General features: G+C 37.6%; 4 protein-coding genes across 8 annotated transcripts; 2 read left to right on the top strand and 2 right to left on the bottom strand.

Moving 5' to 3' along the window:
- Window positions 1-1,049: 1,049 nt before the first annotated feature.
- foxf2b (forkhead box F2b) lies at window positions 1,050-4,445 on the top strand. The gene is made up of 2 exons (XM_079888754.1): window positions 1,050-3,067; window positions 3,964-4,445. The coding sequence occupies exons 1-2, from the start codon at window positions 2,116-2,118 to the stop codon at window positions 4,140-4,142; spliced, it is 1,131 nt and encodes a 376-aa protein (XP_079744880.1). The 5' UTR covers window positions 1,050-2,115; the 3' UTR covers window positions 4,143-4,445.
- Window positions 4,446-12,256: 7,811 nt separating this feature from the next.
- Window positions 12,257-14,403, top strand: foxc1b (forkhead box C1b). Its single transcript, XM_079889209.1, has one exon. The coding sequence runs from the start codon at window positions 12,525-12,527 to the stop codon at window positions 13,827-13,829; it is 1,305 nt and encodes a 434-aa protein (XP_079745335.1). The 5' UTR covers window positions 12,257-12,524; the 3' UTR covers window positions 13,830-14,403.
- Window positions 14,404-18,621: 4,218 nt separating this feature from the next.
- gmds (GDP-mannose 4,6-dehydratase) lies at window positions 18,622-83,514 on the bottom strand. Of its 2 annotated transcripts, XM_079888504.1 has the most exons (12): window positions 83,256-83,485; window positions 78,610-78,654; window positions 78,072-78,159; window positions 77,961-77,981; window positions 77,097-77,206; window positions 65,763-65,955; window positions 64,073-64,177; window positions 57,581-57,708; window positions 31,353-31,471; window positions 31,041-31,137; window positions 19,372-19,440; window positions 18,622-19,281 (listed from the first exon to the last, which is right to left on the bottom strand). In XM_079888504.1, exons 1-12 carry the CDS (start codon window positions 83,349-83,351, stop codon window positions 19,219-19,221), a joined length of 1,134 nt encoding a protein of 377 aa, XP_079744630.1. In that variant the 5' UTR covers window positions 83,352-83,485; the 3' UTR covers window positions 18,622-19,218. The 2 variants fall into 2 exon arrangements, with proteins under 2 accessions (XP_079744630.1, XP_079744631.1); XM_079888505.1 differs by lacking the exon at window positions 77,961-77,981 and having other exon boundaries at window positions 83,256-83,514.
- Window positions 83,515-84,835: 1,321 nt separating this feature from the next.
- Window positions 84,836-105,222, bottom strand: mylk4b (myosin light chain kinase family, member 4b). 4 transcript variants are annotated; one of them, XM_079888105.1, is made up of 14 exons: window positions 104,561-105,222; window positions 90,918-91,005; window positions 90,402-90,726; window positions 89,412-89,647; window positions 89,227-89,332; window positions 88,501-88,594; window positions 87,136-87,245; window positions 86,834-86,975; window positions 86,674-86,744; window positions 86,451-86,579; window positions 86,209-86,361; window positions 86,041-86,119; window positions 85,911-85,959; window positions 84,836-85,462 (listed from the first exon to the last, which is right to left on the bottom strand). In XM_079888105.1, exons 1-13 carry the CDS (start codon window positions 104,705-104,707, stop codon window positions 85,915-85,917), a joined length of 1,725 nt encoding a protein of 574 aa, XP_079744231.1. In that variant the 5' UTR covers window positions 104,708-105,222; the 3' UTR covers window positions 84,836-85,462; window positions 85,911-85,914. The 4 variants fall into 4 exon arrangements, with proteins under 4 accessions (XP_079744231.1, XP_079744232.1, XP_079744230.1 ...); XM_079888106.1 differs by having other exon boundaries at window positions 90,402-90,651; window positions 104,561-104,843; XM_079888104.1 differs by lacking the exon at window positions 104,561-105,222 and adding an exon at window positions 92,413-93,110.
- Between the last annotated feature and the right edge of the window lie 1,967 nt (window positions 105,223-107,189).

Below are 107,189 nucleotides of genomic sequence, written 5' to 3'. Positions count from 1 at the left end.
CCAACACATTATTTAGTGTCTTAATCTCTAATGATTTATTCATTAATATTCTCTAATAATTTAGAGATTGTTAACGCCCATTTTCTGTAATAATTCACTGGACACTTTACCCTAAAACATTTCATTTACATTTCATTAAAATTGTTTGATACTTCACATTATAAGCACAAAATCGTCTCAGTTCAAACTTGACTGGACCCTTTGATGCGTATTCGTTTGACAAAGAATAAGTCATAAATCTTGTTTACAGAGGCTCAATTAGGTCGGTAATGAAAATAGTTCAGTGAGTGTATTTGCGCAAGGGAGCACGATGCTTTCTTACGCACATACACTCTTAGCGATGGCCTGTGTTCAAAGTCTCGTGCAGAGCTCGGTTTCCTCCAGAGCAGCCGTGGGTATCCGGGACTCGGCGGGGGTCAGGCGCTCAGCAGGCGGGGGAAACCCGCCGAAATACTGCTTATATAGCGCGGGAACATGTTTTTATCCACATCCTCACGGTAAGTCTAAACTAGGGCATTGTTGATTCGCTTTGTTCAAAAGAACACTTAAAAGAGTTGGGTGATTAAAAAGGGAGGGGAGAAAAAGAGCGCGAGAGGTAACATATCCGTGCTATTTAAGTAATGCTGTTTTTGTGTCTTTATCGTCAAATTTTTATAATAAACGGCAAATTATAATATGAATTCTAATTCAATAATATATGAATAAAATAATATGCTAATAAAATGCTGCCCAGTTAAAAAAAAACAAAAAACGGGGGCATTTCACAATTCGATTACATAGCTAAGCTAATGTGAATTGCTATTTGCTCTAATTATTTTCTCACACATAGATAATTAGGTTTTTTCTCACATAACAAATATAATATAACACCAATAGCCTATGTATTATATTATTTATATGTATTCATTAGAAGTTTACGTTTGTATAAATAAATTAATATTTATACTGGTCTATATGAAGACTGCTGTGACCCTTCTTTGCTGGCGGAAGCTGTCGACGTCCAAATGGCTAATTGGCTTTTTCTTTTGTTAATGAACGCTGGACTCGAGGGATGTGCTGTGGCCCCGGGCCCGTAAGCTGATACTGGAGCGCTGTGTGTGGTATCCTACCCAAAGCTCTCAACAGAGACGACCTGCTTCCACTCGAGCCAAAGTCATTCCCATCTTCTCTCAGTCGCCTCTCACTGATCACTGTCTCCTCATTTGATGGAATGATTTATTTATTTTAGTCCTGCTGCGTTTATGAAGGCCCCTAAAGCTCATTTAGATTTTTATCGTATTGACAGCCCTCCAAGGCCATTAGAGTCGCAAATGCAAATTCCAGAAAGTAGTAAACATTGGCATTGGCCTCACTTGATACGCTAAGATAATCTTTATTAAAAAAATATATATAATTCTATTATACCCAAGTTTATTCCCATAAAGCGTGCAACACTGACTGACTCATTCAGGCTAAATGACCAAAACATATTTTATAAATAAGCCAGAAGAATAAGCATGCTCAAGCTAGAAAGATGATGATGATGAGAGACGAAGTTTGTTGTCGCGTATAGTGATAGATTGAGGGTCAGTTGATTTTGGTGGACAGTGTGAGGCTAGAGAGAGAGAGAGAAAGAGTTGAGTTTGCTGGAGTCTTAGGGGTTTAAGGGGGTGGGTGAGGCGAGGAAGGAGGAGCAATTTGAGTGGAGAAAGCCGGAGAGAGTTATTGAGTGATTGGCTGTCGGGTTTTGTTTAGTTGAGGCGCTGCACGAACTCAAGACTTTCCATTTCGTTCTCTAAAAGGGATTACAGCCACCCGGATCAGCGCGGAGACAGTGGCAGAAAAAGACGTTGATAACGACCACGAATGTGCGTATTCCTTGGATGTTTTCTCTCAAACTGCAGGATTTTGACCACAATTTTTAACGCCAGGAAAAGTAGACAGTTACTTTGCATAGCATGCTTGATTAAATAAGCATACGTTTTCGAATGAATAAGTGTCGTGTTTATAGGCTACTCGGTTGTTTTCTTGAACTTTATTGGTTTTTTAACATCTCAATCTTTTGGAGTTTTGCTTTACCTTTTTCTTCTGTCAACGTCTGTCAACGAGTTGTGTTCGTACGTCAGAGCGGGACAGATGACGACTGAGAGCTCCCACGGACCACTGCGGTCAACGCCCCCGATGAGGACCAGTCCAGCGTCCAGCGCGCTGCATCCAGGACTGATGAACTCCACAGGTAGCTTGGAGGACCATGACGCCGTGCCCAAAAGCAAAAAGCCTAATTCAGGACTGCGACGCCCGGAGAAACCGCCCTACTCTTATATTGCGCTCATTGTCATGGCAATTCAGAGCGCGCCGACAAAGCGACTCACACTCAGTGAGATTTACCAGTTCTTACAAACACGCTTCCCTTTTTTCCGAGGCTCTTATCAGGGCTGGAAAAACTCTGTTCGACACAACTTGTCTCTGAACGAGTGCTTCATTAAACTACCAAAAGGCCTTGGGCGGCCGGGTAAAGGACATTACTGGACCATAGACCCCACTAGTGAGTTTATGTTCGAGGAAGGGTCATTTCGGCGAAGACCGCGAGGGTTTAGGAGAAAATGTCAAGCTATGAAACCAATGTACAGAATGATGAATGGCCTTGGGTTCGGTTCCGCCATTTTACCTCAGAGCTTCGATTACCAAACTCCCTCCGGCGCACTCGCGTGCCATAGCAGTGGCTACAACCTGGATCTGTCTGGTAATGGTTATGAGTCAATGAGCAGCGGGCACCACGGTCACATGTCCCCCAGCTCCAGACATGGCTATATGGCTAGCTGTCCAGTGCCCGGGAACGGAGACTATGGCGCGGAGAGCAACACCAGCCCAGTTCCGTCCTCTACTGCAATAGCGGGCGCGCTTGATGGTCACTCGTCGTATTCAGAGAGCACGGCACTATGGGCTTCTTCCAGTTCTCCATACCTAAAACAGCCGTCTACAGTCACGAGCAGTTCTCCGTCCACAGGGCAGCATCCCGGGATATTCACCTACTCTCTGGAGCAGGGTTATATGCAGCAAAGTGCGAGAGACAACACAGACATGTCAGGTAACGGCAAGTCATCTCGGAAACATTTAGATGGCACCATTTTTTATATATAGGCCTAACTTTTTTGGGTAACTGTGTCTTTGTTACACGTTACAATTTGTATAAATTGTGTATAATTAGGCTACACGCAACTAACACTAAACCAAACCTAATCCTAACTTCAAGCTTCGTTATGTTAATATTACTCAATACTCAATGTATAAACAAGGACACTTTAAAATAAAGTGTAACCCTACTTTGAAATATTTGTATTTATTATATTCTGTAGCCAAAATCAGAATGAAAAGCACGATAGAAAAAAGAAAGATATTTCAGAATACCAAAAGGCATAATGTTTTACTTAAAAAGATTACTATAAACTGTACAAAATGTTTTGAGTTAGCTGTTGAATTCATAGCTCTGTGCAGTATGGCTCAAATGACATTTTGCAAGATTGTTTTTACGTCCGACCACATCGTTATGTGTGGGGTAGCAAAGTACGTTTATTTATACGTTTATAAACAGCTAAATAAGTTTATAATAATAATAATAATTGTTGTTGCTGTTATTAGTATTACAATCTAGGGTTCAAGAATCATTATTTTTTCACGTCAATATAAAATATGAAGAAAAATGTGTGAAGTTCATGAAAGACAGTTTATTAATTTACATTTTTAAAAATAAAAATATAATGTTATTTAATATTGATGGAGAAACATAATTAGATTTTTTTTTTTGTAAAAGATCATTGTTTTAATTACAAAACATTAAAGGCAGATATGGAACATTTTACTCTAAATGTGGGGGTAAAAGCTCTACTCATATGAGCTGATAAATGTAAAATGAACAATATTAAATATTAGATTTTATCATGTGTAGCCTATATTTATCTCATTGTGCATATTATCTGTCCCCAGTGGGAATATCGCGCTATCCGACACATTCTTCCCCAGTCGGAGAACGGAAGGACTTCATGTTGAATTTTAACGGAATTACGTCTTTCCATCCTTCTGCTGGTGGATATTATCATCACCATCATCATCACCATCATCACCATCAGAGTGTGAATCAAGACGTCAAACCTTGCGTGATGTAGTCCGCTGTTTGCGGAGCAAGTTGCACAAAGATAAGCACTTGGATAACTGTGAGGTAAAGAAAGTTAATGAAGGATTAATTATTTTGCACTCATAAAGCGATTGGAAATAGGCCTATTTTCCAAAACCAGCCCTGGCAGCGAGCGCATATGAGACAGTTAAACTCATGAAGTCATGGACGGACCATTTTATGTCTTGTGGTTACATTTCAATAGAGGTTGAATTAAGCACATTTAAGTATATATTTCACTTAATCTGTACAGTATAATGTGATGTGTGGAAGTTAGAAATAAAACATTTCAAGGAAAGCAGTGTGTTTTTTGCCTGATCAATAGTAGATCTATCTATCTATCTATCTATCTATCTATCTATCTATCTATCTATCTATCTATCTATCTATCTATCTATCTATCTAAGATTTACAGTAGCCTATGCTACTGCAAATTAGATGTGCTTTGGGGAAATTATGGCCAGGTGTCACAACATCTGTATCTCTTTATTTAATGTTTAATTGTTTAATGTTGATCAAAAACATCAACCGAATAATTGTGAATTATGTCCTCCAAACTTATATTCCTCTATCATCATATTTTGCAATAGCGGTTGTGTAGCCTTAACAAGCTAAATATACACTGAGTCCGTTATATAATCAATAGCCTATTTTTAACCAAAGGTTATATTTTTCATACATGTAAGGTCGCGCAGTAAGTTGTCACACTTTTAATTTTTACAAAATAAAAAATAGGCTAAATAAAGAAAAAAAGATTTTGTATTTTTACTTTTACATCTGCAGTTTCATATTGTTTTTTCTCTTTTTTTTTTTTTTTTTTTTTTGCGTTTCATAATTTCATAGCAACCATATGACTTTATCATGTGTATAGTAGGCCTAGCTAATGATGTAAAATCTTTACTCTAGGAATAAGAAAATGAAATTAGGACATTGTGTAAAACGGTAATACCACTTTTGAATAAGGTTTCATTTGTTAACATTATAGTTAACTATACATGAACTAACAATGATCAATAGGCTACTTCTACAGCATTTATTAATTAATATTAGCCTAATCTTAACATTTACTAATACATTTTTAAAAATCAAAAGTTGTATCTGTTAACATTAGTTAAAGCACTGCTACAAACATAAACATTTTTATCAACTAACATTAACAAATGTTAATAAATGCTGCAAGAATAGGCTATATTAGTTCATGTTAATTAATGTCTTAACTAATGTTAAAAATCGAGACCACAGCCTATTGTAAAGCGCTATCACGATCATTTAAAATAGATTATAATTACATTTCCATTTACGACGCATGTGCATTACATAATTTTGTGAAACTGATTTGCAGTTTTGGGTTTTAACTGTCTCAAATAGGCTTTCTTAATTAAAAAAAATTATATTATTTTTCCGCTTGGCCAATATGATAAATTAGTCTACAGGTGTTATTCGAATAAATTAGGATATTTTTGATAAAACATTGTAATTGTAATTTTCCGAAGCAAAGCAATGAACATTTTTCGGATTTCCAATTTCATTTAAGCCTACTTCAGCAATGGCCGCAATTATCTTACGGAGATAATACTGAACAAAAGCATTTTTTTCTTGACCTTCAAAAGCAAAAGGACACGGGTATTACCGTGAGAATGTCAAAAACAAGTTCAACTCATTTCAGATAGTTGGTTCGGTTGATTGTTGGTGTCGCATCAGTCGAAGCTTTTGCGCGGTCTTTTACCGCCATCTATCGGTGACTAGATGTAGCGACCTGTGAAATACACTCGACTGCCAGTGTTCTTCTTCCTGATTGTACAAAGCGGCATACCTGAGCGAATATTTGGAGAGGATAACAATGGACATCTGTAGTTACTAATAAACACTGATAATACTCACAGCTTCATTCATCCACATCAATCGCACCCGTATTCAAAACACAGTTATCCAAGAAAATACAAAGCATCATTATTAAAGCATAGGCTACTGGAGGTATTTATATAGACACTTAAAATCACGACAATGTAAACATAGACAGAAAGAATCACTAATGCATATGATAATTTGCCAATTATATATCAAAGCTTGGGATAATTATTAGGCTATCTGGGGTTAAAGCAGATCTGGAGTGCATTTTTCATTTCAACAAACAAGAAATTTTACAAAATAGATTGTAGCCTATATTCAATCAATATTGTATATTATAATTAGTCAAATAAGATGTAATTGGATAGTGTGAAACAGTGACCACTCAGCGAAATGGAAATTATACATTTTGGCCTTAGATGAACTGGAGTGGCTAAAATATTGTGATATTTCACAATGATAAAAATCCTGAACCAAATGATTGCTGAATTCATTTTGTCTTTCAGTTTCATGCTCTCTTATACATGCCATGAAAACTGTGCACCAGATGTGTTTCTGTATAGAGCAAAGAGTTCGTTGCTGATTGACTGTTAAACAAAGACACGTTTAAATAGCCTATATCTGTCTGAACATTTTGTAAATGACGTGATTTGCACAATGCAATCAAAATTAAATTCAACAAATCAGCTTTCGGTGTTTTTTTTCCGTACCAGTGCATTGCTTGCTCAGATTCAAAATTAAAAAAATATAAACAATTAAATTAAAACGAACTATTTTATTGGACATTTTGAGATGGCCAACTTTTTTTCACTAAGATGTGTTTTATGAACTAACAATGTACGCAGAACTTTTTTAGGCTATCTAATGTACAACAGATTCAGAGGACATCTACGAGGATTTTTGTGCACAATCTGGGATGAGAATGACTTTCATTAAAGAGCATTGGTCAGCGCATGTGTTTTAGCTCTTGCATATTTTGTTCAAAGGCCTCATATGAGACAGAATCCGGTATTGCGGTGGAGGATGGTGAGCAGAACAAAAAGCTAAAATGATGACAAACCAGCAATATGTTTATTACCATCAACAAAAACATTTAGGCCTAGCCTACAAGTCACATAGGCCTATTTTATGAGTTCAGACTAAGAAATCAACATTATAATAATATTATATATCATGACATTTTCAGTTTTAAAATGTCATAATAGTGCTAAAGTAAAATTGAGGGCAAATAAAAAGACATTCCCCCTTTTTTCGTGTGTGCTTTTAATTGAAATAATGATCTTGCCTTCAGAGGGGGTGTAAGGGGTCCCCCTAGCGGCCAGAGCGTTATCTCTATTTATTTTTTTCATGTGAATCAAACTAAATACATTATTTTTTATTAGTATTATTGATATCTGATTTGGCCTATTTTTAGTGGGCCATAGGCTATCAAGACTTGGGATAATCAATGTTTGTGATTGTTTTTTAGAGGGAAGGAAACAAAAATACCAGATTTTATAATGAATGATTTCTGATTACTGTTTTAAAACGCAATGTCTCGTATAGCTAGTAAACGAAGAAAAAAAAAAAAAAACAATATTATTTACCCAACAAGTAGTCTATCCTATCAATATAGCATATTAAAGTGTTTTAAATAGCATATTAGTGTTGCGATGTTAGCCGTTTGGAACTTCCGCCAATCTTAGCCAACAAAATAAACACACCCCCTTTTCCGCTTTTGGCGTAACCGTGTTCCCATTCAGTCGGTCAACTCGGTACAACACCATATATCCCATAGTCATGTGTTGTACCGATTTTCCCTCCTTCTGGGAACAGTAGTTAGCCTATATGCATAACTCAACGGTATTTTCCTACCTGTCAAGCAAAAGCAAAGCAAGTCGCATCTGACCGCTTCAAAGCTCTCAGCAACTCCTTGAAAATCTTTACCAAAGTTCTCTCTTGCTCGTGTTCACACGCTTTGTTTTCTTGGCCCAGTGGCAACTTCCGGATTTCCATACGGACTGCACGCTATGACAGTGAAAGAGCCAAAAGTATTGACACACAGCAAAGGCATCAAAGGCTCTCTGATTGGCTAAACACGTAATCGAATTGTCACTGAGATCATAGACAATTTGACTCCAGTCCAAACTCTCGTTTAAACTTGACAAAGACTGTGGACAACTGCTGTGACAAGCTCATGAGGGGCTTCGTACACCTCATGCTAAAGAATAATGCTGCTTCTATGCAGCTGGCGATGGAACATTCCTTTCAGTAAATTAGCTGATTGCATCCCTAACCCATTGGCTGTAGCTAACCGCACTGTTTGAAGAAGTTAGTGTGTGGTCTTGCCTGTTCGCGTGCAGCCTGACATCTGTGGACCAGTGCAGAGTCCCATTCTTCAAACGCAAAAGGAGCACCAGAGATTAATTTCTTATTGAATGCTTCATTTGGCACCATTATGCAAACTGCTGACCTTAGGAATGGACCATGAAATGAATATTCACAATAGGCTATAGTATAAACACACCATTTGTACCATTTACGTTAAAACATAGCCTTATTTTTTAATAGGGCAACAATATAATTTAAATGTTTAACTACAAGTTATAGCCTATATAAATGGGTAGTTGATATGAACTACATGGAATATTGGTAGGCTAGGCCTATACCAGTGGTTCTCAATTCCAGTCCTCGTGACCCACTGCTCTGCACATTTTGTATGTCTCTCTTATCTGACACACTCAGTTCAGTTCATGGAGTCTCTCCTAATGAGCTGATGATCTGCTTCAGGTGTGTTAAATAAGGGAGACATACAAAATGTGCAGAGCAGTGGGTCACGAGGACTGGAATTGAGAACCACTGGCCTATACAAAGGTTACACCGCAGGACCATTAAAAATTAACCAATATATTAAAATAATTTTTACAATTGTGAAAATGGTGAGACCGGTTATAACCTGATATAGCATACTATTTTTCTCTTATAATATGCATTTTAACCTCAAATCTGATATAAAAAAATGGCACGTTGTACGTCAACAACAATTTATATAGGATGTATATAGCATGTACTTATAGCAGGCTAGGCTATATGCAGTGGCGGATTAAGACTATTTGGTGCCCCTGGGCACTGACACCTGTGACAGTCGTTGAGCGTACATCGACAGTGGGATGGAATGTGGGATAGAATAAGTGCAATAAATAACGTCCACTGTGGTTTTGGACACCACTACAAATGGCTGTCCCCTCAAATAACGCCCTATTTAAGGGTATAGGGGGCGATTTCGGATTCAGCCCTGGAGTGCTAAATGGTGCGTTTCCAGTAGCCAAGCGCGGACGGAGCAGAGCGAGCGTTTTCAGTTCATATAGAAGTTTAGCTTCATGCTCACGCGCGAGCTTAAAGGAGAACTCCGGTCAATTTTAACATTTTTTTGTACATTTGGAGTGCTGTCAATACAGAGAACAACGACAAAAATCGGTGTTGCCTACACCAAGTTATTCTATTTTTAAAATTTGCACCCTGTTGACTTCAATGGGGCAAGTACTAAACCTGCTTTTAGCCTCTTAACATCCTTGATGTGTCATTACAAGTGCACAGAAAATGTGAGTGATTCCTTCTGAGTGAACACGAGTGAGTCTGACTGCAGTAGATGTGAAAGAAATGTATAAAAATGATGTTATTTAAGCCAGCCCAAATACCTTTGTTTACATCCTGTTTTTCGGTTGAAGTCCAAAGTAGTCGATTGCAGAGTTCACACGAATAGGTTTAATACCTATGATCACGCGCGTGAACTCGGCAATCGACTACTTTGGACTTCAACCGAAAAACAGGATGTAAACAAAGGTATTTGCGCTGGCTTAAATAACATCATTTTTATACATTTCTTTCACATCTACTGCAGTCAGACTCACTCGTGTTCACTCAGAAGGAATCACTCACATTTTCTGTGCACTTGTAATGACACATCAAGGATGTTAAGAGGCTAAAAGCAGGTTTAGTACTTGCCCCATTGAAGTCAACAGGGTGCAAATTTTAAAAATAGAATAACTCGGTGTAGGCAACACCGATTTTTGTCGTTGTTCTCTGTATTGACAGCACTGCAAATGTACAAAAAAATGAGCTCAATGTTAAAATTGACCGGAGTTCTCCTTTAAGGCTCTACTTCCATTGGAATTAATTGAAAACACTCGCTCTGCTCCGTGCCAGTGGACACGCTAGGCTAGTGCAATATGGGCTTTGAAATTAAACGCGCGTGCTCACCCTATTTTTACAGTCTATGGTGCTCACGCAGTATAATGTGAATCTGGCATCCACAAAAAAAACACTTATAAAATAATTAAAATAATAAACTTTCAACAAAACATTCAGGGAATTTAGAATATATATATAGCCTACCCCTGCCTAGGCCTAGACTAGAAATACGTTTGAGAATGAATCGCTTGTTTTAAAAGAGAAAAAAATATTTGCGTGGTGCCCCCCTGGGCACTTTCCCAATTCACCATATGGTTAATTCGCCTATGGGTATATGCTAGGTAGTGTATGGCTGTTACTAGAAAACAAATTGCCCAAAATGGGTGCTTGTACAAAATGGCCACAAGGGGGCGACCAAAGACAGAAACACATTTAGCAGGTGAATTTGGCCAACCAACAACAGACGCGCTACTCATTTTGCTTGTTGCTCCTCATTGCATTGAATTGAATTGGCCTAATTCCTCGGTTTTGGAATTAGCTAAAGTAGCAGGAATTAATGCAAGAAAAGGAAGAATAACTTCAAAGTGAAAAATATGAGCCAGGAAATTGTAACCAAATTGTAATTTTGACCGAGTAACCATGATAACATTAAGCCGGTTCCAAGGATTTTAATTAAAAAAAAGAACTTTTCCAACGTAAATTTACATTTACACCAGTTAGCCTATTTGATATACACGGTAAAAAATAAAAAATAATAATAAACTAAATGAATGATGCTTTGTGACATTTATTTTTTTATTTGAAACCGAGGCATATGATATTATATTTGTCAATTAGAATTAATTCAATCCTTCTTAAAAAGTAAAGTCATTAAACAAACAACAGAGAAAATAAAAAATGAAATAGAAATGAATAAAAACGCTTCTTTGTATGTTATTATAATTATTACTGATAGGCTAATATAAACATGTAATAGGCTACTAATTATTAGCCTACTCAATGTTTTATATGGCTGTTTTATTTCTTTATATTGTTGTCATTGATAATAATGAATTGATAATTATGTTTTAGTATAATTTAATATTTTATTATAATAGCCTATTTTGATTTAATATTTTACTATTTTGCCAAAGAGAATCAAAATTTTATTTATTTTTCTTTCCTTCTGTTTCCATTCTGTCTTCTCTATTTTTCTGCAAATGCACAAAAAATGTTTAATAGGCCAAATAAATCACAACTTAAAAGCATGTTACACAGTCAAGTTGAACAAATGTATTAAACTGCCCGGTGTCATTAAGGCTATCTAAAATTCCACTTTTTCGAAAAGAATAAAGAAAAATGTCACAAGCTGTGCGACTTCTCAGTGGAAACGTAAAGCTATGTCGGCATGTTTTAACATTTAAAGAAAATTAAAGCAGCAATGAAGTGTGAGTAAACGCACTGACAAAGAATAACTGTAAATCACTGCTTGGGTGGCTTTTCGTCAACCTACCACCAAAAAAAGACTAAAAGACACCTTTTGGCCTGCAGAGCTTTTGCTTTGCTCCCATGCAGTAGTAGCACATGTTTCTGAAAAACAAACTTCGCTTTACTTCACCCCTCCAGCGCATCTATTAGTGCCAAATGATTGAAATGAATCATGACATATAGGCTACATGAACGAAAACAGGGAGTCATTCAGGGCTGCAACCCTGTTTAAAAAAAAGAAAGAAAAAAAAAAAAAGAAAAGAAAACGAGGCATCTTTGCGAATATTGTAAATATGTTTAGCCTCGTGTATTTAATAACCATATAGTTTTATACAAAATATGTCATTTTATAACATAGTTCAATGATATAAGCCATTTCACGTGATAAGAAGCTATGTGAATTTTCTCATTTTCTGTCAACATTTCTACTCTTTCCGTTTGTTTGCGTCTCCCTTATCCTTAACTCAAGGGTAGACTATGCCTATGCCACCAGGGAAAAGGTCTTCGGGTACAGTCTTTCCACAAACAGCTCTCGAGCGCTTATTGGTCGTGAGATGAGTTCTGGGAGGAGCGCTCAGCGCAGCCAAAAGGCAGAATTGGTAATTCGGTGAAAAAGTCCCTGTGAAGTGACGGATGCGGGAAGTTCACAGGTTTTCCCTATTCACTGACTTCTCCTCGTACAACATTTGCTTCTCATTCGCCTGCAGAGCAAAGACCTGAAAATCAGACTGGAAAGAAACTTTGGGTGAAAGTTTTGAGACAAGAGACTGAAGGAAAAGGCTGACTTTGGAATGCTTTGGATGTTTTTCTCGAAGTGAATTAAGACGTCTGCCGAGTTATTTTTTTTTATTATTTTTTTTACCTTATTTTTCTCGTTGGAGAGAGGGGTATGATGCAGGCGCGCTACCCCGTGTCTAGCCAAAGCCCTCTAGGCGTAGTGCCTTATATCACCGGAGATCAAGGCTTTTATCGCGCCGCGGCCGGAGGTGGATACACCGGTATGCCTGCGCCTATGAGCATGTACTCTCACGCAGCGCACGAGCAGTACCCCGGTGGCATGGCCCGCGCATATGGGCCGTACGCCCCTGCACAGCAGCCCAAGGATATGGTGAAACCGCCATATAGCTACATCGCGCTCATCACCATGGCGATCCAGAACTCAGCCGACAAAAAGATCACACTGAATGGAATCTATCAGTTTATCATGGAGCGCTTTCCATTTTACCGGGACAACAAGCAAGGCTGGCAGAACAGCATACGGCATAACCTGTCGCTTAACGAGTGCTTTGTTAAGGTGCCAAGAGATGATAAGAAGCCAGGTAAGGGCAGCTACTGGACTCTAGATCCGGACTCATATAACATGTTTGAAAACGGCAGCTTCTTGCGACGGAGGCGCCGCTTCAAGAAGAAGGACGTGCTGAGGGACAGAGAGGAGCGGGACCAACAGGGCAAGGACAACCTGGGGCAAGCGTGCGAGCAAGAAGCACAGCAACCTGTGAAGCTCCGGGATATAAAGACGGAGAACGGGGCCTGCACGCCCCCGCATGACAGCACTCCACCCCTCAGCGCTGTGCCCAAAACGGAGAGTCCAGACAGGAGCGGTGGGAGTGCGTGTAGCGGGAGTCCTCAGTCGCAAACGCCACAGCAGGCCTTTAGTATGGATACAATCATGACAGGACTTCGAGGGTCCCCGCAGCACGCGGCAGAGCTGCCGGCCTCTCGCGCCGCTCTACCAGGCTCAGTGTCTCTGACCTACTCGCCATCCCCGCAGCCCGCCCATTACAGTCCACCCTGCGGCCAGCCCGCCACTTATCACTGCAACATGCAAGCGACGAGCCTGTACACAGGGGACCGCGGCCACGGGGATGACACTTTACCGGAATACACAAACACAACAAGCGCCTCCTCTATCTCACACCCCCACCAGAGCTCGAGCCAGGAGAGCCAGCACTTGCAGCAGAACCGACTCGCACCCTGGTACCTCAATCAGTCCGGAGAGCTGGGACACCTGAGCGCGAGCTATCCCGGCCAGCAGCAGAACTTTCACGCGGTGCGCGAGATGTTCGAGACGCAGCGGATAGCGCTGAACAGCTCTCCGGTGACCGGAAGCAATAGCTGTCAAATGGCTTTCCCGTCCAGTCAGCCACTCTATCGAGCTCCCGGAGCCTTTGTATACGACTGCAGCAAGTTCTGACCAAAAGTTTTATGAATTTCAAAATTGTTTTAATATATATATTCGTATTATTTCCCATGTGTTTGTAATTTAAGGAAGCCTTTAGGTCAGTGAACTCGGGCTGATATGCGAGTTTGTGTTGGTAAGTAGGATAATTCCGCTGCACATAAACATTCTCTTCCCTGCTCGTCCATCAAGAAGGGATTCAAAGAAAATGTGTTAATTTATTTCATGTATAAGACCAGGTGGACCAACTTTTCAAGGAAATGTATTTATAATCAATTCAGTATAGAAAGGTAACGAGTGTACAACTGAGTTACAGTTTTTTCGTATACTTTTTGAAAATATCTAAAGTTACTTTTTGTTTAATAAATTGACGTCTTGTTGGAGTTAAACTCTCGAGTGATTTATCGATTTGTAATGCCTGTTGAATCCATTGTTTACTTAAGTGACTGTCAAAGCTTGTTATTGAGAGGCCACCAAAAGCACGGACTATTTTTAAAACGTTGTTTCAACGTTTGTCAATTTTCCTATTTTCTTCCTAAAATATTTCTTAGTAAGACACTCTTTTGACTGGGGGTTGGGGGTCAAAGGTTTAAAAACATCTGGAAATTATTCTGTGTCACTTACGCGTGCAAAAAAAAATGCATTTACTAACATTAAAAACACACCAAAATTGTAATAATTATTAATATTATTATTATTATACTTTGGTAAAAAATAACAAATTCAGTACTATAATGTCAAAGCAAACAAAAAGATAGGCTAATCTAGCACTTTAATTGACAGTCGCTTGTCCCATTTTCCCTCACAGCGTTCATTTTTATAATTTGATATAAACGTTCTTTATGTCATTTGTTTCTAAACTAATCATTTCGAGAAAAGGATAATGATTTCTTGGATTTTTTAAATCTATTTTTTTAGCTACTGAGATAAAACTTTCAGTCCTTTTATTTTATGCTGTTTAGTTGAGCGATTTTGCTCTGTTCTGTTACAAATGTTCTGTTGGCACACTGGAGTGAAATGCACTTTTGCAATCTTGTCTTCGATAGAAGTTTTCATCTGTAAACACATAATAGATTAAAAAGCTGATAAACAGCAGATGAAAGAATTGCTGTAGGCCAGACACGTTGAGCCAGCCATGTAAAATATGGGCTTGATAAATCAAATGATTAATTCAGCAAAAACCTCCAAACAAACGCATTCTAACTCGGTCTGTGATTTGTTGATATTATCTACATTGCTTTTTTACATATTATAAGTGTAAAACAAATGGGCTAGATACAAATTATTGGCCTATACGTAAATATGTTTTAACTCAAGCCATGCATAGGCCTAATCGTATTGTTAACTCATACCGACACAATCCAAACAACGGATTACCATTTTATTTTATTTTTTAAATGTAGCCTATAAGAAATAAGATTGATGATTTGCTGTCCTGCAACAGTGCACGCTTGTATTTATTTGCTGTGGTGTTTTTGTGATTACGTTGTGATTTAATAAGGTTTGTGAATAGGCCTCAAGCCTTAAATCCAGAGAAACGACTGAAGAGAAACAGAGGAAGAGAGATGGAAAATGACAGAAAGAAAGAAAGAAAAACAGGCTGTGAATAAGCTTTACAGCGTTAAGTATCTGTGCGTATATAGCAAGGTCAGCCCGAGGCGATTTAACTTCGTATGAAGGGCTTAAGTGCCAAATGCATTACAGGTGCGCGCGGGCAGTGTTAGGGGCTCGTGCCAGTGAAAAGGTGTCTTTGTTGTGATCAACTGCGTGTTTTAGGCTTGAGTTGCGCGCAAGGGGAATATGATACAGAAGAGAGAGCCTTTTGGTATTAACGTAACACGTTTTAACCAGATGCAGATCTCATAACATGCCTAAAGAAGTGTGATTGTTTGTGTATTTTTAGTCGACGAGTAGCCTATATCATGCGTGATATTCTGTGTAATATATAGGCCTATATTACCATTTACTTTGCATTTTGCATCTCTTTAAGTTAAATGCAGGACAATCTGTCCAGTTCATTTTCAATAGTTTTAAGTGCGTTCTTGCGAGGTGCTGCTTATTTACAGCCTCCGTTAACAGTTTGTGCTCATAAAAACAGTTTGTTGATTATTATGATAATGATAATAGCATGTAAATAATATAGATTATATTAACAATTATATTAATAACAATTTAAAAAATGTATAGGCCAAAAAAAAAAAAAAAAAAAATGAAGTAAAGTGTAGCCTAAATGCGCAATCCAAACTTCTTTAATAGGCTACTTCTAGATTTGATATTTGAATTTATAAATCTGTTTATATTTAACACAAATGTAAAACTATAAAAAAGGGTTTGATTAGGCAAACAACAAACGATATGAGGCCTGCGCTCAGGGCTAAATTACACACAAAGTTGTGAATTCTGTTGTAGTGAACATAGCCTATATAGGCTATGCTTAATGTTACTAACATTCATATCATTAAGTTACAGTAGCTATTAATTAACCTCTTTCTGATTTATACCTTTTTCCTTTTACTAGCCTATTTGAGCTAAATAAAATAAACGCCCATGAGCCATATGAGGAAACGCTTTGTGCCCAATTTACAAAAAAACAAAACGAACTTAAACTATTTATTTCACAATACTAATAAGCCTGGTAAAATTTCACGCATATTTTACAATAATTCAAAACCTTGTAAACAAAAAAACAATAATAAAAAAAATCTTGCAGTGCAAGACAATTGTAGCCTACTTAAATGTAAAGGATAACCCTCAAACTTTAAGAACAATATAATAATTTTCAATTAACTTTTCCAATTCAAAATGTCCAATTCCGAATTCCAAATAGAACTGAAGTGAACATAGGCTATAGCCTAATGCCGTGGACTGTGAGAAAGGTCGAGAGGATTATCAAGGCAATCTCTGCATGACGATGAAAAATAAACACTAGAAAAATACTTACCTAGTTATTTGAATACTTACCTTGAAAGAGTGGATTTAAACAAAATTATTTTCTTCCGCATGGCAAAAAAATCACAAAGGGAAAAATTGTGAGACGGATGAGAGTGAAAGTTCTTTGCATGATATCCAAATGTTTGTAATGCTTTAATGACAAAGAAAATAATTCCTGCTTTTCCAAAATATAATCCAGAAACAAAAACAATACCGGCCAAGGTGTGAGACTAATTAGTTATAGTTATAAAACTAAGCAAGTCCAGAGAAATATAGCCTAATAAATTTAATATATGATGTATAGGCCTAACAATATAAAATATAAGATAACAATTATTGACGTAGGCTATAGGCTAATTATCTTTAGACGAAATTAATTCTATAGAATGGTTTTAATAATATTTCATTTTTGAACACCTTCAATTCATGACTTTTGTAAGCAATCAACCTTTGTGAGCAAACCAGTTTTGGCAGAGGATAATTTGAGTTTTCTTTTTTTATTAACTCTCTTTTAATGTGTTGTGATGTTATTGACAGTTTCCAACAGAAAATATATAAGGCCTACTAATAAATTCAGAGACTTAACAATGTTAAGGTTTTCCACCTCCCTTAAAGTTTTATGATACTTTAATCAATTGGTTCAATTGAATTTCACGTTTCCCACTGCTTTTACGGGAACATCAGCTGGGTAGTCAAACAAAATACCAAAAATTTCCCCGCTCAAGCGTAAAAAATAAATTCGCCGGTAGGCCTATATATAATGTAGTTAGTGGCTGCTCGCGGCCTGTGCACCTGTATGTGGTAGAGCTCGCGACCCTGGCCAGTGGAAAAGTGCTCTTTACGCTCGCGGAACGGCGAGGCGCCGTCTGGTTTCAATCAGGCCCTCTCACACACACACTGGTGCGCTGTTGAAGGCGCTTAAATGGCTCTCTACTGGCTCGAGAGAGATGTCGTCTCAAAAACACAAATACACATACATCAACCGCCCCCACAATCGCCTGTCTTGTGGGGGTCTCAAAGACCCCACTTTCTTTAGACGTCGGTATCAAATGACCCTCAGTTGGCACTTCGAATAGACTAGAATACCTGTGGCCTCTTGAGTCAGATTTTACCGGGTTTTCTCTCTCCTCGCTTGAGGACACTTCAGCTGACAGAGGTCTCTTCAATCCGTTGTTACTTTGATGAGGACAACCGTGTCACCATTACAAATAAACACGACGGAGGATTTTCGCACACAGTGAAATGTCTTCACTGTCAGGGTTCAGTGGCCCAGCTGTGCCCGACGTCAGAGGTGATTAAACATGAGCTGCTTTACAAGGCCGAGTTACTGCTCCCTAAGCTGCGCGCGGTGGGCCGTGCTCGCGCATCTGGAATGAGGGACCGCGAGGCCTCGTGGACGCCCGTTTCTCTCCGAATACAAGAGAGCGGTTGTGTTCGGCGCGAGGGGCTCGATGACCGCCAGGCAACCCGCGAAAGCTGGCACGAGCCGCTTTCTGACGCATTTCACTATATAGGCTACAGCATTTAACTTCTGAGGCCAGAGAATGAAAATGAAAAGTTGACCGTTATTCTCAAAATGTTGTTTACTGACTTCAACCATGTAATCTCGAGCTTTCTACTCAGTAAGTCTGCAATAGTCTATAGCTAGGTCTATAGGCTATCTATGTTGTTCTGTTTAATATTGTAAATTATAGGCTACAAAAAGTAATAAATCACTGTTATCACGCTACATAAATGTTGGTTGAAATTACAAATTTACCAAACCTTTCAACATGTAGACCAGGCCTCAGGGAATGACTAGCCTACTAAATAAATAAATAGGCCAACATACCCCCCCCACACCACCACAAAAAACAAAACATTTAAACCTGTATTTGTCCCACCTCAAAATTTTTATTGAAAAAATAAAATAAAATAAAAGGTTAATCATTTTCATCTATTCCTAGTGTCTTTTAAGATGAAGTTTGAAAGCAAGCAGATCTAATTACCAGTACCAGAGAAAATATCTTGAAAATCATCTTGGACAACAAGGAGAAAAAAAAGGTTGAGAACCACAAACAGACTCTTTGAGAATTATTTTGTATTTTTGTTTTAAATAATTTTTAATGTTCCAGCCAATGGCTAAAACCGCAACAAAGACATTTAAAAAGCTCTACAAACCCTTTAATCCCTTATTTATATATATATATATTTTTTTTTTCATGATTATGAATAAAAACAGCTTTATAAAATGAATAAAAATCATTTAGATAGAAAAACTAAAAATCAACACGTAAATATGACCGTATTAAAGAATGAAGAAGGCAACACCGGGGACCCTCAAAACATAGTGCAAGTGAGATCAGAAAGCTGAATCAGGAGTGAAAACGATAGACGGAGGAAAAGAAATGCAGTTGAATGCTTCTTCTAGTGTTCGCACACACAAACACATGACAGCCGTCTCTGACAAGCATGGAGATGAAGGCGTGTAGAATCAGGCATTCGGGTTGTTCTTCATGAGCTCGACATCCGCGTCCACCATTTCTTTAACAAGCTCCTGTTCAAATACACATACAACGATTATTTCTCAAATTCGAGAGCGCTGGAAGTGACCCACATTATTATTTTTTTTTACAAAAACGCTCACCTCAAACGTCACACGTGGTTTCCAGCCCAGTACCTTAAAGGCTTTGGAGCTGTCTCCCTGCAAGAAGTCCTAGAAAAAGACCAAAAGAGTGTAAGATGAGGAAAAAAACAAAGTGAAAAAAAGGGGTGGTGGTTTAGTCCTCCTTTATAAACTGGACCTCCCAACCTGTATACCCCCCCCCCCCTCCTCCACACACACACACACACACACGCACTCTTCTTCACTCTCACACACCCACATACAGTCGCCAGCACCACACACACAGGTGTCAAGCTCCATGTCTCTGGGGGAAGGTGAGGGCCGAGGCAGGCCATCCATCCAGCACCCCCTCTTTTCCAGCCCTCTCCCAGTGCCAGAGCATGATGGATTATGTGACTCTTGTGGCCTAACCCCTTCTGTTCTCCTGCTGGGATGGCAACACACACACACACACATATTTTGGGGTGCTTCTCAGGGTGGCGGTAAAGGGTTTGAGGGTGTCCTTGCTGCTTATCTGATTACACAAGCAGCAAGAACACGAACACACACACACACACACACACACACACACACACACACACACACACACACACACACACACTTTTGTGCCTTGACAAATGGGAGCTCTTGTTCCAAAGCCCATGTTTTAATGTTGAACCCTGAGAAGTTACAGTCACAAACTCATGGTTCCATTTTAGCTCCAATTAAATCATTTAAATGACATAACCATACTTTAAAGTCTAATTAGCAAAATAGCATTCATTCATCAACATATGAAACAGCATGCAACCATCATAATCAAGACATGTATTAATGCGGCATATTAATCATAATTAGTCTTCACTTTTCTGAAAGCTAAATTAACATCAGCTGCTTTTGTCGCCCATCCAAGTCTTCACATGCAAACTACTACGGTACTGTGTCTTGACAACGCGAGTTTACAAAGCATTTGCAAGGAAAGAAAACAAGAACAGTTTTAATTCAATGAAACCGTGCGCATGTGAATCATTCGTTGTGTGCAATAGCTGTTGCTATTAAATACAAAGTCAGCAAGTCAAGACATATCAAAGGCACAATTTCACAGATTAGTTTCAAACACTGGGCGTTTTTGCTTGCTCAAAGAAGTTCTATATATTTATGTGTCAGGGATTATAACAGAAGCCGTACCTGCATATATGGCAAATAAAATGCAAAAAAATAAAAATAAAAGTGATAATCATCATCTGGGCGCATTTTTATTGTGTGTGACTGAACACTTGACGTAAAGGAATTCAGGACTAATGGAGAGACGGACCATGACACACATCAAGAAACTTTTGTTAAGTTATGGCATGACTACACATGACATTTGAGATGCATATTTGCATGCATATTTCAGTTTTTGAGACATGCTTCATGACAAAACAGCATGCTCAAACTATCTGTTTCACACACAGATTGAGCAACGGTCAACAAGTCAAAGGCCAAATCCACAAAATCAGTATGACCAGTTAGACAAAGCACTCAACAGTCTGTCAAACGTCTATTGATGAACAATAGATAATTAAAAGAATATTTTGAAATGATACTCAGATGGCATCCTATTTTCTAAATATATATATACCACGGTATTAAATTTACTTTACATGCAAATGTATACTTTTATATAAACACATGCTCAATAATTCTATTCAGCAAACATGCATTAAAGTGATCAAAAGTAAAGACTAAAACAAAGCCAATTTCAAATAAATTAAGTTCTTTTGGACATTCTATTCTTCAAAGAATCCCAAATTTTTTTTTTATATATATATATATATATATATATATACTGTATTTTTAGATAAATATTTTTTGGTTTCATGGTTTCCACAAAACTATGTTTTCAAAATGAATAATAATAAGAAATGATTCATAAGCATCAAATCCTCATATTAGAATGATTTCTGAAGGATCATGTGACACTGAAGACAGCAGTAATGGCTACTGAAAATTCAGCTTTGCCATCACAGGAATAAGTGACACTTTTAAATATTTTAAATTGTAATCATATTTCACATTTATATATTTAATTTCACATAATATTATTTACATAATATTTCATATTTATAATGGATTTCTAATCAAACAAACAGTCTTAGTGAACATGAGACTTCTTTCAAAAACAATTAAATCATACAGACCTTACATTTTTTAACGGTATTGTGTATATATAAAACAGATATCGGAACGTGTAAAAGAGACAAAAGTCAATGCAGAAAAACCTGAATTAACACAAGGGAGAATGCCTCTATCTCAAATTCTTGCTTCAAGAGTTTAATAAATATTTATCTGATCATGTAAACCCTCTCCAGCAAAGAGACACTGACACTAAGTGTCTGACACTTTAAATGCACGCGTATGCGAGAGACACGAGCAAGATGAATCCAAAAGTACATGGTGAAACCGAACAAGAAATCCACGGCTGTTCGACAGACTTTGCTATGTGCTGTGCAGTTTTGTGTGAGCGAGTTGTGTTGTTTGATGCAGGATGTTTAGGAGGGATCAAAGACTCCAATGATTTCCCTTTTCAAACTACAGCCAATCACAGAGCAGGAAAACTATATTAAATGCAAAAGAACATCTGAATCTAAATAACTTCAGTGCCAATGTGTTAATAGCCAGACTTGAATGACACGATCACAGCATTAGAGCATCAGTAAGAGTTACATGTACTCAATGGTGTGTTTATTACAGAGGATATGTATGTGCTTACATGTGGTATTGGCAGTGTGTTTGTGTGTTTACAAGCCTCGGAGAGCTGTATCTTCTGGAGCGGAGTCTACATGTTTTGGCAGAGTGACCGCAGCGGAGCTGAGCATACAAGAGTCCAGCCTGCCAGCATGTACATAATTCACCTCGTTCAAATGACCCAGAAACCTTTTCATTTTTCATCTCACCTGTTATTATGCCTGGGTGGGGAGAGAAAGAGAAGAGCTACGACAACTGAAAGGCACGACACACATGTACCTCAGTTAAAGGTATAGTTCACCCAGAAATTAATCTGACTTTTCCTCTTCTGCGGAGCATAAAATAAGATATTTGGACTGTTTTTGTCCATACTATGAAAGTCAATGGGGTCCAAAACAAAATTGGACTGATATTGACTTTTAATAAAAAATTATTTTGTGTTCCACAGAAGAAAGTAAGACATAGTTTTAGAACAACATGAGGGTGAGTAACTGATTACAGAATTTTTTTTATTTTTGAGTGAGCTATCACTTTAAAACTACTAGAATTATTATCATGAGCTCCTTCACATTTCCAACTCGTGTGTATAATAAAAAAACGTTCTTGTCTGGAGTGATCGAGAGTGAGAGAAGAGGAGGAAAAAGAGGACGAGACAGGAATGGCATGGAGAGAAAGGAAAATGATGATAAATTGAAAGCTCGGGGAGACGAGCTGTGTGAAAGTTAAAGAGCGAGAGAGGAGAAAGCATGAGGGAGAGGGAGTGAGGAATGCGAGGTGTCAGGAGTTCAGCAGTCTGACAGTGTGAGTAAGAGTGCCGAGAGCCAGAGTTAATTACTCAATCAAGATAACGAGCCTGGGACATGCCATTTACAGAGGGCAGCCCACAATTAACCTCCCCTCTCCCACTACACACAGAACACACACACACACACACAAGGAAATTATGACACATGGCACAAACCCAACATTGCTACACAAGTTAACACATTTTCAAAGTTTAAGACACCTGCAAAAAAAAAAAAAAAAAAAAAAAACTTTCTGAACTACTAAGGCCTGTGATCATTTTATTTAATGCTAAATAGTGTATTTATAAGTGTATTTCAAATTTTACTTTCATTAACGTAACTTTAAAAAAAAACCAAATTGGTGTAGGATCTGCTTTGAAACTATTTTACAATTACAATATAACACTAATTACAAAGAAACAGCAAGTAATACACTGTACTTTCTTATAAAACGTACCACAAAATATTCCAGGTTTATTGCAAGTTCATCTAAGTCTACAGCATTTGTGGTATAGTGTTGATTGTCACAAATGTTTTTTATGACCCCTTATGACCCCTTTAAAAAAAACAAACACTGGCTCTTACAGTAGCCCGTTTTCCATTACAGATTTGCACAAAACTTTTGCAATATTTTCTAAATGTCGATAAAAAACGATTTGCGAAATGACGGCATTTACCGATGTTATGCCACTAAAACGTTTTTTTTTTTCCCTCTCGCGATAAGTCATTCCAAAAATAATGTTGGTAGGTTTACATATTTTCCATTGGGCATATTTTCAATTCACAAGTTCAATTTGCGCAATTTGAAGGATAATGGAAACGCAGCTAGTGAAAGTGAATGGGGCCAGTCTACAAATGCTCTCGCAGAATAGTATAGACATACAAGACATACACAATAAGTGTGTTAACATGATTTTAGTGTAAAAAAACAACAAAAAAAAACCACATAACCATTTCTGTGTAAAGTTATAAACAACGACTTTGTTATCATGCCAACACAACTCTTAAAAACCCTAAAATGACTGTGAAAATTATCGAAACAGCTTTACAGCTAAGTTTTAATGTAAGTTGTACATTGTGGTTTTATAAAATTATAATCAAATTTCTCATTTTAAATCCTCCAAAAATAGGCTTTATTCACTGTCAATGCATACGTCTCACGTTACCTTCCTAACTTTTGCTTCTTTTGAAAGTAAATGTGGAACAAGCCGATTTTTTTTCCGTTGAGGTAATCAACATTACGCCGCAAATGCTTTCAATTCTTTAATGCTGCACATTTTAGTTCAGTAATAGACATCTATTGATGTAATATCTTCACTTTCTCTCTCAAAAGGGAGTGTCTTTCACCTCTAAACATAAATAAATATATATATATATATATATATATATATATATATATATATATATATATATATATATATATATATAAATTCACCTGTTTATTGAGAAGCTATACACTTGGCTTGGTTTTTAAGTGTTATATTCTCAACTCTCTTTCTTTTTTAAAAGCTCTTTCTCTCTCTTTCCCCTCCGTGGGGCCCAGGGTGGTTCCGCTCAGTCAAAGTCCTTCAGGAAATACCAGAGAGTAGGCCAGGGGAGAACGTACACCCCTCTCTCCCTCTTTATTTTTTTAGTTCTGTTCTCTCTCCCTCTCTTTTTCTCTCTCCCCGATGCATCAACGAGAACAGAGTGTGAGACGGAGTAGCACGGTAAAAGAAAACGTCCCGGGGCGGGAAGAAAAAGGACCCCACGTTTTTAAAAAGTGCCATGTAATGTTATGAAAGAGAGTTAAGCTCTACCGTAAAGTGTGAGGTAAATAAAAGTGGATGTATATACGGTCATCATGAGGAAAGGCTGTACGGTAAGAGCGCGGCTTTATTGCAGGTTTGAGTTCCACCTGGCACCCGGCCAGACTCTTTACAACATCATTCACACTCAACTTTAACAACTCTGACCTATTACACTGCATATCACCGTAAAACTGTCACACAGAGCCAGCCTCTCAACCACAGCAACTATAATACCCAGAAAACCCTAAAGACTGCACTACCCATAAAGCATCACGACAGACATCAGAGGCGAAAACTCCGCTAGAGGTGCCTTCAACGCACACATAAATCTACCAACGCACAAAAAGCATGCAGATCAGTTGGCCACTGAACTGAAGCCTGAAATAAAATGGATCTTGCATTCAAATTAAAAGCAAAGCTGCAGGTAAGTGATGATGCAGCTGTGTTTTGCATGCTGGTACTATGACGCTCAGCATGGGTCAGATAAGACAGACTCCTGCATTCACAGAGTGAGGGCCTCCATGTGTGTGTGTGTGCTGCTCACTACAGGATTCTTTTTATCTCGCTCCTGACCTCTGCCACAGAGCAGATACGATCAGCCCATCCTGATCCTTGGAGTGAAAGGTCAAAGCCATCTTTCATTCCAACAGAAACCAAAAAAACATAAGCATGCGCTTACATGTTACACAAACAAAGCACAAGCATACACTATATATACACATCATAATAATGCACTTGTGCCAATAATACCGTCTACCAACTTATGATGTAATAAATATCATGTAGTTCAATTGAATGCTATAGCAATTACAGAGTGCATGACTCTTGCATTGTCAATACAAGATCTTGACCAAAAATGAACGTCACAACATTTATTTCCATCAAGAAGTGCATCGATTTTTCTTGTATTGACAATGCAAGAGTCATGCACTCTGTAAAGTCTACTCCAGCACAGCCCAAAGACTTTCAACGAATTCAAGGTCTGGACTCAGAGGTGCCAATTCATGTGTGAAAATGATTCTACATGCTCCCTCCCAACCATTCTTTCACAATTTGAGCCTGATGAAGCTTGGCTTTGTCATTCTGGAATATGGCCATGACGTGTCTTCTTACATGGTTGTTTAAGAAATGAAAAGCTACACACTCCATTAATTAGGGTTAGAAGAACTGTTGCCAAAAAGGCTAGAAACATAATAATCACAGTAATAATGATCCAATCATAGACTCTTAAGCATTTGCCTATTTAAATCCAAACAGTGTGTGTGTGTGTGAGTATATATATATATATATATATATATATATATATATATCTATTTTATTTTAATTACCATTACTAGAATATTTTATTTGTATTATGCCATAAAAAATGACTAGCAAAGCCTAAATATGCTAATGTGCATTAAATTAATAGGCCACAAAAGAACAACCATCTCAAATCCAACTCTCTAAGAGAAAAGTGTGCACTGTGTCTTTGAGTTGCCAGAGGAAACATGTTGATTTATGTACTAATCTCTGATAATCCACATTATTCCATCATTATGTTGGGGCAATTCCTCAGGGTCGCCAAGTCTGTAAGTTGATTTGATGAAATACACACTGCTGGTGAACTGCAGTCTCTGCAGCTTGTGTTTTGTCTATCATCAGCATGCACGCTCACACTTACACTTATTTACTGTTCATTACATTTATATTCTTGGCAGACACATCCTAAAAGCATTTATATGCGTTCACACACAACTTAATACTTATTTTCAATAATCCTCATAGTATATGCCACCCCATAACACCATGTTCATTGAGACATTCTCAAATGAAAACCAATTTTCAGTTGAAATTACATCATATTACAAGGCGACCACAGCAAGGTTCACAACCAACCCCCCCACACACACACACAAAATATTGTGTCATTTTGAGATGTGCACACAAGTTCAGCAGGGTATTCATAAATGAGTCAGTGAGTGAGTAAACGGAGCAACTCGCTGTCTGTGGAGTTTGTTGCATAAATCAAAGCTTTTTACTTTTTAATTATGCCCTCTCTCGTGCTCCTTTCGCTCTCTCTTTCAAAATGAAAAACGAAAAGAAAAAACCATGAGGGTTTCCTGGGGACTGTCTGGAAAAGAAAAAGTGAAAAAAAGCAGAAAAAAAAAAAGTCTTTGGCTAACTTTGGTCCTCCTTCCCCAAAGTGCCTCATAAAAATGGTTTAAATCAGCATCCGAAAGAATGAAATGGATGTGCAAAATCATATTCACTGAAAGGCAGAGCTGGGACCGCAGGGTTCACGCAGCGGTCTCCAGCGGCCGTCTGGGGGACACATTCATCAGTTCAAGCTTTCACTATTAAACCCCCTCAATCAGCTAAAAGACAGACCGCTCGGTTCTGAAGTGTTCGTTATTGCACCCAATCCGCCTCGTCCTTGTGTATGTGCAAGAGGGACAATAAAAGCGAGCGAGAGAGAAATAAAAGAATGGCCACTATTTACTTTACACTGCTCTCCTGCTGTAAATCGTAAAAAGTTACCGAAATTCGCTTCGATATTTCAAGCTTCATTTAAATCGGGGTATTTCAGGCCTTAAAGCAAGTTAGCATATTATTTCAACGCGCGCGCACACACAGTTTCTTTGTTTGAGCGAGTAGATGGCGTGTGATGGACAGACAAGGCCAAGCGCATTACCTGTTTTTCTCATTGTGAAGCTAAAACTACGCATACCTCCTTAAGGAATGTGAGCGAGTGTGTGTCGACTGAAAGAACACATCCAGTAAAAGCGAGATGCATTTGCAGCAAAGCCACGGATGAAATCCTGCCCTACGCACACGCTTCCACGCAGATACGCTCGTTATGAGATCTCTAAAGGTTATGCAAATAAAGATGGCCGATTTGGGTTTCATCATTCGCTCGCAATTTACGCACTTCCAACCACAAGTTACGTCTGGCATGATAGCCATCACTCAGAGGCTTCATATGTTGATCTTGGGAATGATAATAATGCATGGAGCCATTCATCTAACAGCAGTTTTGGGTGTGACAGTTATTTTTAGCTCTAACGTGGGATCTTTCAGCCAGAAGATTTTTATCTGTCAGTAATTATGTTTTCATAAATCATGCAGGTGTAGTATAAATGAAAACAGATTAGAATGGCTCAAAAACAGCAGTTTGAGTGACGATTGAAGAGGGTCTCTTTGGAAAACATGTAGTGTATTCAACTCACTGCTTTCCTATTAATAGGTGTGTGTATTTCATTCAGTTACTCTCTTCAGGGGAAGCAAGTGTGCTGGCAAAGAGGACCAATTAAATATTACAGTTAAAAATGAAAGGTCCTTTTTCTATTCAGCCAGAATAAGTTATTTGATTAATTATATAGGCTTAATTCAACAGGTTTGAAACATGTACACATGTAGCCTGTGGACAACGTATTTGTAAATGTATCGCAAACACACACACTCTCATTCATCCTCAGAAGTGACCTGCACCCAGCACTGACACTTCTGCCTCCAGAGGAAATGCAGTGATTTACTTCCTATCACAGAGGTTAAAGGTCACATTCCCATTTCGCCTCTGTGTTGATGGATGACCTGTTCAGCTTGTGTCTTTAAGTATCTTGTACTGATATTATATAACACTATCCAATGATTGTCCTTGAAACAGATTTCCTTCTTTCTGCACCAGCTCCTCTTAATCCTCTGATGTCACTCATCTTCAGACTGCATACACTCACTCACACATCTTTTGGTCTCACCTTCAGCTGATTCTTTATTCTGACTGAAAGAGCTTTTTGGAAACACCCCGCTGCGCTGACCCATACAAAGCAAGCATGTGTCTTAGAGAAAACCTCTGATCTGTCAACAATCATTTAGTACGTATGTTTTCTTTAAAAATGTGGTGCCCTTTCTCATTCCTAAATGACCACCCACCACACACATTCACAAACTGACATCTACATGTCTTATGCATGACAGAGTAAGGATGGGCAATTTGATCATTTTGTCTACTTGAATACTTGAAAGGAACTTACATTTTCATTGTCTACAGTTGTAATCGACACCTGAATTATTTAACCCCCATTGCACATTCAGGTTTATTGGCAACATTTACAGACTTTCAGCTGTTTGCAATGAACAAATCAAACAAAAGTAACTGAGATAGCTCAACAACAAATGTTTTAAGTGGTTTCCCCAAATTCAACTGAAAATGCAACTTTTAATGACTTCTGCAGTCTCAAAATAATTCAACCCCCTGAACAGAATCCCTCACAGCAGCACAAATCTGCAAAACAGGTGTTGGTGTTGTCTCAAGCACACCTGATGCAACTTATCAAGGGCTTCATTAGTTGCACAAGGTGTGCTTGAGTTAGAACACATGAAATATCTGAGCTGGCTAGGTTTGTTGAGTGTCACGTTTGACTGTGTGTTTGAAATATGGCTCAGTCAAAAGAATGGTCCAAAAAGTTAAGAGAAGATATCATCGCCCTTCACAAACAAGGAACAGGATTCAAGAAGATAGCGAAGGCACTAAATGCTCCAAGAAGACATTGTTGGAAGCATAGTTCACAGTTCAAAGTTAAAGGAATAGTGGTTACACTACCTGAACACTATCAATGGCTTCAACCAGATTTCTGAGAAGGCAGGTCCAGAAAAACCCTTGAGTGACTGCAAAAGACCTGCAGCAAGACTTGGTGGCAACAGGCACTGAGGTTTCAGCTGCACAGTAAGACTAAACGCAGATGGTTTGTTGCCGAAACTCGTGCACCACTACTGACTCAAAAGCACAAGAAAAGTCGGATCCAATTTGCTCAAAATCATATAAATAAGCCACAGAAGTTTTGGGATTCAGTTCTGTGGAGCAATAAAACAAAACTAGAACTTTTCGGCCCTATGGATCAAGGAAGAAGAATGAAGCATATGCTGAAATGAACACTCGGTCTACAGTTAAGCATGGTGGTGCTCGGTGATGCTCTAGAGCTGCTTTGCATCCTCTGGCACTGAAAACCTGCAGTGTGTGGAAGGCAAAATGGATTCATTGAAGTATCAGGAAATCCTAGGAGAAAATGTCATGCCGTCAGTGAGGAAGCTGAAGCTTGGACACCATTGGACCTTCCAACAGGACAGTGATCCTCAAATTCCACCAAGGTTTGGTTGCAGAAAAAGTTCTGGAAGATTCTACAGTGGCAATCACAGTCACCTGACTCGAACCCCATAGAAAATCTCTGGTGGGATTTGAAGAAGGCTGTTGCAGCACGCAAACCCAAGAATATTACTGAACTGCAGGCCATTGCTCATGAGGAATGGGCTAAGATTCCTCAGAATCGCTGCCAGAAGCTGCTGTCTAGTTATACATCTCATTTGCAGGAGGTCATGACAGCAAAAGGGTGTTCTACTAAGCACTGAAGATGCTTGAAACATTTGTTGTGTTGAGCTATTTTAATTACTTTTTTGCCAATATTTATTTTTTGCCAATAAACCTGATTTGCAACGGGGGTTGAATAATTTTGCTTACAACTGTAAGTATGGGGTTAGTAAAATTTCTTGTTCAAAAGTTTTTGAAAAGTCTCTTATGGTCCCCAATGTTTTGATGCTCAAGCAACATTCCTTATTATCCTTATTATTATATAATTATATTATATTATTAAGATTTAAAATTGTTTTTGAAATAAAGAAATCCTGCTTGAACGCCCTCAAATCCTCTTCAGAGATCTGAGAACTGCTGATTAAATCGAGTGCAAGTCACCATGAACAATACTGACACAAACTGCTGTCTACTGATGCCACACAATAAGCAATAAGATCCCTTTTGATACATTATTGTGTAGTTAATATATGTCAATCAGTATGAAATGTTTTGAAGTTGAAATAGTTTCACAATTATTTTTCATGATCAATCATTACTGTTACTTCCAGGTACTCAAGCCCATGCCAAAGTAGAGCCTCCTTTGCGATCCGAATATCGGTGTGTTATACTGGAAACATATATTCTCACTACTCGTCTAGAAGTCAACACCTGTTGTATATTATAAAATATCAAACACATAATAAATCTCTTCTAATGGCACATTGGATGCTCTTAAGGCTGGAATACAATACAACTACACGACAGATTTTAAAACACTAGGCATCATACATTAAATGACTGAGGGTCACACACTCCCAGACTTTAAGGTGATTCCAAACACAACAAACTCATGCATGCTCTAACTGAATGGAATCATAGTGTGAAGCTAAAAAGTGGAGCCTGTGCATATCATAGACTAAGTGATTTTCTGTCAAATATGTCAACTCAAATCTGCAGACTGGCTCTGATTTTCGGCAACTAGTCTGTACAATCAGATTCAGGGCATAAATCTTAGCGAAAGTAGTGTAGTGTATTCCAGCCTTTGTCTACGCATGAAGAAACAGTCTTGAAGCAACTCACCACTTCAGTTGGCCGGTAGTACTTCGAGTCAACCTTCACATGAATGACTCCTGTCTCCTGACAGCGGCCCACTTCATTCTCCTCCTTCCCCTCCCACCTGAGTGCGTGAACAAAAGCTTTGAACACATTCCTTCATCTTATTTGTTTCCCAATTCAGCTGTTAGCATATGTGTTACATATTTACAATATTTATGGTGTGTTTGCATGTTGTTTTGTGGTCTTGTACAGCCCGTCTGCGAATCAACACCAGATGTGCCAGATTAACCAGATGGGCTTAGTCTGAGATTGATGTGTGTGTATGCGTGCTCTTACACAATAGTTTTGCCCACGCGTATGAAGGCCTTCTCCACAAACTCCCGTACGCTGTGCACTTCCCCTGTCGCTATGACAAAATCGATAGGCTCCTCCTGCTGCAGCATCAGCCACATCGCCTAGAAGACAAACAAACACAGAGATCAATATCATTATTATAAAGCATTTTCCATTGGAGATGATGCATGCCACAATGCTGACCTTGTAAACATGGTAATTTTGGTGGGTAAATATATTCACAAATGGAAGGAATGGAAGCTTTACTTTATTTCTTCATGATTTTGTGAACATTTTTCAAATAGTTTTAAAGATGGAAAGCTTATGGCCCTCTGTGAAATTATTTATTGTTTTAATACTGTCCTGATTTGCATCTTGGTTAAAGTCCATAAAATCCATTCCATTTTAAATGTCAATAAGTGTACCTTACGAAGTTGGCATGTTCCCTGTCTGACCTTGTAAATGTGCAAAACGTGTAATAAAATGTGACTGAAGACATCATATCAAGATCCAAATTATATAATGACTTCATAGGACTAACAGTATCAAAACAGTTTTATTTTCTCAGGTTCATATTTGGGATCAAGTATCAAGACTCCCCCACATACACACGACACACACTAAACGCGGACACATCTGCTCCCAGTAGGATGTGCTTTTATGTGGTTACGATCTTACACACACCAACACACACGGCCATCGCATCCTGACGTCAACACTAGGCCTCATGGGATGTCAATTGTGGGAATAAAGCACAGAGTTCCCAAGTCCATACAACCACTACAGAAATGCACAAATACTAAATCTAAATGGTGATCTAGATGAAAGAGACAGTGCTTTTGGAGAAATAAATGGTGAGATACTTAAAACAAGAACGCTTGCCAAGAGGTCAATGGGTAATACTCTTCTGTCTTCTTTCTCTGGCTTTAGCTCCCTCTCTAACTCATACACATTTTCTGACTGCAGGGCTTCAGCATTCAGCCAGTTGGCCAGAGAATCGCACAGTTCCCTTGACAGGACTGCGCTCTTTTCTTCCCCTCAGCTTGATGGAGGGATAAAGACCCCATCAGCACGTTTTATACGTTGCAGTGGGAGCACAGCACTTGGCCGCCCAACTCATTCATATTTCACTCCTGCAGCACTCACTTAAAAAAACTCTCAAATGAGATAGACAGACAGACAGAAAGAGAAAACAATAAAAAGAGACACACTGAGGGAACTGATACGGCTTTGGATTTTATAACGGCACAAAGTCTAAGCAGTCAAACTGCATTTTGAATGTCTGTAGGTTCATTAAAAATGACTGTTCTACATCACACACCACTTAACACCCACTGGGTTCAGAGCTGCTGTTTGATTCGGTCTAGTCTGAAATGTAGAAATTCCCTAAACACGCACAAGCAGAGAATCCAAAACTTGCCACAATTGAGAACATTTACCAGCCATAATTTTACCGACCAATAAACTGATTTTAGTTTTTTTACATTATTTCATTAAAAGCTATACATAAAAAACCCATCACACACCTGAATGGTTACAGGCAAGTGCATTGGACACATTTCAACATGCTTAATGTTGCAGTATTTATATATACATATACAGTGCTATGCATAAGTTTAGACACCCATGCTAAAGTTGACTAAAAAGAGGAATAAAAAAATCATCTTTTGGAAATTGAACTTAATGCCTTAATTAAAAAAATTAGGAAAAATCCAACCTTTAAGGACACCAATTTTCTTTGTGAATGAATAATGTATCGTAAATAAATAAATGTTCTTCATAAAATACAGGGTGCATAAGTTTGGACACCCCTATGTTAAATTCCCATAGAGGCAGGCAGATTTTTATTTTTAAAGGCCAATTACTTCATGGATCCAGGATACTATGCATCCTGATAAAGTTCCCTTGGCCTTTGGAATTAAAATAGCCCCACATCATCACATAGCCTTCACCATACCTAGAGATTGGCATGGAGTACTTTCCATAAGATCATCTCTCAATGCAAATCAAACCAGCAATTAGGCTAACTGAAATAATACCATGCCAATCTCTAGGTATGGTGAAGGATATGTGATGATGTGGGGCTATTTTAATTCCAAAGGCCAAGGGAACTTTATCAGGATGCATAGTATCCTGGATCCATGAAGTAACTGGCCTTTAAAAATAAAAATCTGCCTGCCTCTATGGGAATTTAACATAGGGGTGTCCAAACTTATGCACCCTGTATTTTAAGGAAGAACATTTATTTATTTACGATACATTATTCATTCACAAAGAAAATTGGTGTCCTTAAAGGTTGGATTTTTCCTAATTTTTTTAATTAAGGCATTAAGTTCAATTTCCAAAAGATGATTTTTTATTCGTCTTTTTAGTCAACTTTAGCATGGGTGTCTAAACTTATGCATAGCACTGTATATATATATGAAGAGTTCAGATGCAAAAGCCTCTAAGTGCCATTTTAAATTTTCTTCTAGAATGATCATTTTTATCAAGCTTGTATATTTAAGTTCCGTAATTTCACTTAAATGGCACTGACAATTATCTATTAATTGTCATTTAAGTGAAATTACTGAACTTAAATATACAAGCTTGATAAAAATTAACATTCTAGAAGAAATTTTCAGATGGCACTTAGAAGATTTTGCATCTGAACTCTTCATATATATATATATATATATATATATATATATATATATATATATATATATATATATATATATATATATATATATATATATATATATATATATATCCCCTATGTTTTTTTTTTTTTAAACATACTTGTGGCAAACATCTCAAGTCACTGTCATAGCTCTCAGTGTTTGTCACATAAACATGACAACAACAACAACAATACAATGTTGTTCCTCATATTTTTGTCAACGAATATTCTACATATGTGTTGTCAAAGAGTTCTGGAGAAGATAAACGTCTGACAGTACATTTTACCCTGAGGCGAAATTTGTTAGTTGTGACAGATGTTTTCTTTAGAAGACGCATGTCACTGACATCAAGAGGGGGTCAGACTTCTTACAGCTTGACATAAATCACATAATGCTGCAATTCCTAGTAAAATTACCAGAAAATTGGCAAGTAATTTTATGTAAACAAAGGTTTAATGGCAGTTGGTGATCTGTGAGAAGCATAACCACACATACACACATAAAATATTTGATGTCACACTGAGTCTAGTGTGAGGAATGTAAAAAATGTAATTTAAAAACCAAAACAGTTTCCAAATGATGAAACCTACAGGTAACAGAGGTGAACGTGTGTGTGCATGTGTGTGAGAGAAAACCAGACACACAAACATAGCATGAAACAGAGAGGTCAAGCGAAGGGAGGAAATGGCCTGCACAATTCTCTGATCTTATTTTAGTCATAACAAACAGCATTCTCTCTTCTTTTTTCTCTCTTTTCTTTATCACAAACATACACACTGATAGCTAAGTGAAGCACTGGAACAGATTCATTGTTGTAATCTTCTCCACCGTGTTAGGTTTGCTTTTACAGCCATTATTATTTGGCAACTTTTTGGATTTGTCAGCAAAGAATTTCGGGAAATGTGAGATGGTTTAGCACAACTGTAAATGTATCCAACAGGAAAAATATTCTGAACCGAAACCCGGCTCGTGCTGTATCTGTCTTAACATCCCTTGCTTTCCGTCCTCTCCTCTCCATTCCTCCCTCACACCTCTCTCCAAGGATCATTAGCGCTGTGAGAGACAGCTGAGAGGCCAGCAGCACAACTCCCTTCCCCTTCCTTCCTGTTCACACACACTCTCTCCTGCCGTTTTGGGAGGAGTTTGGACACACTGAGGCTCTCTGGGTATTTCAGCAGCAAATGTGCAAACTTTGTGTACAAAAAAAGAAAAGGATGCTTTCATTATTTGTCTACATGGTTTAGCACCTCATTATATATTGTACTTTTGTCTCAAAATATCATATTCCTAGGTCTCTAAGGTCTTCAGATATGTTAGATTCTCTCCAACTACTGATGCTTTAAATATAATTTTAAAGGAACAGTTTACCCAACAATTAAAATATTGTTAGTATTTACTCACTGAATTAATGAAACAAAACTGATTTGATCGATTCGCTTGATCTCAATGCATTTGGTGAATATAAATAAATTGCTTTATAAGTAAAGTGACTTGACCTGGCTAGAAAAAGTCATTAAAAAAACAAAACAAAAAAAACAAAAAAAATACACCAAAAAGTCTACCTAAAAGTAATAGGTCACCCCAAAATAAAAATGATTTACTAATCATTATTTACTTCCTTCCTGTCATTCCAAACCTGTATTTTTATTTGGTTTTTATTGTGGAAGACTTTGAAGAATGGTTAAACTGTTTCTGCCCATATGCTAAAAGTCAATGGGGTCTAAAACAAAATTGGCCCAAACTGACTTTTATTGTATGGAGAAAAAACAACAGACTTTTAATCAAAAAAAAAAAAAAAAAAAAAAATATAGGCCTATATATTTCTCTTTTTTCTTTTTTTTTTTTTCATGCAAGGAAGAAGGTCATACAGGTTCGGACAGCTTTGCTCAATCCAAGGTTAAGTCACTTCCTTTAACATCGGCGTAAAAATTGCCATCTGATCCAGGACCTGTGCACAGATCGGTAAACACACACATACTGTACATCTGTTTAACTGATTACTTTAAAGGGTCACAGAGGTAGAGCAGAATGTGAGGTTCAAGGGCAGTTTCCTTCTCCAGTGGATCAGGACGAGACTGAGCTTTCCAAAAATGACATGTACGGCAATTTGTGTCAGTGTTCCTTCTGCCATCCGTCCATGCGAGCAAACATAAACTTGGAAGAGAGGGTGGCGAGTTTAAAAAAAGGTGAAAGAGAAAACAAAGGATTAACTGTGATGACATCCTCTTCTCGGCTTCAATGCCTCTTTTGTTTTTATGCATCTGGGCGTGTGCGACTATATTCCCCCGCAGGCAATTTAGAATGAAGTATCTTGAAATATTCAAATCATCTTAAGGTCTGGAGTCGTAAATTATGACAGATTATGCAATCGACGGTCATGTGACTGTATGCGTCCAATCATATTTTTCAAACAAATTTACATTATCTGGGCAGCTAATTTTTTAAGGGGAAATGTGATCAACATTTATCCATGTATACCAGTCAAAAGTCTGGACAAACCTACTCATTATTTAATATAACTCTTTTTCCACATTTTAGAAGAACAGTAAAGTTATTGAAACTATGAAATAGAACAAATCAATGTATGGGAATTATGTAGTGGTTATGCTAATCTCCTTCAAAGTAGCCATCCGCTGTCTAGATCGCATTTCAGTACACTTTAAATGTCATGCAAAAATGTGACCCTGGAACACAAAACCAGTCACATGGGTCAATTTTATGAAATTGAGATTTATACATCACCCGGAAGCTGAATAAATAAGCTTTCCATTGATGTATGGTTTGTTAGGGTAGGACAATATTTGGCCGAGATACAATTATTTGAAAATCTGGAATATGAGGGTGCCAAAAAAATCGAAACATTGAGAAAATCGCCTTTAAAATTGTCCATTTATGTTCGCGATTGTGCTGCATTCACCCACAAAAATATTTTTTTTATATATTTACAGTAGGAAATTTACAAAATATCTTCATAGAACATGATCTTTACTTAATATCCAAATGATTTTTGACATAAAAGAAATATAGATAATTTTGACCCATACAATGTATTGTTGGCTATTGATCCAGGGTCACAAATGTGTTGTTTTGTAAAGAAATTCATAGGCATAATTTATATTAGAACTAAGCCTTTAGATCAAATAATTAAGATCATGAGAAACAAATGTAGTCCAAAACTGCAGAGAAGTAGGTCCAAACTTTTGACTGGTATGTAAAATTGACTTAATATATTCAAAACTGTACAAAAATTACAAAAAAATAAAAAGTAAGAAGTTAAAAGTAAAAAGGTAAATAAAAAGTTTATTTACAAAACAAAAGTAAATAAAAAGTGTAGTACAAACTGATAAAAAAGTACAATATGAACTAAATTTTTTTTTTTAATTTAAACATTATTAACTTGTTAAATTATTAATAAAACTGAAATTAAAACATCTAAAAAAAAAAAGAAAATTCCTCTCATTACCGATATAACCTTTTGCCTGTGAACATTAGTTCTTAGTTTGTTACTCTGCAATAAACAAACCTGCAGTTCTCTTTGCAACACTGAATCCAATTCAACCAAACACGCATTTACAATTGCAAAAAAAAAAAAAAAAAAAAAAGGAAAGAAAGGAAAAAAGAAAAAGAAAAAGAAAAAGAAAAAAGGGCCCACACATTTCAGCTCACTTTATGGCATGTAAAGAATTTCTCTTTCAGGTCTTTCAGGTAGATCTTGCACATAATAATACAACTATTCATAACTAGTATCCACTGGGAAGGACACACACACACACACACACACACACACACACACACACACACACACACACACACACACACACACACACACACACACACACACACACACTGAAACTGACTCTATAGCTCCAGGAGTCATTGGTTTAAAAGGGTGCCTGTTTTTAAAAGCCTATTTTTATTTTTGGAGCTGCTGAAAGTTTAAATACTCCCCTCTACCCACCACAACACACACATAGACACAGTCTTTTTTTGTGTGGAGCACAGAAGTACTCTGTTTAATGCAGGTGGTTTGAATTAGGCAGAGACAGGCTGTCATATGGTGACACTTGCTCACACACACATACACTGAACGAGAAAGAGAGAGAGTGTGAAAGAGTAGACAAAGAGAGAAAGTTAGCACTGACCACTAAATGACTGAGTGAGAGAGACGATGAGAGTTTTTGACTGCGGATCACCTGGTTACTTCATTAATGTTCCTTTAAATGGATTTTTACACACAGCTCACATTACTTGTGCTGGCCAATACAAAATAACTGCAAAGTTCCAGTCAGATCATCTGAGCTGATGCATTAGTGGATCTGTTCAATGGTCCATATATGGTCCTCCTTCAACCCAATTTTCATTCATTTAAATAATAAAAAATTGGAATATCAAGAAAAAAAATAGGAGAATAAAGCAGTTTCCATCCCCTTTGTTCAAGAGAGCAACATTTCCACAATATCTAGAGGGGAAAAAAGCTGTCGCCATTGGAAAAGCCACATGACAGATTGAAGCAAAGTCACATGACATTTGATGTCAATCTAGGTTTTTATTTAGCAAATGTTTTCCATTGTAATTTATAAGTATGTCTTCTTATTGAATAAGAAAAATAAGAAACTGATCATTTTTTTTATTTTATTTTATTTGCATCTTGATGTTTCCATTCAGGATGTTTTATGCAATGCGCCAAAATTTTGATGATAATACATGAATGGAAAGCTGGCTAAAATAATTAATAATTGCTGGTTAATAATTATTTTTATATTAAACATTTTTATCAATTTCATTTTATATTTGACATCCTTTCAAATACCTGCTTACTTTTCAATGAATTAATTAAATTTTATTTTATTATTATATTTAGCATTTTTTTTTTTTTTTTTTACATTTTTACAAATTATTATATAATATAATGTATTTTTTTTCTTTCTAAATTACATTTTGTTTAACATCTTTTCAAATACCTGCTAAAGCACATCCTGAGATGCACTTTGGAAATCACTGTCCTATAAGTTTGAGTGGTACCTTTCTCACAACCACCGAGGCTGAAGAGCCAGATTGTAGATTGACATATCGATCGTGAAATTGACTGACCAGAAGAGACAGGAAAAAACTATAATTTAATCTGATGGAAGATTAAAAAAAAAAAAAAAAAAAAAAAAAACGGTTACAGATGCAGTTTATTGACTGGAACTCGTATGCATTCAGACAGTGAAATGTGTGTTTGTTTGTGTGTGTGTGTGTGTGTGTGTGTGTGTGTGTGTGTGTGTGTGTGTGTGTGTGTGTGTGTGTGTGTGTGTGTGTGTGTGTGTGTGTGTGTGTGTGTGTGTGTGTGTGTGTAAGAGAAAGAGAGAGCAGTCAAGATGGTTATCAGGGCCGTTTAGCCCCTCGTTGAGAGCAGATTGGTTACAAATTGGAAAATGAGGAACAGGTGTGTGAGCAGGGACACACACTCCCATACACATCCATTAGCAGTGCACAACTTCTGCGACCGCAGAAATTCTGCAAGCGGGAAAACAGAAGAGTTCTATAAATGTTCGCAATAAACACAGATGAGACGGCACGCACACACACACTCACTCACACACACACACTCACTCACACACGTCCTCTCTCTGTTCTTCTGCTGTCTGTTTCACAGGTGGCTTCATTTTGTGTGGTCATATAAAAGTGAAAGGTCAAGCTGTAACACTGTCGGGAATTTTCTCACACATTAAGACGCTTTTAATTGTATTTGTGAGTGTGAGACAGATTGAATGAACATTTATGTGGCCAAGACCTCTGCCCAATGAACAATGCGTGTGTGAGAATGTGTGTGAGACAGAGCGATGACAGTTGTATTTGTGGAGGCATGCTGTGCTGGCGAATCTTACCGCTGATGCTTTCCCCAGGTGAGTTTTTACTGCCTGGAGTACAATGAACAAAGAGGAGGTGTGTGTATGCGAGTCTGTCATTTCCCTGCCTGTCTTAGCACTGTCACAAAGACAGACAGAAAGACGGATCTGCCTTCTCTTGGTCAGAGGTGCAAAAACATCAGTCCTGTAGCGGAGAGGTCTCGGCAAATGCTGAATAAAAAAGTGGCGAGCAAAAGATCTGATATGAACCATGAAAATATATCAAAACAGAGAAAGAACAGAAAATATTAAGTCAGAATTTGGGATAGGTCAGGAGGGTTAACTAATCATCCACCAACCAACATGTCAATTAATGAGGAAGACTAGATTTATTTAACTTTTTAAAAAATATTTGCTGCTTTAAATGGGAATTTAGACACGTCTTCTCAGAGAAAAGTTTGAGCAACATATAAAAACTCTTGCTTCGCTAAATTCACATTTTAATTCAAACTAGCCACTGTAACACAAGTTTACCATAGCAATATCAAATTTCAGGACAATTACTGTCAGATTAAATTTTTTGCACATATCTATACCTATATGTATGATGCATTACAAAAGGTACTTTTTATACGTTTTCCTAAATGTATTTACTTATTCATACACTTACATAGGCTAAACTAGTGCATTATAAAATGTGACTAAAGATCAAATTTGGTTTTGATCATGTAATGCATTAAATTCATTAAAAGTATAACCAGGAATAGATATAATACATTATAACGACGGTTACAATTATGTACAACCACAGATATTACGAATGCATCAGAACACATGAGATATTATCACGATACATTATACTTCATAGAAAGACTCACCGAATTTTGATATGCTAAAATGGTTAATCTGATTGGAAGATATGGAAGAGAAATTAAAATCTATTATAGACACAACTTTCACTGAAGGGAAAAAGCAAACAAAGATGTAGGAAAGATTGTAATGCATCTTCTAAGTGCACATTTTGCTCAAATTTTGGTCATTTTTGCCTTAAAAGATAAAACCACCTCCTATCCAGTGCTATCAGTCAAGCTAGATCCAGTCCAACCAATCGGATGAGACTCCAGAAGATGAAATTTAAACTAAATATTAGCCTTATAACTGTGCGGGTGCTCAGTTTGTATAATAAATCAGTGAATTTGCAAGCTGGTACGCGTCTATATCAGGTGAAATGAATGCACAGCAGCGAGTGTGTGGCTATTAAACTCTGTAATCTTTCTAAAAGGTGCAATAAACCCGTTCATCTAAACATTCATGCACAGACTATATAATTATCTCACTTTACCAACAACCAGGCTTAAACAAACATCGGCACACATCCACAAGACCAAACCTATAATCTACAGATTAGCAGTGATATTCCCAACACAAAAGAAGCCCTCTAAAGGAAGTGTGAGAAGGTGTTGGTTTCAGGTGTTTACAGCAGCTCTATGCAGGTAGAGAGGGAGCCAGTTCCTGACGAATGTTTGAAACCGATTCAAAAGTCACCAACCAATAAACTGTCAAATTCTTCACCTACGGTTTTGTCTGCAGAATAAGAGAGGACAAAAGCCTTGTCAGTGTTTTGCGCTTGGCCCGAGGTGCTGGCAGCGGCGGAGGCATGTGCAGAATGTGCTGTTTTGATAACTGTTAAAGATCAGCACCGGCCCGAACCTCGGATACCTGTTTGTTTAATTCGGCTTTAATATCTGCAGCGGTTCTTTAATCGATCTGATTTCATTCGAGGAGGTTGGGTGGAGGTAAGACACCTGATCTGGGATGGTTTAACCTCTTGTCAGTCTGTTTCAAATACACAGCTTAAAACCTAATTAAAACCTTATTAGCCTGGGAAAAAAAACAGGACAAGTAAAATAAGTTGTGCGACTCCTGCAGACTCCAATGAAATCGGAGAACTAAAACGAAACAAAACAAACCATAAGAAGGAGCTCTTCTCTGGAGGTGTTTTCGTAAAATATGCTGACAATTCCCAGGGTCACCCAGACCACCTCTGAGATCTGCATTAAAATGCGTTTAAGGGTGAAAGTGAGACATCAGGGAAATTCGTTTGTGTGTTTATGTGAACGTAGCGGCTTAGTGTATATGTGTTTGTGGATTACAAGGAACATATTTCACTCGAATTCATAATTTAGACAGATTCCGCATTTTAAAAAAGCATTTTTAAAAATGATGACAGACATTGATGATATGTGTGTGTGGTTGTGTGTATGTGTGTAAGCATTTAAACAAAAAGGACATCAAAGAAATCCGCTGTTAACCATTACCACAGATAATCATCAGTGTCAAACACACTGTTTCACAAAACACCAAGGTTATTACTCAATTTGAGTGTGGTGAGAATAAACTGAAAACCAGTGATATTTTGGAAGATTCAATCACTGATTTGTTTTTATATTATGCCCGATAATGACAAATATGATGGCCATTTTGACATTTCCACTGTGAAATAAAACTAGGTATCAAAAACCTTATATTGTTAATTAGAAAAGATGGAAAAAATGGAATAAGAAGAGTATTATCCGCTTCCAGTATCAATACAGTAATTAAAAATAATAACAATGGTAAATTGTTGTATTGATATTGTATATGGATACATTGTGCTTCCTTAATGAATAACCGTTTGTGTGAATCTGAATGTATGTTGAAGTATGAGGTTTTGTGTTAGGAATGCTAGGTAAAATTTGAGACTCCACTTTTATATCGCTGTTGGTCATGGAAAGCTGGGATTCAGTTATTCTATATTCCCTGTGTGTGAGTAATGTGGATATGCATCTCAGAAGCTCATGTATACCTAATAAAACTCTTTTTTTTCTTTTTCAGATAGCAATGTACAAGAAATGATTTTATCTTCGTTTTCAATGAAAACATTTCTAAAGTCAACAGGTAATACCGCAAGACACGTGTTTGTTTAAAAACGCTGCCAAAAAAAGAACAAACTACTTTTGCGAGAAACTTGTAGTTTGATTTATTATAAATTATTTAAAAGTAGTTGTTAATGACAAAAACCATTCAAATTCTTAAAGAGAGGAAGTTTGGTCACAGCACTCAAACTCTGTTTTGCCGAAATATTCTGAGATTGCACAGCCGTTTAAACTCACATTCCTGCCTTGGCAAACCTCCATTCCAACAATCTGAACACACAGAGAGGAAATGCCATGTCTACCAACACATACACAAACACACACAAATCCACCACTCTATATTCACCTAGTGAGATGTAAACAAACACATTCAATGAAACATCCAACCTCATGAACATACGGTGACATGCATGTGTGCACAAACACTCAGCCTTCAGAAATATATGAAGTTATAATGAAATACATTTTTTTCATATTGGATTTGAAGGCCCTGAAATCAGAATCATATGTTGCAATTTCAGCGAGACAGACCATGATATGTTCAACCTGTAGGGAGGTGTGTGTGAGTCAGGAGTCAGACAGTGTGTGTGTGAGTGTGTGTGTGTGTGTGTGTGTGTGTAGGGTAGGAGGAGAAATGCCAGACTGTACACATAGTAGCTATAGATCACATGCGTGATGGTGTGTGTGATTCTTCAACACCTGTACTGCATAAATTCTGAGCTACGGCAGCAGTACAAAACAATTCTAATAACAGAGAGCGAGTCAGCTACTGTAAAGATTATAACAAGATCCAGCTGTGTGTGTGCGTGTGTGTGTGTGTAGCATGTTCAGGCTTCCTGCACACCCCACATGGTTTGTGTGATCAGGTTTTGATTGTGTTTGGCTGCATGAGCCTGAAATGAGGCAAATGACTTTTTGATTAAACATCGCAAAGAAAAAAGTCATTATGGAGAAACTTATGATGATAATAATAACAAACATGAAGTTGAGACGCAATAAATCCGCAAAACACATGGATTTTGTGCAATAAAAAACCCAAAATCGTATATTTGCAAACAATGATGACAATTACATATATAAACTTTCTGAAAAAAGATCACAAGACAAACAGGTATGTAGGTGAGAGTGGGGTAAGATATGTCAATGGCTCGTAATATAACAAACGGCAATTTGTGTCATGTGATAAAATATTTAAAAAGGGGCAGCTGTTTGTGACTGAAAATAAATATTAGTGACGTAAAGTAAATATTCTACATGGCAAGTAAAAATTATTAGTCAATTTAAATGTATTCAGGTCTAAAAATGTATATCACACATAATGGGGAATTAAAAAATGTAAAAAAAAAAAAAAATAGAAAAAATAATAATAATAATGTAAATGTTTTCATTAAATATTAGCCATAAAATAAAAAAACTTTTTTTGGAAAAAAAAACTACATAGTAGCTGTGGGGTCAGATGTCAGTGAATTAATTAATAATTATATTGAGCTTTGACTCCTAATGCAGGAAATACTATTAATCACAAATGTTATTACAAAATATTGAATTTTTTTAAATATTTTTGCCTGGTTGTTTTATGAATATATGAATCATATAAACATGCTTTTAAAAAAAAATCAGTTTTATCTTCATATTTACCCCATGACATGACATGACACTGCTTACCTCTAACAAGGCTAGGTTGTGTGACTGAAATTATATTTCAATGGCCCTATGTTATAAGCTTTCCTCAAATTTCAGTTGAGAGCAGACAGGGTATCTAGATAATACATTCACACAAACACTCACACTCTTGTTCTAAATTACCTCTCCTCCTCCTAAAAGCCTGCACTTCCTGTAGAGACAGGAAGCACTCACTCAGTTAAGCAGCCAGTCTCTACTGATTTCCTGAGATTTAAACAGAGGAACCATTCAGGCCCTTTACGCAAATGTTAGCATTCTCTCACTCCCTCTATCACACACACACACACACATTCACACAATAATGAAGTGTATTGGCATGACAACACTCAAACAGTGATTCAATAACTACTTTATCTTTATCAAGAAAGGGACATATTAGTCAACATCCCAACAAACCCACAGGAAAACAGCATGCTATTTCCCTCACATCATATCTGATAATGTCCAGACTACATATGTGTATGAGAGAGTAATCATATCGCATGAACCTATTCTTTGGCAGTTCAAATATAATATGATATGATATTAAATCAGTGCAGCAGAGATAATAAGAGAGAAATAGAGTGTGGTTGACTGTAAACCTATACAAAACAGTATGAAAATGTTTATTGTGCAATAAAATAGGGGTTCTTTAACCCTCTCTGTGTGTGAATTTACAAGTAATCGAAGATCCCGCCACCCACCGAAGAGCACACACACGCCCCCACACACACCGGTCAGGTTTAATGGGCAGAGCAGTGTTTGACCTTTCACCTCAAAACCCTAAAGCAGAAACTTCGACCATTAAACAGTCCCTCCAAGCCTATTATCCAATCAAACGCATCAGCGCGCACATCTGGATACTGCATGAGTGTGTGTGTAACGTAAGAGTGCAGAGATGATTAATGCAGGGGGTGCATGGCAGACTGCAGTGTCATTAAGATGTTTAAACGTGACATGAAAAAGTGCTCTAGTTTCACTGGCTTAACCAGACCCTTCAAACTACCGTGTAGTTTAGCCAGTGTGTGCATGCACATGTGCACTGGTGAACGAATAAAAAAGGAGGAAGAATGTATGAAATTATACAAAGAGAAGACAGACAGACAGACAGACAGACAGACAGACAGACAGACAGACAGACAGACAGACAGACAGATAGACAGACAGATAGGCAGACAGATAGATAGATAGATAGATAGATAGATAGATAGACAGATAGATAGAAATGACAAATAGACATGACATATGACAGATAGATAGATAGATAGATATGACAGACAGAGAGACAGATAGACAGACAGAGAGACAGATAGACAGACAGATAGACAGAGACAGATAGACAGAGACAGATAGACAGATAGATAGATATGACAGACAGAGAGACATAGACAGACAGATAGACAGATAGATAGATAGATAGATAGATAGATAGATAGATAGATAGATAGATAGATAGATAGATAGATAGATAGATAGATAGATAGATAGATAGATAGATAGAAATGACAAATAGACATGACATATGACAGATAGATAGATAGATAGATAGATATGACAGACAGAGAGACAGATAGACAGATAGAGAGACAGATAGACAGACAGACAGACAGACAGACAGACAGACAGACAGACAGACAGACAGACAGACAGACAGACAGACAGACAGACAGACAGACAGACAGACAGACAGACAGACAGACAGACAGATAGATAGATAGATAGATAGATAGATAGATAGATAGATAGATAGATAGATAGATAGATAGATAGATAGATAGATAGATAGATAGATAGATAGATAGATAGATAGATAGATAGATAGATAGATAGACAGACAGACAGACAGACAGACAGACAGACAGACAGACAGACAGACAGACAGACAGATAGATAGATAGATAGATAGATAGACAGACAGACAGACAGGCAGACAGACAGGTAGATATGACAGACAGAAACACAGACACATAGATATGATAAGACAGACAGATAGATAGATAGATATGACAGACAAAGAGACAGATAGACAGACAGATAGACAGATAGATAGATAGATAGACAGACAGATAGACAGATAGATAGATAGATAGATAGATAGACAGACAGACAGGCAGACAGACAGGCAGACAGACAGGCAGACAGACAGGTAGATATGACAGACAGAAACACAGACACATAGATATGATAGGACAGACAGATAGGTAGGTAGGACAGACAGACACACACATATAACAACAATAGATACAACAACAGAGATAGATAGAACAATAGATAGAACAAGACATATCGAACAACACAGACAAACAGAACAATCGATAGAACAATAGATACATATAGACAGAACGACAGATACATAAATAGACAGACAGAGGGATCGAGAAAGACAGACAGACAGATGTGCAGAAGTGTGTGTGTATGCATGACTGAACGTGGAGATTCAGGACTGTGTGGAGCTCAGAGTGGGTCCTGTTTCTCTGTGTAGAGATGTATTTGTTATTTCTATTATTTAAGACAAATGTAAAAGGCAAGAGACAAACAGTGGTGCACCTGTGAAATGTGGCCCCAGGGAAACACATGGCTCTTCAACTATTTCCTGGCCTTAAGGGAGGGGCAAAGCAGAACCAGATGAGGAGGTGACTGGATCAGCCAGGTCAGATTGGGCTGGATAAGGACGTGTGTGTGTGTGAATGTGTGTTTGTATGTATGCACATATAGGAAAGGTGTTGTGTTCACTTCTCAAGCAACTCAACAAAGACTATTGAACCCAGACATGCAACACGTGATGAAAGATGATGGAGTCCTGAAAGCATCATTTAAAACATGTCAGTTAAGTGTGTGAGATGCTCCATTAGATCCAGCGGGTGAAAAGGTAAGAAAACTCATTAAGTCACTTATCACCTCTTCACGTATACACACGGGCCGTCAAAGGATGGCCAGTTACATTAGCCTGTAGTCACCGAAGGGATGCTTTTGAATTCTCGAGGCGGGCACACTGACAGACATACAGCAGGGCATGATATTACCCACATATCTAAACACACTGCCGCACACAAACACGTTTACACACACACACATCACACCGAGGCTCCACAAATCTCCCTCCTCTTACATGACAGTATAGTTTGATGGCCACCTGTGTCCGTCACAACATCAGATTTTTAGATACATGGGTAACGTGGTCACGTATTGCTATGGAAACTCTATTCATCGCTAAAGCCAGTGCCTGTCATCACAAAGATTACCACAGCTGACTGATGACCCAACAGCAGACTGTGAATGTGGACAGCACACACACACACTCTCAAAGGAGAAAGTTGAGCTCTCCTGTTTCAGTGAGTGTGGGTTGATCGGCAGGAGCTTCTACAGGATTTATTACATTCTACATTTGTTCACCAGATTATAGAAATCATACACACACTCAGCTGTGGGTAATACACACACACACACAAAAAATTGTGGTTTTAGTATTTCTTCTGTTACTGTACAAGAGTACAGAGTACAAGAAAAATTATAAAACAATAATGTAAATGTAATGCAATGTAATATACAATAAATGAATAAGTGAATAAAGGAATTAATAAACATAATATTAATAATATATATATACACTACCAAGGCTGCATTTATTTGTCCAAAAATACAGTAAAAACTGTAATATCGTGAAATATTATTATAATTTAAAATAACCATTTTCTATTTAAATATATTTTAAAATGTAATTTATTCCTGTGATGGCAAAGCTGAATTATCAACATCATTACTCTTTAGTGTCACATGATTCTTCAGAAATTGTAATTTGGCGCTTAAGAAACATTCCTTATTTAATATCAATGTTGAAAACAGTTAAATGTTTTTGTGGAAACTATGATACATCTTTTTCAGGATTCTTTAATGAATATAAAAGTCAAAAGAACAGCATTTATTTTTGTACTGTAACATTATCAAAGTCTGTCACTTTTGATCAATTTAATGAAAAAAAAAAAAGAAAAAAAAGGATTTTAAGAGTCGTGCATATTTACTATTTCTAAAAAAAGTAGTAAATAAATACATTCTCATCCTACAATTTTAAAAAAAGCAGTGTGCAGTATTTATAGGCCGCAAGAGCAGTACACTTATCTTCCATTCTCAACAGACAGACAGATCAAGAGCAAAGGACACACACACTATGTTCCTTTAGTGTTTCCAGAATAATGTGTTACAGTGGTTCTCTCTCTCTCTCTCTCTCTCTCTCTCTCTCTCTCTCTCTCTCTCTCTCTCTCTCTCTCTCTCTCTCTCTCTCTCTCTCTCTCTCTCTCTCTCTCTCTCTCTCTCTCTCTCTCTCTCTCTCTCTCTCTCTCTCTCTCTCTCTCTCTCTCTCTCTCTCTCTCTCTCTCTCTCTCTCTCTCTCTCTGACTTTGTGTGAATGTGTGTCCATGTGACATATGCTGCCCTAACAACTGTTATTTTTACTGGCAAACCCCAACATTACAAAAGAAAAGTGCCTGTGTGTACTTAATTTTTCCATCCAATAATGTATGACATTAATGGTCTTTCCTGCTTATTAATAATTCATGACAGATATATAAAAAAAATTGTGCACACGAGTGACTCTGGATAAATAAATGATGAAACGGGAGTGACAGATACAGAAACATCTGTCAGCTTTACAGGACAAAACCAAAAGACAGAAGAAGAAAAAAAAGAGGGAGAGTCAGAGAGACAGAAAGCAAATATGAATTATTTATGAGTGGAATAACGTGACAGATGTGGGATATTTTCATTTCCAGTAAGTAAATGCAACTCACAAACACACACACACACACACCATTTATACACCATTTACACACCAGAACTTTGCATCACTTCAAACGGTGTGGTCTGGACTTCCTCTCACGCTCTAATGGACAAACAAGGCCTGTCTTGAGTCTTGAGACTTGCACACACACACACCTTCACTGCTGAGAGACTCAAATGATTAATCTATTAACTTTTACACCATTTCAATACTATAATACATTACTTTAAAGTTGAATTCCCTTGACAGTGATACAGCAACACAGTATGGACATGTCATTGACACTAACTAAAAATCCAAGTATTAATAGATAAGATTAATACATTTATTTTAAAACTCATGTACATGCTTAAAGGGATAGTCCATGTCGTTCCAAACCTGTACAAACTTTATTCAACAGTGTTCACTTTTTATTATCATACAATGCAAGTCAATGGGGTCCAACAACACTGGACCCCACTGACTTTCAACTTGTATGGACAATTTTTTTTTTCAAAATATCTTCTTTTGAGTTCCATGGAAGAAAGAAAGTCATACAGGTTTGGAACGACATGAGCGTGAGCAAATGATGACAGAATTTACATTTTTGTCTTAACTATCCCTTTAATTGCAGTCACATTGTACTATTATTAAAATCTGTCTTCATGGCGAAAACTGTGTGTCTCTGTTTAAAGGTGGACAAAAAGCAAACAGAAACTTTGACGCAGCTTTTTAGTGAGGATTAACGTTGCGGTAACATTGTGTCACGGTTAGACTCGGCTGTGTGGAAAACTGGTGTGCTAACATGGAGGAAAGTGGGAAAATGTGGGCTGTTGCAAACCATGGTACACAGTCATGAATGGCACAACACACACACACACACACACACACACACATACACTCACACACCCCTCGTTACTTTCTGTGGTGAGTCAACAGAGGGTTAGATTTACTTATTTGGTCTCGATGTTGCAAAAGACAAAAACTCTGGAGCTTAATATAGAAGCTGTCAGGGGAAATATGCGACTCCACTGAATGATGGAGTGTGAATAAATATGTGTGTCTGTGTGTGTGTACGTGTGTGAGTGTCTCCACTGTAATGACAGACTTTGGCTGCTGAGTACGCAAGAGAAAAATGAAATGGACAGAAAATGGAGCGACATAGGAGGTCTGTAACTCAGTGAGAAAGGACAAGGTGAGAGGTGACGGAGAGGTCAGCCAGGTCTGGGATCGAGAGCGTATGGGTGTGACTCCACACTAAGAGAAAACAGACGTTAGCTGAGGGAGCCTGATATTACAGCGGCATTAGAAACGGTGGTGAGTCTTCATATCTATTCCAGAGAATGAACAGACCGCAGACCATTAGACTGGATACATCCCTGGAGTCATTAGTTTCTAGTCACGGAGAAACCGTGCATGTGCAAGAGAAGAAAGAGACAAACAAGTTCTGCTCCAAAACCTAGTAAGCTGTCTCTCTGCCCACCGTCTACGTAGGCAGCGTTCGAACTGTAATGGAGCCTCAGAAGTGACCGATTTGGAACGCTCTACATAGGCAGCAGTGCAGTACAAAAATAGCACTCCTCACTGGAAACCAGACTTATAATAAACAGAGTTTGATGTTAGCATGTTGATAGGCTAATGGGGAAATAAATAAGCATTATAATACATAAATTACAATACAGTTTTCAACATTGATAATAATAAGAAATGTTTTTGAGCACCAAATCAGCATTTTAAAATGATTTCTGGAGGATCATGTGACACTGAAGACTGGAGTAATGACTGCTTTGCCATTTTTTAAAACATTAAAATAGAACATTTTAATGTAATAATTAGATTAATGTATTTATTAATGATTTTTTTATTGTATTGATATAAATGCAGTCTTGAATTTTTTTTTTGAATGATAGTGTTTATTTAAATATTTAAATTGCACACTATTTTATTATTAATAATAATAATAATAATAATAATAATAAAACAACAATTATTAAAAATAATTAATTATATTTAATAAAATATTTAATATACGTTTGAATTAAATTTAAATACATTTATAATTTACATTTCTCTCCCATCTGTGGCATCTGGGATTTCTTTTTTAACTGGACTTGTCGCAAGGCATTCTGAGATCACCTTCTTTGTATTATTTATTTATTTCCTCTGGGAAGAAGCGCAACAGATAAAGTCCAATGCAGAAGAAAGGAGGGGAAAAAAAATCATAATAATATATCAGGGTTTTATTTAACTATAGCTATAACTATACACTACACTGTACTACAACTATTTTATAAATTACATATTGATGTAATATCAGTTCCAGTATGAAGTATGTTGGAGCTTTTGGAACAGCCTTTGAGTCGGGAACACGCCTAAGATGCATTAATATGCTCACTAGATTTTGGAACAAAGCCACAAAAAAAAAAAAAAAAAAAACTTATAGACTGAATGCATATGAACAACAGAAAGCCGACGAGCGAAGAGCTTCTTAACTCACTGAGGCTGTATTGCAATGTTCATTTTCTGCGCCGCACTGCCAAAGCACAGGCATGATAACAGAACAATGTGATAAAATTCATCTCTTTCATCCACTTTCTAAGACTCTCCTCCACTCAATAATTCTTTTCCTTCCTTTCCTATCTCCCCTCTCCCACTCCCTCTCTCCCTCATATCTTCAGCTCGGTGAGAGGCTGAAAGTTGAGGATTCTGGTTACAGAGGGCATGTGAAGAGAGGGGAGAAAAAAAGGGAGAAAACGAAACGAGAGCATCTGCTTTCATCCTCATCACAGTGGGGAAGAGCTCAGCCATGTCAATCACACAGACAGCCAGCTGCCACACACACACACACACACACACACACAGATGCAGTGGAATAAACCCACATTCTTCATATGAGAGGAGAAGCATACAAACCGAGGAGTCTAACAGTCGCTCACAAACACCTCCTCTCAGCATAGAGAGCTTTACACAAGCTCAGGAATGCCCTGTGTTAAATGCTCTGCTAAATCAACCTTAAAATCAGCCCTTTCCCTAGATCACCTTACATATTGTGGGTGTGTGTGTACTCGTGTGTATCTGTACGTTAGCGGCTTTTAAAGCTTGTACTCCAAGTTCTCCCACATGAAATGAGGGAATGAATACGTGCGCGCACACACACACACACACACACACACACACACACATTAAGGTGGTCTCAGCTTGCAGCTGTGTTTATTTATTCTGCTGGATGCTGGCCACTGGAGTTTAAGGCCCCCACCTCCTACCCCCACCCCAAAATAAAAAAAACACTCTCACAAAACCACCCACTTCATACCAAAATACCCATCAGAGCATCAAATCCTACCAACCCCTATACAGCCACCCGCCCGCCGCCTATCACAAAACATACCCAACTCACTTACACTCTGACATTACAGTGTTTGTTACATCACAGGTCAGACATTATGACATATCCATATATCTGTGTGTGACTGATGCAAAGCTGTTCAATTTTTTAGGGTTCTTTGATGTATAGACAGTTCAAAGAACAGAATTATTGAACAGAAATGAAATGCATTCCTGCTGAATAAAAGTATGAATTTAACTAAAAAAAAAACAACAACAAAAAACCTTACTGATCCCAATATCTTGAACCTTAGTGTATATACTGTATTGTATGTAGTATATGTATATTATACTGATTATAAATATTATTAATAATAAATGTAATAATGAATGAAACTGTTTTTGAAAACAAAACCGTGGCTATTTTGAGTAGGACATTATTTTACACTGATTTTATGGATGCGTGCAACACACACAGACACATACATTTACACAGATATTACAAAATATCCTATTGGCTGCAAAAGTTCCAGCTGGTTTCCCAGTCTCCTCTGAAAACAATCTCCTCATCTTACTGTAATAATCCAATGCGGTGTTCTTACAAAGCATTACAACTTTGAAAGAAGAGTCTCTCTGAGTGAAGGGTCATTGCAGGTACAGTCGGTCGCCAAGCTAATGAGTGATTTGATTGGCCGTCGTGTTCTCGTAAAGACCAGCGTGATTCATCTCCGAGCTCTCTTTAGTACGCGATTGGTCGGTGGTGCGGATAGATGCGAGAGGTGAGAACGAGGACAAAATCATTTTGTTGCTGGAGAAACAAAGTGGTCTGAGGTGAAATCATCTTAAAAATAACAAAAACATCAGCAACCTCTAAGACCCCGTCGAGAGTTTTATGCTATCAGCTCAGCCTGTGTGTTTTCACAGGAATCTTTGAACTTCACTTCATTTGCGCCCTGATTTTATGTATGTTTTTAGTGGAGGCCTGAAAGTCTGAATTCCATAAAACTATAAAGCTTCACGTTTCAAACAGCTTATTAAGTCATACAAACAGCGAACCAATTAAAACGGTCCGCGGTTCAAGAGTTTACACAAACATACAGTGTTCATCTCCCACTGCCTCAACTACATAGAGTCATATCTGTACGCTTATACTCAAAATACACACTCGGGCGCACAGACATGAATAGAAAAGGTTTTGATCTCACACAGTACAGTTAAAAGGTGTTGGGTCACTATGATTTATTAATGTTTCTGAAAGAAGTCTGTTATTGCTACCAAGGCTGAATTTAATTGATACAGTAAAAATAGTAAAATTGTGAAATATTACAATTTAAAATAACTTTTTTTATTTTATTCCTGTGATGGCAAAGCTGAATTTTCAGCAGCAAATTAATTTTTTTAAATAAATCCTACTGACCGCAAATTTTTTGAACTGTTGTGTACACACATTTATGACAGTATAAACAGTAATGGTGACTGATGGCGCTTGACATGTTCAAAGACGCGTCTCCAGTGTGTATCACAAAAAACTCACTTTCAAACAGGTCTTATGTCTGTCATTAAAGGTTTTGCACAGACTTGAATAGCATGTGGATGAATCGTGAATCTACAGTGCCAACAAAAGATGATTGACAATTGAAAAATTTAAACCTATGGATCTGACAAGAGATTTTTACATTTTTGCACTTTGCCTGGAGGTAAAATACATGGAGTAGAATACATGGACTGTTTCTGTAGCAAACCGCACTGATCTACTCCATCTACACACACACACACACAACTCTCACAAACATACACACGCTCACAGCTTTGGTCCGATTTCCCGAAATCTGCCCCAGTCCTGAGCCACATAAACCTGGCTGCATGATTCAGCCGCCTGGAATACCAGCGTTCCCACAGGAAACCTGGAGCAGCTCACACATGTATGCACATACACACACAAACCTAAAGCTCCCACTCTGGCAAAAACCTAAAGGAACTAAAGGTCTCTCTAATCCAGGATAAACACGACAGCATGGTTGTGCACTCAGAGGGTAATTACAAGCAAATTGAAAAGAAAGTGCAAGGTCAAAATACATATTACATATGGCAGACCAAAATGAATTTATAGTTCCAAATCTGAATATATAGTTGTATATTAAATTATATGAATATAACATTACTTTTTTCCACTATATATTTTATATAATCGGCTATACACACACACACACACACACACACACACATACAGGAATGCATATACAGTGAGGAAAATACGTATTTGAACACCCTGCTATTTTGCAAGTTCTCCCACTTTGAAATCATGGAGGGGTCTGAAATTGTCATCGTAGGTGCATGTCCACTGTGAGAGACATAATCTAAAAAAAAAAAATCCAGAAATCACAATATATGATTTTTTAACTATTTATTTGTATGATACAGCTGCAAATAAGTATTTGAACACCTGTCTATCAGCTAGAATTCTGACCCTCAAAGACTTGTTAGTCTGCCTTTAAAATGTCCACCTCCACTCCATTTATTATCCTAAATTAGATGCACCTGTTTGAGGTCGTTAGCTGCATAAAGACACCTGTCCACCCCATACAATCAGTAAGAATCCAACTACTAACATGGCCAAGACCAAAGAGCTGTCCAAAGACACTAGAGACAAAATTGTACACCTCCACAAGGCTGGAGAGGGCTACGGGGAAATTGCCAAGCAGCTTGGTGAAAAAAGGTCCACTGTTGGAGCAATCATTAGAAAATGGAAGAAGCTAAACATGACTGTCAATCTCCCTCGGACTGGGGCTCCATGCAAGATCTCACCTCGTGGGGTCTCAATGATCCTAAGAAAGGTGAGAAATCAGCCCAGAACTACACGGGAGGAGCTGGTCAATGACCTGAAAAGAGCTGGGACCACCGTTTCCAAGGTTACTGTTGGTAATACACTAAGACGTCATGGTTTGAAATCATGCATGGCACGGAAGGTTCCCCTGCTTAAACCAGCACATGTCAAGGCCCGTCTTAAGTTTGCCAATGACCATTTGGATGATCCAGAGGAGTCATGGGAGAAAGTCATGTGGTCAGATGAGACCAAAATAGAACTTTTTGGTCATAATTCCACTAAACGTGTTTGGAGGAAGAAGAATGATGAGTACCATCCCAAGAACACCATCCCTACTGTGAAGCATGGGGGTGGTAGCATCATGCTTTGGGGGTGTTTTTCTGCACATGGGACAGGGCGACTGCACTGTATTAAGGAGAGGATGACCGGGGCCATGTATTGCGAGATTTTGGGGAACAACCTCCTTCCCTCAGTTAGAGCATTGAAGATGGGTCGAGGCTGGGTCTTCCAACATGACAATGACCCGAAGCACACAGCCAGGATAACCAAGGAGTGGCTCTGTAAGAAGCATATCAAGGTTCTGGCGTGACCTAGCCAGTCTCCAGACCTAAACCCAATAGAGAATCTTTGGAGGGACCTCAAACTCCGTGTTTCTCAGCTCAGAAACCTGACTGATCTAGAGAAGATCTGTGTGGAGGAGTGGGCCAAAATCCCTCCTGCAGTGTGTGCAAACCTGGTGAAAAACTACAGGAAACGTTTGACCTCTGTAATTGCAAACAAAGGCTACTGTACCAAATATTAACATTAATTTTCTCAGGTGTTCAAATACTTATTTGCAGCTGTATCATACAAATAAATAGTTAAAAAAAATCATACATTGTGATTTCTGGATTTTTTTTTTTTAGATTATGTCTCTCACAGTGGACATGCACCTACGATGACAATTTCAGACCCCTCCATGATTTCTAAGTGGGAGAACTTGCAAAATAGCAGGGTGTTCAAATACTTATTTTCCTCACTGTACATACACATACACTACCATTCAGAAGTTTGGAGTTTTGATATTAATATTCTATTTGTACTATATTTTAAAATGTAATTCATTCCCTTTAAAATAAATATAATTTATTTCATTTATAGCATGTTGAGCGGTGAACTTGACAAAAACAATGAGAAATGCTTAACATCACTTTCTACAATGAAGTTGTTTTGGGGTCCCTTGGTGGACTCGATTCAATGGGCAGACCGAATTTGGATGACAACGGAAACAGACAGCAGAAGTGGAAGTGCAGTTGCAAATTACTACTCAACAAGTGAGAAATAATCATTTGTCAATAGGTTGCTGATGATTTCATGCACTGTTGCTCTCATTCTGGATTCCAGTTTATCAGGAATTTTGTGATCTTTATCATAAAAAGCTGGCTGATACATGTTGAAATAATTATGGAGAAATAACATGCGACCACTGGATTCCTTTCTTTAAAAAAAATAGCAACAGACGACAACTGAACTGATGTACACTTTGTATCACTCATTACTACAAATAGTAATGCTTGTAAAAACAGTACTAACTAAGAATGCAGACAGCTATTAAACAGGAATGCACATTGCATCGACAGTAACAACAAGCTAAATGATGAGAACAAGAAATCAATTATGCAATCCAGCAGACCTAATACAATGAATTCTCACACAACCCTTCTCCAAACTTTTGGTTTTTAAAGTAGGGCAAGTCATCACTACCTCATATTATGAATCATCAATGTGTTGCATGCAACTCATACAAAAGCATGTGCACCATTTTTATATAATACAGAGTCTGTCTTTCAACATATATTCATGATTTATCAGATTTCATATAATTAATTAATTAATATTAAAGATCTGTAAATGTATATAATGATTCAAATAAATATAGATATCTATCTACATATACTTTTTTTTTTAAAGATGCCCTCATCTCAAACGAATGCTAAATCAGTATGCTGATCATCGGATTAAATTAAAATTAGTCTAAATGAGATTTTGTGTAAGATGTTTGAGTCCAAAATACAAGGCTGAAATCTCAATTGAGCCCTCACACTCATACAGACAACGTGGCAACAGTTTGGTGTGTAACGTAGCATGGAAGAACTTGACGTCTATTGGAGACGTAGACCTACATGAATTGCTATTTGTAGTCATTCAGTCCTACACACAATCACATGTAAAAAGTCCTCAAAACAATTGAACACTGGATTTGTGAGTGTGTGCGAGTACCTCCACATAATCTTTGGCATGGCCCCAGTCACGCTTAGAGTCCAAATTGCCCAGGCTGAAGCACTGCAACTGCCCGAGATGGATCTTTGCCACAGACCGACTGATCTTCCTAGTTACAAAATTCGAACCTGAAAAAACATGTACACACAGATTGGGAAAATATTAGTATGAAGCATTCATTCTGCCTTGCCAGGCTCTTGCCCTCATTTTTCTTTTTTCATTCTTTAATTTTTTCTTGTACCTGTCAGTTGCATTCATTTTGAATCCCCCCCCCCCCCCACCACCTCACCCACCCACCCAACCCCACACATAATGTCAGTGCAAATTTGTGTGTTTCGGCCAAAACGAACAGTTAATGTGTCCCTCTCGTACACACAGGCATAAAAACGCACTAACATTCACACACAGGGATAAAATCAGAGTCTTGTCTAGTCAGTGGACCACCCTGGAGAATCTGTAAGCCAGTCCAAAGTCCTACTGAGCTGCCAGACACACACACATACACACACATGCTTCATCTGTGGGAAACCTTGGACGGTCTCATGTCCTGCTGAGTTGTGCTATAGCTAGAATCAGACAGAGGTGGGAGTTCTAGACGAGAACCTCCACCGCCTATAATACCAGGCCCAGGTCAGAACAGGAACACACTTACTTAAGTGTATAAGTGAATGACGACTATTACGCTCTTGACTTGGGCTAAAGCCTGCTTGTGTGTGCGTTTTTGGCCATAAAAGCTTTCTGTAGAAAATCAGCAATGCCGGGAAGATCATGCCCTATTATTGCTAAGCAAAAGTCACCTACAAATTTGGGCAGGCTAAAACATACCCACACAAAAACTTGTTAAATTGAGTTACTGACATTCTCAAATATCTACATTACAAATATATTAAGCTTTTTTCCACTAAGTTTGATGCTTTTTTTTTTGTTGGGCACTGGTGTTACATCAGACTCAAAGAAAGGATTTTTTTCCTGATTGCCCGGTTAGGCTAGATTTCTACTTGCTCTGCCATCGTATTCCACTGGCCACATCATTTTTCATGAAATTAAATTCATAATTTTATACTTACATTTTATAAATGAATCATTTGAAATATGTAACGGTTTCAGCTATTGTTCAATATTTATTTCCTGCAAGTTTTCATATAAAATGACTGATATAATGTCTACTTTAAATGCAGTGTAAATTGCTTTGAATAAAAGAGTCTCCCAAATGCGTAAATGTAAATTATTAAAATAAGCATTTAGAAGCATCCCTGTAGCTCAAACAGTAGAGAATTGTGCTAGCAACGCCACGATCATGGGTTCGATTCCCAGGAAATGCATTAACTGATAAAATGCCTTATATACAGTACAAATTGTTTTGAATAAAAGCTCTGCCAATTGCATAAATATAAATTTATTTGAAAATTATTTAAAATAATGTTTAAGCATTCATGTAGCTCAAACAGTAGATCATCGCTAGCTACGCCAAGGTCATGAAAATCTATACCTCGAACACAATGCAAGTCAATTTGGATAAAAGCATCTGCCAAATGCAGTGTAAATGTTAAAAATATTATTTATTATTACACACTATTCACACATAAATCGCATTATCAAACGTTAAGTTTTCTTTATTAAAAAAAAAGGCAATGTAGTAAGCAGAATTCGCAACCAAATGTCATAGAAAAGCATGTTTACATTTGCAAGGTACAAAAACGCTTATAGTGATGAAAAAATTTAGGATATAGCACTGACCCGAAACTTTTTCACAGTGGCTCTGAGCCAGTGGGTCATCTTTATTGCTAAGCCCTGATCCGTAAAGTAAGCTAAATGAAAATTCACAAAAATCATAAGTGAACGGACTCTTTCCAAGGCAGGATGTCCGTCATGGGCCCCCCGTGCGCGGGCTGCTGCTATCACAAAGGGCTCTTTCTAATCCGTGCTAAACGCAGCTCACGACCAGGTGCCTGAGCTTGGCACGAGAAGAACAGTTTAAAATACCACACTGTAAACAGCCGGGTCAATCCGTCGTCACAGACACGCCACGGGGGGACTCAAGGATCTGATTTCGGTTCACTCATTTAAAAAAAAGAGGGGAAAAAAAAAAGCGAATCGTAGCCGATTGACCAAACCCTGGTCAGCAATAATGGGTCGGCTATGCGTCTGTGTGCAAGTGTGTTTAAAAGTCCAAGACAGGCCATTTCCGCGCACCGGCTCCTGTTTCCAGTCGGAGTGTAATTAGGCCGTCTCTTAGCACACGGTGGGAAGCTGTGATGAGGAGCAGAGTCGCAGGGAGTCGACCGCAGGGAGCTCTCATCAAGTATAAAACAGCCCAGTTTAGGGCTGGTTTAGACCGTGATTATGCGGACAAGAGCACGGCAAAGCCTCAAAGCAGGCGGCAGACCTGCAGGTGTGCGTGTTGGCAGTGGGAATGTGCCCGGGCTCTGTCAATGCACATTTTAAGAGTAATGAGCAAGGGTAATGTCGAGTATCAAGGCGAAATTTCTAATGGATGGAAAGACGCCCTGCCAAACCAGGTGGAAATAAAGTGCAGTCAAGATGTCTGGTCTATCAGTCACTGACACTCAGATATTTCCAGCATGTGAAAAAAAAAACGACTGTCAGTACAAGGCCCTGTTCCTGTGTCTTGACACATGTCTGAACACACATTCATGCAGATGTACACACAAGAACGCATACACTACCATCGGATTGCCACGTTCATTTAAACGAATGACAAAAACACACACCAGCACCCTGATCTCTTTCAGAACCGGCAAAGTTGCGGTGTCAAAACAGAAAAACAGTAACAGGGCTCAAAAATGCAGATGGCCTGCAGACCAGGGAGTCGGTGTGAGACAGTTTCGGGCCTGAATGGTCCTGAATGACTGAATGGTCACTTGCCGTACTGGGTAAGTACTGTGTTTTACTCTCTTTTTTAAAATTATGTACAGTACATGCAATGTATAATAAACATATTTTTAAAAATCATTTTTCATTAAAAAAAAATTCAATGTATAAATGTAAAATTATAAATGTAAAATGTAAAATTCTATCCAAAAAAAATTTTTTTATATAATAAATTGTATCGTAAATATAATACATTTTTATATATATATATATATATATATATATATATATATATATATATATATATATATATATATATATAAAATGAACCTCACATACTTAAAAATCCTAGGTAGTTACATTAGACAACAGCTTTTTTACAGACAAAAAGAAAAATAATTCCAAATTAGTATTCAAATCAATCAATCAAAATATAGGTCACATGACAAAGACTGCAAGTCTATTTTTGACCTTGTTTTGCAAGAGTTTTTGTCTCTTTATAATATTTTTATGAAATAATGATAATACAAATAATTGTGTTGGGGCCAGTGAAAACACTGCGGGGCAAGAAGAGAATGTGAACTACTGGCACAAGCGGGCAATCAGAAAAAAAATCCTTATTTTTGAGCGCAAAGTAACAAACTATGCCAGCTTTAGAGTGCATGTGGGAGTGTGTAGGAAAGATAGAGAGTGAGAGATACAAGGTGAGGAGTGATGTTTAATTTGAGACATTAAAGGAGCATCTCGTTTACTTCCCTTCTTTGTTGCCATGACTGCACGACAACACAAACACAGGTGTGTGAGGTGAGTAGTCAAGAAGTGAAAGAGCAAAACATCTCACAGCTCATCCAGCAGTGTGTACGTGTGCGCGTGTGTGTCTGCGATAGGTGAGAGGTCCATCGACACCTTCATACAGGTGCAGCCTGTTCACCTGGAGAGGTTTAACTTCTTAAAACGCTCGTCTTTCAACAGGAAAGAGGGAATGTGAGCAAACAAAAAGACGAGAGATGAGTGTGTAATGGAGGAGCCCTTTAGATGTTGTCTGATTGACTGGCATGACCATTTCTCTCATCTAGAACTACACACTATTAGACGTACGAATCTGAATAGGTGTCAAAGTGCAACTAGTTTCACATGCGCACACACCCCAGACGTCTGTGGTGGATTTGTAACAGATTATTTTACTCTTCTCATCTTTCGTAAACTCTTTCGTAGCTGGTTTGTTTATTGGTGTAAGTGGACACCGGCTGAAATTCCGAAGTGAATTCCAAACCAGATTAACTCATCATCGCCGGCCCGCCCAATGACGGGAGGCTACCACGGCGATCGGACAGGAAATGAAGTTGGCTTTTTTCACACTATCCCATCCATCTCTCCCCCTGTCTAGCTATCTCTAACCCTCCTCCACCCCTGTACTCCCTTTTTCCTCGTCTTCCTTCAACACACACACACACAGTTGGTTAAAAGTCTAGTCGGCAATGTTTGTCTCACCGGCGTAAAAATTCTTGCACCTAACGCAAGTGGATGATATCACTGCTCTTCCTGTGCTCTGAGGTTGTGGGTGGGGGCACAGAACAACACTCTTGTTGTTGAGAAGATGTCATGGCTGCACCCTTTACCAAATGTTGTGTCATGATACTCCCCCGTAAACCAATCACAATGAAGCTGGCCACACACAACATTCTCCCTGGACTCTTGCATCACTTCCTTCACTGTAGTCTGCAACACTGTTATTAGCTGCGTCCGAAACTGCTCCCTATCCACTATATAGTGCACTATATCGGGTGTCGGCCATTTTGTAGTGGTGTCCGGATTCTGAGTGAACGACATCATTCCTTACATTCGTTCACTACTTTCACCCACAATCCTCTCTGAATTCGAGTGTACATTCAATGTACACTTGCTGAAGCACTATTTCCCACAATCCATTGCGGAGAGGACTGAGCTCCCGTTAAAGTGCGGGAGTGAGCGAGTTTAAACCAGAAATTGCTTTACAGCTTTCTTATTTTTGCTTTAACATTTATTTCATGCTAGTTTTTTTTTTTTTTAGTTTTTTAAATATTTTTTATTAATCATTACTTGAATAAAACATTAAAATATTGAGACAATATTATATAGATGAATTTTAAAATGAAATGAAATGATATTAATAAGGTACATTTTATAGGTATATATTTTTTTATTAAAATATATTATTTAGGCATTAACTCAATTTAATGTGTTTTACTAACAGCCAGGTGTTTTAATAATTTGTGGCATTGTTGTTAATTCGTTAAACTGTAAAGAAGAGATATTGAATGTAATTGTAACAGTCGCCTGAGGCGCTCAACGACCACGCCATCTGTGAGCGTGAGAGTTTCTAACAATTTCAATCGATGAAACTACAAAGCTGGCACGGTATGGTATATATATAATTACAAAATAAAGTCATTATGATTGTTATTGTTGTTAATATTATTTTATAAAGTATTAACATGTAAGACAAAAGGAGTTTTATCACTACGTGTGACGAAGCCGTTTCTGCGACAGCTCCGGCTCTCCGACGCACAGTGTATACATCAGCGTCCAAATTCACTCACTTCATTTCGTTCACTCCTTGCAGATATAGTGCACTCAAATGCCATACACTATATAGGGATTAGTGAATGAGTGAACGAGTGAGCAGTTTCGGACACAGCAATTGCATGTTTTAAAACCTAGTGAGCCATCTTGATGTCTTGATTTGTTGGCTAGGTAAGTAGAATTCTCTCAGAATTAGAAATTAAACACTTTTTATACATGTGATAGAACAAAACTGTCACTCCGATTACAATCACTGAAAATGTCGCCACTTCAAGCACTTATAATGGAAGCCATCTATTTGCTGGGTCACGCTACACACTTCCAATGTAAACAGTTCCGTCGCGCTGTGACTGCCATCACAACACTGACAGCGCATTCACAGGGTAAAAAACACAACGCGAAGCAAATATTAGTTACTCAGCAAACTTTGAAAGCTTGACACCTAAAATAGACAATTTAACACAACATGGACTGATAAATTTGCCTCATTGTAATCCATCTTTTGGTTCTTAATACATTAAAGTGAATTTATTTTCTTGAATACCAAATATATTTGCATGTGCAGTGAGCATACAGTACTATCCAAAAATTTGTAAAAGTATTTCACAATATTACTGTTTTTTACTGTAATGCAGCCTTGGTGAGCATAAGAATTATAAAAATAATTAAATAAATCGCATTGACACCAAACTTTTGAACTGTAGGGTAGTTGAGTTAAGTTAAAGGGAAAGTTCACCTAAAAAAAAAAAAAAACATCTTGAAAGTATCTTCTTTTGTGTTCATTCGACATGAGGGCATGTAAATGATGAAAAAAACTTTCATTTCTTGAGAGAACCTTTAACATACTGGAAGCATTTATGAATTCTAAATTCATATGTTTTGATGAATGAGGTGATAAAGTTATGAGGTCTAACACATAGCAGTGGCTGCTGGTTACTGCACATTTTTCACAACCAATGAAAATAAAACAGCACCAGGCCTACTTTTAACGTAAAGTTGCCCCTAAGCAAAGTACTTCCAGTTTCTCTGCAATTATTTTTTTAAAGCTATCTGCAGTATGTAGGCAGATCTTGTGTGTGGTGTGTCTTAAACTCTGACCTCTTCTAGGACTTTCATGATTGAACAAGATCCCATTCACAGCAAAGAGGTTATAGGCTTCCCTGAAGTTGACCACTATCCAGTATGCATAGAGCTTAGCAGCACCTGTGGGAAAAAAGAGAGAGATAAAAACAAGGGAGAGACAGAAGGTTACTGCAATAGCACTTTTAAAGAAATGTTATCAATAATTCAGACACATGATGATTTTCAAATTATAAAATATATATGGGTCAATGACGTGACGGGTCATTTTTTTTGTCCAAAGGCCTTAATAATAATAAAAAAAACAAATATATAACATCCAAAGTATGTAAGGTAGTACAACTTGATCTCTTTTACTGAATCCAAAAGGTTTTAATTATATTTTACTACATATAAAGGTATTTTAAAGATTTTGATGTGTCAAAAGGTCATTCGGTAAAACCGATATAGTAAATATTTAAATGGAATAATATTGTTTTTAATAACTAAAGGAACTACAATAATACAAATATAAAGCAGATAAGGCTCTTCTTTTACATTTCCTCTTTTCTCCTTTCCCTGTGCAATGTTTTACTTGAATATGTTGGAGTGTTTAGAGTAGTCCAATAAATGATTACATTTATGAGATCAGTGATAATTTGTTTTAATATTTCTTCTGTGGTACACACTATATACTATCTCAACATCAATGTCAAATCAGTTTTTAACTTTCAAATCAGTGGTTAAACCGAATGACTTTTTTGGTGACATTTTTTCCATCTTGTAAAAAATGACAAAAAACAGTGTTAATTGATTGTACAAACCACAAAATCTTAAACTAAAAAAACTAAGTAAACTAAAAAATGGTTTCAAATATAGTTATATATCCATTCCATTTTTTTACACTTTTAAAAACCTTATTCGTCAATGACCCATATACACACTACAGTTCTAAAGTTTGGGATCAATAAGATTTTTTCAAACTTTTTTTAAAATAAGTCTCTTATACTCAACAAGGATGCATTTTCTTTCATGAAAAATACAGTAAAAACTATATTGCGAAATATCACAATTTCAAATTACTGTTTTCTATTTGAAAATGTAATTTATTCCTGTGATGGCAAAGCGAGCATCATTACTCCAGTCTTCAGTGTCACATGACCCTTCAGAAATCATTCTATGCTGATTTGGTGTTCAAAAACATTTCTTATAATTATCAATGTTAAGCAGTTGTGCTGCTTAATATTTTTGTGGAAACATTATAAATGCGTTTACTGTAACTTTTGATCAATTTAAAATTCAACAATATTATTGATTTGACTGCACTGACACAATTGGACGAGAACTGAGCTGGATGATGACATCATTTCATCTATAATTGATGATCTTTACAATGGAACTGAATCAACACTGAACAGACTTCAGCTGAATAATGAAACTTTTCTTTTAGAGCTGCTGTACAGCCGAAATGAACCGTTTGCATCACTGAATCATTTTCCTGTAATCACTGTCAAGCTGCTTTGAAACAATCTGTATTGTATAAAGCGCTGTATAAATAAAGGTGAGTTGTCTTGACTTAATGGCAATTTAAATTTGCATTACTGAATAAGACTATTAATCTCTTTCAAAAAATCTTACTGACCCCAAACTTTTGAACGGTAGTGTACATATTTTATAAATATACAAAAAATTAATAGTATAAAGGAACCGCATGTGTGTGTGTGCTGACCATAAGGGGATCGTGGGTAAAATGGCGTGGTCTCTTTCTGGGGAATTTCCTGTACTTTCCCATAGAGCTCACTGGTGGAGGCCTGGTAGAAGCGGACTGTGTCAGTTAAACCGCAGGTCTTCACAGCATCCAGCAGCCGAAGTGTACCCACCCCATCAACATCTGCGGTGTACTCAGCCAGGTCAAAGGAAATCTGGCAAACACAAAGCGTGTATGCATAAGACTTCATGCAAAAGAATACAAGTAAATGGAGAAATGAAATTCAGTGTTATGACATAACCCAATAACCTAAGCCAAAAAGTTGCCAGAGTCAACATAAACAAGTTAAGGAAATATGAAAACAAGTAAGGGTCTGGTAATAAAACTCGGCACAAAACCCTCAAAGCTGAGAGAAACATTCTTGTCCTTGATGGTTGATATCAAGTGTCTTTGTTTGCATAGAGTTGCATGCTCTGCTGTTAGTGGAAAACACACAGAGCATCAAAGGGTTTGTCTTCTAGCTCATGTAAATTGGGTAAAACAACTAAAATGTTGTGTATGAATAACTGTATTCGGTGCATACAACTTGCAAGCAATCAAAAGAACAACAAAACAAAACTGACCATCAACTAACAATCTGAACCTCAGGTTTTGTGAACTGATTCACTGATAAGATTTGACTCAAAAGAAGAATGTTCGCAAATCAGTCATCCCTTCTTCTCTCATGAAAGCGGGAAAGAGAACAAGCAGATGCCAAGATTATCTGTAAATTTAGATTTTAATTTAGGCCTGTTTCTCACAAAACTCTGTAAGATTAATATAGTGCACAATACCAGTTTTGTACTTTCGCATTTTGATAACTGGAAACCCTAGTAATTGTATTTGCATGGAAGAAAGCAACCATTAACAACAACCATGTGTTCCACAAAGAAAGAAAATCATGGGATATGTAACAAGGGTATGAGTTAGTTAATAAATGTACATTTTTGGGTGAACTACTTTAATATTGCAAATAGTTTGGGGTGCTACATCATGCGACTGAATTATTACATGATGTGTTTTTGAGAGAGAAGGCCTCTGCTCTAATTTAACGAGTTCAGACATACTTAATTCCCAAACACAAGCGAGCCGGGGAATCCCTAACTGAAACTGAGATGGTAAAGATATGGTGAGAAAGACAGACAAGGACTGAGCAAGAGAAAGAGAGGGAGAGACCAACTAATCTAACCTGTTCCTCAAATTTGACACACACTTCTCAGAGTCGCACCTACACGATTTTCCGATGAGACAAACCCTCTGCAACAGGCATGATCTGAATTAGTTATGAAATACCCAAGCGCGCATCTGTAACCACACCTCAGCATGAAAACAAAAAGCGACTGACAGCTGATTATCGTGAGACTGAAACTATATTTAAGTGTCTTCGCAACGCAAATTCGCATCACTTTCAAAATAATCCTTATAATGCTGGAATGGATTGACTTTAGATGTGTTGCTTGGCGGTCGTCCAATAGCTATCATTACCGTTGCTGGGATAATTAGCCTTAAGTTTTTTGGACTGTGCAAACATGCTCTTAAATGTGAGCCAAAACATTCAATCATACCAGTTAGAACTAAGAGAGACATGTTTCTGTCAGGTACAAGAAGATTTATGTTTTTAGATTGTGCCTTGCGGAGAGCTTTCACGGCATCTTGCCACCCTGCAAGCAATTTGCATTTCTTGGACATTGTTTTCTCCAAACAAACAGATTTCAAATGTCACAAATATGCCAAAATAGTGCTATTAGAGGAACACCGATACCGTAATTTGCTCGTTCCAGCTGTTTCTAGTAGCAGTAGCCATTGCGTTGATGCAAGAGAACTCAAAATTGCTCCCTGTATGCATTTGTAGGCTAAGAAAAGACGTGGAAATTACAGGGATTTTGTTGTTTACGCAAGTGCGGCCGCATTTTACACGTTATCCGAAGTGAGAGGGAGACTTGTAGAAAATTGTGCAGCGAAAGCAATTTCTTCATGTTTCCACAGCAACTTGGAACTGTCAGGGGGGCAGAATTAATGTCTGCCATTGGGAAAGTCCCCGTGCCCCAGGCGACTCGTGCACAAGCGAACACCCTTTTCTCTTTTGGCTCTACCTACCCCCCTTCCCCCCAATCGATACTACTCCTACACTCCTCACGGCTTCGGCACGTCAGGATTGGAATTCATCAGCTAATTAAATCTATGCTTGAGATGACACCAACTTCCCTCGCTCTTCTGCCTTCTCAACCAGACACGCTCACCTCATCATTCACTCGTTCCCTCAAACATAAACACACATGTAAACATGGCAACAGCCTGGATCATTATGGGCTGCGGTTGGGGTTGCCCCAGGCGCAAGTTGTCTGAAGCAATCGCAGCGCCAATACAAGCTTGAGTGTGTGAGAGCTGAGAGAGGGAGGGGAGAAACCATGACTGCGAATAATTAGGGAATCATTTAGCCTGTTACAGATGTCCTTAAACTGTCTCCATCCTTGTAAAAACAAAGCTCTATTTTTACCACATCTTATGTTTCCAGAAGACAGCGTTTCTCAACCATTTTTGTCTCGTATAGCCCCACAGCTCCATCAACTAGAGATTTTTATTTCACTTTGTCATTTGATTTAAATTAAAATAAATAAATAAACTGAATTATGAATTATGTTTAAACTAGAGATGCATCCTCTTTTATTCTCTAATTTATAAAAAAAAAAAACAGAAAAAAAAAAAAAATCACATTAAATTTGAGAATATATATATATATATATATATTAGGGCTGTCAAACGATTAATCGCGATTAATCGCATCCAAAATAAAAGTTTGTGTTTACATAATATATGTGTGTGTATGGAGTATAATTATTTTCTATATATAAATACACACACATGCATTTATATATTTAAGAAAAATGTGTTATTTATATATAAAATATTTATATATAATATAAATTATATATAATATAAATATATATACACAGTATATACATGCAAATATTTCTTAAATATATACATGCATGTGTGCGTATTTATATATAGAAAATAATTATACACCGTACACGCACATATATTATGTAAAAACAAACTTTTATTTTGGATGCGATTAATCACGATTAATCGTTTGACAGCCCTAATATATATATATATATATATATATATATATATATATATATATATATATATATATAATAAAAATAAATTAACTAAAACTAACAAAAAACTAAAAACAGCAAGTGGCTGCCCTTGCTGAACATTTAATTTTAAACACATGGCTAAAAAAAAATGACATGCATTTATTCTGGGAAGGTCTTCCATTAGATGTTAAAACAAGGCTGCGGGATTTGCACCCATTCAGTCAGAAGAGCGTCAGTTAGGTCAGACACTGACGTTGGGTGATGGGTTCTGGCTCACGGTCGCCATTCAAATTCATCCCAAAGGTGTTTAGGTCTGGGCTTTGTACAAACACTTCTAAAGTGACGAGCATAGTGCAGTCCACATAATCCGACCACACGTTTTTCATCATGCTATTTCATTTGCTTGAGAACAGCACAGACACACACAAGGTTCTGTTCAGCTCCTGACAGTTGACAGTTAACCTTGCGCTGACAGCAACCAACAACTACCACATGTGAGTGGTCTCTGACTGAACCAACTCTCTGACACACACACAGCACATGTGTCATCACAGATGACAGGTGCTGTCATTTAGGAGCTCAAAAGAATGAGGTGAGCAATTGTGTGTGCTTATCTGTATGTCAAGCAGCCTATACTAAACAATGTTGAAACTGACAATGCACAAACTGATATGCCAAAATTTGCAACGCAGAGCATCCGCTTCAGTTTTGTTGAGTTAAAAGAACTGAGCAGTGCAGAATGCGCTTCAGATTAACACAAAAAAACACCATAATATCAAATACGAGTGCTTGACCTGCTTATTTTGAGAGAAGATGATGAATGCTTCCAAGCTATAAATAGCTGTAATTATAGACTCTGGTGTCTAGTAGGTCTTTCTGCAGACCAAATTCATTACCATATAATTTTTTTACCCTCAAATGCGTGTTGTCATTACATGCCATCCACTAACGTGAGTTGTATTATTCTCTGAAATAATACAACTCACAATCTCAGACAGACTGTCACTCGTCCAATCGATTACCGCTTGTTTTTATGACTTGCAAATGCAAACATTTTGTTCTCTGCATTATATTGAAGACTGCCCCTGCAAATTCTGATTTAAATACACCACAGAGGTAATGTGATCTAGCTGGATACAATAACAAAAACTAAACTAAAATATAAAAATATACTGTAAATTTAAAGGGTTGGTTCGCGTAGCTGTCAATGGAGGGACAGAAAGCTCTCAGATTTCATTCAAATATCGCCATTTGTGTTCAGAAGATGAACGAAAGACTTATGGGTTTGGAACGACATGAGGGTGAGGAATAAATGACAGAATTTTTATTTTTGGGTGGACAATCCCTTTAAATTGATCAAACACACAGTATATGTTTCTAAAAAATAAAGTGAATATCTTTTAAGGCGTGTAAAAATATTGTCAGGGCAGTACAAATTTAAGCTGCTGGCCTGACTGGGGGCAAAAAAAAACATTGTTTCCTTATTGTTGAGCCCCGCTTGAATATCTTGAACTTACAGAGTACAGATCTAAAGGTCATGCAGACAAATGGCACCAGAGAGAGTCCAATCATTTGCACAGCTTAAAAAGGAAGCAGAGAGGTTTCTGCGATAGATGAAAAAGCACAACGTGGCGCTTTGAGACTTTTCCACCAATCCGCATGAAATAAAAGACGTAAAATAGTAACGTTGAGTAAAGTACAAACACTGATAACATTTCTCTGAAAATAACGTGATAACTGGTGGTTTATGTTTTTGAATTTCAAAAATCTCTTGCATCCTATTTTACATTCATCATAATCTTAAATATCATTAATCATTTTTAGAGTTTACTTTGGAATCACACACTATACTAATCTGCCGTTGAGTATTTCCTGATTCTATTCTTCCAGTAACTTGAGCCAACATCTCTGGTAATGCTATGATCCAAACTATCACTTTATTTTTATTCTTTCATTCCTTACTTCTGTTCAACATATGTAATGACAATAATAATACTAATACTAATACTAATAAATAAGAATACGCATAATCAACACAAGTATATAATAAAGGCTTCTCTTGTTAACACCTTTAGGGCAGGGCATGAGACAAGAATGTGTCAGTTTATACCACACAAAGGATGAATTGTTCATTGCAATACCTGCTTTTATTCTGCAAACGGCTATTTTCCACCTCTCAATCAAGCGTCGAGTGCTTGTGCCAGTGAGTTCACAAAAACTGGCATATTTTTCAGATGTACCATGGAGTGTCAATCAGAGTCCTTCCAAAATTTGACATGAGCTGATGTTGATAAGTCAAGCCATCTTAACCCATTTTCTTAGACTGAATATTGCCAAAAAAAGACACACTCACACTCGTTCCTTTGCCTAATGTGAAACAGTCAAAGCTTATGTGAGATTAGAGATGTGTCAAAACTGTTTTTGTTTTTTGACAACAGTGCTTGATGTGCTTTATGTTGCCACTTTCCAAAGATGACAAGTTTATTGGGTCATCTTAAAAAAAAAACACACTTGCATTCACAAACTAAGTGAAGTGTCTGTAACTGGCCAACAAAATATGCACACAAATGCTTAGTCGGACATTCATTAAACATACATAAATAAATAAAAATGACCCACTGATTATAATTAATATAATATATCTATAAAAATATACATAATGATTATAATGATTAGTCTACCGAGTAGCAAATACAGAAAAAAAAGATTACTTATCATGTGTTTTTTCTACCGCTCCCAGTGTCTGAATAAGCATGTTATACAACATGTCTACCACACAAACAAAAGTGTTTAAAATGCATCTGTATTCCAACCCAGTGACAGAAATGGGAGTGCAAAGATTTTTATATCTCATAATTAATCACTAGTTTAATAGGTGCTGTCATTTAGATAAATCAAAATCATGTTTTTAACGTGATGTAACACCACTGAATAAAGGCCTGTTTGTTGGCGGTGACGTCAGTCCTTGCAGGTGACAAGAGTGGAATGATTTACACAAGCAATTAACTGTGTGTGTGTCTGCGTGAAAGTGTGAGCGCTTGCATCCTCTAGATACCCAATTAGGAAACAAGGAAACTTAGGCTCAGTGTAACACAAAGTCTCCTACATTGCAGCCGCGACTTTAATAAAAAATGCTGTCGTCATTAGCGGAAATGATTCTTGAGCTGAAAGAGTTATCTTTCAGTGTGTCACTCCGGCATTCTCTTCGCCGTTTGCTGTCACATCTGTCTACGAGCATGTGTACAATGCCAAAAGTCTTACCTAGACAACACTTACATTGTACATCAAACACATTCATAAGCGAACACAAAACACGTTCTAGTCCAACACCGGTATATTAGCTACAGCTCTACACTAATCCAAACACAAACACAAAGCTCATGCCAATCACACCATACCTAACACTGAGCAAACAGATTCTGCCGGCACTATAAGAGAGATATCTGTGCAAACACAAAAACACATTCACAATGAGACTTTCGGAGTCGAATAGAAACATACAAACCATTTGGAGTTGACGGAGAGGTCAACTCAGAACAACACAGCCCAAATACCACAGATGTTCACATGTGTTCTCAGTTTAATTGCTTTAAAATTAAAGTAAAAAGTCAAAAAGTGATTCGGAAAGAATTAAAGTTCCTCTAATCAAACAAGGTACATTAATTCATGATTTTTTGCTTCTTCTCTCAAATACACACTGCAGCCCTTTGTGTGTGTGTTTGTGTGTGTGTGTGTGTGTGCCTCACAATCTCAGCCAAAAAAAGTGCCACTTCAACTCAGAATCATGTGATCTAAGTTTGATGTGGTCGTACGTGACTAATTGTAGTTTGCTATCCCACAAGGCAGCTCCATTTGTGGTTATTTGATAATAACCGCAAGGTTTAAACTTGTACAAACATCAAAATATAAAGCACGCGGTGCTTTTTTTGGTGGTAGAGTCGAAATTATGGTTTACAGCTTTTCTTTATCTGTCGCCAAACAACATATTGAAATGCCAGTCAGAACCGTTGCATTCACATGTAAATAACGCCTTTATCTCTCCATTGTGTTTGCGCACACAGACCTCCTGAAGCTGGTATATCCCACCTGAATAATGCAGTATTCTTTTATTGTTATCACCTCATATTTCATGTTAAGCATGTCTAACAGGTGCTATAGATTTTCCATTTTAATGTGATAAATTAATTATTAGATTTGATAGATTTTGATATTTTTGGATTTTTATTCAGACACAAAACAAAACAAAAATTAATTTTATATTATATGAAACAGAATCATTAGTACTACTCCATTTAAAGAGATACTGTTCAAAAGTTTGGGGGCAGTAAGGTCTTTTATGATTCTGAAATGAGTCACTTGTGTTTACTGCTTACCAAAGCTGCGTTTATTTGATCAAAAATTCAGCAATTTAATATGTGTTAAATGTTATTTTTTCATGTGATGACAAAGCTGAATTTTCAGCATCATTACTCCAGTCTTCAGTGTCACATGATCCTTCAGAAATCCTTCTAATATGCGGATTTGATACTCAAGTAACTTTCCTTAGTATTATCAATGTTGAAAACAGTTGTGCTGCTTCATATTTTTCTGGATTACTTGATGAATAGAAAGATTTAAAATAGACTTTTTAAAATAGAATTAATTATATATATATATATATATATATATATATATATATATATATTTCAAGGTTACTTTTGATAAATTTAATGTGTCCTTTCTGAATAAAAGTATGAATTCCTTTTTAAAAAATCGTACTGACTCCACACTTTTGAATGGTAGTGTATATTAGCACGTAAATTAAATACAATTTAAAGTAGTAGTAATAATATTAAAAATAAAACAACTTTTACTTAACACATAATCATATATACTGGTATATATAAATATATATACACACACACACTGTATATGTTTGTACTGTACACTGATAAAAAATACTTTGATTAAATTTAAAAGATTTTTTTTTCAATGCCATAATTTATTTTTAAAACAAATTCTTTCTAACAAATTAGAACATTAAATTTAAAAATATTTCTGAAATAAACAGGAACAGGGCAAAAGAAGGAATAGTTTGTCGAACTCTATAATAAATTATCAATCGTTTCAACATTAATCACTCGTACTAACAGAGAGCTAACATTTTGCTGTGCAACATTAGACCTGAACACCCCATAACTATTTTAATTCAATCACAGCTCATTACAGTCTTTGCACTTGTTGTCTTTCCGTCATATATCTTTCAGATTTATCAGTCTAACTCAAACAGGACTATGGATGCTCACAGACAAAGACAGAATGTGGAAGGAGGGGAAAAAAAGCACCTCACTTTCTTCCTGAAACATTCCTGTAAGAATAAACAAATAACCTCCAAAAACCGCCAAGCGCTACTCTCAAACAAAATAGCACTTTGCTGACCCCTGTGTGTAATAACTGGAAACCGAGCATGTGTGTGTATGTGTTTTCTCTGCCACTCTTTTTGCCATATCCAAACAAAGTGTGGCGAGTATAAAATGTAAACTACAATCAGAGAGTAGCAGTGATCTACCACTTCATTACAGCGGGCACTGATTGAAACGCCTAACTTTAATGAACATACCCGGCTAACACACACATTTACAAGTTAACAAGCCTAAACTGAAGGTATAATTAAATCAAGCTTGTTTATTTTTCCACATAGCAATCCTGATTGCGGTTGTCACAGTATGACAGCAATCTTTAAATATGACCTACTCTCCCTCAGTCTTATGTCTGTGCTTAAAGTACTTTTTATTCTCTTTGTTGAAGAGCCACAGCTGTACTAAAGCTCTATTGTGACAGTGAGCATCCTGCTGTTATCTGTCATCACAGCAGATGATCCACCTGATGGGACACCCAGAACACCTCCCAGTTATTAGAATGGATGCCTGTCTTTTGGCCAATGTTTCTCAGTCAGTTTCCATCTGAATAATTTAGTTCCATATTACGGCAGCTGCTGTATTTAACTGTACGCATTCAGTGTGAGCCTGCAGGTGCTGTCTGGATCTTTCCATCCTTACAAACCAACCATTAAGGCTCATGAATCATTTTAGACAAACAGTGGCTCTAAAAAGTATTTGAACAGTTAAGCCATATTTAAAAATGCATGAATGTCTTTGAATTATATAAACAAAATATCAAACCAATTAGCATTTATTTAAAAAAATATATATAGCACAAACGCACTTTTTAAGCAAAACATTTCACAAACGCTACTTTACTAGTACACCTGTGTGATTTTAAGGGGAACTGACTTGAATCCACCAAAAATGACTCAAAAAAGCGGCAATAGTTCTAAGAAAATAATTATTTGTTCACCGTTACCAAATACATTGTCGTACCAAATACATTGACATTCAGACATTTTTAAAGGAGAACTCCGGTCAATTTTTTGTACATTTGGAGTGCTGTCAATACAGAGAACAACGACAAAAATCGGTGTTGCCTACACCGTGTTATCCTCTTTTTAAAATTTGCACCCTGTTGACTTCAATGGGGCAAGTTTTAAACCTGCTTTTAGCCTCTTAACATCCTTGATGTGTCATTACAAGTGCACAGGTCATGTGAGTGATTCCTTCGGAGTGAACGCGGGTCAATCTGACTGCAGTAGATGTGAAAGATATGAATAAAAATGATATTTATTTAGCCAGCGCTCATACCTGTATTTACATCCTGTTTTCGGTCAAAGTCCATAGTAATCGATTGTCGAGTTAACGCGCATTGGTTTAGTTACCTATGATCATGCGCGTGAACTCGACAATCGATTACTATGGCCTTCGACCGAAAACAGGATGTAAATACAGGTATGAGCGCTGGCTAAATAAATATCATTTTTATTAATATCTTTCACATCTACTGCAGTCAGATTGACCCGCGTTCACTCCGAAGGAATCACTCACATGACCTGTGCACTTGTAAGGACACATCAAGGATGTTAAGAGGCTAAAAGCAGGTTTAAAACTTGCCCCATTGAAGTCAACAGGGTGCAAATTTTAAAAAGAGGATAACACGGTGTAGGCAACACCGATTTTTGTCGTTGTTCTCTGTATTGACAGCACTCCAAATGTACAAAAAAATTAGTTCAATGTTAAAATTGACCGGAGTTCTCCTTTAAGTGATTTGAGTGTCCAAAAGTATCCAAATACTTTTAATGCCACCATTTATCAAATACAGGGGTTAAATAATGTGAAAAACTTGCTTTCTAGGAGCGGTTCACGCAGAACATGTTTTAAAAGCATGAGACGCAGGGAAGTGGAGTGTTTTTTAACTTAAGCAACGTATTTTTTAAAGCTGCGTCAGGCGAAAGACGCTGTAAAAAAAAGTGCAACAGTCAAACATGTCAGTCTAGGGCACGTTTACATATAAAAGTAATGGAAATGCAAAGCAGAGGAATGCAAAAACGCATTCTGTGTAGTTTGCTTATGATTGAGCTTGACAACATGAAATCAAAATTGACCCTTATTCACTTTCTTAAAAATGTCTCTGGTCTTATTGTGGATACCATAATCTCTCATCAACCTATAATAACTTTCTCAGTTTTGCTGACGTAACGCATGCCGCATGAGTGGGGTCTTCGGAAGTTGAAGTGGTTGAAACGTATTAGGCTACAGCAAAAACATGACTGTTATTTCTCTCTAACACCAGATGAATTTATTAATTGGTTTTTCCTGTGACTGAACATCAGAGCGGCATGAGCAATGTCAATATTAACGTCTCATTCATATCCCTCCGCGTTGTCTTGTCTCATTCTGCTTTTGATCTTATTCAGTCATCTTCCTCTCTTCCCTCCTCTCCCTCACTTTAACTGCCGGTTGTGCTTGTTTCCCATAAAATACCCTGTGGAGCACCCACACAGAAGTTCACACACACACCATATGATGGCCAACTCTCTGACTAACATCCCCCTGACCTCATCCCAGATGACTAGACATTAGGGGTGTGGGTAAAGGAACAGCGAGTGAAAGAAAGTCTTCTGTATTTGGTTAAGACTTTTTCCTTTCCAAAGAATTACTTGGATGGGGTCATTTGTTCACCTCACAGACACTAAGAAAGAAACCCAAGTCATTATGAAACAGTTTGTGCGCGCGTGTGTGTGTGTGTGTGCGCGTCCGGTCAGAAGGAGAGTTTGAGAGTCAGCAGACAAAGAGGATCTGTGTGATTGAGAAATACAGAGAGAATGAGTGTGTTTTACCTTGACGTGACTCTGCGCTCCCAGGTTGTATATTTCTGTAGGTTTGACTTCATTGATAATCTTCACCAAGCAAGTGCTGTCAGTCAAGTCCCCATAGTGCAACTTCATGTCTATGATGGACGGAATAAAATCATTTTTTATTTCACATGAAGCAATCTGATATAGCTTTACCGCCGGGGAAAGTTTTAGAAAGAGTTTTATCCTCCACATCTTCTCAAGTTTAAAGATTGTCACCTTAGCGAAGCCTACCAGACCCAACACAAAGAGATCGTAACCATAACCATGTCTAAAATGTTTATGCAATTATTTGCTGAAAAATATGTAGATTTGGAAAGAAATAAACAGAGTCTGTGTCTGGATTTTCATGCAAAAGTTTTAAATTTCATTCTATTTAATTCTGATTTCTTTTTTCCTTTCAAAACCAGATACAGACAATAGATCTATTTGGATGGCAATTGTTTTACATACGGACTAGTCAGTGACTTTATTACCGTTTGAGTCGTACATGTCGATGTTCTTCTCCCACCATCCAGGAGAAAAATTCCGTTAGTAGGTACGGCTGTAAGTAGGTACTGCATTTTGATTTCAAAGGACACTAGTATTGTCAGGCATTTTTTGTAAAGCGCCATAATTTTGGGGAGTGAATTGTGTCGTAGAAAACTGTTGTCACTCCCACTCTTGTTTGATCAGGATGGGATTAAGCACTTAAAAGAACAGGGACAACCATATTTAGCTGCATTGTGTAAGACCAACCCAAAATAAATAATTACCATCCAAATAGTTTTTGAGAACATTTAGACTGAAATCATGAAGGACAATAAATACATACAAAATAAAATAAAAAATACTAAATGAACAACTTACAACACTTAGAGGATCCAATACCTAGTGATATTTTACACAGGTTAGAAGACATTTATACATTTAAAAACAAAATAAACATGATTTTTATAATAGCCAGGAAGTGAAACTCACTTCCTTCTGTGTGCGTTTGAGGGTTATGATAGAGGTGTTCAATCCGGCCCGTGTTAAAAGAGCTGGACCTGCGGAGGATACCATGAACCTGTCCAAAACACCAAAAAGTTAATCTCATCTAAGTGTACATGATTTTAAATAAACTGTATAGACATCACCGTTCAAAAGTTTGAGGTCATTAAAAAAAGAAATTAATACTTTTACTCAACAAGGACAAATTCAATTAATCAAAAGTGAAAATGTCTATTTGCTATTTCAAATAAATGTGAACTTTTTATGAATCAAAGTATTCTGAAAAAAATTAGAACAAAAAATAGACTTCGTACAGTAGTAACATTTCACAAATACACAGTGTATTTCTTTATTTGTAAAAACTGTTTAATGAGCAAAAAAATTATGAAAATGAACAGTATAACTTTAAATGAGATCTTATTGTTGATTATTAACAGGCAGTGAGACAGATTTGCATCAGATCAATGTGGGAATGATTTCTGACGAGTTCGTGAGATGTCTTTAAGGGTTACATTGGCTTACCCACCTCATAACCTTTAGCCAGCAGAAACTCAGCCAGGTAGGATCCATCCTGAAACCACACAGAGGGAGAATTATTTTGGGTTTTGAGAAACACACACATTTACGGCAAGCATTACCCAAGAGAGTATGCAACACAATGACCATTTCTTTCTGAATTTCATGAGCCAGACCACAGCGAATACACGCCTACATTATACAAATACGCATTTTCGCACACGTACATGCTCATGTCGAGACTCACCCATATGTCGTTCCAAAGCTGTATGACTTTCTGTCTGAAACAACTGCTCCTGCCCCACTGGACATTACGGACAAATAGACATTTTTCAAAATATCTTATTTTGTGTTCCAAGGAAGAAAGAAAATCAGGTCCGGATCAACACGGGGGTGCGTAAATGATGACAGAGCTGTCATTATTGGATTAACTATCCATTTAACGGCAAAAAACTCGAGCTCCATACATAGTCTGCAAAGAATGCAAGAAAAACAGTTGGCAAGGCGGCTAACAAATAAGTAAGGAGTGCCTATACGAGCTACATCACACACACTGTAAGCCAGTGTAATACAAGCTTACTGAATCATCGGTGTGCATCACACACACACACAGTATTAATCAAGCAAACAAGGCCATCATGTCAGTCAGTACAAGTCTGACAGCTCAGTCTAAGCCGCTGAATCCACCTGACTGTCAAAAAGTGACACGGCCGTACCCTAAAGACATGTTTTAACCTAAAACATAAGCAACTTTCGAGGCCTCTTTCATTCTTATTCTCGTCTCCTTCTCGTTCTCCCTTTTTCCCCTCTCATACTTCCCGACCGCACATTCTAGAACTTTGGAACATTCCGCCCCGGCCATGGCATTCCGCCCCCTACTTCCTGCTGGGGTGATATAGGCAGAGTCCCAAAGACCTTTGGGAAAAAAAAAAGAGAAGCTCTAACAGCCATGTGTGTGCCTGTAACGTAAGTATATATGTCCGCAGAGGAAAAGATGTGCTTAAAGATGCATTTCCGTTTCCTTTTCACACCGTTCAATGGGCATTTACATACATAACATTCAATGTCTGACCACCTGAGGCTCTCTGTGCATGTGTATGTGCGTGTGTGTGACACAAGCAGTGCCAACTGCAGCGCGGACTCATAACCCTGATAAAAAAGCAGCTTATCGTCACACTGAGACTGTTGGGAAACGTTGCCTGTTTCCCGCAGATTACGTTCATAGACAGGAAACCTAGACGGACACGACATTCCAACCAGTCTGTGCATACGCACACACAGGCCTACCTTGTAACCCACCATCTCGGGTTAATCACTTTATGTCCGAATTATAAACTTAAAATCATTTTTTAATCTCTTGTTTTGAGTCAAACCACACGTATGAAACGTCTCAGAAATGCTGGCTAATTTGGGAAAACTTTCCATTGCAATCATACACAACATAAAGATAAATCTATAGCCATTTAGACACAGGCTAATTGTTCGTGGCAAACTGTGGATGCATTTATGCTGAGAAAACCAAAATGGCAAAGGAAAGAATGAAAGCTAATCAAATAAACCCACTTAAGTTGCCCAACCAAACCAGTCTATGTGTCAGTCTCTCTGCCCGTGACGTATCATCTGTGATTGTGCACGTATTGCGTGTTGATTTGCATGTGTGAAAAAAGGTCCCGTACATTTGCCCGTGACCGCAGTAAACCAGTTTTTCTCTCTTTACCGCATCAAAGCATAATTCCAAACAAATGGCTCCGTGTTCCCTTGTGAACCACAAGTGGGCGCAACAATTTTAACATAATTAAGTGCGTACATCAAAAAGACACAAAATTTAAGTTTTCACTATTCATTTCGGTTATGGAAACTGCGTTTGACACAGGCGGTAAAGTGCGTCCAGTGAGGGTTGTCTGCTTTGTTTCTAAGCGCATCAATAATAATAATAACAATCTAATAACCATCGACATCGGCCTATAAAATAAATAGGCCTAGTCGGTTGCTTAAGTCATCGAGCTTTTAGCTGATTGGTCCGTTTTCTAGTGTAGGCCTATACAAGGTAAACTGGCAAAAACATGTTATGCTAAATGTTACTGTATATAAAAAACAACAACACTATATGCTAACTTGGCCAGATTTACAATGTACTATGTAATGCAGTCTAATTTTTGTTTAGAAAAAAACAGATTCAAGACATGTGAGAACTAAACACTATCAATAGTATTTTCTCCAAACTGCAAAGAACATGCAGACACGCTTCAGTATGAATGATTTCTGTCATTCGACCGCCCTCTGCTGTTCATCAAGAAAACTGCAGTCTGACTGTTCTGCCCAAGTTGACCCTTTTATTATAATGAGACGAACCAGGAACTTCCTGCTTCAGTCTTTTAATGTTAAATGTCAAACACCACGTACTGCAAACATTCAAGTTATGTGAGATTTTCCGGACCGCATCCAAACGAACGTTAAAAGCTGGTCTTTCCTGTTAATCAAAAGAGCTCAATTACAATGAACATGACGTTATGTATGACACGCAGGCAGACATATATATATATATATTAATCACAAATCACTCATCGGGAGGAAATTAGCAAGAATTGCACATATAATGTTGAAAAAGTACAGCATGTTCTCACAGAAAAAGCATCTCACAGTTAATTTGAGCTTAATGTGAGACCAAATATTCACTATAAGGTTTTCAATCTGGACTCTGACCAGGCCAAAACATTAGCCTGATGGAATTGTTCTCAAGCCACTTTTTGGTTGTCTTTGCAATTTGAGAAGGAGCATTGTCTTGTAAAAACAAAAACAACATAGATGATTCCTCTTAAGCAAGTTATTCTGCATTATTCTCCTGTACACCAAAGCATACATTACTTTTAACAGTAGCTCACCGGTACCACCAGCAGCTAAAAAGGCTCCTCAGACAATGCCAGCTGTCACCATCACAACAACTGACAAATGAAGGTGAGGCAGATTCAAGCTTCCTCAGAAGAATCTAGAAACCCCTTGTGTTTGCACTATAACAATGTGAGACTTCTAATGAAGTCTCATGGGAGAGGCTCTGTACACAGGCATTTTACACTCATTTAATATTTACAAAAGCTAACATTTCCTCATCTTTCTGTCTCCTGACCGGAGCATCATTTTAATTTGACTCGAGAATGTTTGTAATCATGGGTGTAGCCTTTACTAAAAAAACAAAAAATAAATGAGCGGCACTTGCCTTGTTAAATATTCATATGGTTTATACAGTCACAGAAACTTTTATGTGCTGTATTTCTTCTCAGTTTTGGAAATATACTGTTAAACATCCCAAACATTTACAAATATACTATTTTCAACCGAATTTATAGTTAGCCTATGCCCTTTTGTCTACTTCTGAACAGTTTCAACTGTCTTCAATCAGCAATCTGGAAAACGACAGCTTGCTACCTGCTTATGTCTTCAGTGAACCTTTAGGTATCAAATATGTGTTGCAGAGTTCTCTCATTACATATTTCATTGTGTATAATGAAACATTGCGTTCATTTCATAATGAAAAGCGCATAGGTGGGGTTAGATAAGCAACAGCCGGCAATTATGGGCCTCACATAAAACTCTCCTTCTTGTACACGACAGCTGTAAACGTTGCTTACCGTATGCAAATTGTCAAACATTTTCATTCCAGCCACATACAAGTGGAATAAAACGTCACCAGCATTACAGACAGAACAGGGCATATTTTGTGCAGACATGCATTCTCTTTAGGCGATACAACCTAGCTGTGCCCAAATGACGCACTATACACTATGTATGCACTCTACTAACTAGTGTATGAATTTTATAAGGTTTTTTCTTTTTGGAATTTTCTGTGCGAACACACAACTATACTACAAAAAAATGCCATAGAATAGTGCATAAGTACACAAAAAATTGGACGCACCTACTGTAATAATAAATGAATACAAAAAGAAACAACAAGTGGGAGAGTACACATAGTAGATACTATTTTTCTAATGTTTGGGAGTGGCAAGTACATTCAGGTAACAGTGAAAAGGGCAGAGCTCTAACACATGTATAGTAATAGCTTTTAGTGAAAGTGATGGTCATCTTCGTAGTAATGACACGTAGCATCAAATATTAATCTTCAGTTATGCAATAAGAATGTTGTGCAAGAGGCTGGCAGTAGTGCAAGTTAGTTGGCAGTTTTTGTCTGTGAGTCAGGAGATGACCACGTGTGATCATGAAACTATTATTTATAATAATACAATATTAATAATAATACAATAATAAATGTGTTATACATGTATATATGTCCATATAAAAGTATTAAAGGTCGACAAAGATTACTATATTCATAGCAATTATGGTATTTTAGCGAAAATTATGGTTACCATGGTAAACAAAAACCGTAAGGAGATCTAGCCTTGCAGTCAGTATGTGTTTAGGATAAAACTGTTTAATATTAGTCTGGACTGTTACTATTCTCTCTATTTTTTTCCTCTGATGAAACTGAATGATGAGTGAGGGTGTCATTCAGCCTGACTGACATGATATCTCATTTTGTTTTTCACCGAACAATTAATGTCATAAGCGTTTGGAACAGCATAAGGATGATTTTCATTTTTAGGTGTATATCCGTAAATACCATCGCGTCGCATATGTAGAGACGAGCCTTCACATTACCTGACCGGTTATGCCTGTAATGATGGCCACTTTCCTCTTCGTCTTGCTGCCTCCGTTCACATCACCACTGGCCGACGCTGCTGGACACTGAGCCATTGTCTGGAGCTGGTTTCGGTTCGGACTGAGTCTATGGGGTTTGGTTCCACTTTGCGCGATCTTTTATAACGTACTGATGCAAACCTGCATACATCCGAAACTCCAGCACTCCTTGAGAGACACATCAGGAACCTGCACTCAGCAGCCAATCACAGACCAGAGCGCAGGTGACGTACGCACCACAGAATAAAGAGGAGACAAATCTTAGGCTTATAGGGCGTACATGTATCACAGCGTCCTCTAAAGGACTCGATGTTCAGGAGGAACAACTTTTTACTCAATCTCTTCATTATAATTATTATAATAACAACAACACGATAATAAATATTGTATGTATATTATTATAAACAATATAAATAAAAATAAATAATAAATAGATTTTTTCCTAGGCCTAAATCACTGCTGAAAAAAATAGCCAAAGCTGATTTGCTGGTTTTCCAGTCTGGTCAGTCTGGAATTAGTGCACACACACACACATCAGGAGCAGTGAGTAGTGAACACACACACACACACACATCCGGTGCAGTGGGGGTTAGGCGATATCTATGGGTTAGGCGCCTTGCTCAAGAGCACCGTTTCCAGTATGCACGACTGCCCCCCATGCAAAAGAGGAAGGAATGAGCGAAACAATCAAATGGTTTTTTTTTCAATATATATTTAGTTTAATTTAGATAATATTTAAAGTTCTAAGGCACATACACCACATAAGGCACTTACAACAATATACATGAACTAATATACTAAATTATATTAATATAGTATTGAAATGTTAAAATTTTTCCTGTTATTATATTTCAGTCTTCCTTAATCCAGTCCTCAAATATACAGAAAGAGAAATCAAACATAAATAACAATAAAACAATAAATAAATCTTTTCTCACTTATGATTAAAAATGAAACTTTCTCAAAAACATCAAAAAGTGATACTTGGATTTTTCAGCTTTCACTCATAATGCTAGTGTTATCTAAAAACATTACTTTGTTAGCTATCAGCTGACGTACAGTAAAGTATATTCACTATATTGTGAAAGCTTTTCAAGTAAACATCAGACAGGGTGATCAACGCAAAACATTGTCTTCATATGTAGAACCACACACAAACATTGGTAGGTAGTGTTCTGTTTTTTTTTTTCATTTGCCTTCATGGAAGGTGAGATGTTTACTACAAAGAGAGGGAGTGAGCCAGTCTTGGATCCAGTGTCCCAGTCTCAAATTTCAAGCTTAAAAAAAACCCCAATACAATAAGTCTAAGTCTGATATCAGCAGCTTGAGGCATTAGCTAAGCATTTAAAGCTCATGGGATTCTGAACAATTCGTTTTGTACAATACATTTGCCCTAGAGGAAACCCTAAATGATATTATAGAATAAAATGTGGTAAGTGAGAAGTGCATTTGGGGCATGGCTATTTGTATCAGATAACAGTAGGTACAAGCACACAGAAAAACTCCAAACTTTGTCACTTAGACCTCCTGAAAGGCAGAAAATCAGAAAAGACATTACGTTTAATTTGCAGGATTACATTAAGGTATCTAGGCTTTCAAGTGTAAAATACAGTACGGTATTTCCTGTGCGAATTTCAGTCAAAACAAGACTCCAATGCCCTCACAAATATCACGTGATTGAAATGTTACCATAAACCTGTGACATACAGAATATTACCATGATAAGACTCAGTACATTTGTGCATATAGAGTATGGATGAAGATTTCTATTTTGCACTTTTAGCCATAAACATCCTTCTTCCAGTCCTGTCCTATTATAAAGTGCACATGCGAGACCAAATCACTGTAGTATTAACTATCTGTAGTCATTTTTTAATAAGACAACAGCTAAAACCCACTTAAACCGAGACTGGAGCACAGGGCCAGTTTGTCATGCAGCCATAAATGGTTACCATTTTACAAACGATGAAATATTTTTGTAACTCAAGAAGAGAGCAGTATTTTTAATGTGTTGAATGCTGTTTTAGTTTGAGGTTGAGGTAAGCAGGCAACATTCATGTACAGTACAGTATGTGACTGTAATATTAAACAGATGTTGTGTAGTTGTTCAGGAACAACGGTATTGGTCCAGTTTGTCACCACGGCACAAGGAGAGCCAATGATCACTTCTGCAAAACACATGAAAATTAATGTTACCCCCAAGTGAAGTTAATCATATTAGACAGTCAATGAGTTTTATCGTTTATTGTTATCGGCTAATTGTTCAAGTCACAATGAAAGGGAAGTAGAAACAGAAAATGTAGGACTTGGTTACATCCATCGGTTGTTGATTGGATTTTAAGATGCGTTGTGTTCAAAAGTTGATGCAGATAAATGTGGGTTTGCAAAGGTGAGTTTAAGCAGACTAAATGATTGTAAAATTCTTGCATACGTCACCAGAAGTTGTTTTTACCAGAAGGTCCAGTAATGACATTTTAATTAAACATTACAAGGCCAAATCATTTTTTAAAAGTTTTATTAAATGGATGCACGGATGAACTGGTCTCAATAAGATCTATATAATGCGTTTAGAAAACAGATGGAGTGAATTTTTAATGGTTTGCGTGCATCTCTTACCTGTTTAGCCCTCTGGAGGAGGGGCATGTGAAGAGTGACACTTGTTTTTCTGTGAGAGAAACACATACATTAATTATCTTAATTTGCATTAATTCACTAATGCTCTAATTTAGCCAAGGCTGTTATTAACCTGATGGTGAAGACGGAAGTGAAGCGCTCTGTCTGAAAGCCATGGGTGTTTCAGGGACTGGGATGCACTCATTCTCCAACTGCATGAAAAAAGAAATATGCATACTGGTAACTGGTATAAAAGTCCGATTTTTGGTCAGATTAAGCCAATTTCTGGGGACACACAAACCTTTTGCTCTTCACAAGCAGACGTGTGATAAAGTCTTTGGCCTCCTCGGAGATGTCGGCAAACTCTGCCTCTTCAAAACTCCACTGACATGCCAGGATATTATTTAGCGTCTCATTATCATCTTCACCCAGGAACGGAGACAAGCCACTGAGCCTAGAAACACAAACATAAGTACGTTTTCACAAAACGTCCTCCTTTTGTATAATTACGATTGTTCATTGATGTCTATGGTACAGACTCACAGCATGTAAGTGATGACACCTAAACTCCACATATCGGTTGGGAATGAGACAAATTCATAGTTGATGACTTCAGGAGCCAGGAACTCAGGAGTACCAAAGTTCACCCTCAACTTTTCCCTGGGTTTATATCTGAAAGGAAGATGAAGAACAAATCGGTGTGAGAAAAACAGTAGATTCATGAAGATACAAATGAAGAGACACAGACACAGATACAAATACTTACCTCCTTGCAAGCCCGAAATCGATTATCTTGACCTTGTTTGTTTCTCGACTGACACAGAGAATGTTTTCAGGCTATTGGAACAGTAAAATGTATTCAGACTTCTTGTTGTTCTTATGCAGCTGCTTTAATTACATATTATTTAAAATAATGTATTTGGTACCTTTAGGTCAAGGTGTAATATGTACATCTTGTGCATATACTGAAGCCCTTCACTGATTTGCCTGATGAACAGCACTGTGTCCAACTCGGTCAGCTTATAGTTCTCATCTATGATCCGGTCGAACAGCTCTCCACCATCAACACTAGGCGGTACACAAGGCACACAATACATGTTAGCAGCACATTCTGTGATTCACATTCAAGTGATTCTTAAATACACTAGGAGAAAGAAAGCATGAATGAGATTTAGTTAGTGTCTGTGTGTGAGACAGAGATGTATGTGTGTTTGTGGATGTAACTTACTACTCCATCACTAGAATGATTTCATGTCGAGATTCAAAGGCAGCGTAGAGCTGGATCAGATTGGCGTGATTCAACTGGTTCATCACTTCAATCTCACACTTTACTACCTCCTGACAACACAAACATGTCAAATCTGTGATTCATTGCTACACAGTTATAAGAAGCGGTTCTCACTCTTGTTCATGGACCAGTGTTGTTAACTGATGTTAACTAAATCTAAAACTATTAAAAATTATTTCTGTTAATTGAAATAATGCTGAAATAACATTAAATATAAATATTAGATGAAAATTTCAAATTTTGGAAACATGAAATTAGAAATCTCGCCTTGGCAACTAACTAAAATAAAGCAACAATAAAAAAATATATATAAAAGCACAAAACAAATACTATAAAAGTAAATGACTGACTCCACCAGCACACAGTGTCATTATATCACCAAGTGGTCCATAAGTTGATTGGCTGATTAAAACTAAAACTTAAAGGGATAGTTCACTTTGAAATAAAATTTTGGTATGTTTTAGCTTACCTCAAGTGCATCCAAGATGTAGGTGTCTTTTTTTCCGCAGTAGTTTCAATTTTGATATTTTTAGGTCAAACCGTTCTTGTCTGACAGTCATATCATGCAGGTCTATGGTCACTGTCTCAAAGAGCATGCACAGAGTCCAAATTAAAACAATTCCCCATCGTCCAAATTAAACAATTCCCCATCGTAAGTACACATTGATGGCCTAAGACACGAAACGAGCGATTTGTGTGAGAAAACGAACTGTATTTATATCGTTTTTAGCTCTTATACACAGCCACGTCCAAGTGATCTGAAGGCGCGGGCGCTTCCTATTGTGTGACGTGTGTATACACTAGATGTCGCCTTAAAGACATTCGTTCCAATGAACTGCCGTAGCCAAGGCGACATCTAGTGTATATATCTATGCACCAGTCTGCGCACACGTCACACACCAGGATGCGCTCGCGCCCTCAGATCACTTGTACGTGGCTGTGTTATAAGAGGTAAAAACGATATAAATACTGTTCGTTTTCTCACACAAACCGCTCGTTTCGTGTCTTAGGCCATCAATGTGTACTTACGATGGGGAATTGTTTTAATTTGGACTCTGTGCATGCTCTTTGAGGGGGTGACCATAGACCTGCATGATATGACTGTCAGACAAGAACGGTTTGACCTAAAAATATCAAAATTGAAACTACTGCGGAAACAAAGACACCTACATCTTGGATGCCCTTGAGGTAAGCTAAAACATACCAAAATTTAATTTCAAAGTGAACTATCCCTTTAACTGAGAAATCAGAACCACCACCTTAAAGTCATAGTACTGATGTCTTAAAATGGACACAGGCATTTACCTTCTCTTTTTGACTCCTGGCTTTGATGATCTTGGCTGCTAATATGAGGCCAGAAGTTTTTTCTTCACATTTGTGCACCATCCCAAAGCGTCCTCTATTCCAAATTAAAATAAAACAATAAAAAGTATCAAATTCCCATTGTTAGCACATGTTTCCATGTGAAAGAGGTTTCTGTCTTGGGCTGATTATTTAAAGAGATGTTTCAAGAGGCTCAGCATGATTTGTACTGAGATCGGCCTGTAATACTGAATGTCATAAACTTCTTTTCATCTTTCGTTAAAAGGCTGGCACGAGGAACTCAAGGCGACATTGATTTCCTAATGAACGGGTAAAATATAAAGTAAAGAGTTAGATAGAATAATCAAATGTGTAGCTAAACTATTATATAAATGACCAATAACCAATTGGCATTCCAACTAAAATTCGAGGTTGTGATAAAAAGGAGTCAGATAAAAGTTTAATTGGAACTAAATTACTTTGCCACACAGAAACCTTCACCCGCTTATGGGAAACTGTCGTTGGACCAATTGGGCAGGCCTTACAACGTCTCTATCTCTTAAAGTTTTTCTTTCCAACACACACACACACACACACACGTCTGTCATTTTCATCCCCTTGTGTATCGCGTGTCCTGTAAGCTCTTAGAATGCTTAGGAATCTTATGCCATGGGTTTAATATCGCAGGCATCCTAATATGATGTAAGATTAATATCTTCTGTAACTCACCCCCCGAGAACTTCCTCTTTATTGATAGCGTAGTAGCTGGTAATCTGGTGGGTTTTGGGTGTCACAAGACGGTGCTCAAATGGTGCAGGTGGGGGAGGGGAAGAATCTGTGGAAAAGATTAGAATATGTAACTAGAAAAGGGAAATATATCTACATTATTCTCAGACCTACACCGATTTTCTTACCAATGACATATTCGTCAATTTCTGACTCTGCATCTTTCCTCTCCTCTTCTGTCCCCGCCTCCGGTCTCTCTGGTCCCGCCTCTGCAGCTTCAAGTCCTGCCTCCTCTTCCTCCTTTAATTCCTTATCCTCTTCCTCTGACGCCTCCTCCACTCTGCTTTTTTTAAGGTCATCTGTCAGAGTCTCGTCAGCAACATGCCTCTTAGTGCTGAAAGTTATTTCCAGATTCTCCTCACAGCTACACGAGTGTAATATATGTATAAATTAAAAGATAATATAAATTAAAAGAGAGGTATCAAATATAAATACATCTTATTTTAATATATCAAAATATTTCAAAATATATTTCTTTACATAAATTAATTGTATTGAAGTTTTAAAATTTTAAATGGAATATGTTTATTTTTATGTTTTTTTTTTTTTACTGACACTGCTTCAAAAGTTTGGGGTCAGTAAGCTTTTTATTATTCAACAAAGGACATTTATAAAGTTACAAAAGTTTTTTAATTTCAAATAAATGCTGTTCTTTTGAACTTTCTATTCATCAAAGAATCTTGAAAAATATGAAGCAGTTTTCAACATTGATAATAATAAGAAATGTTTCTTGAGCGGCAAATCAGCATATTAGAATGATTTCTGAAGGATCATGTGACACTGAAAACTGAGAAATGGCTGCTAAAAATAATGCGTTGCTGTCACATTAAAAATGTTGACAATATTAAAGTAGCAAACAATTACTTTAAATTGTAATAACATTTCACAATGTTACTGTTTTTACTGTATTTTTGATCAAATAAATGCAGCCTTGCCAAGCATTAAACAAATCTTAACCCCAAGCTTTTGAATGGGTGTATGTATGTATGATTTACACTGAATCAATGTAATTTTATTTATTCTAAGCACATTATTTGTTTAGTAATATTTTTGCAGGGTTTAATACTTCTGAATACTTATTTAAAAGTCATTTACTGAACAAAATATTGAGGATGTACCTGTCTGGTGTGCTTTCATCAGTCTGGCCATATGAATTTGGAGCAGCTAGTTGCCTCTCCTCTGATAACCATAATGCCTCCTCTTTCTTTGACCTCTCCTCTTCCTCTTTTTTATCCTCTTCTTTTATCGGCAATAATTCAGCAACGATTTCTTGCTCTCTTGCCTCGTCTTCCACTGCGGCCTCATCCTTTCTATCATTATAGCTGTCTTCTTTTTGCTCCAGGTGTGCAACTGTGCCAGCTACGGTCTCTGTTGTGCATTGAGAAAGCTGATTGTTCTGTTGATTGAGCTTTTGCACTTCTTCAAAACCAGCCTGCACTAAGTCTGGGGTGGGGTGGGGGGGGGGGGGGGTGAGCATATAGCACAGAGTCTTAAACATTTCTTAATTTTTATGTCAAACATTTCTTTGTTTTAAATCTGACAAAATTTCAGGTTCAAATTAGATTTTGAATTATAGATTGTCAATGTGATTTCTAGTTTTTGAACCCCACTGTGTGTGTTTGTTTTTTTCTCACCTGATGCTTCCAGTGGTTTCTTTCTCTTCTGGGTTTTTAGCCCCTTTGGGTACACTTTAGATTTCTCCTTCCCATCCTTTTCTCTAAACTAGAGAGAGAAAGAAACAACAGGAGAGAAAGAGAGAAGAGTGATTTTACACAAGTTTAAGTCTATGTTCACAAGATTATCATTTATTAACACATCTTTAAATAAAAGCACCTGCTTTCAAGCTATTCAGTGACGTATTTTCACTCGAATCCTCTGAGCTGCTAACGTGCAATGAACCTGATATTTCTGATCACACACAATCATCTGCTATGAGTGTCCTTGAGCTGGTACTGCGAATCACTCATCATGTCATCAGTCAATCTGTTTTATAAACGGCTCAAGCAAATGACAAGGACAATGAAACTGACAACTCATGCTCTAGAAAATCCCCTGAAACCAAACTCATTTGGAAAATAAATACAGAACATTTAATGTATATCCAACTTAACATTTACGTCACATAAAAGATGACAAACTACACACAACATGAAAAGCAAATGTGTAAAATACTCAAGTCAAATATATGGAGAAAAAATACAAATATTTCTTCTCTTGTACACTTTTTAAAAAAAGTTGCTACCTTAAATTTTTAAGTACAATCAACTTGAATGCTTAAGTCATTTCAACTGACTTAAAAATGTCTTGCATAACTTATGAAAACATTTGAAAACTGCTTAACTTATTTGTAAAAACATGTGTTGTCATAACTTATTGATCATGTACAGGCCTCCCCCTGTGAAGGCCTCCTTCTCTTCCCTTTACCTCTGTACAGATAAAACGTTGTCGGGATAATTCCGGTTCACGTGGCTACGCGGAAGCGTTAAAAAATTATATATATTCATATACATCACATATATATTCAAACGCGCATACCTACAGTATAGGGTTAGAGGACTCAGCCGACATCGACGCGCTAGAGTATAAATATAGGAAACTAACGTCGACTGTAGACGAGACCCGGGTGCGAAATAGAGAAAAATACAGTGAAAGAATTAATATTTTATACACACTTAACCTTAAAATTATTTGGCAATACTCTAATTGTCATGCCAAAGTAAAATTGAATAAGCCACAAAAACACAATTTTGTTAACAAAAAAACAAAAAAGAGGGTCTTACAAAAAAGACTTTTGTAGCCTACACTAAAAATTACGTTGAGTCACCTTCATTTATATAGCGCTTTTAACAATATAGATTGTTTCAAAGCAGCTTTACAGTGATAATAGGAAATTAAAGTAACAGAGATTTTTTGGGCTTTACAGCAGCTCTAGAATAAAGTTATTGTCCAGCTAAAGTTAGTTTTGATTGATTCGCTTCCATCACAATGATCATTAGTTATTAACTTAGGGGCCGCCAACATGTGTGGTATTTTATGAGTGTTTTCCACAGTACTTCAGGAATACGTACCTAAATGAGTGCTTTTAAACATTTTAAACACTAAATTGGTGCATAAAACATTTAAACTCACCCTGCTGCTGGATTTTGAGTGTGTGTTTTTCAAGAGATCAGCCAATCTCGAGTGTTTCAACACTTCAGCAATGAAACTGACAACCTGTTGAATGCCGCTAACCAGTCGCTCCAAAGCATCAAGTCGCTGATCCTGTTGTTCCTCCTTCTCTCGAACAGTTTCTATGACGGCACGCATGTCACACAACATCTGCTCAACGCTCCGTCCACGGGTAGCTGTTCCTTGATCTTGACCGATGGCATCCAATTGTCTTAAAGACGCTTCCTGCAAGGCGAGGAGTTTGTCCATCTTATCACTCAGATCATTGACTTGTCCTTCAATATGTACAAGAGCAGAAGATGAGGAGGATTTTGATGAAGGCTGATCAGAAAGTGGTGAAGATAGACGTTTGTTTGAAGTAGAAAGCGAAGCTCTTCTCGTTGTGGCTCTTCCGCATCGTTTCTGAGCATGAAGTGGTTTGGGGTCATAAACCCGAGCAAGAGACTTCACAAGATTAGAACTCATAATGAAACGCTTTAAAACAAATAGAAGTTTAACCTGTCCTCTTCACGTCTTCTTGACAATGTTTTCCAACCTACAGATCATTGGTTCCCCTTTTCATTCTCTCTTGTTATCCATCTGTCTGGTGTCTCTAGCTTCTAAAGCCGATGCTTTTTATAGAGCTCAACATGCTGCTGCCTATTGGCCGGTATGCGAGTGGTCAGTGTTATCATCTGGAGGAGGGTCTGCTGTGTACGATTAGTGTGTGAACCCTAGAGCCAGGTGTGAAGACACTGAAACCAGAGTGGGTGCGAGAATAGAGCTTGATGGACTCAAAGAGTGACGTATCAACACCACTGACAGAACCTTTAAATGAAGAGACTGTTAAACCAGTAGATTTCCCTTGATTGACTGACAATCAACACCTCAGATAAAGGTCTGCGTCCATATGTTACTTACGTAACCCTGATTCATTTGTTCCAGGCTAGAGAACACAATGAGCCGAGAGAAAGTGTTTGATTGAACAAGAGCAGGTGTGCACGGCTGAGTCTACTGAAGAACTGGGACAGAATAGCTGCCGAGACACTGAAATGGCTCAGAGGTCAATTTTCAACGTGGTTCCACTGTTTTATTGTTCGGAGAAGCTCTATAAAGATACTGAATTTGAACTACTATGCATGAGAAAAATGCTAATGAGAATACAATATGATAACAGTACCTTACCGCAAGTCTTTCAAAAGGAAAGAAAATGTGTTGCCAGAAATTCACCGAAATGTTTGCCACAATGTTAGTTTCTGCAGTCGCGCAATATCAGGGAATTTTAAAACTGCGATTTGATTTCCAATGACGTAAAAAGTCATTACATATTTCATTAGTTATTTATTTGTTCTAGTATAAATAAATGATGTATTACTTTTTCTAGATCTATTTTTAAAGTTATGTTAAGCTCAAAATATTTAACAGACAAGCAATTACTCCTTGCAAGTGTAATATTTATAAAAATGTTTTTACCCAGCTAGCAAAAAGTCGTCTATTAGACGTTGAATAGACGCAAATCTTCAACGTCTAATTACGACTTTTCAACGTTGAAAACAGGTCGATTTTTAACGTCTTGATGGAATATGTAAAACTCTTTAAATTTATTTGCGATAATGATGAACGTGGTTTGGTAGTTTGTTTTTCTCCATTATTTTAGCATGTATAACAGACTTATCCTGTCTTAGATGATCAGTTGAAAACACATAGTCAAACAGTCTGGCCGAAACTACTTAGTTGAAGTCACGTCGTAAACCAGTCCAAGGCGGACCGACTTATTTTCTACCATATTTCAACATATTTCAATTGTTTAGCCTTTATTCAGAAATCATCAAAAACTGGGAAAGTCATGGAAATTTCTACAATGAATATAAATATTTCTATAGTTACATTCAGCTCAAAATATTTCCGCAAATGTAATATCTGAAAAAATATTTTTTAAATCCCATAGATTCCTGAAAAGTTCATGGAAAAACAATCTGAGGAGTGTGTGGTAATAAAGCTTAACTTGAATTTAAACAGGAATTTTCCTCCAGCTCACATAACCTATGCAAGACCTTTTTCCGCAATCTTTCAAACTGTCAGCAGTGAACTGGCCTAGTTTCTAAGCTTTTCACAACACCTTCCTATAGCAATATAGAAGAATCTGACATCCAATATCCATTCTTTAGTCACCCGTTGGAATATGAATTTAATAAAGAATCAGCTAAATTCCCAAATTCACACAAGTAAGAGAATGACAGTAAACGGAGACAATCCTCAAACACACACAAACAGGTGCTACAGTATACTTTTACCATACACAGATAGATATAGTCCCACTAAATGGCCATTTCACACGCTACACTGAAACCCGATAGCTTGTATATATTAAAAAAACAGCCACGCGGAGGGACCGATAACATTTAATACAATAATCTTATTTTAGCCTGGATCGTTATGCGTCACACTGTGTGTGATAGGCCACCTCATTACAAGCAAGCAGTTGATTGCTTGGAGCAGTAATGGTTTGTTTACTGATTGGCTGATGTATTAATAGCCGCTGAACATTCAGTAATCTTGGGAGGATTGGTGGCACCTTTGGAATGGGAACTTGATAATGTGAAGTGAGCTCCACCATTCTGACAACAAGAGCTTATAAAAAGAGACTAAGTGCTCACATTCCTTAGTGTGCTGGGGTGTTTTTATGTATGTACATGCCTGACTGTGTGATTTAATTATAGATTACAAAACCAACTAGACTCGATGTGTCATTTATGAATGTTTATATCGGAATACGTCTTGCTATAGAGATGCATTTCATTGCATAAAACTCAAGGGTTCAGTCAACGAGGACAGAGAGACGGTCACTTACTCGTGACCTTTATCCACTGGCTCTCTAAAGGAACGAAAGTTTTCCAAAAATATAAAAGTAAAAGGTTTGAAATAATTACGATTTTTTTATGTTTTTGAAAGAAGCATGTTCAATAAGGCTGCATTTCTTTGATTATAAATACAGTAAAAACATTAATATTGTGAAATGTTATAACAATTTAAAATAACTGTTTTCCATTTGAATATATTTAAAATGTAATTTATTCCTGTAATGGCAAAGCTGAATTTTCAGCATAATTACGCATCTTCCGAAATTAAAAATAACAGCATTTATTGGAAAAAGAGATATTTCTTAACATTATGTCTTTACTGTCACTTTTGATCAATTTAATGCATCCTTGCTGAATAAAAGTATTATTTATATGTAATTTAATTTAAACCTTCCTTACCCAAAACTTTTGAATGGTAATGTATCACAGTGTTTGCTGCTCATTATTTTTGTGGAAACTGTGTTCAACACTGATAATAATAAGAAATATTTCTTGAGCACCAAATCAACATATCAGAATGATTTCTGAAGGATCATGTGACACACATGAATTCAGCTTTACAAATGTTCTATTTAAATTCTAATTATATTATACAATATTACCGTTTATACAGTATTTTTTGATCAAATAAATCCAGCCTTGGTATGGTGAGCATAGGAGACTTCTTTAAAAAAAAATATATATATATATATATATTAAAAAAAAATCTTAATTATTCCAAACTTTTGACCAGTAGTGTATAGCACTTATGTTGGAAAGAGGCTGATAAATAAACATAGAAAGTTAACAAGATGGAATAGAATGTAATAGCATTGCATGTGTTACATAATGGTGGAATATGATATGACGGCCCTGAAGAGATGATCACAAGATGGGCACAGAGCTGGGGATTATATAGCATGTAGAATATGTGTAGAATGACAAACAGAGGACACACAGAGAGACATAATTTGTACTTCAGCAGCTGCAGACTGATTGTATAAACTCTCTGACAGTCACAGCAGATGTCACATAACTTCAGTGCTGCAAAAAATGGTGTTAAGACATCAGAGAAACACATTCAGATCTAAAAAATAATTTTTCAATTTTTCATATAAAATGAGAAGTGGATTTTTCACACCCTGACAAATTTGTAATCATATTTTTAATTATATTTCAACTCAAGTGTATGTTAAAAACAACTCCTTCAGGTTTAATAATAAGATTATTAGCAAAAAGTTTATTGTATGTACATTTTTTTGTCAGTAAATTGTAAATAAAAATAAATAAATATTTGATTCAGTAAGATTTCTTATAGATTTTAAAGTTTTTGACAGTTGATCTGATCCACCACAAGGGGGCAGAGACTATATAACATACTGTATGCCAGAAATCTACTTTGTGGGAACTTAATAGAAACATCAAGGATGCATATTAAATGTCAATTCATGGTTAAAAAAAAAAAAAAAAAAACTTCATATCAGCACAGTGTTTTTCTATCCTTGTGAGACAAGCCTACCCAAGTAAAAAACAGTCTGAAGGTGATGACAGCCCATAAAGTCAGACTGCTGCTGAATACCTCTTTAACTACCTGAAGAGACTGAGTGTCAATCACCTCTTTAATGCCTCAAAACTAATCCCCTTATAAATGTGTTAGATGTGTCATGATGGCTCAAGCATGTGGACATGTGTGCACTGGCCAGAGAATGTGCATATGCGAGTGTGAGAGAGAACAAATGTAGAGGTGCACCAGTAACGGTACACCAACACTGCACACCATTCTACAAACTGTAAGCAGAAAGGTTTAAAACTGATTTGTGTGTGCATATATGTGCACATGTATGTATCCACAAGAGTGTGTTACTAGGTCTCATTGTCAATGTATGCATATATATAGAAGAGCATGCACAGGAGGCTATTTCAGGGTGGGAGGTAACAAAATGCCCCCCCATCCCCTGAGGGATTCCATCCTCGCTCTCCTCCCTCCCTTTCCCTTCAAACCTGCCATCCCAGGAAGGTCACTGAGTAGTACCCCCTCCCCGTGTTCTCTCAGTATATGTGCTTGGCACTGCCTGAGTGTGTGCACCTTGACGTGAGGGAGTCCCAGGGAAACACTGATGAACTCACTTCAGGTGATGACAACTATCTATTAAAGGGATAGTTCACCCAAAAATGAAAAGTGAGTAAATGATGACAGAATTTTCATTTTTGGGTGAACTATCCCTTTACCAGACCATCCAACACCCCCTACTGACTCCATTTCATGACAAATTTTCTTCAATTCTGCCACAAAATAGGATTATAATATTGAGAATGTAAAATGTGTACCTTGAAATGCAATGTAAGTCGCTTTGGATAAAAGTGTCTGCCAAATGCATAAATGTAAAAGTAGAATGCACTGCATCTAAATATCCTTACAGATAGGCCTACTAAGATTTTTATTTTTAGAAGCAAAACTGCTTAAATATTAAGTTTTATTATGCTTTAGTTATCATATATTCACTTATTTGTCAGTTGGCAATAGGTTCATTTTCTAAAGTGTTAAAGGCACGTTCACACCATGAGCGATAACTAAAGCTTGTGCTGCAGTTTTGTCATCTGCCAAGCTCTTAAAGCAGAATGGATTCTGATTGGCTGTCAATGTTTTTATTACTCATCAGCAGGAAAAAAAAAACGCTCTGAATGTGATTTCAACGATATTGTATCTCTGTGCCATTATCGTTATAATTATGTTGACTCCACTATTCTTTTATATTTAGAATGATTTTTAGAACTATATCTTTATCGTTATCTTTATAATTATCGTCATTGGTGTGAATGAGCCATAATGCTTAAAAAAATGCCAGTGGGCTAAGAAAACTTAAAGGGATAGTTCACTTTGAAATTAAATTTTGGTATGTTTTAGCTTACCTCAAGGGCATCCAAGATGTAGGTGTCTTTTTTTCCGCAGTAGTTTCAATTTTGATATTTTTAGGTCAAACCGTTCTTGTCTGACAGTCATATCATGCAGGTCTATGGTCACCACCTCAAAGAGCATGCACAGAGTCCAAATTTAAACAATTCCCCATCGTCCAAATTAAACAATTCCCCATCGTAAGTACACATTGATGGCCTAAGACACGAAACGAGCGGTTTGTGTGAGAAAACGAACTGTATTTATATCGTTTTTACCTCTTATAACACAGCCACGTCCAAGTGATCTGAGGGCGCGGGCGCTTCCTGCTGTGTGACGTGTGCGCAGACTGGTGCATAGATATACAGTATATACACTAGATGTCGCATTAAATACATTTGTCCCAATGAACTGCCGTAGCCAAGGCGACATCTAGTGTATATATCTATGCACCAGTCTGCGCACACGTCACACACCAGGATGCGCCCGCGCCCTCAGATCACTTGGACGTGGCTGTGTATAAGAGCTAAAAAACGATATAAATACAGTTCATTTTCTCACACAAACCGCTCGTTTCGTGTCTTAGGCCATCAATGTGTACTTACGATGGGGAATTGTTTAATTTGGACGATGGGGAATTGTTTTAATTTGGACTCTGTGCATGCTCTTTGAGACCGTGACCATAGACCTGCATGATATGACTGTCAGACAAGAACGGTTTGACCTAAAAATATCAAAATTGAAACTACTGCGGAAAAAAAGACACCTATATCTTGGATGCCCTTGAGGTAAGCTAAAACATACCAAAATTTAATTTCAAAGTGAACTATCCCTTTAATTCAAGAAATGGAATGATGACATATTACATACAATATAAAAAAAACCCATTGATTAATATAACATTCTTTTAAGCAACTAAACCATGGCCAGTATTAACATCAGATGGACAGCTAATAACTAAAAGTAATACTTGGTTCCCTTTCGATACGGTTCGCTCGCATTGCGTTTATGTTTTGATGCAGATGGGGAAAACTCAGTTTTTCTCAGAATACTGAAGCCTGATTGGTTCACATCTGTGCACCTGCACAGACAAATAGCTTATCAGCCCGCCAAAACGGACGGGGCCCACTGCCTATTTAAATCGCACTCAAAGTCATTTCAGTCAGATTTTTTCTCCTTCAGCGTAAAGATCATCTCCTCGCTGACTCCAAAGATGACAACACAGAAGCCTCTCTACTCGCCGTCGAAGCAAGCCTCTGCAGCGACCCAATGGCTTTACGGTGAAAGGACAAAAGAGCAAATTTTCTTTCTAAAAGAGCAGTGACGTTTGATGCAAAATGTTTGAGCTCACAGAGTGCATCATTGGGACGCGTGCCCATGGCGTGGCTGCACTCACTGAGACCAGCTGCTCGCACTGTAGAACAAGAACGGCACTGACGGCACTGCAGCTGAGAACAGCGCTGACAACTGGACGATTTGGATTCTTTTCGGCCAGGCAGAAGTGGACCTCTTTGCATCGAAAAAAAGAAAGCCCACTGCCCGATATTCTTTTTGAGGGAAAAGGACGTATTAGCCCACAGATGGTAGCACTGCTCCCTCAGGTCATCAGCCGAATTAGGGATGACAGAAGCTCAGTTTTACTCATGGCACCACTCTGGCAGAACCAGCCGTGGTTCCCGGGTATAGTTCAGCTGCTGTCAGCAGCACCATGGCCAATCCCGCTAAGGAAGGACACGACCAGGTGGTCGGATTTCTGAAGGCTGAATCCACCTTGCCCCAACAAGGTCTCTTCCTGGGACCTGTCCATTGTCACTGAGGGCTTAAGCATTAGCCCTCCGTTAGAGCCGCTCACGACAGCCGACCTTCTGCCTCTCTTGCTAAAGACCACTCTTCTTCTGGCTCTGGCATCGGTCAAGCAAATTGGTGACCTGCTTGCTCTTTCAGTGGATGCTTCCTGCTTCGAGTGCCCAAAGACAGCAAAGTTGTCCTTAAAACCAGACAAGGCTATGTGCCCATGGTGCTTTCCACACCCTTTAAGGCACAAGTCATTTCACTCTCTGCTCTCCCTTCCGAGGTGTACATCGAGCGCTCTAAAGAGCAGCTGTTCGTATGCTTCGGAGGCCGCTCTAAAGGGCTGACAGTCATGAAGCAGAGACAGTCTCACTGGATAGTGGATGTGATAGCACTAGCTTACCAGTCATTGGACTTGCAGTGCCCTATTGGAGTTAGGGCCCATTCCACCAGGGGAATGGCCTCCTCTTGGGCTTGGTCCAGTGGAATCTCTATAGCAGATATCTATGCAGTGGCCGGCTGGTCCTCGAGATCCACCTTTGCCAGGTTCTGTGACCTTGAGGTCCCTGCCCTTCAGGCTCAGGTCTTTTCTGCCTAATCGGCCGCCACCTTCAGGGGTTTCTTCAGGAGGCATCATACCAACAGGCTTCAGTACCAAACCCGAGCCTGCCATTTTGGAGACATTCTAGGTCCTTGATTCTAGTAGTCTGCCTGGGGCCCTTGTCATCACGTGCCCCCAGGCTGCAGCCTGGCAAGACAGCTTCCGTTTTGTGCTATAGCACAGCATTTTGCAGTCCATTCCTCATATGTGTCAAAACATTGACCCAATGCAAGTGAACCGTATCCAAAAGGGAATGCTCTGGTTACATAATGTCACCTCGGTTCCCTGAGTTAACGGGAACGAGCATTGTGTAGCTTGCCGTGCTACTGAGCATTTGCACGAGTCGACACTAGTACTACAGTCTAAAAATTCTGTCTCAAAATGGCTTTTAGCGCGACTTAAATAGGCAGTTGGCCCCGCCCATTTTTGCGGGCTGAAAAGCCATTTATCTGTCCAAGTGCAGAGACGTGAACCAATCAGACTTCAATATTCAGAGAAAAACTGAGTTTTCCCCCTATGTGCCAAAACATCCATGCTCGTTCCCGTTATCTCAGGGGAAGGTAATGTTAGTAATGTTAGTAACCAGAGCATTTTGTGTCATTTTAAAGAAAAACTTAGTTTAAAGATTTATGTTGAATGAATGCAATAACATTATAAGTGCTAAAAACCTTAAAAATAATAAATTTGTGCAGAACTGTATGAGCAACTGTATGAGCAAATTTAAGATTTATGTATTTTGAATTACATATAAAATTACCATCCATTTGGATTACACAGTTAAAACATAAAATAATAAACGTAATGTGAGGAATATTTGTCATTCATCCATATAAAACAGGCAAGAAACAGGTAAGATATCTGCTTTAAAAAAATCATGGAATATTCTACTCGTTTCATTTATGTGTGTTTATTTTATGTTAAAACTGTGTAATCCAAATGGATGGACATTTTATATGCGATTCAAATACACAAATCTTAAATATACTCCTAAATACTTTTTGAGTGCAAGATTTCTCAATATGTATATGGCCACATGCTGCCACCTGACACTCAACTAACAAGTTTGCAGTCTTTCACAATGCAGAGATGTCAGTAAGAAACTCTCTCCCTACTTAGACACCTCTAAATCAGACCCGAAGACAAGACTTGAGTTAAGACAGAATTTTCACATTAGCACACACTGTTCTAAACCATGGGACAGGTTATTTCAGGAGTAACACCTTTTTTTGTCTTTTCTTAATATGTCAATGCTTAGTTTTACTTTATATATTTTTTACTTTTTTGTGGCAAATCTTTGATTTATAAAATGTATTTTTGTGTGTTGTGAGTAAAATTATTTGAAAGGCCAGTTCAGTGAGGTAGAGATTACAAAAATGTACTTAAAATTTTTTAACCTTACCACTTACTGTATATAGTACACTTTGGTGTCCCATGACTTTTTTAAGCATTAAAGGCACAAATCCCACGTTTACTTTAGATTATTAGATATTAGACATTACATATGTTTATCTTAAAATATCAAAACTCAAAATGAACTATCTCAGAGGTTCTTAACTCTGGCCCTCGAGGTCCAGTTTCCTGCAGAGTTTAGCTCCAACCCTAATCAAACACACCTGAACAAGCTAAATAAGGTCGTCAGGATTACTATTACAGGCTGCATCATGCTGCGTTCATACCATGTCGTAATGACCGTAGTCTCAAGATGACAACACGTGACGTTCTATTCAGAGCTATTCACGTCCTCGGACTCGGAATATGGCAGCACTATTAATGACCAAAATGAATCTGTAGCAGTCAGTTGGTACAAGTACGTCCTGAAAATGCAAACTTTTGAAAACAGGTTCAAAGTTTTTGAAAACGCTACCGTTACCGTCTCAGTGTAAACTACAAAAACGCAAACTTGTGAAAACTGTGACACCAAGCCTATGCGTATGATGTGTTCAATCTATAGTGTTTCTTTACACAGTGACATTGCAAACTACAGGGCTAATAATATAGCATTTTTAGATCTGTGAGAAAGGGGATCATTTTGACAACTTTGTGGACCTGTACGCGAAAAAAGAAAAGGAAAAACTTTTCCATTTTTAGTACATTGTTGTTGTGTAAATGTACCCTTAGACACACTTGCGAACTTTCCTAAGTACTTCTCCTTGGGGGAATCTTCACCGCCATTTTGAAGTGCGTTGAACTTCATCAAGTGGACGAGAGATGTTTACAGACCCTTGACCCCTCTATTTTGGCAGAGGGAGCAAGTCTACTCATATCTACACTTTATACAGATCCATAGACCACAATGCAACACTAGTGTGACATCACAACAGCAACTCGCTGTTGCTCAAGTGATCAAGGGCTTAGGGTTTTCCATTTAAACCCATTACAATGCAAGGGTTCCACCAGTAGTAGGCACTCATGCAACGTAAGCAATGACGTACATCTGAGTGAACAATTTGAGGGAAGGGCATAAAAAAAGTTTTAATAAAGACTTTAATAAAAATGCAGCCCTAGAAAGTTGCAGGTAAGTGAGTTTAATCACGGCTGGAGGTAAACTCTGCAGGAAAGTGGATTTAGAGGGCCCCTGAGATAGATAGTTATATTTTCAAAGAACTTGATGGGTAAAAAAAGTTTATATTTTCACTCCCTTTACTAATTTTTTTCTACAAATTGTACAAAGGAAACAACTAGCATGGCTACCAATAATAAGTCATGGTTATAATTACCTCATGTACTATGAAAGCAACACTAATGTTTGTAGTTGGGACACATGTTGTTCCAAATGCCACTTGGGTAGCAGGGCAGATAATTGAAATTACAACGGTGTCAAAAACTAACACGAGAGAACGAAGACAGTGGATCACAGTACAACTTTACTCCTTTTACATGTACTCTCTTCTACATTTCACTTTTCACTCTAGGTATTAACAGTGCAGTTTGGTCATTTCATTGTGTTTCAAAATATTACTATAATAATTGTGTTTGCTCAGTGGTTTATTAATTGATTTATCAAGTGTGTAGCTATACTTTAAAACTCAGGTTAAGTGTCTTTTGGGTATTCTTAGGTTCATACAATGTCATGTTATGTCACAAAACATATGCTTGTTTTACAAGTCTAGTGTCCTGTCCACTTGTTCTACAAGTCCTGGGCATTATAATCAGTATCAGCAAAACTGGCTGCTCTGTGAAAAAGTACAAAGATAATCACTTTCAAATCAAAATAAAATTTACACATTTACTTCTATATAACCCAGAGGAGTCTTTGAAATGGACACATCAATCACATTATTTTATTTAGCGTTAAGATCTATTTCTTCTGAGTATCATAGGTTCATCCATTTACGGCAGGTGTTTTCAACCACGACCCCCCAGCCAGACTCTCAGATAACCCAGGATCTCTAACCCTAACCCCCAGTCGAAAAGTCGAAAAACTAGATTTTCTGAAATACTCAATTAAATAGGCCTACATTCATAATAATGTTATTACTGCAGCACTGCATTATATAATGCTTAACAGAAAATTAGTTGGAAAATTACGTACAATTTAGTTAAAAATTTGATGTTCTATATTTATTTATTTATTTCTATCAGTAGGCTACAGGTCAAAAAACATTACTATTTTTAATGTTTTTAAAAGAAATCTCTAAAGCGCATCAAGCCTGCCTTTATTTGATAAAAAAAACACAGAAAAAAACAGTAATATTGTGAAATATTATAACAATTTAAAATAATGGTTTTCTATTTTAATACATCAGCTATTACTCCAGTCTTCAGTGTCACGTGATTCTTTAGCTCTCTCTTTCTCTCTATATAGATAGATAGATAGATAGATAGATAGATAGATAGATAGATAGATAGCATACATAATGATTTATTATTCAAGATAATTCACATAGATGAAAAAGTGCTTTATAACCGCATACAAATAGCATTTTCATTTAATAAAACTAACTAAGTGTGGATTAGAACATAACATAATTTTTTAATGTCAGTTTTGGATATATTCAGTTTTACCTGAATGTCAATAGATGCACTTTCTGGAGAAGTGTCTCTTTTCCTCTTGTATGTAAATAAATTCCAAAATCGTCTCCATAGGATGGATGCAATCAAACACACACTTCCTACAATCCAGAAATCCTTATCCTGCAAGAAGTTCTCCATGGCAACTGCATTCACACCAAGCAAGCCTTCTTACAACCGTTGCTTTTTCTTTTTTAAACTCCTTAACTTTGTTTAGCTCTCTCTCTCTCTCTTTCTTTTAACGCCGGTCCGGTTGTTGACATCAGCTGTCCAGGCGAGCTACAGATTACGAAAGGTGGGCTGTCACAGCAAAGGAGAGACATTGGTAAACGGGAGAGAGAACGCTCCCCGTATGAGGAGCAAAACATCTGTCAGTCAGCGAGACGAGAGGCGGACAGGTGGAACTCTGGCTCCACGGCAACAGTTAGCAGAACTCGGTGTATCCTTTAACGTTAGACACAGCACTTAAAGTGCTCACTCACACACTCACAATGGGGCGAATTACACGTGGCCTGTATAATCTGACACATACAGCCCATAGACAGCAGCATACTCAGCCTATCTCAGGTCCACTGATAACGTTAGCCTACTTCAGAACATTTTAAAGAGAAACGGCAACTTGTCATGGGTTCTCAGCATGTGTGACTACTATAATCAGACTAGAGATATGCGCACGTGCACGCTGACATTCAAGCACACACTCACAGCTACTCAAAAGACCAAGGCTGTGCAGTCACACTCACAAAGTGATAAGAGACATGTTGGGGGGTAAACCGTAACGGTAGCAATCTGATTTAAATAGACTGCAGTTCTTAGATTACTCCTATCTGACTTTGTTTTGCAACCTATAGGTCATCTGGCACACAGTCACAATACACAGAAATATAAAATATTCACTGATATATATATGTATAATACATTTCAATGTGCTGCTTGTATATCAGTATATATTTACTGTCCTCTGAAAATAACTCAACTTACAGCCATTATTGTCAAAATAGCTGGCAACAAAAGTGAGCACACGCTAAGTGAACATGTCAAAACTGTGTCCAAAGTGTTGTGTGAGCACCATTGTTATCTAACACTGCCTTAATCCTCCTGGCCATGGAATTCACCAGAGCTGCACAGGTTGTTGCTGGGATCCTCTTCCACTCCTCCATAATAACATCACGGAGCTGCTGGATGTTAGACACGTGGCACTTCACCTTCAGCTTGAGGATGCCCCACAGGTGCTCAATAGAGTTCAGGTCTGGAGACATACTTGGCCACTCCATCATCTTCACCTTCAGCTTCCTCAGCAAGGCAGTTGTCATCTTGGCGGACCCAGTTTCTGAAGGGAGGGCATCATGTTCTACTTCAGAATGTCACAGTACATGTTGAAATCCATGTTTTCCTCAATGAAACTCAGCTCCCCAGTACCAGCAACATACATCGACTGTAGGCAAGACACAATTGTCTTGGTACTCCTTACCAGGGCGTCGCCACACATGCTGGACACCATCTGAGCCAAACAAGTTTATTTTAGTCTCATCAGACCACAGGACATGGTTCCGGTAATTCATGCTCTTGGACAGGTTGCTTTCAGCAATCTGTTTGCGGGCTTTCTTGTGAGCCAGGCTCTGAAGAGGCTTCCTTCTGGCACGACGGCCATGCAAACCAGCTTGTTGTAGTGTGTGTCGTATGGTCTGAGCACTGACAAGCTGACCTTCCGCTTCTGCAGCCTCTAAAGCAATGCTGGCAGGATTCATGCGTCTGTTTTTTGAAGCCAGCTTCTGCACCTGACGCACAGCACAAGGACTCTTGATTGACCCTTGCGAGGCCTGTTCCAAGTGGAACCCGTCTTGGAAAATCTCTGTATGACCCTGGCCACTGTACTGTAACTCAGTTTCAGGGTGTTACCAATCTTCTTATAGCCTATAGGTCAACTTTGTGGAGAGCAACAATTCTAATTCTCAAATCCTTAGAGAGTTCTTTGCAATGAGGTGCCATGTTGAACATCCAGTGGTCAGTATGAAAGAAATGTACTCAAAGCACAAATTTTAACTGCTCTAATACAAGATACACAAATTTGTATGGTCCTGTCAAGCAGACAAAAACATGAAAATGATGAATAGGACATGTGGCTTTGCATGGTTAAACGACGTATTATCACTTAGGGTGTACTCACTTTTGTTGCCAGATGTATATTGAGTTATGTTCAGTAAATTATTATTTTCAGGACAGTAAATATAAACTGCTATACAAGCAGCACATTGACTACTCTGAAATATATCCAAGTTTCATTTCTGTAGTATTGTCACTTAAGAAGATATACTAAAATGTTTGCTGAAATGTTAGGGGTCACTTTTGTGAGATACTCTATATATTCAGTGTATATATGGTCCCATTTAACATACACAGCCCTAGCATAATCGGACACATTACATAGACGGCCCTATATGTATATATATATTGGGCAGGTTGCTCTCAGCAAACTGTCTGCGGGCTTTCTTGTGAGTCAGCTTCAGAAGCTTCCTTCTGGGATATATACAGTGCTATGCATAAGTGAATACACCCATGCTAAAGTTGACTAAAAAGAGGAATAAAAAAATCATATTTTGGAAATTTAACTTAATGCCTTAAT

Source organism: Squalius cephalus, assembly GCF_949319135.1.
Source record: "Squalius cephalus genome assembly, chromosome: 12".
In the NCBI taxonomy this organism is placed as follows: Eukaryota; Metazoa; Chordata; class Actinopteri; order Cypriniformes; family Leuciscidae; genus Squalius; species Squalius cephalus.
The sequence above is the reverse complement of the archived record's forward strand: the minus strand, read 5'-3'. Positions and strand labels throughout refer to the sequence as shown.

Coding starts and splice junctions, on each gene's coding strand:
- foxf2b (XM_079888754.1), top strand. CDS start 2,116: ATGACGACTGAGAGCTCCCACGGACCACTGCGGTCAACGCCCCCGATG. Junction 3,068..3,963: donor AGACAACACAGACATGTCAG/GTAACGGCAAGT, acceptor ATCTGTCCCCAG/TGGGAATATCGCGCTATCCG.
- foxc1b (XM_079889209.1), top strand. CDS start 12,525: ATGATGCAGGCGCGCTACCCCGTGTCTAGCCAAAGCCCTCTAGGCGTA.
- gmds (XM_079888504.1), bottom strand. CDS start 83,351: ATGGCTCAGTGTCCAGCAGCGTCGGCCAGTGGTGATGTGAACGGAGGC. Junction 77,207..77,960: donor TATTGGATCCTCTAAGTGTT/GTAAGTTGTTCA, acceptor CGTCCATCATAG/ACATGAAGTTGCACTATGGG. Junction 57,709..64,072: donor TCATGAAAGTCCTAGAAGAG/GTCAGAGTTTAA, acceptor ATGTTTTTTCAG/GTTCGAATTTTGTAACTAGG.
- mylk4b (XM_079888104.1), bottom strand. CDS start 92,916: ATGAGTTCTAATCTTGTGAAGTCTCTTGCTCGGGTTTATGACCCCAAA. Junction 89,333..89,411: donor AATTGACGAATATGTCATTG/GTAAGAAAATCG, acceptor TCTTTTCCACAG/ATTCTTCCCCTCCCCCACCT. Junction 86,745..86,833: donor TATTACACCTTGACCTAAAG/GTACCAAATACA, acceptor CTGTTCCAATAG/CCTGAAAACATTCTCTGTGT.